Source organism: Pongo pygmaeus, chromosome 11 (genome assembly GCF_028885625.2).
Source record: "Pongo pygmaeus isolate AG05252 chromosome 11, NHGRI_mPonPyg2-v2.0_pri, whole genome shotgun sequence".
NCBI lineage: Eukaryota > Metazoa > Chordata > Mammalia > Primates > Hominidae > Pongo > Pongo pygmaeus.
The window spans coordinates 90618755-90762933 of NC_072384.2; the positions used below are offsets into that span (position 1 = coordinate 90618755).

General features: G+C 39.3%; 1 protein-coding gene across 8 annotated transcripts; it reads left to right on the plus strand.

Annotated features, from left to right (window-relative positions):
• The first annotated feature begins 14263 nt into the window (after window positions 1-14263).
• NAB1 (NGFI-A binding protein 1) lies at window positions 14264-58208 on the plus strand. 8 transcript variants are annotated; one of them, XM_063647743.1, is made up of 8 exons: window positions 14264-14462; window positions 24817-25535; window positions 35815-35948; window positions 38602-38653; window positions 49245-49334; window positions 50991-51153; window positions 52726-52839; window positions 55697-58208. In XM_063647743.1, the coding sequence occupies exons 1-8, from the start codon at window positions 14279-14281 to the stop codon at window positions 55783-55785; spliced, it is 1545 nt and encodes a 514-aa protein (XP_063503813.1). In that variant the 5' UTR covers window positions 14264-14278; the 3' UTR covers window positions 55786-58208. The 8 variants fall into 8 exon arrangements, with proteins under 8 accessions (XP_063503813.1, XP_063503814.1, XP_063503815.1 ...); XM_063647744.1 differs by having other exon boundaries at window positions 50994-51153; XM_063647745.1 differs by having other exon boundaries at window positions 14385-14462; window positions 24698-25535.
• The last annotated feature ends 85971 nt before the right edge of the window (window positions 58209-144179 follow it).

The window sequence follows — 144179 nt, forward strand, 5'->3', positions numbered from 1 at the left end:
GTAATGAAAATAATTAGAAAGAGATGGAAAGAACAAGAAACACCTAATAGTCATGATACATGTGAGGCCCTGAATCATCCAATTTTCATGACGCACTGAAGATACTTAAGGCATATCAGGCATTTCCTATTCAAAAGGTTTTAATTTGGCCAACCATTGGCTCCTCATATCCTCCGCAAAAGAAATATAAATAAAATCCATAGCTGTTCATGAAGTTAACTGATGAGCTACTGCTATCAGCCAGACCCACTTTGCTCCCAAGACTTTAGAACAAGTGTGTGTTTTGACCCCAAACACCCCTGTCTGTTAGGCTGCTTTGGTTAAATCTCAACTCTGATCTTTGCAAGCAAACCCTTGGTTAGGAAGGCTGATGTGGCAGGGAGAGACAGGACTGAGGATTCAGGTGTTGTCATCTTTCCACCCTGCCTCCTGTGACACATCTTAAATGTGTTAACCCCCTCCATGTCTTTCACCTAGCTTCTTATGGTATGTTTTAAATTCATTTAATAAGCCACGTGATTTGAGGATTTTGTTTTGTTCCATGAGCCTTTCTTGTTCTGTGATCCCTTGAATAGCTTGCCTGTTAGTGTACTTACAGGCTACCATTGCAGCAATAATGGTTGTTGTTTCCCACACAACAATAGCATTTGCAAGTTTTTAACCTAGATAAAAATATACTCTACACATTCATCTGCAATTTTTTTTAAGAGACAAGAGTCTTGCTCTGTCACCCAGAATGGAGTGCATTGGTGCAGTCATAGCTCACTGCAGCCTACAACTCTTGAGCTCAAGGAATCCTCCCACCTCAGCCTCCTGAGTAGCTAGGACCATGGGCACGTGCCACCAAGCCTGGCTAATTTTATTTTTTGTAGAGCAGGGCCTTGCTATGTTGCCCAGGCTGGTCTCAAACTCTTGGCCTCAAGAAGTCTTCCTGCCTTGGCCTCCCAAAGTGCTCCCAATTTACAGGCATGAGCCACTGTGTCTGGTCTTGCAACCTGATTTTTGGTCAACTTGATCAACATCTTGTTTGTGAGATTCTTCCATGGGAGATACGCATATCTATTTCATTCATTTTCATAGTTATATTCATTGAATATTTCACAATTTACCCATAAATTCTTCTGTTGATCTAATATACATCATTTCCAATTTTTTTCTATGCTGCTGTGAATATTCTTGTATGTATCTCCTTGGGCACAGGTAAGAGAGCTTCTCAGAGACTATACCTAGGAGTGCAATTTCTGGGTCACAGAGTATGCACACCTTTAACTTGACTAAATACTGCCAAATTGCTCTCCAAAGGATTTGTACCAATTTATACTCTTAACAGAAGTAAGTTCCTATGTTGTTTGTTTTTTGAGACAGGCTCTCACTCTGTGGCCCAGGCTGGAGTGCAGAGGCATGATTATAGCTCACGGCAGCCTTGGACTCCAGACTTAAGCAATCCTCCTACTTCAGCCTCCCCACTAGGTGGAACCACAGGCGTGTGATCACGCCTGGTTAAGTTTTTATTTTTTGTAGAGACGGGATCTCACTATATTGCTCAGGCTAGTTGCTAACTCCTGGACTCAGGTGATCCTCCTGCCTTGGCCTCCCAAAATATTGGAATGAAAGGCAGTTCCTATGTTCTTAATCCTAGCCAACACTTGGTGCTGTCAGACTTTAAAATTTTTACTGATCTGATGAATGGATGAGCTCTGCTCACAAAGAATCATCTTATGGCATTTCCTCAGTACTTTAATTATGAGGAAAAAAAAATCTGTGCAAATTTTGTGTCAGATTTTTGGATTTTCTCATTCTCTGCTTAAGGCCAAGTAAGGTTTCCTCTTTCTATTTCCATCACTGTCAGCACCAAAGGAAAAACTTTGCAACAAAACTTGTTATATTTTTTTCAGAAGGATTAAAGTTTGGAAGAATACCATATTGGAGGCTTTAAGTCTCAAAAATATCCCTCTGATTATACAGGGGCATAAGAACATGAATTTAACTGCATCCATGCAAATCAATCATCACTAAGCATATGTCGTAATGACGGTAGGTCAGTAGTGGAACAACTATGACTCACAGGCTGAGAATGCCCTCATTTAAGAAATTCTACAAAGTTGCTCCCTACCCCAGAATATCTACCCCAGGGGCTTGTTCCATGTCTCAAATTCAGCTACTAAAGTACTGAAGTCCAAAATTTTCATATTTAAGAAAACTCCAAAAGAAAACACATCTCAAAAATCATATTTAGTACTTATAAGTCATTAGCACCTTATTTGTCACATCTCTTAAAAACACAAAAGGAATGGGACACAGAACCTGCAAGTGCTAATAAGGCAGAAGGTGGAGGCCACCCTCAACTTCTTCCTCCCCCTTTATCCAGAACATTCAGACAGACAAATCTCTGTTCTTAGCATCTTGCTTAAATCTTTTGGATGGCTCCCCAAAAGGGCTAGCTAGCAGTATTCTCCAAGTGTGGTCTAGGGGTCCCTTCTGGCTTCAGATCCTTCACTAAGGTAATCATTTAAAAAGTACAGATTTCCCAAGTGCCAGCCCAGGCCTACTTAATCAGTATGTCTGACAGGGAGATCCTGGAATCTGTTTTCAATAAATAATCCAGCTTCATTTTCTTAAAAAGACTTTTTCACAATTGAGAAGTATAGTGTACAGTAAGTACGGAAAGCATAAATGTGCAGTTCAATGATTACAAAGTGAACATCCACATAACCATGGTCGAGAACAAGAAAGAGGGCCTTGCTTGCCAGCACTTCAGAAGCCCCTTTGTTCCCCTTTCAATCATTTCTCTCTTCTCTTAGTTGTATCTACTATTCTCATGTCTGACACTTCAGCTTGATTCCTGCACTCACTGGTGGTGAGAACTACAACTACAAGATAAAGTCCACACTGCTTAGTGCGTCAGAGGTGGCTCCTGCACCATTTGGTCTCTACAATTTCATCTTCTGCCTCTGCCCTCTTCACATGTAATTCTCAAGTTATTTGGAATCAGTTATGCTTCATTTTACAATAATTTCCCTAAGTTACTGCTCATGTTCATGCTGCCTCACTGCCTCTGTGCTTCTGTACTTGCTGGGGAGTGCCTGCACTTCCTGAGCCTATTAATTTCATCCTTCCAGACCTGTCCAATTGTTGCTTGCTTACAAGGCCTACTGACTTTCACCCCCCTGCCCTACCCAAACCAGAACCATCACTCTTTCTTTGTGTGACTAAGAACATCTTATAATGTGTGCAAGTGCTTGTTTACACGTGTATTCTGCTTTCTAGACCAGGAAATAGGGCAGAGATTTAATTTTCTTGTGCATATAGGCTTAGTGTGTATCCCTCAGTCAGTGCTTAATTGTTGAACAAGCAAATAGTCTCCAGGTATAAACATCTTTGGAAAAGTAGTACACTGCAACCTTAATACTTCTGGGTATATTTGGATCAGATCACGTTCTTCCTTGTCAGGAACAAATGCAGACATCAGAAACACTCTGGGTGCCCGAGAGGGAGGTGAAAGTAAGTGAAGAAAGAGGGATGAAGCACTGCAGGAGCGGGAGTGGGGGAGCTAGTGATGTTGTCTGAAGGGCTGCCAGAGCCTACAGAGCAAGGAGCAATCAGAGTGCTCCCGCCAGCACTGAGCCTTCCCTTCTTTCTCAGAGAGGACTCCCAGTTGTCAGACCACTGTGCTGCATGGGGAGCCTGGACTGTTCCAAATTCCTTACATCTTTTCCTGCCTCTGATTGTCCTCACATTGTCCATCTTCTTCTCTGAGTATCCATTCTGCTTGCAAAATGCCACTTTTTAAGTAAGTAACCTGCCTGTTTTTGACCTTAGCATTAAAACTCCTATCCATCCACAGTATGTGAGTGGGAGAGGAAGGCGACAATAAGCCACACAGAGGGGCCCTGTGTAACTGCTTGGTGCTCAGAGGATCTGGACAGAAGCATCTGGGCAGCCTGCCACAGGAAACTTCACAGCAATGTCAATAGTCCTGACGAAAACGAACCTTGACTGTTGGGCAAACTGAGAGGGTGGAAGGACAGGAATGAGCATCACTTGAAATCTACTGATGCTGGAAAAGATATTGTAAAGCAAAATTTAAAATCAAAAAGTAGTTAATAAATTTAGGCCCCTTCTACTGTATGGGTCTGAAAGACAGCCATCACTGGTGGTTTGATACCTGGGGAAGGGGTGAGGGCAGCTTTGAGTGGAGATGATCAAGGCAGGTCTGGAGCCCACACTTGGGAGATGCTTGCATCTGCAAAATGAAGAAAGAACTGCAGTCTCAGAGAAAGTGGGCTCTGTTATCCTCCCCTAAGGAACCACAGCAGCAGATGGGTCTCAAGCAGCACTGGACCAGTTCGGCACCCAGTGGGCCAGTTTTCTGCAGCTAAACAGGGACTGGAACAAACAAACAGGGCATCAGATGTGGCCCAGATGACAGTTCTGTCACTGGGTGTGAAAGCCCAGTGAATGTCACATTTTGAACTGCAAAAGCTCTGGGACTGCATAGGTCCCTGAAACAGGAGGATCCTTAAGAAGATATAAAGAGATACATGCTTGAACGATTAATAAGGAAAAGAGACTATTTGTGACATCAGATTAAAGCAGTTCAAGCCAGCTCTATATCTATAAATATATATAAAATCAATATTAACACATTCAATTTTTTTTGTAGCTAGTTGGGTGATAAGGCAACTCAGGATGGCGTCTGAATCAGCATGGTGAAAGAATTTGGTGTGGTGGGGTATCTATGCCTTGAGGGTCTACCATGTGTCAGATGGCAGACCCTCAAGACATGTAGTTATACAGGACAGATGACATTAAAGTGCTTGACACATACTTTTTAGCTCCCAGATTTTGTTGACCTCCTGGTTTTTGTTGCCCTCTGCAAACAAGTGGATAAAAACAATTTTGGGACAGAGGACATTAAGTGTTTGACACATACTTTTTAGCTCGCAGTTTTTGTTGACCTCCTGGTTTTTGTTGCCCTCTGCAAACAAGTGGATAAATACATACAATTTGGTTTTCATTTTTATTTGTAAACTGCTTTTGAAGCAGGATCTTTGTTAAGTAACATTTATTTTTTTCCTGATTTTCAAAGTAATGCATGTTTATTGCTGAGTTTTGTTTTTGTTTTTGTTTTTTGTTTTTTTTTTTTTGACAGAGTCTCACTCTGTCACCCAGGCTGGAGTGCAGTGGCACGATCTCAGCTCACTGCAACCTCTGCCTACCGGGTTTAAGTGATTCTCCTGCTTCAGCCTCCTGAGTAGCTGGGACTACAGGCGCATGCCACCATGCCCATCTAATTTTTTGTATTTTTAGTAGAGACATGGCTTCACCATGTTAGCCAGGATGGTCTCAATCTCCTGACCTCGTGATCCGCCCACCTCGGCCTCCCATAGTGCTGGGATTGATTACAGGCGTGAGCCACTGTGCCTGGCTAAAATTTTTGAAAATTGAAGAAAAGCATAAAGAAGAAAATAAAAACTATAATACTATCACCCAGAGATAATTACTGCTAACATTTAGTAAATTTCCTTCCATGTTTATTTAGGTAGATTACAGGTTGTTTTGCTCTGTTCTATTTTTACCCATAACATTATGAGCATTTCCCAATATTATTAAATATTAATTGAATATATTCCATCATATAGATATAACTTATTTAACTAATACATTATTTTTTCTTTTTTTTCCATTTCACAAATAATGTTGTAATAAAAATGCATAAACTTAAATGTGTATAAACTTAGCATAATATCTTAGAAGTGAATTTGTTGGCTGAAATCATATGGACATGTTGAAACTCTTGGTTTGACTTGCCAAACTGCTGTTCTAAAGGTTGTTTATTTTTTTTTACCAGCAATGATGAGCCCCTAACCTCTGCAACACTGTGATTATTTGGAACAGTTTATTTAAGGAATATAATTTATAGTTGGAAAAAACCCTTACTCTGCCACTATGAGAAATTGTTATAGTAAGGAATGAAAAACTACAATAATAGATAGAAAACTTTAAAGTTTTTAACTACCACATATTATTGCCAGTCCTGGGTAAGCTGAGTCATGATGTATAAGTCCAGGTACACACAATATAATTCAAACTGTAAAGATGTAACTTTGCAGTTATATGCAAACACAACTACGTTTATCTGTATTTCAGTAGTTTAAAAGTCTCTCATTGTAGGATATATGCATTGTCCTTTCAAAGTATCCGCTCCTAGAAGGCAGTGTTGAGTAATTTGTTGTGGTAATTTGTTGTGACAATTTGCCAACTCATCAATATTAACACATTCAATTTTTTTTCTTTTCTTTTTTTTTTAGCTAGATGGGTGATATGGCAACTCAGGATTCTATCTGAATCAGCATGGTGAAGTATTTGGTGTGCTGGGGTAGTTTTTTGAACCCACTCTGCTTTTCTTTCCTTTTCCTGACACTTACCTCTTGCAATCCAAGTGAAGAGAGAAGACTGGCTGCTGTTTCTCTGCCCCTTCTCCCTGCAGATCCGTCCTAACTACTCCATCCCAACACTCCCATCTGTCCCACGTCAAGAGGCTGGTTTAGAGGAGTTTATGTGAGGATGATCTCTTCTTTGCCCCCTCTGCCTTTTCTTTCCATTTTTTTTCAGGGGAGCCCTGTACTTGGTACTTTTTCTTTGGCTTTTCACTTCTCCCAAAATAGTTATGTCTACTTTAGTCACTTCTCATAAGTACAGACACATCTTCTGTAATCTCCATCCTCTTTCCCCACTTCCTTCCAATTCTTGCCCATTTCTTCAAGAAGGGCTCTCTTCCTTAACATGCTCTCTTCCTATTTCCTTGCTCCTTTCATGAAAAAGCCAACATCTTGGCTGACAAGTCACACACCTTTGTCAAGGAAACAAACAAAATCCTCCATCCACCCTCATGAGGAGTGCTTCACAGGGGTACTCCAGCTGCTGGGTCCTTTGGCTGCAGTGTAGACCTAGAGGAAGAGAGAAGCCCAGAGACTGAGCTGGAAGAGTGGGCACAGACTTGACATTCATCTCAGCAAACAGGGTGGAGAAGGGTAAAGCCAAAGCTGGGACTGTGAGGAACAAGGTGGCCAAGAATGCAGTGTGCAGTGGAAGACGGTTTGAATACATTCCAGACATGGGAAACAGAGCACTTTAACCTACTCTCCACCCTGGCTTGTGTTGTTAACAGACAATTATTAATGGCCAGGAATGAGCTGACAGTAGCCAGTGTGGCTGAGACCTAAAACAGCGTTACAGATCAGTTAACTATACAAGTCCTGCACGGTGGATGCTGGGAGAAAAGGGAAGGAGTGGGAAGAGAAGATAGAGTTGCGGAGTTTTAACCACTGTTGCCAAAGATAGGGGATAGAAGAGAAAGAAAAACAAGGCTCTAATCTTTAAAAAATTTCCTGAAATTCTCTTAAGAAAGTCTTTTCAAAAGTTTCCATTTACATTTCTTCTGTCTTAAACACAAATTTTAACCACAATTACTATTCAGTCAATTAAATGTTTGGTTGTACTTACTGCCTAATATTATACTTTTCTGCTCTTTCTATAAGCAATGTGTAGTATAAATTTGCTTATCTGTAGAAGTCAATTGGATTAGATAATTTCTAGGATCCCACCTAATCCCCCCAAAGTTTGTAATACTTGTATTTTCACTTGTATTTTATAAGCACTGGTAGCCCATCCTGGGAATCTAACCATCTCGGGTTTTTTTGTTGTTGTTGTTTGTTTTTTCTTACAACAGAGATTGCATTATAAGTTCAAAATAACCAACTTATAAAGAAGTAAGCAATTGGAAACTAAACTAGTTTTATGATGAATTTCTGCAAGGCATTTGAATATATTTTGAATATACAAAAGAGGATGAACTAGGTAAACTTTATAATCCTTTATACCTTAAAATTCTATAGTATCTTGTAATAAAATACAATGGATAAAGGTCTGCTTATTTTTCAGAAGAGCAGCTATTTTTAAAGTTGTGGCTCTTGAAATTATGAGTTATTATATATTCCTATTAACTTGTCTTTAAGAAACTTGTTTATAATCTCTATATATTTAAAAATATTCAAATTTCCATGCATTTAAAAGTTTCTTTAGTCTACAATACACTTCCAAAGCTTTGCATTTCATATCGCAAAATAAGGGAAATTTTAATTATATTCTGGTAATATGAATATTGTACATGACTCAGTTAATTGTAGGGCTACCACCACACAGAGTGGAAAATTTGTTAAGTATAGAATTGTTCTGAGGCAATAATAGGCGAGAATTATATTGTATCTTAGATCCTGTAGGTCATAAGCCATAATGTTATTCTTCCTCTCCTCTAAGAACATTTTAAATCTATTCTTTTGTTTGGAATTACTGAAGCATTTTAAAGTAAGAAATCTTTCCGAAAATAATTATTAATGCTCTTTCAGTGAAATTTTCATTCAAATGTCAAAATCACTACCAACTTCCTACATTTTTTTTTCACTGAAAACTTTTTTTTAGTTTCACAAAGTGGAAATGGTTTGGGGTTTTTTTGTTTTTTTTTTTTTTGTCAAAAGAATCCCCTATTTTTGCAAATGCTAAAATAATGCACTAATCATTGAAGCAGTTTTAACAACAATTTCTTAAAACCCCTTTTAAACATATATTTACTGAATTCAAGAGAAGTATAACACATAGTTGCTCCTTCCAAGGGGGCTTACTGTATACTTAGGATGAACATAATTAAGTAACTAAAGATGCATAAATAACTATAAGCCTTCCATGTGGTACCAAACAGAAGTGGAATGGGAGTTAGGGAAAGCAGAAGCTACAGAGGGAGATGGAGCTCACGGTGATCTTCAAGGAAGTTAAACTGGACCTTCAAAGATGGGAGAAACACTTGTGTCAGTATTTGTGAAACCTCCAGCACTGACTTGGCTGCTTAGAGCTATCTGCTTAATGGTCCAGACATGGGCTGTGGGACAGAGATCTTGGCCTCAAAGCCTGGCTCTCCCATGTTACCTAAACAGGTAATTTTAGTACCCCATATTTCAGTTTCCTCAGTTCTACCAGAGAATGAAGTGAATAATAGTGCATACTTTATAGCGCTGTTGCGAGGATCAGATGAATTAATACTGATAAAGTGCTACAGCACTTATTAGGTACTCGATACATGTTTGCTACAGCACTTATTAGGTACTCGATACATGTTAGTTATTATTTTCTTGCACCACTAAAATAGCATTTATCCTTGGGAGGTGAGCTTCAGCCCAGGAGTTCGAGACCAGTCTGGCCAACATGGTGAAATCCCGTTTCTACAAAAAATAGAAAAATTGGCCGGGCGTGGTGGCACACCTACAGTTTCAGCTACTTAGTAGACTGAGGTGGGAAGATCACTGGAGCCTGGGAGGTTGAGGCTGCAGTGAAAGCCATGATTGTGCCACTGTACTCCAGCCTGTGCCACTGTACTCCAGAGTTTAATAGTTCTCATTTTAAAATCAAGGGGTTTTGCTCAAGGAAATCTATTTAAAAGGTATTTTGAGATCATTATTCTAAATGCATCATGAATCTCATTTGCCTCAACAGAAGATAACCATAAAAACAAATACAAGGAAAACAGTGCTATTAAATTCTAGCTATATACTGAGGCCTGCCAAGGCTCTGAGCTGAAGCCTGTTTCCTCATTGTAAAAAAAAACAAAAAACAAAAAACAGAATTCAGCAAGTATTAGAAGGATTACAGACATACTGGCACCAATTTAAATTTCCTCCTTCGAAGGACTGAAAGAATTGAAAAGGGAATAGCTTGTTCAGTATGTGGTTTACTGCTATTTAATGCCAACGTGCATCTTCCATCTCGAATCATCTCAGCATGCTTCCGTACTTTGACACAGCCATCAGAAGACAATGTGAAGGAGCAGTGTTCGTTTACCATTGACTGGTCTTGTGTTCAAAGGTGTGTCATATATACTGACTGTATATTGTCAGTGGCATACATTATATTCTATTTTCCATGAATTACAACTTCCATTCAGAAGCAGAAAAAAATTATTCTCTTTCTCCAATTTTTAAATCTGAGAGCAGCCATAAAAAAGAACACGTTCATGTCTTTTGCGGGAACATGGATGGAGCTGGAGGCTGTTATCCTTAGCAAACTAACACAGGAACAGAAAATCAAATACCTCATGCTCTCACTTACAAGTGGGAGCTAAATTATAAGAACTCATGGACATGAAGAAGGAAACAACAGACACCGGGGTCTACTTGAGGGTGAGGGGTGGGAGGAGGGAGAAAGGCAGAAAAGACAACTATTGGGTAGTGGGCTTAATACCTGGGTTATGAATTAATCTGTACAATGAACCCCAGTGACACAAGTTTACCTATGTAACAAACCACATGTGCCCCAGAACCTAAAATAAAAGTTAAAAAAAAAACAAAACCACAACTTGAGAGAGGAAATCTGGTTTTCTGAGAGGGGAAATACACCTGGTGATTTGGCTGTATACTGTGACACACTCTACAACACGGATTAAAATTATGAACAGGCCTGTAAAGTAAGCTTCTCCCAAATCTACTCCTAACAGGTAAAAACAAAAACTAAGTCAACAACCTGAAAGAAGGCTTTCAAATTTTTTAAAAAGTGTTTTCAAAATTTAAAACCATACAAGTGATATTTATTTAAGACATCAGAAGTAGCTCTGTCTTGCCCTTACTTTTATAGATGAGGAATAAGCCTGGGATGATATTTGCAAGAGACAGAGTTAAGAATAAACACATGAATAATAGATAAAAAACAGAATTTGATATATTTCTCAGACCACTTTCCAAATGGTGTTAAAAATTCAGAATCTGGTGTATTTATTAACCCTTTGTAATTTATTTAAAAATAAATATTGTGCCTGAAAATCTAATATGAATTACTTTAGCAACATTCTAAAATTACTTCACAATTTACACACTGCTTCAAAACATATTCTAACTCTTAATATTTTATTGAAAATGTTATATATTTAATCAGAAGTAGGCATCACATATTTTAGACACTTCTATTAGGAAATACAATTCATACTAATAACATCTACAAAATACAAAATTCTGTTAGTCATATTTTCCATTTCATTTATTCAGCAAATATTTATTAAGTGACTAGTATGCATCAGCCAATGTTCTAGCCACTGAATATACAGCAGTGGATAAAAAATTCTGCCCTCCTGAAAATTACATTCGTGTCCTTTAGGCTCTTAATGAAATGTAACATGAAATGTGATTTTCCATTTATAAGAAAATTATTTTTATTTTACTATTTGCATTTGATGAAGTATTACAAAAATAATATAGTCTCATTCCTTAGTAGTTTTTATATTCATCTTTTAGAGTGCATGAAAAGACAATCAAAACTATAAACAGAAACAAAACATTTTCCTTTGTCTTTCAGACTTCCTTCTGTTCTCCTTATTTTCACTGTTTTATAGCAAAGCCCTGGGGGCAGGGAACCATCCATGACTTACTTGTCTTTGTGTTCCAAGCATCCAGCCCTAAACCTGGCACATTCTTGGTGCTCAACAAGCTGTACTGAATAAATGAATAATTTCAATATACAGGTATTTATAATAAAATCACACCAGGAGAAACCAAAACTATTGCATGGACGTTTAACAAAAGATATCCAAAGTGGTCTGAATGGGAACTATTTGTGTTACCACATTCTTACACCTGTCTGGGATGCCTCCAAGAACACTCTAAAGCCTTGAAACTGTTTGATCTCTTTCAGAGGGCCTTCAGAGGATAATCAGACACCATAATTGTTACCTTCCAGGATGGAATGTGAATCTCTTTGCTTTCCTCTAACAAATCCTCAGGGCGTGGGAGTGGGAGAAGACTGCGTGTGTGCTGGAGTCAGGAGGTATTAGGGATGGCATGAGTGACAAAACCTGGTAAGGTGGAAAAAAAGAATCCATCATCTGACTTGTCTCAGATACAGGCGAATGCTTCAGTTCTTTTTGAGCTACCATATTGACTACAGTGTTGTCATACAGACATACAGAATTGGATGCTTAAAAGCTTAAAATTTTATCTTTCCTTCATTTTCCTTCCTCCCACCACTTCCCCCAGCACCATAGGGCATTTAAGGCAAAGTAAAGTGGGCCAAAAATGCCATTCTTAATGTGGGAAGAATACACTATCTAAATGTGCCCAGAAAACAAACAAGGATAGATTCCACTGTTTAACTGTAGAAACCAGATACAACTCAGAAGAAAAAGTATCTGTCCTAACACATTTCCTTTTCAGCATCATGTTCAGCCAGACACAGACAAGCTTGGGAAGAGGATTTAATGTTGTTTCTTCCAACTCTAGAAACAATTCCACTTGAAGGCTCAATAGTTCAGGTAAGACCACTAATTTCGTGACTCATGAATCAGTGATTATATATCTTTACGGAAAAAAGTTCTTTTTTTCTAGCTGTTCAGAACCAAGAGTGTTTGCAAAACATCAAGTTTCCACAGAGGAATTAGAAGAGAATTTTGCAGATTTCGTTGCCTGAACATTACCTTCCCCACCAGCCAAGAAATTGCCTAAATCGTCTTTAACATAACCATCTAACTTTCTCTTTAGTAGAATAGGATCCACAGCTGCAAAAACCGTGACAATTAGGGAGACTAAGAAAAACTTCCAGCAGTGATTTCTGCAGTTGAAGAATTTCAGGAATTAAGCAGACTTACTCATTTGAAATATCAACTCAACTACTCCAGACAAAACCTGTCACTAATACTGAAGAAAAAGATTTAACTTTAATTATATGTATTCCATTGTGGCATTACTCATTTCTATAACATGATTTCGCAAAAAGAAAAAAAAAAGGTTCTGTACTTTATTAAAGTCTTTGTCTTTCAATATCATCATCATCATCCTATCCATTGCTGCAACATAAAGATGTGGTTTGAAGAATTTCCCATCTCAAAGAATGCCTTGTATCCCCATCAGCGAAGTAGGCACACTCTGGGAGGCCAGCCAGGGTGTGGGAATGGCCTCCTATAAAACTGGATTTTTATGTGTATGTTAAAATGGGATTCTACCTGTCTTTGCAGTAGTTTTATATTAATGAATGCTCTCTAATCTTCAAGAACACAATGCTAAAGTTCTTTAATTTTTCCATTTTTTGCAAAGAATTGAAATATAGATTTAAAAAACAGACTTTCAAAATTTTTTTGGCAATAGCTTAAGTACTTTTTTTTTTTTTTTTTTTTTTTTTTTTTTTTTTGAGACGGAGTTTCGCTCTTGTTGCCCAAGCTGGAGTGCAATGGCACGATCTTGGCTCACTGCAACCTCCGCCTCCCGGGTTCAAGCTATTCTCCCGCCTCAGCCTCCCAAGCAGCTGGGATGTCAGGCATGCGCCACCACGCCCGGCTAATTTTGTATTTTTTGTAGAGACGGGATTTCACCACGTTAGCCAGGCTGGTGTCCAACTCCTGACCTCAGGTGATCCGCCCGCCTCGGCCTCCCAAAGTGCTGGGATTACAGGCGTGAGCCCTGGCCAGCCTAAGTACATTTTTGAAGGTGCTTTAACACTTTGGTTAGCAAAGTTTATGCAAACCAAAAAATTCTATATTGTGCCTTGGGAACTCTAATTTAACACACACCAGCACTATACTAGCGCCGTAGTTTTTCTACACCATGGACACAGAAAACATTAAACAGTAAAATAAAAGGCAGATTTTCAGGAGGTTAAAAAGGTTGGAATTAAATTACCCGGCCAGCGCGACAGTTGTCAAAGCTGTACTTCGGACTCCCTGGTTCCATTCCTCCCTCCTCCTCCCGTCCCCACGCCAGAGCGGAGGTGGGGAGGGGGCAATATGTGCAAGGCAGAGATGCTCTCCCAGCCGCCGGTTCTTCCAGCTCCGCGCACCTGCCGCCCCTTCCTCCATGCGGTCGCTGCCGCCTTCCCGCCGGACGCCTCGCCCCCCGGGCAGGGGCGCACCTGGACCACCTGCTTCCCCGCCTCTGCCCCGAGCCTGCGGGGGCCAGGGGAGCCCGGCGCGCGTTTTTTGTTTGTTTGTTTTTGTTTTTTTTTTAAGTCAGCCTCCTAGAGGATGTTGGATTTGGCGGGTGTGCTCTTTGAAATACTATATCGGGAACCTCACACATAAATTTTTTTTTTTTAATTGCAAACCTTCCCAGTTCACTCCGCAGCTGGAGAGCAGGCCCGGGGCGGCGTCCTCCACCGGTCTCCCTCCTGGTCGTCCCCTCCCCGCGCCCGGAGCGGGACTCGCGGGAGCCGCCCACTCCCGGCGCCCACTTGGTTCCTCCCAGCTGCCGTGTGAATGGGCCGTCCTCCGGATTCCGCGGAGTGGGCGGCGCGAAGGGGCCGAGCCCCGGACCCAGCGGCCGCCCCCGCCCCCGCCCGGCGGCGGCCCACGCCGGGATCTGCGTCACTCGGCCGCGCGTGGGCGGGAGCCGGAGCGGCGAATGTAGCAAGAGCGGAATCTCCCGATGTGATAGCGCGGGGTGGGGGAGTGGAGGCGGCGGAGGCGGGCGGGGGAGGGGGAGGAGGGTGCAGCGCGCGCGGGGAAGGCAGGGGAGGGGAGGGCAGGGCGCGGCGGGGGAGGCGCTGCCGCTGCCGCCGCCGCCGCCGCCGCCCGCGCGCCGCAGCCCGGAGGAGCCGCCGCCGCCGCTGCCAAGCGAGCGCCGTCGGGGCGGGTGGGCGGGAAGAAGCGGCGGGCCAGAGCTGGGGGGGAGCAGAGAGAGCGCGCCCACCACCTTCCCTTCCCCCCTCGATGGGAGCGGGGGCGTCCCGGCTCCCGCAGCCGCCAGAGGAGGGAGAGCCGGGGGCCGTCGCTTCGGAGTTGGGGCTGAGCAGTCCTCGGGGAGAGCGCGCCAAGACCGCTGCAGCCGCTGGCTGAGTACGTACCGGAGCGGACGGTAGCCACTCCCGGTCCGCCAAGTGCGGGACACTTTCGCGGCGGAGCGGCTGCGGGCGAACTTGGGGCGGCTGAGTCGCGGGGCCGCGCGGGCACTTTGGGGGCGGTGTCCGGGGGAGCGGGGTCCGCGCGGCCGCCGCCGGAAGGAGAGGGCGGCCCCGGGCTCGTGTGGGTGATTCCCGGAGACATTCGGTGTGCCAGGGCCGCGGGGACCGGGGAGCGCGGACCTGACTCGTGCATTTTTCCTCCGAGAAAGGTTGGGGTGCCGAGTCCGTTCTGCTAACGGGGCTGGGGGCGTCACACGGCGCTCTGAGGAACCGCGGGGCGCTGTGTGGGTGTGCGATGTGGGTTGTGCGTGCCGGCCCCAGAGTTTTGCAGCCACCTTCGTCAGGGCAGTCTTTTTGTTTGTTTACTTTATGAAAGTGCTGCACTTACCGTCTCGATTTTCTTCTTGGGTATCTTCCCTTTCCGATTGTAGTTTTCTTTTTAAAAGCGGAAGGAGAGTTTTGCATGGAAGTGGCTTACAGAAACTTGGCACTGAGGTGCAGGGAAGCCAGAAACTCTTTGTGTCTCTAAGGCCGATGAGGAATTTGCAAACACATGTGGGACATATAAGCCTTGGATGCAGAGGTGTGTGTGTGACCTTATCATGGAGAAACACTGAAAATACTATCAATCTTTGTGGTCTGCAAGTTCAGAGTTTCCAAAGCTTGAGATAGGAAATGACACTTCTGATAAGCCTGAATGTTGCAGGATCTCGGGGAAAGGGATAGTTGAGATGGAATATGCATTTGTAGATTCTGCAGACCAAGTTTTGCAGCAAGTGATCGGGAGGAATCGTAGACTTGCCTGTACTTATGCCTCGCTCCCTGAGATTCGGGAGGCACGGAAAATTTTGGGATGGCTGTTAATTTAAAATTTCATCTGAAAGAGTCGATTTGGAGTAACTTGTCACTACCAGTTGGTTTGCCAGTGACGTGTCTGCCAACTCAAAGAGTGCAAAGATCAGAAGCTGAAAGAGGAATTCTCAGATCTTGTTTAAAAATATTTTGGCAGTTTTAATAGATAATATGAGATTGCATAGGAACAGAGGAACCGAATTTAAAATAGATTAGTCACGTAGGAAATGCTTAGCTGTTAAAGTGTTCACGCAATGACTTACCTTCTTAGGTTTTCACTTTTTTGAAAATTTTTCCCTGAACAACATACTGAATTATGATATTTCATAATTTGTGTGTGGGTTATAAGAAGTATGAGAAGAGAGGATGCATAGGATTTGCTTTTTCTGTTTTGGGTGGAGATTGAGCTTTTCCTGAAGACATGAAAGAGCTGCTTCTGATCTAATCTGAGTGCCAGTAAAAGTGGCTCTTAGATGAAAGGCTTTTTCTCCTCCATATTTGTGTCATTTAAGACATATAATATTATCTTTTCTTTAAGTTTAAAAGATTATATTTTGTCATCGGTATTAACATACAAATAAGGGTTTTCTTGAGACTTTGTAGATGACTGGCTAGGTCAGGCTTTTTTATCCCTGATTTGGGTATTAAATATTGGAACATTGGGTCTTGAAAGAAAATTTCAAGGAGCTTCTGGAAGAAGCTTTCTTGTTTCAATTTTATTATTTTTACCATTTTGCACTAAAGTTAATATGCCATTTCGATATTAAAAATGTTTTTTTTTTCCTGGCTCTGATGGTCTCTTGTTACTTGTGAAGGTATCAATAATAATGTAATAATGACAACATTGAGGCACTGTAGATTTTTATTTTATTCTGCCTGCTAATTATGGATGTAATTCAAATGACAGAAATTCTTAGGATTACTATGGTTGTTACAAGGACATTTAGTAAGCTTATGTGTCTAGTAAATAACTTGATCTATCTAAAAAATACTTTATCTCATCTTATTTGAAAATTATTAATTCAGTTGAGTAGTCTCTTTTTTGTAAGTGGCAAATAACATCCACTGTCGTATGAGAAAGTTAATAGATGTTTATTCTCCTTGTTAGAGAAACACTGAAAGCATTAGGTATTTTCATCACGGTATAGCTAAGAACCTATTGGTTTATTAAAGATTTTGGGGGTTTGCACTGTGGATGCTTCTTTGAAAGAAGAAATTATAAAGTGGGGGACATCTTTGATGAATTTGTTAATGAACTTTAAATATTTAAAGTTCAGGTTGGATGAAAACAGAAGTATGTCAGTTTCTAAAGAAAATATAGCCATGGGGTCTCGCTATGTTGCCCAGGTTGGCCTCAAACTCCCGGGGCCAAGGGATTATCCCGCCTTAGCCTCCGAAGTTCTGTCAGGTTTCATTGGCCTAAGACTTAGGGTTCATTTATTCTATTATAACAAGCCTGGAGCTGTTTTTTGTGAGTGCTATTTATGTACATTTTTGGAAATGAAATCTTTGTAAAATTTACCTTTAAATGCAAAGCTGTGTTTTGGATGGAAGTGACCATTTTATAATATGTTTTGAACAGTTTAAGATCATGCTAATGTATAATCAACCCGTCTATGCATATTTCATTGTGGAATTTTCTAAACATAGCATAAATAATACCCACTTGAGCATAATAGAAGGTTGCTAGCCCCTTTGCTTTGGATTCATTTTTATCTTACCTGCTTCTTTTATCCTTTTCAACAGTAGAATGAAGAATGGTACAGTTGTTATATTAAATGCGAATTCCCTTTCTGATCTGACATGTTCAATAACTCATACAACAGTAGAATATACTCCTTAAACTTAATAATGGAACAAGTGGGAAATTTGAGAAGTTGATGCTTGGAAAAAATAGTAATCCTCATCTTGTGAGAATTCACACAGCTAAAACATACCATTAAGCTTTCAAAGAGTTTGTCATTTCTCAATACATTGTATTTAGGGGGTGACCCATTAATTTGCATGGTATATTAATTTAATGATTTTTACAGAGAAACTTCTGAAAAGGTGAAAAAACTTATAAATATTGCCTGCATACTCTGTGCTCAGTAGGTACTTAATGTTTGTTGAATGACTTGACGGTTGGTTGGTTAAGAATTTCCAGCCATTGTATGAAATGCTAGTATTTCCCTATCATTACTATAGTTAAATGAATACATAGTTATCATTTAGTAAAATAAATCTGGTTTAGTTTTTTCTAATTTCGGCAAGTAAATTTAACCTCACACTGAATATTTTTATTAAAATTTTAAGGTATCTCTAAAATTTTTTTCCAGCTTCATTCATTCCATTCAGAATTTAGAAACGAATCAATAAGAGACAACATTTTAAGTTTCCCAAATTACCGTCAATTCATTAGAAGGTATATATTTAATTCATAGCTAAGATCCAAAAGTATCTTGACTTACATGGTACACCACTGAATGCTCACTAATATGTGTGCCTAGGTAAATCATTGGATGCTTGAAACACATACATGTGAGTTAGTACCTAGGCCAACCCTACAATCTTAAGTAACCCATAAAGTGTAGCTGAACTACATTTAATCATTTTAGCTTGAGTTCTGGGTTCTAGGACGAGAATAAAAGCGAAAATAATTAATTGCATAGAGCAAGCTTGTCCAACCCGAGGCCTGTGGTTGCGTGCAGCCCAGGAGGGCTTTGAATGCGGCCCAACACAAATGCGTAAACTTTCTTAAAACATTATGAGATTATTTTTGCGATTTTTTTTTAAAGCTCATCAGCTATCCTTAGTGTATTTTTTGTGTGGCCCAAGACAATTCTTCCAGTGTGGCTCAGGGAAGCCAAAAGATTGGACACCCTTGACATAGAGGCTCATCCTTCCCTAAGTCAAATTCTTGCTTGTTATAAACCTTTTCAGTTTCAGCCTCTCATGTACCCATTTCACCCTTCTCTCAGGCCCCTGTACCTTCAAGCTATACTCTCCTGAACTTGGAATACTTCAGAGGCTCTAAGTGTAGCCTTTCTGTCCTCAGATTTCCTATTTTCATTGTCCCCATTTCCCATCTCAGTCTTTCATTAACGTGCATCAGATCTTGTCTAGATGTTAAGAGGAAAACAATCTGGTGGAACTAATTTACCTTAATCTGTAAATGACTCATGAGCCCTTAACTCTTCCCAAGGTTTTTCACATTTTTTGTAAGTCTGTAAGAGGTTGCTATTAACTGAGATAATTTTAAAGTAAAAATTGCAGGCTGTGTTGGGGGAAGGAATTTCTAGTCTTATGCATAAATAAGTTAGGCCTTACTAGGATTTTGCCCTTGGTTTCTTCCCACTCCTGGAAGTGTGTGCATGTGTGTATTGCTACATATGTTTGTGTATGTGTATCTAATAATGATTCCCATAGCATGGAGGGGAGAAGATGCAAGAATAGTGATTATAAATTCCTTTGAGTATATGGATCATTAATGAGATAGATATTTGATGATAAACTTACACCATGTTTGATTTAGAGGAACAGAGAAGAAAAAGACCTAGGATCCCATGACTGAACTTGAATTCTTAAAAGGCAGGTGTTGGGGCCGGACTCGATGCACGATGTATAACACTAACCACTTGTAGTTCCTGTATTGGGAGAGCATCTTTTCTTTCTTGGGAGAATAGCCATGTTATAGGAGTGCACCGTATAGCTTTTTAAGAAAGAAGTATTAAGGATGAGAGAGTGAAAAGGATTGTAGGTAAAGTAACAGGATGTCCTGTTATTGGATTGGCAATTCATTGAGATACTGGTTTACACAGAAGGCCTCCCCTTTGGAATATGAAAGGTTGCTGATCAGATTCTGACTCAGACATTGGGTTTCATTGCACAGCAACCTTTCCAGAGATGTTATTCATCATAGAAACTTTGCTAGGAATAAAGGGGGATAAAAGAGTAATGAAACCTAATTCCTACCCTCGGGGTGCTTATAACTTAACAGTGACTTGTTCTGCAGAGCCAGGCAGGTTGCCTTCCTTGTGCCGTGACTCCTTCACAGCTGCACAGCATTTACCACATTGTTTAAGTCTCTGCTTCTTGTCTTTTTCCTTGCTCTTAACTGACTCTCCATAAAGGACTGTCTTTTCCTCTATTCCCCAGAACTGGCTTAGTTCTTGGTGTTATTTGAATAAGTTCAAAATATAAGAGAGAGAGACAAAGTGTTGCGGGGTTCAGAGAAGGGAGATGACAGCTGCAGCCAGGGGTAGTGGGAAAGACATTTTGGGAAAGGCTGTGGATGTTGGAGGGAGAGAGGATGCCTGGCACAGGGGCAGGGAAGTGGAAGGCATATTTGAGGAATGCCTAGTGTATCTGCTTGGCACAAGTATGTGGGCATGTTAAGGAACAGAGAGAAGGCTGGAAAGATAGGCTTGGGTCTGGGATGCCTATATGAGTAGTTTGGATTTCTTTCTCTATGCACTGGTGGAGAAGTTTGCAAATTTGTAAACTTGGCATTGCAGTGTGGGATCTATTGAAGGTAAAGGAGCTTTTCAAAATTGGGGCAAGAAGCAATGAACACTAGAATTTGGTGCTTTTGAGGCAGAGAAAGAAGTGGTGGTGTAGCCTAAGGACATGTAGATTTGAGGAAGAAAGAAGAAAAAGCAAAAATGGAATCCAAACTTACTTAAATCTGGGAAACTGAAAGACTAATGGTGCAACTGAAGAACTAAGAGAGTTGGAAAGAGTAGATTTGGGAATCTGGAAGAACGGAAGAAAATGGGAGAATGTGCTTGCTTTTGGACATATCAAATTTGAGGTTTTGACAATGCCCAGGTGGAATGCCAAATTACAGTTTAGAAGAACAATTTGGGCTGATGGTTCTGAACTTTTCAGGTGTGAGGATAGCTTTTTAAATAAAAACTTGCAAATATTCATGACTACTTTTGTTATTTGTTTTTTGAGAATACATATAAAGACAAAACAAAAATTCAGCTACACTGTTAAGTGAGTTTTACTAAATAACAGAAGTGTCTATTTACCTTCATTTGCAAAGTAGACGTGTGTGAGAGGCATCTTTTTCACTCAGCAGTCAGTGTTTTGTGTGTATTTGGATTTGAGAACACTTGGAGTGACTCCATGGCCCTGGTCCAAGCTACAAATACAGATTTGGAGGTCATCTGCCTATAGTGATAATTAAAGCCTGGGAATGGGTGAGATCATCAAAAGAAAATTATGGACACACAATAGAAAAGAGATGTAATATAAAAATTTGGAGAATTCTTAGAGTATAATAAGAGAAAGAAGGAAAAAGGAAAAACAAATAACAATAGCATTACCAAAGTAAGGTGAAGAGCATCTCAAGGAGTGATACCATGCAGCAGACAGATTAATGAGAGAGAGGCCCGGAGTTTTGATAGCATGGTGAGCCCAGAAAACAAGCTGGCCTGAGTCAGGTTCGAAGGAATGGTTCTTCTTTTCTCTAGTGACAATTAAAGCCCTCTGTCCTATCAAAAAATCCTCACATCCCAGTTTGGAGACTGTCAGGGAAATTTTGTTTTCCATAGCAAAACAGAAGTTGACTGGTAGTTTTGTGGGCCAGACTAGCTCCCTGCTTCACTTAGCACAGTTGGAATCTGGCAGGTGACTGATGCTACCCTGTAAGGAGCCAAAGTGAGTTTTTAAAAAAGTTTTGGAACAAATGATTACCGTTTTAAAGATCAGTGAAAAACAACAACAAATGGTCTTAAATTAATGCAGTTTAATGCCTTTTCCCCTAACATCATTGGGATTCTTTTTATTGGACTGAGCAGGGGGAGGAACATTTAAGCTGGTGGAAGTGGGAGTTGCTGGACATTGGCAGCAAGGCCTCTGAGTTAGCTTTTGAATGCAGTTAACTGGTTTCTCTTAACTGTGGAATTCATTGAAAAGTCAGACTCAGAGTGGTTGTTCCAGGATATCTTGAAAAGTCCAGGTAACAGTAGTTTTCAGCTGAGTGGATTTACAATACTATAAGCTACCTGTATATAATGTGTTAAGGACCCATTTTATATTTACTTCAGATTGGAGAGGGGCAGGTAGAAGCTTTCTTTTGACTTATTTGACCTTCATGTTGAATCATTAATGGTTATAGATTTTATGAAAACAGAAAATCTTGTAAAAGTTTTCTTTCAAATCACATCAAGTTCATGTATGAAGGGGTGGGTGTTTAAATTATCACAGCCAGCTTTGGAAGGAAACTGAAACATTCTCTTAAAGCAAAAGCTTAGGAGGAAAACCCCTTTTCCAGTAGTAAGTGTGGACTTCTAGAAAGCCTCCAGGGACCGAATTGGTGTTAGTTATCTTGCATCTGTTATCTTGCCTTTGGAAATGTACGCTTGGTCCTATCAGTCTTTATGGAGATATTATATTCATAACTACTTTCTTACCCATACAGAGGGCTTTCTCTTAAGAACTAGGGGGTTTCATTTTTTTAAATGGGTAAAGGTGAGAAAGGATAAAACTTGAAAATTATTTTCTAAAATCATTGCATTATCTCAGAAGAATAAAATACAAGCTTGGGTCTTTTCGTTCTTAAGTTTCTCTTTTGTATTTGTCTAACATATTTTTTCTTATTGCTCATAAAAAGATTAAAAAGTATTTTTCCAGATTTCCTCATGTAATCTCTCCTCTATTCCATAATGTGAAGAGTACATATGCTGAGTTAATCGATCACCCTGTAAACCTTGCAAAGTTACAGTGCTCTTATAAAAAAAAGATAGTGTGTGTACTACTGGGAAGCCCCATGTCTTGGAACTTCTGTGTCTTCCACGGTCTATTTTGATCATGTGTATGTATATACACATTATACATGTACTTTTTTTTTGTATTCTTGCATTGAAAGCCTATGGAGGAATTGCATGAGGTGTATGATAGGAAAGTAAATGTCCTTTCTTCCACGTCTGACACTTTATAGCAGCCCTTCTATTTGGTATAGTGTAGTTTAATATAGCCCTAAACTTGGGTCTGTAACTCCTGAGAGCTCTGTTTTTGTGAGTTAGTGCCCAGGTGGATGATAGACTCTCCCTGGGGTGGGAGGACACACAGAGCCTCATTTAGGTGATTTAGAAGATACAAGAACGTTTTTATCCAGAGGACTGAGGTGGCATGAATGTGAAGGTTGACCTAAAGAATTACCTGGGTCATCACAGTACCTGTAGGAGTTTGTGGTGCCCGGAGGATTTATTAAGTAGGAATCTTGTGCAGTTTGTCATATTTGCCTAATCATGGGAGTCTCCTGAGATGCATCTCAGGCACCTGGGAAACTGTATTTTTCAAAAGCACCCCAAGTGATTTCCTGGGTTTTAGTAGAAGCTACTGGGCCCTAATTCAGCCTTTGTTGTCTTTTGGGAAGTCATCAAGTAACCTGGTTGTGCCCATACTAGCCCTTGCAAAGAAAGAGACATAAAATTTGCGGAAGTCAAAACAGATGTGGATGACACAGAGGTTCCAGGAGATGGTGCTTCCGGTAGTCAGTGCTTAGAGTGGTAGGGACACCCATTCTCCTGGCTTGGAGTCACTGAGACTAGAATTTTGTGTAGCATTCTGATTGGTGGCATAAAACAAAAGTCCCAAGTTCAGTGACTTCTTGGCTTTCAGGGACGTCCCAGTTAACTATTGCTGCATACTGTCAGAGTTGAGAGTGGGTCTTCCATTTTTCTCTGATGCACATATTCTTTTAGCCTTCTGTTATTTTCTCCATAGAGGGCTACAGGGTACTTTTAATCCTAAGGGTGCATTTGATTACAACAAGTTTGTTTCTCTTAAATGGAAGTACTTGGCCAACTCCTCTTTGTATGTGGGAGGTCTCCAGGCAACTGTGAACAACTTTTAAAGGCTGCTAAGAGGTCAAGAAGTACTTTGCTGAGTCTTGTTCTGTCTCTTTAAAAACAGACTTCTTTGTCTTGCTTGGGCTCTAAAAGTATGTTTCTTCCTTGGCTCTGTCTTAGGCTTTCTGCTGCTGCTTTGGAGGGATCACCCACCCTCCTTATTTTATCCTACAGCCCTCTCCCTGATACATAGTTCGATTCTAGTCTATTATTTTGCATGCAGGCCCATTCTACATAAGCATTCTACCGTGTGCCATGTGTTTGAAAGGGAATCCCATCATCCTCATTTTTCTGTGTCCCCAGTGCCTGTTAGAATTCTGAACTCTCAGATGTAATCTCATAGTCACCTGTAACTCTTTCCTTAAACCAGAGTGTCAATAAACGGTAACTGTTTTCTTCATCAATAAATGTCAATAAAGAGTAACTTCCTTCCTCACTTAGATCTAAGTGATCACCAAGTCTTGTCAGTTACATGTTTGACTTTTCTCTACCTCTTCTTTCTTGATTCCTAAATTAACACCTTCTATTTCTCACCTCCAATTCATACTGAAATCTATCTTCCTCTGCCTGCCAGACTCATCTTGCTCATTTTTTCTGTATAAAATGGGAATAACTGTACCTGTGTCACAGGGCCATTGTGAGAATTAGACATACGTAATGTAACATGTTTATTGTATTGCCTGGCACAAAGTAAGTATTCAGCAAATGGTAGCATACTCTGCTTCTTACCTCCTGCTAAATTTGATTATCTTTCACTCCACCTGCGTCCATACCTTGGCAGTAGCAAAGTATATAGCCAAAAATACGGGACATGGAACCTTTGGTTTGATCCTTGGTTTGAACCTCCAGATTCCTGCTTACCATTTATTCTCTTTTGGGAAAATAGGTCAGTTTAGTTACTGACCTATAAGGTTTTTAGGAGTTCAGAATGAGATAAAGAATGTAGAGAGAATGCTGCCTTCACAAGCAGTCACGATGCAGATGCTTCTTGTTTTTGTTCTTAAAACCTGTAGTCTAACCTATTTGGTGTTAGGAGTTTGAAGCAAGTATGATGAGTTTTTACTTTTTTTTTTTTTTGGCAGGTTAAACCCATCCAGAGTAATGGCTGCGGCCTTACCCAGGACCTTGGGGGAGTTGCAGCTGTATAGAATATTACAAAAAGCCAATCTACTTTCTTATTTTGATGCCTTTATCCAACAAGGTGGTGATGATGTCCAGCAACTCTGTGAAGCAGGAGAAGAGGAGTTTTTGGAAATCATGGCACTCGTGGGCATGGCTAGCAAGCCCCTTCATGTTAGAAGGCTGCAGAAGGCTTTGAGAGACTGGGTCACAAACCCTGGGCTTTTCAATCAGCCACTGACTTCCCTTCCTGTCAGTAGCATACCCATCTATAAATTACCAGAGGGATCACCAACATGGCTGGGAATATCCTGCAGTAGTTACGAAAGGAGTAGCAATGCCCGGGAACCTCATTTAAAAATCCCCAAATGTGCTGCCACCACCTGTGTGCAGAGCCTGGGACAGGGGAAGTCAGATGTGGTCGGGAGCCTAGCACTGCAGAGTGTTGGTGAGTCCAGACTCTGGCAAGGCCACCATGCCACTGAGAGCGAGCACAGCCTCTCCCCAGCAGACCTGGGCTCCCCCGCGTCCCCAAAGGAGAGCAGCGAGGCGCTGGATGCTGCTGCTGCGCTCTCTGTGGCCGAGTGTGTGGAGCGGATGGCCCCCACACTGCCAAAAAGTGACTTGAACGAAGTGAAAGAGCTGCTGAAAACCAACAAGAAGTTGGCCAAAATGATTGGTCACATCTTTGAGATGAACGATGATGATCCACACAAAGAGGAGGAAATTCGGAAATACAGTGCAATATATGGCAGATTTGACTCAAAGAGGAAGGATGGGAAACATCTCACGCTTCATGAGGTACAAAGCCCGCGTTGTTCTTTCTGTGTATGTATGTGGCATGTTGCTAGTCGTTAGAGACAAATTTGGTAATAGTTTGCTGCAAATGTGTTATACTACCTGAAAGCAGTATTAAAAACTTTGAGGTGTTAGCAACATGTAGCTCTTTTGTGACGATAGACCATATTTATTGTGTTTGGGGTATATTTTTATTGAACTTGAACATTTTTGAGCTTTGGAACTACAGTATGAGGTGACTTTTAGAAAAATGTCAGAATTTAAGCAGTGAAAGCATAAAGTCTTTGCATTTGTAAGGCAGTTTGTTTTTTAATTAAGAAATAAAACTAGGTTTTAAATATAACTTTTAAAAAAATTTTTTGTAGACTTTTTTAAAAGAAAAAAATTTTGTAAAAATAGCAAGAACTTAAAGCAATTCTCAGCTAACATAGAAAACAATTAGATGAATTTTGGAAGAATTCTCGCTTTGAACATTGTTTTGGTTTGATGTTTGGCATTAAACATTTTTATTTTATCTTTATAATACTCTAGACATAGTCTACTTAAGTTCATGTGTGTATATATGTGTGTATAGATATAACATTTTGTCCACATAACATATACTTTATGTGTGTGTATAAACTTTGGCATTTATTCCTTTTCTTCTTGTCTATCTGATCAACACATATCTTTAAAACTCAGCCAAGAATAAGCTTGTGTTTTCTGTAATCTTTTCCTTCAAGTAGAATGACCTTTCCTTTCCATTTTTATCCCTACGTATACTTCTGTCACAATAACTTCTTATTGTACTTATTTGTATACTGGTGTGTGCTTCACAGTATACTCTGGGTTTCTTCAAGGCAGAGACAATGTCTCCTTCATCTTTATATCCCCAGAGTCAAATGTACGGGCAATAACTGCTTGGAAAATAAATGCGTTTTCAAAAGTTAAAAAGACTATTTCATAGCTAATTTTTTTTTTTTTTTGAGATGGGGATCTCACTCTGTCACACAGGCTGGAGTGCAGTGGGTGCAGCCTGGACCTCCAGGGCTCAAGCAGTCCTCCCTGCTCAGCCGTTTGAGTAGCTTGGACAACAGGTGTGTGCCACCACACCCAGTTAATTTTTTAAGTTTTTCATAGAGATGGGAGTCTCTCCATTGTTGCCCAGGCTGGTCTCAAACTCCTGGGCTCAAGTGATACAACTGCCTTGTCCTCCCAAAGTGCTGGAATTACAGGTATGAACCACTGTACCTAGCCTGATCTTTTTAAATAAATGATTTTAGACATAAATGTTGGAGCTTGAGATCAGATAATTGGTTAGCAGAATTACTTAAGTCATAGCCAGTCTGTGTGACTTGATCTATTTTGGGAGTATCCTTTGAACCAGTAGAGGAATCCACTAAAAGGGCTATCTGGCTGTCATTAGTAGAAAAACAAAAGGCAAAATGTGTTGGCAATTTTAGTTTCATGCTTTAATCTAGTTTTCTTATAATTTTTAAATCATAGCAGATGAAACATAAAGTTGAGTCGAAATACATGTATTTTTATCAAAGTAAAAGTATTTCTAAAAGATTAACAAACCTAGTTAACCTGACTTTAAAAAAAATCATACCCTACTTTTAAAAAATCTAAAAAGAATTATTTTACACTTAGCTTTTGCTAAGGGGCTCTTTGCCTCTTTAGATAAGTAGGTACATATGGTATTTAAGTAATGAAACCGTGGGTTTCCCAAAATAAGGAAATACTCAAAATGAATGCCAGTAGGCTGAAATATGGGGGTGGGGGCTTTGGAAGTTGTGGCTTGTGTTTTTGAAACTTAACTTAGGCCTACTTGTTACTTATACTCCAGTATGTGAATCTGGTCCAATAATATAGTTTAGGATAAATGTTTGTGAATCAGGAAGCTTTCTTAAAACTAGTAACTATCCAAGATCTTGGAAGAAATTACAGAATCCTGGGGGAATTGAAAGAAGGTACTATTAGGTATATCTTTTAGGTATTATGAGAATTTTGTACTTTTTCTCCTGATTATTTAAAATTAGCAGAAGTTTTTTTAGTTCTTCTAAGTTCCTGAGATTAAAGAATGTTGCTAGTTTGTATTCAATTTCTACGTAAGGAATACATGACTTACTCTTAATTCATTGTTGGCTTAATCTCACTGTTCTGAGGGTTTTCTTCCTATAAATTGTGTGGATACTGTTCTTTTAATCTTTCAAGACATAGAGCTGTATGTAGGTCACTAGTGGATGAAATTCAGGAAGCTATCTATACCTGTAAGTTTTTTTCAACCGTTCAAGTACATAAGATTCTTTTTCTTGTAAGAAGAAGAAAATGTTTGTTTATATATTTATAATAACATAATTTGTTTCCAAATATACACCGTAAAGAATTATGGAATGACTTATTGTTAAGCCCCTCTTTTTTTTTTTTTTTTAAGCTAAAGAATCAGCAATTGTCCTACAGCTGGCAAAGTACAGTCTGTTTTATAGGTGTCAGATTGTGAAGAGAGTGAGGGCTGAAGCTTAGAACCACACACCTTGCTGGTGTTCGGCAGGTGCCAAGGGACAAACCCAGAGGCGATATCAGAAAAAAGCCAGCAGGCAGTGTTGCATCTATCATAAGGGGCGTTAACAGATAGTAGGTGGTAAACTAGGCAAGCAGTGTGCCCCCAATCTTAAATCAGTGAATGGATGAGGAGAGAGCAACTAAAACTTGGGAACAGCAAGGCAATAGAGAATGTAGAAACTTGTAATACTCAGAAATGTAAGCAGGTAGATAATTTGGCATTACAGAATATTTGTCAGCAGATAGCAGCTTCCAGTCAAAGAGCTCTAGAAAGATATGAAGGAGAAGAGGAGAATGTAGTCAGCGGGTAACTGTAAGCTGAGCAGAAGAAATTCTGCAGGAATTGGGGTGCTGAGCAGGTTACCAAGATAAAGACCCAGGCCTATAGAATAAACAGTGTTGCCAAGCTTAGGTCAGTTTCCATTGTAGTGCTGAGAAGTCAAGGCTGAGTGTTTCAGAGGAGGCCAGCAATTTCACCTTTGAGAGAGGAGGAATGCTGAATCTGAGAACCACATAAACGTGGACACATTATTAAGTTAGCTTGTTTTATTCTGGACTCTCAATCTCAGAATTCATAGATTTCAGCATCTAACACTTGAAATGCTGGACTTTTCCTTCTGATGATTTTTAAAAATGAATTATGGTAGTCTATTTCTTGAGTCAATTTTGGTAAGTCACATTTTTCTAAGAATATCCATTTCATCTGAGTTTTCAAACTTAGTGGTGTAAAGTTATTTATAGTTTTTTAAGACCTAATATTGACCTAATATTGATTTCGCACTTATCTCTGCTTAGCCCCTAATCAACCTAGCGAAAGGTTTGCCAATTTTATTCTTTTTCAGAGATCTGCAAACTAGGGTCTGTGTGCCCAGTCTCACTCACCTCCTGTTTTTATAAATAAACTTTTATTGCCACACAGCTGGGCCTATTTATTTATGTACTGTTTGTGGCTGATTTTGAGCTACAATGGTGAGTTAAGTAGTTGTGACACAGGCTGTTTGGCCCGTAAAGCCTAAAATATTTACTCTCTGGCCTTTTACAGAAAAAGCTTGCCAACCTCTGATCTTTTTGAAGAAGCCACTCTGGGCTTAGTTGCTATTCTTGCTTGTGCTGTACACGTGTATGTATTTGTCTCCTTTCTTAGTTATTTTATTGTTCTTATCTAACTTAATTTGGGTGCTTAGTTCATTAATTTTTAGTCATTCTTTTTCTAATATGAGCAATTAAAGTATAAATTTTCACTATGTATTGATTCAGTGTTATTTCCAAAGTTTTGTTATGAGGTTATTTTATTATTTTTCAATTTTAATTATTTTTATGATTTCTGACCATGAGTTATTTAAAAGTGTTTATTTCCAAATATGAGTAATTTTTTTTTCCTTATTTTTCCTAATGATTTCTGACTTAATTACATTGAGGGCAAGAGAACATGGTTTGTGTGATGCCAAACCTTTAAAATTTGTTGAGAGTTTAGTTATGATTCAGTTTGTGGTGTGTGTTTTTTACGTTTGGAAACGATATCTTAAGTAGTTGTTAGAGTGTTCTATATGTGTCTGTTCTAACAAGCTTATTAACTCTGTTATTCAAATCTTATATTCTTAACTATTATTTTGTCTGCTTGCTCTATCAGTAAAAAAGAGTTGTGTACTAAAATTTTACTGTGATTATAGTGTTGTCTGTTTCTCTTTGTATTATGCAGTAATCTTATTAACCTTTAATAATGCATTTTGCTTTAGAAAGCTATTTTCTTTAATGTTGATATCAATACATGAGCTCTCTTTTTGTTAGTCATTGCCTATTACATCTTTACTTCTTTTTTTTTTTTTTTTTGGAGACAGGGTTCACTTTGTCACGCTAGCTGGAGTGCAGTGGTGAGATGGCAGCTCACTGTATCCTCGACCTCCCAGGCTTAGGTGATTCTCCTACTCAGCCTTCTGGGTAGCTGGGACCACAGGCATGTGCCACCACACCTAGCTAATTTCTTTCTTTTCTTTTCTTTTCTTTTTTCCTTCCTTCCTTTCTTCCTCTCTTTCTTTCTTCTTCTTCTTTTTTTTTTTTGTAGGGACGGGGTTTCCACGTTGCCCAGGCTGGTCTCAAACTCCTGGGCTCAAGCGATCTGTCTGCTTCAGCTTCCCCAAGTGTTGGGATTACAGGCCTGAGCCACCACACCTGGTCTATTCCTAATTATATCTTTATATCATCCTTTTATTTTCAGCCTTTCTGAATCCATGTTTTATATATATCTTTTATAAATACTGATCAGTTGGGTTTTAAAGAACTCAGTCAGACATTCTTTGTTTTTTAACTGGAATATTTGGTCCATGTACATTTATTATATGACTAATATTTTGGATTTTTTTCCATTATTTTATTTGTATCTCCGCTCTAGCCCTGATATACTTTCTATACAGATTTATCATCTGGGATTAGCTTCCTTCTATCTAAAGCTCATTTAGGATTTTCTTAATGAAGGCCTACTGGTGGCAAACTGTCCTTCCCTACCTACTAGAAAATATCTTTATTTTGCCCTCATTTTTAATTACTATTTATTTGGAGTATTAAATTCTATAATGTTAGTGGTTTTCCCTTAGTAATTAAAGATACCTTTGTGTAAATTAGCCAGGCGTGGTGGTTGGCACCTGTAGTCCCAGCTACTCGGGAGGCTGAGGCAGGAGAATGGCGTGAACCTGGGAGGCGGAGCTTGCAGTGAGCCAAGATCATGCCACTGCTCTCCAGCCTGGGAGACAGAGCAAGAATCCGTCTCAAAAAAAAAAAAAAAAGTTAGTGGTTATTCTGTTATTTATTGTGTGCTTTTTAAATCTTGTTTCTGTCCAATTCTCCTCTCCTGATTCTCAAGTTTCTTGGTTATTTTTACTGTATTGCTTTTTAGTCGTATTTTCAAATCCCTTTGTTTCTTCAAATGAAGTCTTTGAGGGTCTGATTTTGCTGTCTGTTGTTTCTACTAGTGTTCACTTTTGTTGCCTTGTTTCTTTTGATGTTTTATGATTTATGTGAATTCATATTTCTTGGAACTTTAACTGTGAGAACATTTAGAGTCCTGGGAAGAAAGTGAATTCCCTAGAGGTTATTTGCTTTTTCTTTTTACTGGGCATCTGGGGACATTACAAATCTAAGACCTTGTGAAAATAAATTCTCAGCCCACTTAGTGTGAATTATGGTTGATTGGGGGGTTATGAAATCTCAAGAGAGTATCTTCTGTTCTCTCCCAGTCATTACTAGGGTTCAAGACAGATAATTTTCTTTGCATTCTCCTGGGGGTACAGATGTATTTCTAATTCAGCCTTACATTGGGTGTGTGTGCTGAGGTTTCAGCTTTATGGAGGAGGCGTCTTAGACTCTTCAATTCTCATGGGCTGTGGGCTTTGCCTCTTTTTTCCTTCCCATTCTCCTCAACCCCATGAGGCCATGAAGATTGAAACTCAAGCTCATCAAGTTTAGCAACTGTCCTTAACTTAAACTTCTTTGAGGTACTGTACTCATTCATTTTGGCCTCAATGTCCTTATTCTCATCAGCTCATTGAGCATTTACAAGATGATCCCCTCCCTATTTTATTTAACATTTTTAGTTTTTTTTCTGAGAGGGGCCAGTAATGGTACCTAGCCCTCCCAGTGCTGGAAATGAAAGTCCTGATTGCCTTTTGAGCCTCCCTATCACACAGTTGTTCACAGTGTTTTTGTGCCAACAGTACTTAAAGTCACAATCATTTAATTGTTGGAGATTATAATTTTAACAACCCGTAAAGAAAGTTTTTTTAGGAATCAGTAAACCACTCTTCTTAAGGATAAAGATAACTGTAGTAAGTCCAGTTTTTAAGTCCAGTTATAAAAGATACAAAGCTAACTTTAAGAGGCTGGGCATGGTGGCTCACGCCTGTAATCCCAGCACTTTGGGAGGCCAAGGTGGGTGGATTGCTTGAGGTCAGGAGTTCGAGACCAGCCTGGACAACATGATGAAACCCCGTCTTTACTAAAAATATTAAAAAATTAGCCGGGCATGGTAGCATATGCCTGTAGTCCCAGCAACTTGGGAGGCTGAGACAGGAGAATCGCTTGAACCTGGGAGGCTGAGGTTGCGCCACTGCATTCCAGCCTGGGAGACAGAGTGAGACTCCATCTCAAAAAAAAAAAAAAAAAAGGAAGTGAACTTTAAGAAATCTTTCACATAAAGATATGGTGGAATTTTGGTATTTTGGGCCACAAAAAGAGGAAATAAGTAAACCAGTAAGGGAGAATATCTTGTTACTTTATCCTTTTAACAAAATTAGAGTATTGGCATTCAGAAAAAGCTAACGATGCTGCTGCAAGCGACGAACTGCTTGGGAATATTTTCATTTTTCTTTTGTAATTATATCGTAATAGTTATTGATTTGTTCATTATTAGCAACTAGGGAGCATGAAATCTAGGTAACACTGACAGAACACATGTTTTTAAGGGAGAGGCTTCATGAATCAGCTTTTTATTACAACTCGGGGGGTAAGCTAGAGTTATTTCTTCAGTCTCAGTTTTTTACCAGGTTCCCTGAGGGCTTGGAATTTAGTCTACCTTTTTGGTTTGTGGGAGCCTGAATTCAGTGACAGTGAATGCATTATGTTTATTTTTCTTGGTTTCTGGAAAGGTAATAAAAGGAATACTAGAATATTGTTTTCAGTTTATGTTGAAAAGTTATTTTCTGTGTTTGTGCATAAGCTAGTACCTCTGAAATGTTGTCAATTAAAACATCTTACTGAAAATCAGAGGTTTCCTTAGTAATTTAGATTTATCAATATGAAAAATAAATCGCTACATAAAAAGCTATTTGAGAATCCTCAAGGTCATTTAGCTACTGCCGTGCTGAAACTGAAGTTGATTTATTTTGAAAATCATTATTTAAAGTATACATTTCACTTTTAACTCCAATAACATTGTGCCTTTCAAAGGCACTTAGGGGAGGAATTTATCTATTGATGACTCTTTAGGAGTGGAGAAGGCTGAAAATAAATTCTCCCTTCAATTATGCTTTCATATTCAGCTATGGGTTTAAAATAGGAGACTTGGGTTTATTATTATAACTTGCTGTCAGTGGCCAAATTAATTGTCTCAGAACAAATCAATATAAATTACAGTTATAAATTTGGGGAGGAGGATGTTAAATATCTATGTCATACCATGTACCATAACACATTCTAGATGGTTTAAATACTTAGGTGGGAAAAGTAAAACGATTAGACTAAATTATGGAACATTTATATATTATTAGAGTAGGAAGAGTTTTTCTGTGCCTGTCACCCAAGGCATAGAAACTGTTTGGCTAATGACAAACTTAAAAAAAAAAAATCCCATTACATATGATGAAGAGTTAATGCTGTTAATAAAGAATTCCTGAAGTTCTAAGAACAAGAAACATTATAATGAGTCAAAGATGTAAGAAAAAGCTTTAGTTTCATAGTCAAAGTGATGCAAATTACAACCAAATGCTGTTTTAGAAATATAAAATTGGTAAAGTTTTAAAAAGATAATAACTAGTGTTGGTCAAGATTGTAGGAAATGGACTCATCATATAATTGACAGCATTATGATTTAGAGCAACTTTTCTGAGGGTAGTTAGGTGGAATGTGTAAATTTCTTAAAATTTAGTATACCCTGTGACCTAACAGGTCTATTTGTAGGAATTTATTGCAAAGGAATAATTGGATATGTGTGCAAAGGTGCATATTTAAGAATCTCTTATGCAGCCTTTTTTTAAATAGCCCATGGAAAACTGGAGGTAGTTTGATGTCCAGAGCGAAGGTAGTTTACATAATATATGGTTGTTTTCTACAATGGAATATTGTACGTGTGGGTAGTAAAAGTGATATTATAAAGGATTTTTCAATTCATTCATCAGTCAACAGATATATATTGAACTTCCAGCCCATGCCAGATGCTAATGTAAACAAGCCACGTCTCTGCCTTAATACATTGGTAGAAATAAAAAATATAGCATACGTAACTGAAAAAAGTAGATTACAAATTTGTATGTACATATATACTTAATGTTTATATGTACACTGAAATATTGGAATAATGTATATTAGAATATTGTCATTCTAGATGGAATGATTGCATGCTATTTATTTTTGTTTTCAAAAATTTTAAGTAAGAAAAATTATTCTAAATAAAGATGAGATGCCTGGGTAGGGAGAAAGGGTGACTCAGTAGTCCCCCTCTTATCTGTGAGGTACACATTCCAAGACCCCCAGTTGGATGCCTGAAACTGCAAATGGTACCAAACCTTATATATACTGTTCGTCCCTATACATGCGTACCTATGATAAAGTTTAACTTATAAATTAGGCACAGCAAGAGATTAACAATAACTATTAATAATAATAAAGTAGGACAATTAGAACAACATGCCAGCATTACTGCTCTTGCACTTTGGGGCCCTTGTTGAGTCAAATAAGGGTAACTGGAACATGAGCACTGAGATCTCAGAAGAGTCCATCTGATGACTGAGATGGCCGTCAAGTGACTGACAGCCAGGAGTATAGACAGTGTAGATACACTGGACAAAGGGATGATTCATCACTCGGATGAGACAGAGTGAGATGGCACACAGTTTAAAACTTATGAATTGTTTATTTGTATAATTTTTTATTTAATATTTTTGGGTCCCAGTTGACCACAGGTAACTGAAACCTCAGACAGCAAAACTGTGGGTAAGGGGGTACTGCCGTACCTGATTTCTTATGAAAAGAAAACAAGAACTAACACTAACCACAACCTTATGCCAGGTGTGTCTCCTCATCTACATCTTGTTAGAGCCTTTTGGGATAGTGCTATTATCCCATTTTGCCTCTCAGAATACCAAATACCAAGCCTCTCAAAAGTTTTGCGTGTCCAGAGTCACAGCTGGTAAATGATGGAGCAGGACTCTCCTCAGGTCTGTCTGCCATCACGTCCCATTTTCTTTTTGCTAATCATCATGCCTTGGTTAAGTACATCTTTTGCATATTAAAAAAGTCTGATATACCTCTTGACAGTTTCCTATATCTGTTGACAAAATTATGTGAAAAATTTTCTAGTTTGTTAAACAATTACAGATTTTGTGTTTAGGGTAACAAAATTTTAGTACAAAGTGTTTGGTCAACTAGCAACTCTGTATTGGCAATATTTAATAATTACTGAATTATGAAAGGGTGGTAGAATTAGATGGATCTTAGAGATTAGTCTAACACCTTGATTTTCCAATATAGCCCTAGTATGTGATAACTCTATTTTTTACTGAGTGATTTGATAAATGTTTAAAATCATATGGTCTTGATTCCTTTTTAAGAATTTTCATGTCAGTTCATAAAAAATCTGTCAGACCATCTACATTCATTTTTGGTTAGAGAAATGGTGTCAGCAAATCCTGTATTCTAATATTTTGGTTTTTTTTGTAAGCGAGTTGCAGAAAATTTTTTACTTTTTATTTTCCTTGTTGTCTATAAACTCTCCTATCTAACCAAAAAAAACATATAAATAGATAAAATCAAGCTGACTATTATGTTTAGTTTGGGCTCTGTGAGATGGCAGATGAATTTATTTTCTTCTGAAATTCGGCATTAGGAATAATTAGGAATAAATACCATTCTGATTTTTATGAATAATGATTTTATTATATAATGGTGTAACATTCTTATATTTTAAGTGAAACCTTTTGCATTTTGATGAAATTAAAATGTTCTTAATTTTGAAACTGTTTTGGATATCCAGCTCACTGTTAATGAAGCGGCTGCTCAACTCTGTGTGAAGGATAATGCCCTGCTGACAAGAAGAGATGAGCTTTTTGCCTTGGCTCGACAGATTTCTCGAGAAGTCACCTATAAATATACTTACAGAACCACCAAGTAAGTATTTAACTAATTGTTAGTATTTTTGCATTGCTTGAGAGAAGTAGAGTTCGAAACATCATCTATTGATAGAATATAAGCATTTCTGAAAAAGTAGAAGGATGATTATTGTTCTATGAAACTAAACAATTCAGTGACTTTTGAAAACATGCCAAGGTGATTTTTGTTGTTTAATTCTCCCTGTTCTCTTTTGAAAGGCATCATTCTCTAGTTACTATAGCATTGTTCTGGTAGTGGTTTTAGACATTCTTCTCTCACACACACACTTTGGTTTTGAGTGTGACGAGGGGATTTAGTCAGACAGCATTTATAGACGTATTTGTACACCCGCTAACTACATGAACTTGTTGAACTCTGCGGAAATAGAATGGTCCTTTTTGCAAGGTGTTTGCAATCTGATGAGATTAGCTGAATATGTAAAACGACTCTATTGACTAATATCTAAGGGAAAATTGGAAGATACTTCTATTACTAGCAAATGGGTTATGGAACACAAGTTTGAAATAAAACGTGATGTTAAAAAGCAATGGTGGTTTCAAAATTTAATGTAAACACAGCATATTTTTCTTCACCTTATCCTTACTTGAGCCATAAGCATTGTCTACAGGATAGGACCATTTGATTTTGTTCACTTGATTCCACACAGACCCCGATTTCCAGCCCACATTGTGTTGTACCTGCCACTGCTTCTCTGAATGCAGATGACCACTGCCTTAGAGTAACTCTAAGTTTTTGTTGAAAATTCACATTCTGAGCACCCTCTCCAGCCCTAATAAATCACATTCTTTGGGGATGGAACTCTGGAATCTGAACTTTCACAAGCATCCGAGAGCATTCTTGTGCATCCTAAGTTTGAAAACCAGCACTACAGGCATTTGCCATCATTACCATTATTTTTCCTAACTCACAGCATTTTCATTTTCTGCCCTACGTCAGTACCTATGTATTTATAACTGACAAGTAAAATCATGTAGACTAAATGAACAGGGTAAGAATATACAGCAGCATTCTATGGTATTATTTATAAGGTGTTTTTTTTTTTTTTGGAGTTGGATAATCAACAGCTGATTCGCTGATTTTTAATTTTCTTCATTGTATTATACACTATTTTCTTTGAATACTTTATTTAAATAATTTTCTTTAATCAAAGTGATACATGTCCACAGTTCAAGAAGTTGTATAACATGTAAGGCTAACAATGAAACTCAACGGTTCCTGTGCTCTGCCTTCCCGCTTCTCAGTTCCACGTTCCAGAGGCAACTGCCTTCACCAGTTTTTAGCCGTTTCCTCTAGTATTTACCTTCACATTTCGTTTTTATTTTATTTATTTATTTTTTGAGACAGAGTGTTGCTCTGTCACCAGGCTGGAGTGCAGTAGCTCGATCTTGGTTCACTGCAACCTCCGCCTCCTGGGTTCAAGCAATTCTCTTGCCTCAGCCTCCCAAGTAGCTGGGACTACAGGCGTGCGCCACCATGCCCAGCTAATTTTTGTATTTTTAGTAGAGACGAGGTTTCACCATGTTGGCCAGGATGGTCTCGATCTCTTGACCTTGTGATCTGCCCACCTTGGCCTCCCAAAGTGCTAGGATTACAGGCATGAGCCACCGTGCCTAGCCTCACCTTTCCTTTTAAAGTTAAATGTACTTTAAAATATATTAACACTTTTACATAATTTAGAAGCCACCTTGGACTCCTAAGGTGCCCTCATTATTTTTTTACGGCTGCATGGTATTGAATTGTGTGGATGTGCTGTGATTCATTAGTCCCTATTGATGGCTACTGGGGTTGTGGCTAGTCTTTTATTATAAAACCACAATAAAAAACATCATACATAATATGTTTTGTTGATTCTGAGGTGTACTTTTTCACATTTTAACAAATCTTTTATATTGAAGTATAACTTGTAGTTGATGGCTTGTCATAGTTTAATTAATTTCATAGTGGTACATGAAATAATTATGTGTCTTACCATAGATGGAGCATCATTTTATATATATATATAGATACCACTGGGATAGGTTTTCCCAGCAGAGAAATTGCTGGGTCAGGGTAAATACATCTGTAGTTTCTGTAGATAGACAAAATGCATTTTAATCTCATGTAGCCATAAACATACATCTTAAGTGGTCATTTTAGTCATTTTATCCTAAATTATTCTACTGAACCATAAAGGGATATCCTCCATGATTTTTTTTTCATTATGTGATGATCATTAAATATTTATTAAGTGCTAGGCTGGGCACAGTGGCCCGCGCCTGTAATCCCAGCAATTTGGGAGGCTGAGGTGGGAGGATCACTTGAGCCTAGGAGTTTGTGGCTAGTCTGGGTTGAACATAGTGAGACCCCATCTTTAAAAAAAAAATTATTGAGTGGCTTTCATACCAAAGCCAGAGGTGGGGAGTTCTTAGGTAGTGGCCTTTTAAAATGTATAATTGTATCTATACCTTCCCCTAGTGTTAATTTGGAAATGATGAAAGATCTTTTCTTCATTATTTTAATGTTCATTATGAATATGTCATTTCTGGTGTTGGAGTTTCAGGGTATATATTTTGGTGGAAGGTTATAGGCTGAGATGCCTTTGGAATAAAATCAGTTACTTTCTCAAGTGTGTTTTTCTTTGTTTTTTTTTTTCCTCTCCCCTTTCCCTTAGGTCAAAATGTGGAGAAAGAGATGAATTATCCCCAAAGAGAATTAAAGTGGAGGTATGGTCATATGTTACATTTTCTTATGCTGATAATGTTTGCTTTTGTTTTAAGATCAAGCAAAATCTTAACTAGTTCAGACAAAAAAAGATGGTCCCATAAACCAGTGAAAAATGGCTTTCAATAAATCTTTTAAAAATATAGAATTTTGTTACCTTGAAATACAATATTTACAGTAATTTGAATTAGCAGACCAAGGAAAATTTAAAAAAAAATTTTTTTCTTGTAGAGATGTGGTCTCGCTATGTTGCCCAGGCTGGTCTTGCACTCAAACTCCTGGGCTCAAGTGATCCTCCCTCCTTGGCCTCCCAAAGTTCTGGGATTACAGGTGTGAACCACCATGCCTAGTCCAAGGAAATTCTTAAAAGAAAACTGTGGTGACTAGTCCAGTCAATTTATCAAAGGTTGATTTGCAATTGGTGTTTCTTACAGATTTAAAACTTTACTGGTTAAACCATTCCTTTTATAGTCATATTTACATCATTAGTCATCAAATACAGAGGAGCTAACTTTTCGTTTCTTTATATTAACTATCTAAGGGAAATGATAATTTAGTAGCTATAAATTACAGAGACTTTACTGTAACTAAAGCCTCTTTTAGAGTGTCACGGTTGAGGCTGCTCTTTTGATTTTAGATTTGCAAGTGGTAAGGTGGGAGTTAAGAAAAACATACTTAGGACTCTTAGAACTATAGAATGGTTTCAGAACTATTGTTTCTTACAAATACTTTTTAAAAAGTCTAGTTTGCAGCAGAGTGGAAATCTGGTCAGGTGGCTCCTTCCTTTCTTTTTCTTTTAGGCAGGGGATGGAGGTCAGTGTTCTCTTAGCCATCCTATTATTTAATTTCAAGTTAAAGCAAATAACCTATGCTTGACCACCCTAAATTTCTATCATCAGTTATATCTACAGAGTATCTATTTATATGTCAGTAATCCTTTATTCATACCAAAGCCAGAATTATCTTATAAAAACATAAATCCCTTTCTTGCTTAAATCCTTTCAGTGGCTTTCTACTGTACCTGGAATAAAATCTAAACTTTTTTTTAAAGGATCTAAGACCCCACATGATCTGACTGCAGCTTGCATCTCCTACCTTGTCTGCTGCCACACTCCATTCTTACTGTGTTCTAGCCTCACTCTGACTGACTTTCTGTTCCTGAACATGCCAAACTCATTTATGCCTCAACACTCACTGTTTTCCCCCTACCTAGACTTCTGTTTCTTTAGATGGCTTCAAGTCACCGCTGAGTTTTCCCTGACTTCCCTGCCTCTCTTTCTAAAGGGGCACCCTCTCCCCAAAATCACACTCAGGCTTATTCTCCTGGTTTGTTTTCATAGCATTCGCCAGTATTTGAAACTGCTAGATACTTGTTTTAAATTTATTATCAGTCTGCCCCATTAGATGAGAATAGGTCTCTTATCTGTGAATCTGCTGCTGTATACTTAGAGTTTGTAACTGCCTTGCACCTAATAGGCACTTAAAATCTATAGAATGAAATAATGAATGGCTGCAGATAAGCATCTTTGACTTATAAACTACTTTATCCTAAAGCAGTGGTTCTCAAGGAAGAGAAGTATTTTGTGAAAAACAAAAAGCCACATTAAAAAAAGAAATGTGGGCTGGGTATGGTGGCTCACACCTATAATCCCAACACTTTGGGAGGCCAAGACAGAAGGATTGCTTGAGCTCAGGAGGTCGAGACCAGCCTGGGCAACATGGGGAGACCCTGTCTCTACCCCAAAAAAAGTACTTATATTTGTAACCTACCTCACTGTTAGCTCTGGAATAATGTGTAAGATGGTTAACTCAGAAAATGTTGAAATTATCTAAAAGGCTACATTGAAAGATGATATAACTAGTGAGATGTTTTATCTCTTGCTCCCCCAGATAACAGGTAACAGAGGGTCCTTGTGGATTTGGCTGTTAGTGACTCACTGCCACTGAAAGGGAAAGGCAGGTGAACATAGAAACTGCTAAGAACGCATGTGCCATTGGAGGGTTGAGAGGAAAGAAAGCACAGAAACTACCCAGGGGCCAAAAAATTAGTCAGTTGCTAGGCTAGAAATACATCTCTATCTGTTTTTCACCATTGGCCCTAAGTGTGATCATGATTCACGCTGCTCACATTTAAGCCACACTTGTCTAGCTTTAGAGGTCACTATTCAATATTGAAATTTGTGATCATGAATCTCATGGACTGTTTGAGCTGCAGTTGTTTCTTGATGAGCTTTATTGGTAAGTCTTTCTGACCCTCTCAGAGGCCTTGATTTCATTACAGTGCTTTCAGTTTCTTATTAGAAGCACAAAGTGTTGGGCTGTAACATTAGATGTGACCTTTCTGTTCCTTTAAATATACTCCACTAGAGATACTTGAATTATAGTTCTATATGGTTAGTTTATTGGTTTACTGGAGTTCACAAAGCCACTTGAGCAGCTCTGGATTCAAAATTAAGATAATCAGTGTTTCTTTTTCCTGCGAATAACTCTTCTAACCCTTCCTAAATAAGACAAGCGACAATTGGCCCCAGGCTTCTTTAAATGCTTTTATAGACACTAGACTCTTGATTTTGTTTCCCAGAAATAAATAGTAACTATACCTTTGAATTTAGGACAGTGGCTCACTTTTTTGTTGTTGGTTTGTTTTTAATTTTGTTCTGTTTCTCTTTCTTAAAAAGCACTTGTGTATTGCAGGTCATCAGTACCTCTTGAATGTGTGTGTGTCTTGTGTGTATGTGTATCTACACATGTAGATGGTGTAATCCTTTGCAAAATATGTAGTATTGGTATGAATCCTTGTCTGTGCAGTACTATAAGTCAAATTTGAGATACCAGAACTATTTCTGGAAGCTGTTGTGAGGTAGATAGTACTGGCTGTATAAAGTTACCACTCCCGTAAAACTTTTCACCAAGTGCTGGTGCCTTATGTGTACCTTCTATAGGCTTCTGGGGAGAGGGGGAATTTCTGGTATGAGAAGAGATGGGGGAGACTATTGGGAAGGTGTAATTTGAGCTGGGTTTTTTAAAGAAGGGTAGAATTTCAAAAGGTAGCGATGTGGGGAGGGGATTGGGGTGGCATTATAAAGATAGACCAGCATGGGCAAAGACAGAGGTAAGAAAATACGGAGCATGTTTAGAGAACAATAAGTTTGTCTAGGGAATGTGTTGACACAAAGGACCTCATAAATAAAACTAGAAAGAATTTAGAATTCTTTTAACATACTTTTTCTCTTATTTCATTTGAGTCTTTCTCTTGTGATTCTCAGCTTGTTATTTTCTATTTAAAGAAAATAATATACAAGGCTGGGCATGGTGGCTTATGACTGCAATCCCAGCACTTTGGGAGGCTGAGGCAGGTGGATTGCTTGAGTCCAGGAGTTTGAGACCAGCCTGGGCAACATGGCAAAACCCCATCCTTACAAAAATTAGCCAGGCATGATGGCATGTGCCTGTAGTCCCAGCTAATCAGGAGGCTGAGGTGGGAGAATCACTGCACCACTGCACTCCAGCCCGGGCAACAGAGCACAACCTTGTCTCAAACCAAGAAAAAAAAGTTTTTAAGTAACATACAAATAAACTTAAGCTTAGCCCATTTTAAAGTGTAACAGATTTCTAATTACAAGGCCCAAACTAATGAGACAAGTTTTTCTCTTTTTTCAAATCTTTAAGTGTTCTAAAATCCTTTATAACAATAAGCATACGTGCCAGATTGCTGGCTTTTTCCATCTTAAAAACATAATTTTTACAGTGAACAAAAAGAAATGTAATGTTGAACAGATAAAATGACATCAAAATAATTTGACATGTAAAGGAAAGAGAAACATTTTCTTGCTTGTCATTATTAATGCATTAGGGTACACTAATACAAGTAGTGCTTTGTTCAAGCTCAGTAAGATCTTTCGTTGCTAAATACTGTGTTTTCCTGATCTATACATGAAGGCTTGGGTGGAATGAAGTTTTAATTCATTCACTTGTCTGATTTTTCTACCTGGAAAGCTCTTATTTTTGTAGTAGGTTGTTCCCCCCTTAAAGGATAGTTAGTTACTTATTTGATTTAAAAAGAAAAAAATAGCAGTATACACATTGCATATAAGTAATCAAGATAATCTGTTGTCCTTAAATAGTGTTCCTCCTTACAGGGTATGTTAAACATTAAAAAACAGATTTTGAACTTTAATTCCTAGAATATAATGAGATGGACATGGAAAAAAAGATTGCCTGCTAGCTTAGGTGTGCCTTAGGGAACCTACCATTTGGAATGAAATCTCTAGGGAAACGTTTCTTCAGCTAGTTAGTAAGTGAGGTTGGGAATCCTTCTGCTTAGACGGAATGAATAACATGTCCACTGGAACACAGCCCTCTGTGAGTCCACTTTCAGCTGAAATGAAAATAGATTTTGTTTATTCTTACTTATCTTTTAAATTAGATCTTCTAATTAAATCTTCTCATTTTGGGGCAATTGTAAAATTCGCTACTTTGTATTGCTTTTATTTTGTGTCAGTCCCTACTAGACATTTGGAATTCATTATCACAAACATTCTTGTCTAACCTATGTGGAGGCTTTATGATTTCCATTTTACAGCCAAGGAGAGACCCAGACAGGCTCAGTATCTTCGCCTGTGTTGCCAAACTGCTATCCAGTAGCAGAGCCAGGGCTTCCTATGTATGTCTGATTCCTGAGTGTCAAAGCAGTACCACCTTCCTAGGTGCTAATGATTATTCACAAAGCATCTTACCTGTGAAAAAAACACTATTGGGATTATACCTTTCCTCGTAGTACCGTGTGAAGGGTGAAATGTGTGCAGCAATGGTAGTCTTTGAAAAGGGTGGCAGTTATTATTTTCTAATCCAAGAAATTTTATCTAGTAAACAGTTACAAGTTTTGAGTAGAAAATTGAACAATGTAAATTACAAAATATTTAAATATAAGAAATTTTCATTTGATATGCTGATTGTTTATAATGAGTAAAAACCTTGTGTTGGGAAGATAAACAGAGTAAATCAGAAAAATTAGTTTGATTTCCTTATGTTCTACCTATGAAAGAACATATTTAAGGTGGCTTGACAGCTCATTCAAGGAGATGAAAAATCAAGAGCCAAAGTCCCTGGCTCTCTTGTCTTCTCCTAAATTTTTTTAAATGTTAGTTAAAAGTGAATTCAATTGGTGACCTTTCTTTTTCATTAAGAACACATTCAGTTCCATGAACAAATTTGTTATTAACCCCAATGTTATAAGTAACATCTTAGAAGGGAGGAAGGATATATAAAGCTACAGTCTCAGACCTGGTGATGGCAGCTGACTAACTGGACTGAGTGCTATTTCTCATTTGAGTTTTCTTCATTCGCTGAAATTGCTGGAGACTGGGCAGAGATGGGAAATGACAGCATTCTTGACCCTGTGGGAGTCAGAGGTGCAAAGCATTCAGAGATAAGTGGATGAAAGAAATGAGGTTTGTTAATAGAGCCCAGGAAATCAGAGAATTGGGGCTTGAAGAAGAAAGACCTAAAGGAAACATCTGCTAGCAGTTCCAGCAAGGTGGGGGTGGGAGAGCAAGGAAGGGGGAGGAAAGAGGTTCAGAATATCCACCTACGCTGCTACTAAGCTTGTTGAAAAGAAAGCTGGTCTAATTTGACGTAGACTCTTCCCCTCTGGATCAGAAAAACAGAAGCATTACAATATGCTATTCATACAGAAAGTGTGATTAGAAAAAAGGAAAATGCACATGTGGGGTTGAGAACATCTGCTGTAACAAGTCATCTAGAGACAGCTAAGCAGTGGCTTTAAAGCAGCTTGCTAGTGTTCGGCAGAAAGGATGAGGAGGCATGGGGATGGAGACCAATGGGATGAGAGTAATTAGGTCATGCACCAGCCTCTGTCCTATAGCTTTTATTTTCTCAGTGATCAGACCCAGAGTCTCGTCAGCAAGGAAACACTGTGATTAATGGCATCAGCCAAAAATATGACGTGGAGATAGATCGCTCATAGCATGGTGCAGCTAGCTGGTGCCTGGGAAACAAGCTTACGAGACATACAACGAAATTGTGCACCACACATAATGTGAAAGAGACCAGTTTCTTGGGAATGTTCTTACTTTTATTTCTAAGTCATATATTTTGGGGACCTTAAATCTACTTTATGTGACATGCAGTGATAGCTACTCGATTTTGTAGTTTTTCCATCCACAGTGAACTGTCAAGACTGTAGGAGTAAATAATGACTAATGTACTCAGTTGCAGAGAGATCACTGATTACTTTGGATATTGTTATTTATTACTTATTTTAGGCTTTTATTTATCTTTATTAATGGTGAATAGTGTCCATTTTCTAGCAACTTTCACATGTAGAGTTTGAGATTCCCCCATCCAGCTTTTTCAGTATTCTCATGGTTGAATAATCCTGACTTTAGTACCACCATGTATTTGTATGGCAATGTGTACTTTTCCAAGGTTCACTTATTTGCATTACTTTATTTAATCCCTACAAACTTCCAATGGGCAGATACACGGGTGGTGTAATCCTAATTTAAAAATTTGGATCACTGGAAATAATGAGGTTTACTTTTTTGCCTGAGATCACACAGCTGGTTCCTAATGTGAAATGACTAGATCATACCTTTCTCCTGCAAGTTCTTCCAGAAACAGTATTGAGGCATTGGGGCTCATGGGGATTCTGACTGGTGTACTCCACTCGGATTCTGCTGATGAACTGATAACCCTCTATTCTGGATCTCCAGCCTTGATTTTACCCCAAGCTCCAAACTCACTGCCCCTGCTTACCTGGCTTATCTACACACGGAGGTCTCACTAGCAAATGAGCTCAACCCAATTCATCAGCTTTCTGGCCCCTCCCAGACCTCGTGATCTTGAGTTCCTTATTCTAGAGAATGTCAGTTGCCTTATTTCTGCGGCACCTGCCACTGTCCAGGGCTGGGCCTTCACCAGCAGCCCACTAACCAGTGTCCCTGTCACCACCCTGAACTGCCCTCCTCCACGTACATTCCCCCCATCACATTCACATGTGATGGGCTTTCTGAAATGCAAATCCGATCAGTCTCTTCCCTGAGACTTTCAATGGCTTCTCTTTGTCTTTAAGATAAAATCTAAAATTCTTAACATAGCTTTCAAGGGCTTACAGAATCTGGCCCTGTGTTTCCACCTTCCCTCACCACTCCCTCTTTTTCAGTGTATATTGAATATTTTCCGGCTTCCCAGAGTGTGCCCTGTTCTTTTTGCCTCCAGGCGTCTGTACTAGCTGCTTTCTTTTAGAACTCTCAGCCTAGGCACCCTGGCCTGTGGGATGTCTGCTCTGCCACAGCGCCCTCTGCTGTGCTCTGGGTCTCTGTCCATTTCCCTCCCTGGACTGTGTTGTCAGGAGCGCCTGAGGCATGGCCATCTTGTTTGACGTTGTATTCCCATATTGAGTACAGTGTATGAATCACCTGGGTGGATGCGACATTTTTGTTGAATGTGGAAACACATGTTTCTAGATTTCCAGTGTTCTTTTCACTGAGATAGTTCCCCAAGAATGTGCTCAATATTCTCTGGTTGATTTTAGTATTAAATGTTGAGTTCTTCCTTCTCTAAGATGTCTATACTTTGTAATTGTCCATAAAATTTCTCTTTTTTCCCCAGTATGATGCTTTACTCTGATTAAATCTGGTGGCTTTTTGGATGAACTTAACAGATATCAGTAACAAACATTTATCAAGTAATTCCTATGGGCCAGGCACTGTGTTAAGTATTTTTCATGAATTTTCTGCTTCCTTAAAATGATTCTACAAGTTAAGTACTATTGTTGTCCCCATTTTATAGATGAGAAAATAGACACAGAGAGATGAAATAATCTACCCAGTATCACAGCAAATAAGTAGTAGAGTTGGGTTTTGAACTCTGCAAGTCATACAGTTAAAGCCCATTCAGCTTATGAAAAACAGAGCTATAATTTCTGTTTATAGAAATGCCTGTGTTCTTGTGAGTTTCATAAAGGTAGTAACTCTGAATTTATGGACTGAGCATAGGCTTTGAAGCTAGTGTTGTAGCTGTAAAAAAGAAACCCAGTCTTGTCTGTGATTAAGATTAAATGAAATAATGAACATAAAATATAGAACATAGGGACCGGTATATTGTAGACTCCTGGAAAATGATAACCGCTCATATGGAAGTTGTTCTAACTCTTCTACTAGCTTACCTCACTGAACTTGAGAACTTAAGCAGTTCCAGTGGGGTGGGGGTTTGCTAAAGAGAAAGTTGGATTTTTCAGTCTAAATAAATAAGAAAACTTATTTATAAGAAAACTGGAATGGCTAAGAAAAAGTGAACTTTGGATTTAGCTTGGACTGTATACACGTATATGAAGTTCATTTTAGCTTATTTTATGATTATGTTCCATACACATCTGTGAGCCAACATAGAAACCTAGAAGAGTGGCTATTTTCAACACTTCAAAAGTGCTAATTACATACTGGCCCATGATAAAGCTACATAGGACCATCTTAAGACGTTAAGTTTATTAGCTCTTGGCTCTATATCATGTCTTTGAATTTTAAAAATAGCAAATTAGTTATTACTTAGGGAATGTATTTTGATAGATAAAATATTTGAAAGAAATCTGCAGTGGAGAAATAATTTATTGAAAAGACCCTGATGGGGGAAAATTTTTGAACCACTATCTTACATCCCAAATAAGGTAAAATATTTTGTTATTATTACATTATTACATCTTTTTCTGCTGTGTATTGTAAGAACTTTGGTTTTTAAGGATTTGTCCTCTGCTGCAAATATATAGCTTATCAAAGAAGGGGAGAAATAATGTTTTGGAGTTTAATTGTTAATGCTAATTTGTGGGAGGAGTCCTTTAGGAGGTTTCACTAAATTTACTAAAACCGTGCTGTCATGATATTTTGTAGTTATAATGATCATGAGCAATAAACAGTCAAAAAAAGAAAACCTTGAAAAAAGTAGGTGGAATACCAAGTGAAAAATGGAAGTAATTTAAGTTGAAGTATTGTCCAGTGCCCCCAGATAGGCCCTATTTATTATAGGAATTTAGTATGTATTGATATACCTACCTATTTAGTAATTATTACATGCTGAAGGCATTATCTCACTTGCTTTATCTCATTTGGTCCTCACAACAATCCTAATAGATAGGTTCTCCTATCCTCAATTTTCCTATGAGGAAACTGAAGTTCAGAAAGGTTAAGTTACTCATCCGGTGGTCACATAGCTAGTGAGTGGTGACAGGCCTTTCGAATTCCAAAGCTCCATTTCCTGTCATAGGATATGATAAAGGAGAAATCACAAGCCAACATGAAGGAATCCTTGAGCAATTCAGGTTGGGATTATTGGTTAGCACTTTAAAGAACATTTAGTTTGGATTGTTAGCCACATTTCATGTAACAAAATTAATTTCAGATAGGTCAGAGGGTTAAATTTAAAAAACAAACTTTTAGAAAAATTAGAGGGTAGATTTGAGTACTGAACCAAATTTCTGAAGCAGAATTTCTCTAAACTTTATAGCAGCAGTTGAAATCACAAAATAAAAGTATGTACAACTATAGCATATAAAACAGGCATATAAAAATTAAATGATTTTTGAGTATCAAAAGTATAGATAAATTGGCATAAATTAAGAAAACAAGAATTCTTAGTGCTGACAAGGAAATTGTCATGTATTGCTTGTGGTATGATAAACTAGTAAAGGCCTTCTATAGGTTTAGTGAAAGTACATAAGGCACAAAAATATCTCTGCAGTAATTCTGCTTCTGGGAATCTTTTGTAGTAGATAATCTAAGCTATCGAAAATGCTATCTCCATGAAAATATTTTTGCAGTGTTTTTCATAAAACCGAAAATTAGGAAAAGAATAAAAAATGTCCAATGTGAGGATAGTGGCTAGTCAAACCCCCCACTAGGTTAAATGTTTTTTATGTGTTTTTTTTTTGTTTTTTTGAGACAGAATCTCACTTTATCACCCTTTTCACCCAGGCTGGAGTGCAGTGGTGCAGTCTCAGCTCACTGCAACCTCCGCCTCCTGGGTTCAAGCGATTCTCATGCCTCAGCCTCCCAAGTAGCTGCCCAGCCTCCCTAGTAGGTGGGATTTCTGGCGTGTGCTACCACTCCCAGCTAATTTTTTTTTTTTTTTTTTTTTTTTTTTTTTTTTAGTAGAGATGGGGTTTTACCATATTGGACAGGCTGGTCTCGAACTCCTGACTTCAGGTGATCCGCCCACCTTGGCCTCCCAAAGTGCTGGGATTACAGGCATGAGCCACTGCACTCACCCTAGGTGAAATGTTATATAACCATTATTTATCAATGATCATAAAGCCTTCTTTCCAGTGTAAAACAATAGGAATTATGACATTTTTCATCTTATTTATGTTTCTACTGAGGTTACAGCTGTAGAAAATAATGTATGTTTCATAAAAGGCTGAAATGAAATATTTTATAACCAATGAAAGATTTTATAACCATTAAAATCTTAATCATGATTATTCAGGTAGTGAGATTAAGAGTTTGCTTTATTTTCAGGTTTTTGATAGTATTTTATTATTTACAAACTCTAAATATAAAGGACTTCTTATTTGACCCACAGGATGGGTTTCCAGATTTCCAGGAGTCTGTGCAAACGCTCTTCCAGCAGGCTAGAGCTAAGAGTGAAGAACTTGCAGCTCTTAGTTCACAGGTAACATAAACTCCCAGTTATTATTTCATAATAGTATCTGAAGGTTAAAAAATAAATGACTACTTCAACTAGCTTCAGTTTTAAGTATCTGAGGCCTGACTTTTTATTTCCGTTTGTTTTTTAAAACATCATCTGAGCCACAGCTGTATCAACATGAGAGCAATAACAACTTGGTTTGATTCAGTTTATGAACGGAATCTGATATGGTGCTACTTATTTATTCTTGTAGTTTTGTAGGAAGTGAGACAGATTCTCTACTCAAGAAAACTTAAACAGTTTGATAATCAGGAAAACCAGCCATGTTGACCATGGCTGTGTGTAATACAACTCTGAGATAAAATAATACTAGTTCTCAATAAAATATTAATAGTCAACATTGTAATTATTGTTAAATCTTTTAAATTCATATTTATTGAAAAACCATTAAATGAATATGTGGCTTCAGGTGCTTTTGCCATTAAGTTATTTAATTTTGTCTGTATACTGAAATTAAAATTTTAAAATGCTTTCTGCAAACATTATCTTTTAGAAAGCACTGTAAGCTTTTATTCCTGTTTATTCCTGTTGAACAGCTTCTTTGTAATAAGTTGCTTTTGATCAAATTTAGTACTGCTAAGTTTTGTTGTTTTCATGTTAGGATGAAAAATACATTTTTTACCTCAGATATGCTTATTTAAATTTTGTCAATTTAGTAACAAGTTCAAATGAAATGAAGTTGTAGTTACTTTTGATTTGGTTTATATGCACTTAGAAAAATAATGTGTTTATCATGTTTATTCTGCGAATTAATATATTTTACCTACTGATTTTTACATTGTGAATCAGGGCTTTTTGTAACCAATTTTATATAGCAGCTTTCTTGTCCTGCTCTCTTATATAGCATGGTAGTGATTCATATCTGTGCATTTTGACTATTATCTCCTTGGCAAAATGCCACAAATACACTGCTCTGAACATCACATATAAGTAATTTAGAGCAGTGCATTGAAAAGGAACATAAAACACATGCAGAGATAAATTTATATGTCAGTTGACTAATTGTATATTTAAAATATGCCTTTTTATGATTGGTTAGGAAATACTGCAGTTTCATTTCATGATGAAGGTGAAGATGCTTATTGGCACTGATGTTTTTCTGCATAATTTACATTGTTTAATTTTAGTGGGAAGTGTATTTGTCTTGTTCTTCTAGACAGCCATTTTACACCTTTTCTCCCCCAAACATATTGTCATCATATCAGAGTCTGTGTACTGCCAGATCCTAAAATAAAAATGCCAAGATTTCGCCCCAAGTGTTAGAAGTAGTTTATAGCAGATGTTGCTGTTGCTTTTAGATTTCTGTTTTAAAAAATTCTTTAAAGGACTTAGTACCTTGGAAAACAAAGCTAAGGTTATGTTGCTTTTGAGCTGACATGGAATTCTCTTGAAAGAATTGAGAAGAAAGCTTTTATCTTTTGTACAATATCCAGCCTTTTATGTTTTAACATTATGGTATAGACATCTATGCACATTTATGGAATTTGTATACCACATGAAGTGTGAACTAATTTTAATGAATACTAAATATATTTGCTGGAGTCTGAAATTGGCATCTTTAAACCATTAAAAAATCTAGAATGTTTCAGTTACTGATTTGATTTTTGCTTTACTTACTAGCAGCCTGAAAAGGTGATGGCAAAGCAGATGGAGTTCCTTTGCAACCAAGCTGGCTATGAGAGACTGCAGCATGCCGAGAGGAGGTTGTCTGCAGGGCTTTACAGGCAGAGCTCAGAAGAGCACAGTCCTAACGGCTTGACTTCCGATAACTCAGATGGACAAGGTACATCTTTAGAATATCCTACGCCTTTAGGGCCACTGTGTGCACTTCAAAGAGAAACAGAAGACAGTGGCTGATTTTTAAATTATGATATTTTGTAGAGATTATTTTGCAGGTTCTCTCATCAAAATTATTTTTTAAATTCTTCATTTTTCTAAAAAGATAATTTATCCTACAAATTTTAATTTGTAAATTTTTTAATCTTTAAGCAGTTAGCACCTGAGATTGACATGTATTATTTTGTAGGGGTTGGTGGGAATGTGAGATGTCAATAGTACAGATTATTTTCCCCAAAGAAGCAGATTCCGGGAGAGATGTTTATCCTTTTTAAATGACCAAAACTTCATATTTTTTTAGACTTCAAAAACAAGTTTGTGAAATTTACAGCATTTGGTTCTTAAGAGAATATGGTAACTGCATCTAAAGTGTTATGACAATACAGCTCAGGTTTAGAAAGCCATGTGATTGGTGAGTGTTTTTACCGTTCTAAAAAGTACTTCATTCTTTTCACATCCTCACATAAAGAAAATCCCAAGTCATTGTTATTCACCCAATCAACAGGCATTTTATTTTTTAGCATTTCCTATGTGCCAGGCACTCTCCTAGGCACTGAAGATGCAGCAGGGAACAAATCCCTGTTTACCTGGAGCTTACATGTAGTGGAGGGAGATGTACAGGTTATAAGTATATAAATATATCCTCTAGTTTCAAATAGTAATAAGTGAAGAAAAAAATAATTTTATAGTGCCTCCTTTTTATATATTATTATACTTTTCTAGAGAGTGGTTATTATTGTAAAAAATAAAAGGATTCCTAGGTAAGAATACCATCTTAACAAGGATTCTCCAGCCATGGACTGAAATATTACATGTGTCAACACATCAGAGTACTGGAAGAGAAGAAAGTTCTTCCTTTTAAAAATATTACATTAACCTTTGAATTGAGGTCTTGTTTAACTTCTCCAATTATCCTTAACAGTTAAGAAGCAAAGGCAATTATTAAAGATTTGGTGACTCTTAATTTGTGACACCAGGATAATTCAGTGTGGGGTGACAATTTGCTAATGTGATGGATTTCAGTACATGACAACATGATTGGGTGTATAATTTTTTCCCATATTTGTGCTAAATCTGTTTTTTCATGGATTTTGCTGTAGTTTTTTTTTTTTTAATCTTTAATTGGCTTGAAGCCTTCTCTGTCTTTCTAGTACTTGTTATTATATGATTAGTGACATGCCTTGGTAAAATGGTTGCACTAGTAAGAAAATGCCTTATAGAGGAGATGTATTATATGCCAAAACTGGAATGCTTACAGGAATTTTCAGTCTTTTGTTTAGCTCTTAAAAATATCCTGGCAGAATTGTAAACCTTGGGACTGGCATGAAATGACTTGCCATTTTCCTCTGAAATTATTATTTAAAATGTTTTTTCCAAGTCTTATTTAAATTCTTCAGTGCTCGTTGACTTTCCTCACTTTTTTCCTAAGGAGTGTTCAGGCAATTTTTGAAAATTTATTTTTAAGAAAAACCATGGTGTGTTTTTAATATTATGCATATTTCTTTTTTCTTTTCATTAGGAGAAAGACCTTTGAATCTCCGAATGCCTAATTTACAGAACAGACAACCCCATCATTTTGTGGACGGGGAGCTGAGCAGACTTTACCCCAGTGAGGCAAAGTCCCACTCATCAGGTGAGAACGTGCTATATGATGAGAGGGTAACACTTGAATAAAAGCATCTTTAAATTCTGTTCTATTCCCTCCCCCACCAAAAAAAAAAAAAAAAAAAAAAATGTCATTACTGACAGTGTTCCTACAGGTTGAGTATCCCTAACTGGAAAATTCGAAATGCTTCAGGATCCAAAATTTTTTGTGTCAGAATGACACTCAAAGGAAACCCGCATTAGAACATTTCAGATTTGGGATGCTGAACCTTTAGTATAATGCAAATAGTCCAAAATCTGAAAAAACTCAAAATCCATAGCACTTCCTGGTCCCAGGCATTTTGGATAAGGGATGCTCAATTGTCAGTTTTTCTCCCCTTGAAAGTGGTAGATTGCCCTAACACTGGCTGCTCTCACTAGTCTTTTTGCAAACTTCATATTCCGAACAATGACAGGGAAAACTCATGAAAGTTGAGATTACTTTGATTAGCCATTATATGAATGGTGATGTTTATATGAAAGTTTAATAATAAATAGCTGGTTTGAGTTGTGTTACTACTTTTTTTTGGCAATAACATAATATGAAATTGATGGACTACATGTTTGACACTGAGAAAACCTTATGTATCAAAATCTAGACTTTTCATGCAGATGTATTTTGGAGGTGATACTCACATTTCAGAAGTAAACTGAATTCCATAAAAGGATGAGCAGCTCCTTATCATAGTTAGATATTTACATATTTTTATCCAAGTAAAGTGAGTTAGACCTAGTTAAAGCATTAGAGACCAGCACAATTTGAAAGAATCTGTTATCATTCAAGTCTTTGAGTTAAAGTAACTTTAGGAGTCACTTAATCAAAGTCACTGATTTTATAGATGAGGTAGCTAAAGCCAAATAAATAGCTCCAAATTTGCATTGTAAGTCAGCGGGAAATGTAGTTTTACAAGCATTAGGATTAAACCTGACTTTACATCTGTTATCTAGATAGAATGAATTATGTATTTACTAGAAAAAAAGTGTTATCAAGAGCATTTATGTCTTTCAATTTTAGATCATACTCTTGGTAGCAGATGCTAAAAAAACGAGTTCTAAATAATGTTCTGGTACTGTGACTTTAAAGCATGCTATTGCATACTTGATTGTAGCCATTTTAATGATGTCAAAGGGAGGTTGAGAAATTGAAATTATCCTAAAAAGATGACATCCTGGTCTCATGTTTTCCATAACACAAAAGAAAGTGATCTTTAAAGTTTTTTTAAAAACGAACAAAAAACGACTTTTTACCCATTTATATTCCTTAGAAGACTCTATATAACAGGAATACTCCAATTACATTGATCATGTGTCTCATCATGGGGCATATTTACATATTTCATGGAGATATATTACATAGAGATATAATTGATCTAGGTTTTTATGTGGAACTGAATGAAGAAATACCTGAAAAAGCCTCTTTTTCTTTCCTTCCTTTCTTTCTTTTCTTTCTTCCTTTCCTTTCTTTCCTTCCTTTCTACCCTTTCTTTTTTTGAGGTGGAGTCTCGCTCTCTCGCCCAGGCTGGAGTGCAGTGGCGCAATCTCGGCTCACTGCAGGCTCCTCCTCCCGGGTTTACGCCATTCTCCTGCCTCAGCCTCCTGAGTAGCTGGGACTACAAGCGCCTGCCACTGTGCCTGGCTAATTTTTTGTATTTTTAGTAGAGACGGGATTTCACCGTGGTCTCAATCTCCTGACCTCGTGATCCGTCCGCCTCGGCCCCACAGAGTGCTGGGATTACAGGTGTGAGCCACCGTGCCCGGCCACCTTTTTCTTTATTTTTAACTGAATAGAAATAATACAGGTTTCATATAGTGCAAACCTGGGTCCAGATCTTAGCACTGATACTTGACTGAGTGACCCTGACTGAGTTACTTAAGTACCCGTCCTTCAGTTGCTTCATTGGTAAAAGAGAAGTACTTTCTATCTCATAGGGTAGTTATGAGGATTAAACAAGATAGTGTACCTGCATCGTACACTATCTATTCCAGCCAGCAGGAATTCAATAAATAGTAGCTACTTTTTTTATTACTTATGCGGAACTTAAAATCCCCTTCTGTTTAGATAGAGAGGATTCATAAATTGAGCTATTTAATTTCAGATAAGCTATTAGTATTAATTACTTTCTAGAATCCAAGGTGCGAGTGTATGTGATATGGACGTTTGCATGTATATGTGTGTGTACATATCTCCCAGTATTTGTACTTTACATAAAGGTTACATTTGGTTGTTATTCTGTAGTGTTTGTGTATGGTTGAAATAACTGTACACATAGAACTCCATGGAATGATTTCTTATGAAAATAGTGTTCATTATTTTATCCCTATTTCTCCCACCTTAATATGTCATTGTTGGAAGAACTTTAAAAAGTGGTTCCAAGGTTATGAAAATATTTTTCAGTCTGATTCCTTCATTGGTGGTAAATATTTTAACCAGTAACAGTTATATATGAATAATCAGCTTCCTTTTATATATTTATCATGTTGGATCAAGCATTAAATAAAAATTAATATATTCTGTATGCTAAATGTTTTATGTGCATTTCGTTATTTAACTTTCATGTCATTTTATGTAGATACTATTCCTATTTTATAAATGAAGACACTAAGGCTTAGAGAGGTGTATAACTTGCCCAGAGATGTATATAGCTAGTAATCGGCAGAGTTGAAATTTAAATCCAGAATCCAAGCTCTTAACAGCTCTATGAACAAAAATTTTACATGGAATTACAGAATCATGAATAGTTGATACTATTTGATATGGAGTTTGGGGGTTTGTTTTAAAACTTTGTTTGATTTTTGTAGTCCATTGATTTAAAATATCAACTCACTTTGTTTCCATTTTTATGTAGAGAGCCTTGGGATTTTAAAAGACTACCCTCATTCAGCTTTTACCTTAGAAAAGAAAGTCATCAAAACAGAGCCTGAAGATTCAAGATAGCTGTGATTTCTCTCACCGTTCTCTGGAAATGGCATCAGATTTAAGGATAATACTCCATCATAGAAATAAGCCTTAATAACCAGTGTTGCCTCATTCAGCTCAAACAGATTTCATAGCCAAAGCAAAAGGACTGGTACGGTAGTCTGCGGAAACCAGGAAGATAAAACAACAGCCACAAAAGAGAAAATCAAGAGTGTTGCAATCTATAACAGTAATATTGATTCAGTCACATTCCTGTGTTCAGTCATTTTATATGGAAAGGCTTACAAATCAATATTGTAAGCATTCATTATTTAAGAATGTACAATGTATTTGTGTAATTTATAGAAGTAAAATCTAGATGTTGAGACCTGTTTGGTCTAATAGATGTGGATACAGTTTATTTTACTTGAAATTTTGTTGTCTACTTTGTGTGTTTAACGTAAATGTATGTCAGAGTTTAGAGTCTTTGCCTGCAGTTGTGAAAAAGAAAGCTTAAGTGATGTAGTTATTGGCAAGATTGCAATGATTATGGAAAAATAGAAAGCAAATACTCAGTTTAAGCCAAGGAAAATATTGTGGATTTAATATTTGATAAAACTGATTTTGTTTAACAGGAAATTTTTAGCATTCACTCATATAACATCTGGTTATCAATGCACATTTACACAATAAATACTTGAGGAAAGTTAAAAAGATGAGCAATAGAGTAGAAAATATATCTTAAACTAGTTGACCTAGATTGTATTAATAGCTACTTAAGATGTTTCAAAGATAGGAAGCTATTGCTTGGACAGAGAACTTGAAATAAGTGGACCCATGTATAAAAGCTTTGACTTAAACATTGATATTTCAGAATGTGTTAAATAGATTAAGACATAGTAAGTTAACCCTACCTGTTATAAAGATGGCGACTGTTAACAAAGGCTGTAACAGATTAAGTACTATTTTATATCCAGAAAGTCTTCTCTATGTGGAGAAGTCAGAGAGACTAGATGCTTTCACTAGGGAATATCTTCCCACCCAGCCATCACAAGTGTGGACAATCACTGCATCCACATCTGTAGGCATATTTCTATGGAAGTTTAGTTGACAGCTATATTCATTATTTATTTTACGATTTCATTTTTCTACACCTTTGAGATTTATGAATGCAGTTATTTCTTAAAATTTATTTTAACTTGACAGTATGTTTTTAGTTCCCCCAATTTAATTAATGGACCATGTGCATATATATGGGAGTGTGCTTACATGTTAATAATGTACTTGCATACTTACGAGAATTTCACATTGGAATTCATAATGGTAAAAAAAATACATCTGCCAATACACGTTTTTTCTGTTGGTTTAAGAAAAGATAACTGACAGCTTTACCTACTTCCTACAGAGGCATCTAAACCCAGATATTACTGAGAAGAGTGTATTGACTCTGAGTGTAAGAGAGTATGTGTTTTTTTGGTTTTAGTTCTGCTCTAGATCGTTAACTGTAAAAAATATTAAGTCATAATCTGTTACACTAAAATTTGTCAGCCAAATGTTAGATGAAATGTCTGCACTGTAGTCTCAGATCACTGTCACGTATATAAATTGCTTCTTCATTTTAATTTGTAGAAGTACTTTACAGTAGGAAACACCAGTAAACAACTTTTATACTGTTAAAAGGCTTTTTTCCCCTTCCTAAGTGTTTTAATTGTACCATAGTGTTTTGCTCACTGAAGAAGCTTCTTATGGACCTTGCAACTTTGTTGCTAGCTTGAGATTGATTATTGTGGTTGTATTGTTCGCTGTGTGTAGAAATAGTATGAGTACGATTTCAATAGACTGTTCAGTTTTTAATATTAGCCATAGCACTGGTTAGTATCTCAGTAGTTTCATGAAACGTTTCCTGTATTCTAATCTATTTTGAAACATTTTTTTTTAATTGTGTCTTACAGTCAAGTTTGTAGATTTTCATAAGCCACAATTTTAAAAGATGCAGTAATCTTCCAATTTCCAATATTTATCCATTTGTTGTGGACCCACAAATTGCATCTTTAAATTCATAATAAGTTTCCTTAACTATCTTATGTTTCTAGTCTTTCAAGCTTAGTGATAAGGTGGAAGCACAAGAAAAATTTCAGTAGAATACAGTTTTTATTTTGTAAACACTAATGTATTAAACTTGCTATACATTAAAGCAAATAATATATATTTTTATTTGAATTGTATATGTGAATTGGAAGTTATAACTAGTTGATTTTTTCATTTTGTTAGAGGTATTTTCACTGAACAAGGTCAATTGGTTACCTCAGTATTACAGCCAATATAGTCCAAGGGACCATTTCTCCCCGAGTCTCTTACACTTTATTGTGCGATGTCCACGTTTTTGTGACTCTTCAAGCTGTTGGTGAGGTGGGACGAATGCACTTGCTTCCTGTGGCAATAAAGATTTTCTGTGCCTCACACATTTATGTTTATAGCATTTTCTACATAGCAGTTTTCCAGTGACTAATATTAACCCACTCTGCCTCGCTTATCTGCTTATTTAAGCTGGGTTTCAGTATTAGGGGACAAGAACTTATGTCTTAAGTTGGGACTAAATATTGTCAGCTACCGTCATTTCTAAAAAATCATTTGGTAAACAGGTTCTCAGTAGACTCTGGTCTGGCAGAGAGAGGTCAATTTATATTCTCATTTATGTAGAAGTTTATGAAGACATTTTTAAAACTCCACCATTTCTAACTATTAATAAAAGGAACATTAGGATTTAACATCTATAATACATATATGTATAATATTAATGTGATTTGCGTTCAGTGTTATGGGTTAATTATAAGAAATTGAACTAACCTGTAGTAAAGAACCAGGAAGAGCCTTTCAACAAGTACTGATGAGTTCTGTAGATTAATGAAGATCATCAGTGTGCCAAGCACTGTGCTAAGTGCCAGGGAAGAGGTAAAGGTCACAAACGAAATATATGATCCTTGCCCAAAACCTAGTTGGATAGGAACTAATACCACTCACATAAAAATTTCAGTGCCTTACATATTGGGATGAGGGGCTGACATTTAAGTGCGTTCTGTATTAGGCAGACATTATGGTAGCAGGCGCTTTACAGGTGAGAGAAAGCACATTTAGTGAGTGAGATTCAGAAGAGATCGGTCAGGAGTGAAATCAACATTCAGAGGTGGAGTTTGATAAAAAGCCATAGTGGCAGTACATTTCACTTTGAGGCTGCTTTTTTTTTTTTTGTTAAATTACTGCAATTTTATTTTGAAACTGCATGGCAGTTAGATCTGCTTGCCTGGGTAATCATTCCTTTGACGATCCACTAAATCTGTCAAAAGGCAGTGGGGAAAGGTGCTTTTCTTCTGTCCTTAATTAGTGAAACCACTTGGGTAAAAGCTTTAGGATTTGGTAATTATGAGACTACTAGCACCTAGTGTACCTTTACAACTATAGTTGACACTATTTAAGACTTAAAAGCTAAATAAGTATGCAGGGAATTTCCTAACTTATGGTCTGTCCACGTGGGTCTCAAATGGTTAAGTATTATTAACACAATGCCCATTTTGCTTGTGACTTAATATACTACATCAAGTCTTCAAAAGAAAACCAAAGTATTAACCAACCTGATGAAGCCAGAAGGTCTGCCTCTTTTAGGAAATGAATTCAATTAGTAAGTAGCTGAAGTTAGAATTGAACAAACCTTGTATGTTTGTAACAACTTGAATGACCAAATACGGTAGTTGCTCTTTTTCTAAAAGCCACCGTATGGTCCAGCTGTGCATGGGTGGTGGTTCAGGGAATGCAAGCTTCTTATCTGTGGGTGTCCTCATAAATGAAATTTGTAAGTAGGCCTCCAAAGTTAATAAAAGAATGATCCAATGCCTGACATTTTTATTGTAAATACAATTTAATATCAAAAATCTTACTGTTAACTATGTCCATAGTGATCCTGTAAGACAATTTTTTATTTCATGTAGAAGTGATCAAAAGCAAAATGCTGGTGCTAGGATTTTTCTTACTTTCTGAGTATGCAACAGTTAAACCTTTAAAACATCTTTGGGAGGCTGAGGCGGGCAGATCACGAGGTCAGGAGATCGAGACCATCCTGGCTAACATGGTGAAACCCCATCTCTACTAAAAAAAAAAATACAAAAAAATTAGCCGGGCATGGTGGCGGGCGCCTGTAGTCCCAACTACTCGGGAGGGTGAGGCAGGAGAATGGCGTGAAGTCGGGAGGCAGAGCTTGGAGTGAGCTGAGATCGTGCCACTGCACTCCAGCCTGGGCGACAGTGCAAGACTCCGTCTCAAAAAAAAAAAAAAAAAAAAATCTTTGGCATCTGTTTCTGCTGACCTATGACATTTTTTTTTCTGTGATCACCTCAAAGGTGTTTTTTATTTTTTGTGCAGAAAAGCCTAATCAGAAATTTATTTTTTAAGTTCATAATCAACTTACTAGAATGCAAAAATGTATTGTGCTTAAGGTTAAGTTCAGCTTACAAATCTTTACTTTCTAAGTTTAGCAAATCTTAATCACTTTTAAGGGAACTGTGAACTGGTTTTGTTTACAAAGTTGGTTAATTAAGCCTTACTCTTTTATAGTCTTCCCATCTGTTAGGTCACACAATTCTTAAGTGTTAAAACGATGTCCTGTTGAATTCTAGGTCTTTCAGCTGTGTTTGACTATTTGGTCACAATTTCCAAATTGTTATTCTGACTGCTAAGTGATTTACTTTGAAAGTATTGCTCCAATAATGTTAAAGGTCTGGCTTCTACCACTTCATCTTAAAGGAATTTTTAATGAGTTTTTTTTTTTTAGCAATTGGGGTAAAACCCTCAAGGAACATCAGACTCACATAAAACAGTAATCTTAGTTCTTATTTCAACATCCATATGAAATCCTTTTTCCATTTTATTCTTTTAATTTTAAAATATTTGACAAAAAGATATTGAAGTATACAGTGTGATGGTTTTTTATACCAGTACATTGTATACTGATTACCACAATCAAGACACTAGAGTGGGAAATTACCTCTCCTAATTTTTGTTGACTTTATATTTAGTGCACTTTAGTCAATTTAGTTATTAAATATCTTAAGAATAACTTTCAGTAAAATGTGTAAAAAATTTCCTCTGCACAGAGCATTATGCTACATTTATGTAAATCGAGAAACCTAGCTAAATACAGTTTTAAGTTTTAGAAGTTCTATTGAAATGTTTGCTTTATTATACAGTTCTATTTAAGTTTTCCATTCTAACTTATTAAAAGAATCAGCTTCTTCACAGTCTCTGAGAAGTAGTGATAGTTGAATGTTGCCATGAAAACATAATGTTGCAAAATGTAGATTAAGTACATCACATTGGTTCAAGATGGTAGTGCCACACATGTTAAAATCATGAACCCAATAATTTTTCTCACTAACAGTGACAAATTTTGTGAATTTCCTGTTAGTCCAAACAATTTGGTAATCAACCTAGCCTAGTTTTGCTGTGGGTGAGCACTAGTGACGGTATAAATTAGAATGTGCTTCATATGTACACATTCTGAAACCTTATGAGTCATCTTTGCATTAGAAGTTTGCACCTCATAAATTTGTTCAAAGTGCCATGTTCAACACCCACACATAATCCCAAGCAAGCATGGCCATTCTCTCGTAACTGTCACAGACACCCTATATTGGCAGGTCACTTAGGCTGCAGTATGTAGGAAGCTAGTTAAGTAGTGCAAACGTAGGTGGAATCTTACTGGTAACTGTTTCAGCAGGGACATTTTATAATTTTCTGAGACTACCTATCGTCTTCAACTGTGAACTGTTAAACCAAACGTCTGTGGTCTAGCACACACCATACCCTGCTATTATCCTTCCCAAAAGACAAAGTGATTTTTTTTGGTAGCATGTTCTTACACTGTAGGCTCTTCGGAGTCTCATCGTTTTCGTTATTTTTCCCCCAAAAAATATGTATTTTCCATCCCCAAATCCCTGACAACATAATGTAAGCATGTTTTTCATCAGCAGTTAAAATGAACTAGGTCATTCATTTTCTTTTTGAATTCAACCAATGTCTCCATCATCAGAAAATGCTCATACATTGACTTTTGTGAGTTTCTTTTGCATATATTGGCTAACTTTCAAATTGGACCACATCTTTCTGATTTTTATTGGTGAGAAGGCAACAGAAAAATTTGTATAGTGAGATAGGGACATCGCAGATACAGCCAGGTACTTGATTCCAATTCTTAGGATAATAAAAGGCAATTTCCACTTAAAAAATTAACATTAAAGGGGAAATTAATTAGAGGTTATGTAATTTATTCAAAGAGAACAATTTTAATATGTTTTAATATTTAAAACTGAGAAGAGAGGATTCCATTTCTCAAGACTTTTCCATTTCATGTCACAGGTATGTGACAGCTGGCTTATAAGGGAAGTCACTTTTTCTATGATTCCTTATTTAAAAGACAGGATCTAGTTCTGCCTTGCAAAGCAAAAGATTTAAAACTCAGGCTTGTATTCTTAATCTGGTAGGTAGTGCCATATAACAAATCCACCATTTCCTAGCACTGGGCCAACTGCTTTACATGTAATCCGCTGCAACTCCAGGTGGTACTTATCGCCCCCATTTTGCAGATGAGAAAACAGGCGTCTCAAGAGATAATAGTTATTCCACAACTAGTAGTAGGAACTTGGGCCAGTCACTTGTCCATGAGCACCCGATCCTGTCAAATATCCTTTGAACTGAGTGGCCTGTACTATGTGTAGACATTTTATATGGTAAACACTTTATAGATAAAGCTTGAATACACACATGTGGAAAGAACTAGGCCATATGTGAGTACAGATCAGCTGGTTGTTAGTGGTGTCTAGACTGCAGTAGAGGCTTCCCAAAGAAAGTAAACATCAAGCCATTCTGAAGGCAGCTACTGAAGCGGAGAAGTGAAAGGGCATTGCAGGGCTTTGGAATTAGCATGTCTGAAAGGCCCAGGTTGGGAAGCAGAAAAGCCACATTCCAATACCACTGGAAAATGTAATGGACTAAAGCAGAAAATTCAAATAAAAGTTTAGTTAGATATAAAACATCTAGAAAAGAGTGCCTACTAAATGAAATCCTTTGAAACTCATACAAAGTTCTCATTCAATCTGGGAAGCAGTTAGAAGTTGCTTTGTTTGTTTTTGTTTTTTGAGACAGGGTATTGTTCTCTTGTCCAGGCTCGAGTGCAGTGGTGCAATCTTGGCTCGCTGTAACCTCTGCCTCCTGGGCCCAAGCAATCCTCTCACCTCAGCCTCCTGAATAGCTGGGACTGCAGGCGTGCGCTACCATGCTCAGCTAATATTTTAAGGTTTATAAGCTGTTCCAAGACGCCCCCAAAGGGCTTGATTCTGGCTATGTTATGTGCAGGCAGTGACTAGGAAGCTGTTGTGGTTGGTCACCCTTCAGGTGGTCAAACTTGAGCAGTGACAATAAAGACCAAGGGGAACAAGAGTGAAGGATATGCAATTATTCAATTATTCATTCATTTAGCAAGCATTTGTTAAGCCACCTGCTTAAAAATGCCCAGGCATAGTGTTAGGAACTGCCCTTTAGGGGACACAAATTAGCTAGGTTTCAAACCATGGTTTAACTTAATTTGCATCTGCAAATTTCACTCACAAATTATTTATTAATTACAAAGGAGACAAGTCAATTTTACAATTGCGAACTCTGGACTATTCTCCTTTCTTGCGCTAAGTGGAAAATTCTAGAAATAACACCTTTAAAGGTTGCAAGGCTATCTTTATCATTAGTTGTGACCTAATTAAACCGTTTCACAAACGAACAAATTTGGCACTATTATCCTCATCTTATGAAAGGAGAAACTGCACCAAGAGATTTAGGAACTCATTGATACCTAGAGAAGAAATCAGTTTGCAGGTGATAAGTATTTTTGCTCTGGTTTCTGTCTGTAATGAGAAGGAAATATCAGATTGTGCATTTTAAAAATATAGGTTTCCTCCAGCTCCTTGATGTGGGCTAGTGTGAGGGCCCTAATAAGACAGATGTGCAGGGAAGGAAGCAGCAGCACAGCAGCATAGATACTGATGACTTGAGAGAAATTCAAAATTAAATATAAATATTATATTTTACCTGTTTCTTAAATTGAGGTTTTGTTTTTGTTTTTGTTTTTTGTTTTTTTTTTGAGACAAGGTCTCACTTGTCACCCAGGCTGAAGAGTGCAGTGGTGTAACCATGGATCATTGCGACCCCAACCTCAACAGCTGGGACTGCAGGTGCTCATGACACCATGTCTGGATAATTTTTTGAATTTTTTTTAGAGATGGAGTCTCACCATGTTGCCCAGACTGGCCTTGAACTCCTGGGCTCAAGCAGTCCTCCCACCTTGGCTTCCCAGAGTGCTGGGATTACAGTTGGGAGCCATTGTGCCTGGCCATTAGGCAGAGTGGCTCCCAACTGTCTTTTTTTAAGATGGAGAAAATGTTTTTTAAAACTCAAGAGTTTCCTAAACACAACAAAAAATTATCCTCATTAACATTTTTAGGCACATCTAAGGACAATGTGACCATAAGAACAAATTAAAATATGATTTTTGAGCCTGAAAGAGTTGTAATCTAAAACAGACAAGCATTATCCTGAACAAATACAAAGAATGTAATAAAGCATTATAAACTGCCCACTACCCAGACTCATTCTCCGTTTCCACTCCAGGACATGAATGCATACCGGGAAATCAGTACCACTGGGGGCCACCTGGGAGACTGCCTTCCACAGTGAGGGAGACAATGAATTCTATTTGGGACCCGTGGAGTTTGAGAGGCCTTTCGTTTATTTCAGTGGAGTTATTTAGGATTTACTTGGAGACAAAAGTCTGGAGATCAGGAAAGCCTGGAATTCAGGTCAAGACCGGGATCTTAGATTTGATAGTCAATGGAGTCTCCTAATTGGCAGCTGAAGCCATGGCAGTGAATGAGACAACGCGAAAATAAAAGAGGAGATGGGTAAGGCTAGATCTCTGGGAAATATTAACTATATGGGGTAGGTGGAACAACAACAAAAGCCACCAAGGATACCAAGAAAGAGCAGTCAGAGAAATGGGAGGACAACGGAGAGAGAGAAACATCCTAGAAGAACAGGCAGGAAGCCACAGAACAGAGGGTATTAGGAATGTCAAGCTAGGTAAGAGTCAAGCAGGGTGAGAACAGGCTGTGGAAGTGGATTATTAAAGAGGCTACAGTTAACTTTAAGAACGTTAAGAGAGTGCTACCAAACAGGGTAATTGGGAAGAATAATCGATGCAATAGTTTAATTTACTAAAGTAAAACACAGCATACTGACAGAAGTAAACAGGAAGAATATGAAAATGAGTAACGGACTCACTATATGGCATCTTTTATTCGAATGTAAGGGTTGCCTATTCCTCAATAAACACCACATTCCTCCTTTATTCAGAGAAGGTTGGAGAGATTTTCTTACAGCTGTTTGATACATCCAAGCTCACTAGGCACACCACCTTTGCACTGTCTGTACCTAAAAAGGTCAAAGAAGAATCCCATAGGACAACTGATCAGGCAACACCTAAACTTTACAGCACAGCAAATTAATGTAAAAGAAAACATTTTTTATTTTCTTTGTTTTTCCATAAATTTCAGTAAAATGACTTTTTAACTGCAATATATTGATGACTCTTGACCCATGATACCAGGGCACCCTCATTGACATCTGGCTGTATATACTAGCCTGTGTTTCTTTGGTTTAAAACACTTTGCTTATCTTATCACTGCTTATCTGTAGTTGTTATGGCTTCAAAAACATGTAGTGAAAATCAAGCATGAAGAGAAGTTTTAGAAGGCAACAGTAATGATTCACCAATGATTTTTTAAAAAAGGACTTGAAATATGTTTAAGCCTCTAAAATATATTTGTTTTTCTCCTGTTAAGAGCAGCTTTGACTTATGATCAGAACACTTTAATAGCAGTAGTTCAACCTAAACATATTCTTCCTGATCTCACAGAAATGATGAATTTTGACGACATTAATTCCTTGAAAGTAAACTACATCTGCTTCTAGCTTCTCCCATCAAAGAGAGTGAATTTATACACGACAAATCCTAGAAAACAATATGTGCTCAACCACATATTTGGGGAAGAAAATATCCACTAAAACTCAAATTGGAATTGGAAGTAAAGAGCTATCATATTTTAAAATTTTAGTAGCCTACGATACACTACTCTTGAACTAAGTTGCAAGGTAATTAACTCATAAAGACTCCTGAGTTGAAGAAATTAGACTAATTGTTCCCATCCTTCGTAGTTTGCTACTTTTAGCTTAATAAAAATGGCTTTCAAAATTCACTTCATTCTCTCAAAAACATCTCACAACATGTCCATTTTGTTTGTCTGACTGCAGATAGGGCACCAGAATGCGAATTCTGCCACATTATCACATGGGCTATGATACACACAGAGAAGAATCAAAAAAGCCTGTCCTATTGAAAGAGTGTAGCATGTTGAAGTCACCTGTCCCATTTCCCAAAGCAAATCCAGGCCCAACTGTTAAGTGACTTGTCAAAGGTCTCACACAGTGAACAAATGACACAGCCAGAGATCCCAGGTCCCTGTTTCCCTAGTTCAGGTCTCGTTTCCCTGCGGCACCCTTCTTCTCTGCCAGGTGAGATTTTTATTACTTAACAAACAACAACAATATAAACACAAACTTTTTACTATTAGTGGTTAGAGATAATTTAGGAAACAGGAGTTTGAGTCCTGGCTCATCCACTATTTATTTGACTGCCATCAAATCATTTTATATCCCCATATCTATAGCTGCATTTTTCTTATCCAGAGAAGAGCACTTTGGAAGTTCAAAGCCGTGTGCTACAGATCAAAGGATGGGGAGTCAAAAAACCTTCATTTTACAACTAGTTTTATCTTCAGATGATGAGACCTGTAAGCAAGTCATTCAAGCTTTTTGAGCTTCAGTTTTCTCATTTGTAAGATGCCCTCCAAATCCTGAGATTATGGTGAAATTGTGGCATACACAAGACATAAAGATGCTATAAAATTGTCACCGCCTTTTTAGGGGGTGCAGATTTTTAGGGGGTACTTTCTCACCTGATTCCACGCATATCCCCAAGAATCCATGAGATGAATCTTATAAACATTTAAGTTATTGCTAATATTTACTGAGGAAAACAAATTCTTGGAGTCAGCAACCTTTGTCTTGCCATTAAAGAGCATGCTTTGCCTGCTCATTACAATCCCACGTTAAAGAGGCTTTTATTTGAGCACTCAGAAGGCACTGTCATGCGGCAGAAGAACCCTGGATAATGTTCCGGATGTGTGGATTTCAGTCTTTGGCTTGGCCATCGTATTTATGTGTGACTTATCAAATCACATTTTTGCCGTGCCTCAGTTTTCTGTTAAAAAGGGATTGGGCTTTAACTGGTTGTTAACTCCTGTGTCATGTGCCCTGTTGGTTAGCTGATGAAGCACATTACGCCTTTCCTTATAACAGTGCATGCACTTAACCTCAACTTTTGCATAAATTTCAGTGGGTCCACAGCCTCACCCAAAACATAATAAAATCGAGGTTAAGAGGCCCTATTTGATCTCTTCTAGCTTTAGTCGGCTAGGAAAGCTACAGCCAAACTGTCTGTATCTACTTTGGACAAAGATGACATTCCATTTTCAGTTAGCTTTTTCTTCATTAAAGTTCAACCCAACTCCTCCAGTTGTCAGGAGCTTTCTGAAACACTACTAAGCGCAGGGTCACTCCACAAATAGCTGACATTTGTGAGGGAAAGGATCTGATGGCCTCAATATTATTTAAAATCAGGATTGCTGAATCTGTCATCCCATATATTAAGCGTTGATAATTTTTTGGTTCTCACATTTATGTCTACAACTTATATATAATGCTACTTTCTTTTTTCTCACTCTGTCGCCCAGGCTGGAGTGCAGCGGCGTGATCTCAGCTCATGGCAACCTCAGCCTCCTAAGCTCAAGCGATTCTCCTGCCTCAGCCTCCCTAGTAGCTGGAATTACAGGTGCACGCCACTACCACCTGGCTAATTTTTGTATTTTTAGTAGAGACGGGGTTTCACACTGTTGGCCAAGCTGGTCTTGAACTCCCAACCTCAAATGATCCACCCGCCTTGGCCTCCCAAAGTGCTGAGATTACAGGCATGAGCCACTGTGCCTGGCCATATAATACAATTTTGTAAAATGAATTCTAAAGTCTCTGTTCATATTAAAAAGGAAAGTCAATACATCCAGATGCCATTTTCTACTCTGAAGAGATACATGGAAAGGGAAGAAATTAACTTAAATTGTGTTCTTTTTCTCTCTTTAATGAAACCTGTTTTGAGAATCACGTGAATGAGTGACAGTCACATACTCTATCAATTATATAATGACTGACCCCTATAGTGAGCTGTGATTGACTGGCATAGAGCCCATTCAAATGAGCTTAAGCACAGGGAAGTTTTTGAGAAGAATATAAGGACATCTTAAGGAACCCCAGGGCAGGAAGTACAGCCCAGCCTCAGGAGGAACTGGAGTCCAAGAAGCTGGGGAATTCAGAAGAAAAGGTGGTCCTCTGCATGCTTCTCTGAGAGGCAGAGTGGTTCCTCATTCTCCCTTCCCTTTGCACACTTGCTTTGTCTCTCTCAGACCAGCAATGTCTGCTGCAAGATGCTCATGGCTGCCCAGCCCAGCCTGACAATAACTTTCTATCCAGACCCCAATCAAGACTGGCCAGAGTCTCTAAAGCCCAGTTCCAAATTCTCTGCAGGAAGAATTTGACTGCTCCAGTTTAAGGCAGGAATACGTTTCAGTGAGCTGGGAGAAACTCGGCTGCATCACTGCCTGCCAGCGATTAGTAGGACCCATGGGAGCAAAATGCCCAAGAAGGAGGCTTATATCGGTTCCCTAAAAACAAAGCATCGGGGCAGAGTGAAAATAATAGAGAAGGAAATTACTTTCCTCCCTAGCATGTGGCAGACCTCTAATCAAAGCGAGAGAGTCAATGGCATCAGGAGCGTCGCGGCGGCCGGCTAAACATGGACCTCTGATGCTTGCTCCCATGGTCCCAACACACAAAGAGAGAAAGTCTTTCCCTGGGGAAGACGCCCATAGCATAGCAACTACCATTTAACAAGAGGGGCAGACAGAGTCTATCTTGGTCATATCTCTTTCCAGATGGATACCAACATTTAAGACTAATTGCAACCACATTCTGAAATCTTCATCAGGGAAATGTTAACTAGAGGGGCAATAAATAATACCAACTTTTATAACAAAAGTTATAGGACCATTTAACTATTAGTGTTAATCTCTATAACGATTTTTAAAGTTAGTTGGGAAAACATAGCTTAGCTTTGCAACCATGATACTGTATTAATTAGCACTGTTCCGGTTGCTAAAAGTATAAACTCGAGTTAGCTTAAGAAAAATTATAAATTTATTCTAAGAATAGAATGATGTTTAAGGATATGGAGACAAATGACAGCTCTATTTAGACTAAAACTGGGAATTTAAGAAGTGTCAGGAACCCAGACAGTTCTCTTTCCACTGTTTCCTCTGGTTTTGCTTGTTTGTTTGTTTTTGTTTTGTTTTGTGACAGGGTCTCACTCTGTCGCCCAGGCTGCAGGGTCGTGGCATGATCTCAGCTCACTGCAGCCTCGACCTCCCCGGCTCAAAGTTCCTCCCACCTTAGCCTCCCAAGTAGCTGGGACTACAGGCACATGCCACCATGCCCAGAAGATTTTTGTATATTTTTGTAGAGACAGGAGACTCACCATGTTGCTGAGGCGGGTCTCGAACTCCTGAGCTCAAGCAATCCGCCCACCTCAGCCTTCCAAAGTGCTAGGATTATAGGCGTGAGCCACTATTCCTGGCTTCACCATCTCCTCTGTTTCTCTTTGTGAGTCAGCTTCATGATAATCTCTGAAAACTGGCTTATACCCTCTCCCTAATTTACAAGGTGGAATATGACTGCCAACAATAGTGAATTTACCCACATAGTGAAGTAATTTCTTAAAATATTAATGTGTATGTGTGTGTTTCTGTTTTGCATTTCCTTGTGCTCACCCAGAGCTGTCCACATTGACTTAAAGAGAGAATTAGAGTGGTTAGCTAGAGCTGGTATGCAAAAATAAAGAAATAGCCAAAATGCTTTTTTGTTGTTGGTGGTGGGGGGGCGGTTACAAAATAGGCTTTTTTTTTTTTTTTTCTTTTTCTGAAACGAAGTCGCACTCTGTCGCTGGAGTGCAGTGGCGCGATCTTAGCTCACTGTGACCTCTGCCTCCTGGGTTCAAGTGATTCTACTGCCTCAGCCTCCTGAGTAGCTGGGACTACCGGCACAGGCCAGCAGGCCCTGCTAATTTTTGTATTTTTAGTAGAGACGGGGTTTCACCAGGCTGGTCTCAAACTCCTGACCTCAAGTGATCCACCCACCTCGGCCTCCTAATGTGCTGGGTTTACAGGCGTGAGCCACTGCACACGGCCAAAACAGACTCTTTTCTAAGAACCTATCAGAAACAATAGTTCTGAAAGCCAAAGCTTTTGATTTAAAGAATGAGGTGGGTTTTGATGAAAGAAAGAAAGGATTGTGAATTGAGAGGAAAGACCTTGAAGGAAACAAGGTATACAATTTCTGTCCTAACAATATACATTAGAAAGAAGCTGCAAGAGGACCCTGACTGCGACCACCCTCTCCCCAGGGGGTATGAGAGGTCAGGTCAGTGGAGCCCTGGGGATAAAGGAACAGGATCTTAGGGAAGCCGTATGGATGGAGGCAGAGTTGGCAACCAGAGACTGTGAGTACCTCACTCCCCAGGGCTGGGAGCCACATGGGGGAGCTTAGCCAGACCTACAGATCCAGGAGCACTGTGGAGTGAGCCCACGCTGCCCCTGGTCCTTTTTGCCAAGGTGCCACAGTTATCTGGGTTTTATTGCTTTGTGACCTATAGAAGTTCCTCCACAGGCAGCAGCCAGCACATACCGTTGGCCCATCCAGCAAAAAAAGGGCTCCCTGGACTCAGGACTTAGCGATCTCCATCTGTTCAGGCCATAGTGGACAAGCAGCCTTTTGAACAGAGCAGGACATTCCTAAGCCCTCCCCAACAGAGGGCGGGCCTCATCCCAGAGCAGGGCTAGTGTTGTGGCGAAAGAGTACCACTGCCCCGTGCTTGGGTACCACTGGACAGTGGCAAATCTGACCTTGTCACTGGGTCTAGTTACATCAATTGCCACTGTCTATCTCCAAGCCTAATTCCAAATTCCCTGAGAAGGGACTCTGATTGACTTATCCTGGGTCAGGTGTCCAGTCCAGTTCAGCCAACTGTGGAAAGTGGAATGGAGATTCATCCACTTTGGGCATGGTAAGAGGGAACTTTAAGGAAGACACTATGAACTGGACAGATACTCCAATGCACAGTTTCTTTTCTTTTCTTGAGACAGGGTCTCACTCTGTCACCCAGGCTGGAGTACAATGGCACAATCATGGCTCACTGTAGCCTCAACCTCCCAGGCTCAAGTGATCCTCCCACCTCAGCTTCCTGAGTAGCTGGGACTACAGGCGTGCACCACCACGCCCAGCTAATTTTTTATATTTTTTGTAGAGAGTGGGTTTTGCCACGTTGCCCAGGCTGGTCTCAAACTACTGGCCTCAAGTGATCCACCCACCTCGGCCTCCCAAAGTGCTGGGATTACAGGCATGAGCCACTGTGCCTGGCCCCAGTGCAATTTCATATGGAACTCTCCACAGTTTTAATTTGTAGTATCAGACCATTGCACGTCTTAGCTTTTAGACTTAGAGTATTCAATCTTTTATAAACTATGATGTAAACTTGGACACAATATTTCTGTGTCCCAGTTTCTTTACTTAAACTATAAAGATACTGGTAAAAGTATCTCTAGGATTTCTTATAACTCTATTTCAGATTCTGTGATTCTCTTCATTTCACCATATCTGCAGATGATGAAGGAGTTAAAAATATGCCACTCTCACATGTTGACTATTTTGAATTAAAGGCACTTGAAAATCAGCAGGTGCAAGTAGATAATTCTGAATTTGTTTCTGTTTTTAAAAAGCAGGAGATGAAATTCCCACGTGAAAGACATCCTCCCTATACGAGAAGAAAAGGCAACATTCTTATTACCAAGGGTGAGAAGTTGAGACCAAGAGAATTCTGTACAGACCTTGTTAAAATAACTCTTATTTTTTTAAGTCTTCCCAGAACTCTAGTTGCTTCTTCAAAACTTGCTCGGTCCAATCTTTGGCCAATTCATTATACAAGTAATTGACTCTAATTTCTTCTTGGGTCTTCATTTCATTACAAGGCTCCCATGCCATGTAACACATCTGTTACATTCATTTGTATGCTTTTTTCCAGTTGATCTGTCTTGTGTGAATTTAATTCTCAGGCCCAGACAAAAAGGATCCTTAAGGGGGAGCCTCCCTCCCCTACATGGCTACAGGCTGATCGTTCAGAGTTCGTGTTGAAAAATCAAATTCTGTTCTAAAATTACCTTTTATACCTGCAAACATGCCACACACCTCCTCACCACACAGCATGCCCCCACCCACCCATACTGTCTCCCACCCCCACCCCGACATAGATTCACATACTGGAAATTGCTTGTCTCTACTGCTCAGGATTAAAGTCTCTGTCTCGAACTTGAGAGGAAAGAGGATGTTTTGTAGGATGGACAGGCTGTGGTAGAGGGAGGAGAGGTTAGAGAGGTTAGACAGGGCAGAATGGAGTCTTTTCTCCAAGTCTAGGCAGGTTTGGGGTCCTCTGTGCAGTGGGGGGTTGGAGCCTGGGGCTGGATGAGTTATTCAGAGAACTTTGTAAGGCTTGAGGACAGGCCAAGTTGATTCAGGAGCTCAGGTGACAGGTATGGTTGGGAGCACGGCTGTGACACCCCCAGGACCAGCAACCATGGGCATGGGCCCTGCACCCTGGGCAAGGACCCTGGAGGTCTTGGAGGCTGGTGGCTATAGCAAGCCTTCTTCTCCCAGCAGCCTTGTGAGGAGCTGATGGGACGAAGCGAAGCTGAAGTAAAAGTAGAAGAAAGGTTACAGTCCATGTTGGGCAGTGCTGTTGTGGTGTGGGGACACATTTAGGACTCATTTTGCCCTATAGGACAAGGTCCTGCAGTAACTCAAACAGGGACTAAAAGTGAGTAGATCTTTAAGATCCACAAAACTTTGTATCCAGATGTTATGGGCTCAATTGTGTCCCTCTCCAAATTCACATATTGAAGTCCTAACTCCAAGGATCTCAGAATGTGACTATATTTGGAGATAGGGTCTTTAAGGAGGTGATCAATTCAAAATGAGGTCATTAGGATGGGCCCAAATCCAATATGACTGATATCCTTAGAAGACGAGACAATTTGGACATAGATACATACAGAGAGAAGGTGATGTGAAGACACAAGGAGACCATCTACAAGCCAAGGAAAGAGACCTGGAACAGACCTTTCCCTCACAGCTCTCAGAAATAACCAACACTGCTGATGCCTTGATCTCAGACTTCTGGTCTCTAGAACTGTGAGAAAATAAGTTTCTGTTTAAGTCACCCAATCTGTGGTACTTGGTTTCAGCAGTGTTAGCAAACTAATTCGCCAGAACACTGTTTTCTGAAGGAACTTTCTAGATCTCTGCACTTTATGGATTTCCTAATATCAGGGACTAAAAGATTCACTGAGTTACAACTGTAGTTTCTTACGGACAGAGAGAAGACACTGGTTTTATCCATGTAAAGCTACAGAACAGAAGAAAAAGCTCCACCTTCAGCTCAGCTGGTGACCAGTGGCCTCACAGGTAGTGCGTTGGCCACATTTTCATGTGATTTCCTAACAAAGTTCTCTGAAACATACCAACTAACTGTTTAATTTTTGAGGATTTCCCACAAAAGAAATTATTTTAAACTCAGAGCTGGTTTAAAAGGTAAATAGCTTCTTTACTCTGTTGGGACCCCAGTCTTTAAGAATTCATATGGACACACCATAACAAATTGAGAATATTGTGCTAGTTAATGAATTCCTTGCATAATGGGAAAAATGTTAGCTGTCCTGCTCCTTTGTGTTCTTGAGAAGAAATACCAAACAAAAATCTCTGAGGAGTATCTTTCAACATACACATGCATGTTGCACACTGCAACTATCACTTGGGTCTCAATCATGACATATTAGTCCATTTTCACACTGCTAATAAAGACATTCCCAAGACTGAGCAATTTACAAAAGAAATAAGTTTTATGGGCTTACAGTTCCACATGGCTGGGGAGTCCTCACAATCATGGCAGAAGGCAAGGAGAAGCAAGTCACGTCTTACATGGTTGGCGGCAGGCAGAGAGAGCTTGTGCAGGGAAACTCCCATTTTTAAAGCCATCAATCTCATGAGACTTATTCACTATCAGAGAACAGCATGGGAAAGACCCAACCCCATGATTCAATTATCTCCCACTGAGTCCCTCCCACAACACCTGGGAATTATGGGAGCTACAACATGAGGTTTGGATGGGGGCACAGAGCCAAACCATATCATGTGAGATCAGCTGATAGTCTTCTGAGGTCTCAGTCAGCTGCAATTATGACACTGTGCCATATACACAAAACAAATAACTTGCTTCAGTCTAAAATTTAAACCTGTAATAGAACTCCCAAGAAGTTTCCTACTAAAAAATAAAAATAAAAATAAAAAATAAGACTTATGGGAGAGAGGGGAAAAATCTATAGAAAAATTAGATAATTTTTGCCTTTTTTTTTTTTTTTTAGTTTTGACAGGCTACAGAAGTAAAGCACTAAATGAATGGGTTTTTTCCTGTTTCTCCAAAAGTTTCCTTTACAGGCCAGGCATGGTGGCCCATACCTGCAATCCCAGTGCTTTGGGAGGCTGAGGTGGAAAAACTGATTGAGTTCAAGAGTTCAAGACCAGCCTTGGCAACATGACAAAATCCTGTCTCTACAAAATAAAAATAAAAATCAGCTGGGTGTGTTGGCAGGTGCCTATAGTCTCAGTTATTTGGGAGGATCACTTGAGCCCAGGAGTTAAATGCTGCAGTGAGCCGTGAATGGGCCACTGTACTCCAGCTTGGGTGACAGAGCAAGACTCTGTCTAAATAACAAGTTTCCTATACAAAATAGGTTTTATTTCCTGATTATGATATGGAAAAATCAAATAAAGCAGTGTTGGATATCTGTTGGGTCAAATAATTACTTTTACGACTGTGTAACTGAAAGCTGATTGAAATTGGAAATGTTCTTTTCTAAATGAAGTAAATGCCAATTGATTCAGCCAAACAAAATTTGATTGATATTATTGACATGAATGATGGAAAAACTGAAATGTGAAAATCTTATGCTACAGTTCAAATAATAAATCAACTCTTTTGAACATAAAAAAGTATACAACTTTTGTTAATAAAAATTCATTTTTCCCTCTAAACATATGAAACAATATTTAAGTAATATTGGCTTGAATGGATGATATGTCTTGGTTGGGCTCCACTTACATTATCTTCCCTATCTAGTTGGAGGAATTTTGTAATTAAGAAAAAGTTTCATTCTTTCCTTTTTCCGGCTTCAATGGTCTGATTCAAAAATTGTAAGCTTATCAACTTTCATAAAATGAGCTGTTCCCACCAACATATGTTTAGGGTAAACTTGAAGGAAGAGATGATAGAAACACCAACTACTCTTAGTCCTAAATGGTGCCAAGATTTTTGTCTTCACTCAGACTTGAACCCTGAGTCATCTTTGAAACTTATCTTTTTCTTCATGTTTAGTCAGATATGAAGGCCTGCTAATTCTTCATTTGTATTTTCCCACACACAAATACACACACACACACACACACACACACACACACACTCCTATTTCTTTCTAGTCCCATCGTTGTTTCTTAGTTCGGTCCTTTTCATCTCATGCATTTTCAACCTCTTTTTTTCTATTTTCCACTCCATTCTGTATATTGTTTCTAGAAAATTTTCTCTCAACACTACTTTTCTCTGCCAAAGAAAAACAAAACACAATACAACAAGCAATGTCAACAACTCTCTACTGCTAATAGAACACAATTCGAATTCCCTAGGCCAGTATTTTTTTCAGGCTAAGTCAGTTCCACTGAGTTTTCTCTCTATCCAGATTCCAGAGCCCCTGGCTCACCGGAAAAACAAAGTATATGCTTTGGCTCAGAGCATCCCCCATCCGGCACTTCAAACCTTCTATCCTGTGCTGCCTCATCCCTAGATTTCTTTTCTTTTCTTTTCCTTTTTTTTTTTTTGAGACGGAGTCTTGCTCTGTCGCCCAGGCTAGAGTGCAGTGGCGTGATCTCGGCTCACCGCAACCTCCGCCTCCTGGGTTCAAGAGATTCTCCTGCCTCAGCCTCCCAAGTAGCTGGGATTACAGGTGCCTGCCACCGTGCCCAGCTAAGTTTTGTATTTTTAGTAGAGACAGGGTTTCACCATCTTGGCCAGGCTGGTCTTGAACTCCTGACCTCAGGTGATTCACCTACCTGCAACTCCCAAAGTGCTGGGATTACAAGCGTGCGCCACCACGCCCAGCTGCCTCATCTCTACATTTCTTATTGCCTGGCCCCTTCAGATTGAGAGTGATTTTGGGCACCTGCTTGGCTTTAAATTGAGCTTCTAAAAAGGTGCCTTTGGAATCCAGCTTCGTACAGTGCAGACTGTGACATCCCCTGACAAACTTAACACAGCAGAGGAACAACACTCTGGCACTAGCAGGCTGGAAAGGGGGATCAGACAGTCTGCAGTGCTCTCTTCAGTATGGCCTCCACATAGATATTTTTTGCTTTCTCTCATTACACAAATGATTTATTTCAGCAAATAGTCTAACTGTGGTACCCTAAATCGGAATCCCTAGTCCTCCTCACCAGAGAATGACGAGGCCCTTCCAGTTAAATTGTTCAGGCTGTTCTCTGCTGACATATGGCACAATCAAGGACTCCAGGGTGGCCATCTCTGTGGCTCATCATGTTCCCTGCTTCTGTGGGCCATGAGTCTCCTCATTACTGCCATTACCAGGTAGGACCCTTCTGGTAACCCACTTGGGGGCAAAGTCCCCTCCAGTTCTGCCTCTGCCCAACCTTTTGGCCTGTCAGTCTCCACTTGGCCAAATGAAATGGAGCCTCGGTGACTGTGGGAACTCTTGTGTTTTTGTTGCTTTTTCCCAAGGGAGGGTCAGATCTCAGGATCTGTCCGCAAGGCAGTGTGAGAAGTGCTGGCTGTGGCTCTATCCACATTCCTTTGTTCCACCTGAGGAGAGGTCCTTCCTGACCTGGGCTTTAAACGGAAAATGCCTTCTGGAGATCCATCCTTCCATGCTTTCTTCCCTCCATCATTCTTCACTGCCATTAAAGGCCCCATCCTGTAACTGGGGAAATTCCTTCCACGTAAGGAAGAGGAAGCTCTGTCCAGAGAAACCTTTTTTGAGTCTTGAAAGCTTGAGGTCCTCAGGCTTTGACAAATTGTTCTCTGGGGCACTGCTATTTATTCAGTCAGCTCTGGAGGGGAGGGATGGGCTCCAGGCCCCTGAATGAGGGTGAAAGTGGCTGTTCAGTCTCCCCACCGTGACAGCTACAATTGATTTCCTCACTGGCTACCTAACAAGTTCTCACCTTTTTGCCTAAGAGAACACCATCTAAACTCACATCTAAAAAAGTTATTTCTTCTGTTAGCTTGGCTTTTCTCTTACCCTTTTGAGAAAAATGGAACTCACTGTTTGTTGTGTCAAAAAGCACTTGTTTCTTTATTTTTTATTTTTATTTCTTTTTAGAGATAGGGTCTCGCTCTGTTGCTGAGGCTGGAATGCAGTGGCATGATGATAGCTCACTGCAGCCTCAAACTCCTGGGCTCAAGCAATCCCCCTGGCTTTGCCTCCTAACTAGCTGGGACTACAGGTGTGAGCTACCAAAACCAGCTACTTAATTTCTTTTTTCTTTTTTTTTTTAAGAAACAGTCTCTCTCTATGGTTGCCCAGGCTGGTCTTGAACTCCTGGGTTCAAGCAATCCTCCCGCCTTGGCCTCCCAATGTGCTGGGATTATAGGCATGAGCCACTGCACCCAATTGAACTTGTTTCTTTAATAGGTTACCACACCAGCTATCCAAGAGGGGTGGCTCAGGCTTCCATCAGCTTTAAATTCCAAGTTTCCCTTTTATAGGGTTAGAACAATGAGATGGATATTCTAGTTCATCCCACCTCTTAGTATTGTGCTCAGACAGCAATTACTAACTTTTCCTCCACAACTTATATGCAGAAGATATCTGTGAACCTTATGGTACATGCACAAAGAAATGAGATAATCTGAATTTCAGAAGTATGCAAGCTAACGAGCAAGGTATGTATGTCAGCAACTAGTCATGATGTACAAAATGAAATAACTAAGAGGTTGCAAATGAGGATGGAGGAGAGATGATCTTGATTGGAGAGAGCTGACTTTGATCAGAAAAGGTTTCTTGAATGTGATGCCATTTAATATCCTTCAGTGTGATTAGGGTTTTGATTGGGGACAATGACATTAGGGTCAGATGAAATTACATAAGAAAGGCCTAGAGTGTTGGAGAATATGGCACTGTTGGGGAAAGAGTATGGGTAAAGAATCATGCTAGGAATTTAAGAATAAAAATGCATTCCAGTTTTTGAGCAGAATAATATTCTCACCTAAATTTTGGGTGAGAAATACACTCTAGTATCAGTGAGAAGACCAGATTGGAAAGGTGTACATATCAAATGCTTCTTGACAGGGCTGCTGAGCTTTGCTTGGACATACCAAATTTCCATAAGGCCACCTGCAGCAAGTAGAAATTCGACCCTACTTTTCTTATGCCTTGGAGAGTCTTCTTTGTTGCTTGAGGCCTTGTGTCTCCACATCAGTGCCATTAGCTGATCTCAACTACTCTCAGCAATCCACAGAGAGGGGCGAAATCTCTCTGTTTTGTATTACACTAGAAATACCCTTGGACGTACATAGTAGAAACATAGGTAGCTGTTTACAGACCAAAAGGAAAAATCAGTAAAGCAAATGTATAATGTGCTAATATCACTTTAATATTTAACTTTTCTATTTATGATGGTTATTATATATGTTTGAAGATCCATAAAATTGATTTTCTACCCACTAGGGAATAAATGGGCTATTTAAAACCATAGGCCCACAAACAAATCCCCTGAGGTGCATGAGAGCACATTTCCCTTCTGATAATCACCCACAATTAGAGCAGACTCTTTCAGATACATAAATTAAAGCAATAAAATGAGATAACTATAAATAGCCTTGCTGTTCACACTAAAGGAATTGAGCTGTAAACCACAAATCCTCACCCAAAATAACTTGGTTCTCTAGTTGCAAGCACTGATAAGAATAGGTTATGGAATCACCAGATGGGAAGAAATTCTAGTCTAGTGCAAATCTTTTCTTCTAAACTAGATTGGATCAAACCTCCTAGAGGGACAAGAATCTGTCTTGTTCTAATCATTCAGATCAATGAGTAATTCGCAGATTAGTCTGAAAAGAATTGAGAATGCTGGTGAGCGTTCTTTACAGGTCACACCTACACAGTATCCCTCCCCTAAAAGGTGAGAATCGGGCAAAGGCTGGCAGATTTCAGGGGCTGTGGCGAGTGCTCAGGGACAGATCTCTTCTCATCCCTGGTTAGGATGCTTGAGTCTAGGTGGAGTACCTGAGACTGTTTCCTGGAGATGCTTCTGAGGTGCTAAGTCTGAAATCAGGATGCCTAACCAGGGGCTTGAGGGGAGACTGAGGCTCAAGATAAGGAACCAAAATAGGATGAATAGTCAAAATCAGAGGCTCTGAAGGGCTTGGGAGGATGGGCTGCATCCTCTTAAAAGATTAGAATGAGGCGAACCACACTTCCATTTATTGGTATTAAGTACAGACAATTCTTCCTCAAAACAAGTTTTCTTAACATGAATTGCTTGAAAGACAATTGGCTAATTAGGGAGCATGTTTTGCATAACACAGATATCTTTGATCATAACAATTACAATCAAGAGCTACACCAAAATAAGAAAAATGAAAAAGCTGTGGCTAGCACAGTCTGGGAATACATCACTGCTTTGCTGTGTGGCTGGCTGCTCATTTAATTCTGATTGCTTTTGTTTATCTCTTCCTTATACCAATTTTGTGTTTTGTCTGTAATAACAATGAAGGTGACAGAATTGTGTTAAAAGACCCTCCAGATCCTAACCGCATCACCCATGGAAACAGTTATGTTTATAATAAATTTTTTGGTAATGTGAGCTGTCCAGAGAGTACAATGATTGCACTTATGGCAGAATAGGCATTTTCATGTACATTTCTTGGCTTTAAATTTAGTACTACTCATTTCAAAATTACAGAAAATGACAAAAAGTGTGCTTGGAAAGATACACTCTCAAGGAATTTATAATCCAGTTTAGATGAGACCTGCTCATTTCTCTAGCCATTCAATGAACCACACTTTTCTCAAGAAGCTAAAATTTTTAATCAAGTAAAATGTAGGGCAGTTATTGTGTGTTTAGTGAATGAACTGGGCGAGCCCAAAATAGAAGACAAGAAACAGTCACCAGTCACATCACATTCAAACATGAGTTATCACAGATCATGTTGTCCCTATATCTCTCTGTTTTGAGGGCCCCTTTATAAGAATGGTGTAAAAATAGGATCTGAGTTACCAAGGAGGACACTTTTCATATTCCCTTCTTGGATATTATTACAGCCATTTTCCCTGAGTGTTTAAAATTTCATTTTCAAGGCCTCTTCTAATTGGCTAATAGTGCCTCCCTGGAGCACTGGGTTGAGTAGGATGCCAAAGCCATGACTTGGCTCAGAACAATCCAGTGCCTGATTGATTAGTACTGTCTAGCATGATTGTGGGAAGGACAATCATGTAGCTGTGGACACTGAGAATTGGCCTTCTTGGGTTTTAGACTTTTTTATATATATACATACGGAATCTCACTCTGTTGCCTAGGCTGATGTGATCTTGGCTCACTACAACCTCCGCCTCCCAGCTTCAAGCAATTCTTGTGCCTCATCCTCCCAAGAAGCTGGGATTACAGGTACCCACTACCATGCCCAGCTAATTTTTGTATTTTTAGTGGAGACGGTTTTCACCATATTGGCCAGGCTAGTCTCGAAGTCCTGACCTCAGGTGATCCACCCACCTTGGCCTCCCAAAGTGCTGGGATTACAGGGATTACAGGCTGTGCTACCACACCCAGCCAACGTGTTTGTTTTATAACTAATGAGGACATTCAGGGAGACCCTTCCAGAAAGGCAGAGGCCAGGGGGAAGATTGCCTAAAAGGGTGGCCAAAGAGAGTCTGAGAGAGTGAACAAAGCTGGTGGCTGGAGTCAGGAAGAACTTGATTATTCCGTGGTCTCAGAGTAAGTCACTCACTACTGCCCTGAAAATTAGTGGAGAACTAGAATCTCTCTCCACCCAGAGACTAGGAGGCATTTCAAGAGGGCGCTGAAGTAGAATATGCTTGAGGTCCACTGTGGAAATTAGGTGAGACTACACAAGCTTTCAGAATAGACCCCCATCATGAGTGTGTGGTGGGATGAGACAAGCTGAATTTCATTTAAAGCTGTATCTCAGATACACTGGCTGCATCTTAGATTCACTTGGGGAGCTTCACAAACCTATATCTGCCTGGGGGGCAATTCTAGACAAATTAAATTATTACCTTTTGGGGGCAAGCCCAGACATCTTATTTAAAAAAAAGATTGTGGGCCACTGGCCTAGAGAAGAAAGAGCCAGTATGGTGGTATTTGCAGTTAATGAGTAGACTCAGCAAACTCATTCTGGAAAAGAAGGATCAGAAATGAATCATGGTGAAAACATTTGAGAAGCCCTCCATGCTCACCTCCAAATAGTAGTCCACTGACCTCCATCTTGGGCTCCATCTGAAAGCTTGGAGGCCTGAAAGGAGGATTTCATTCAAGGTCTTCCCCACCAAGTCTGAGCTGAATAGAAAGAGTAGGAAGAAAACAGGAGCTGAAGGTAGGACAGGGAGAAGGGAAAAGGAAACATGAGGAAATAGCAAGAGCTATGGAAAGGCAAGGAGTCTCTCTGTCTTTAAAGGTGTTTGTAAAATATTGCTTAGGGTCTGGAAGCATGAGAAAATCAGGTGAAGGAGACAGGCGTGCTTAACTGGGGAAAAGAAACCATAGGGATAGTAAGTGTCTTCCAATATTTGAATGGAAAGCCAGAATGACCTAATCTCCTAATAATGCCAGACACATGCCAGATTCTAGAGCAAATAATATCCAAAACTCTTGGCAGGTAGAACGCATTAGACTTCTTTAGTGTTAGTCTAGAGACAGAATTAGGACTGGGATGTTTAAAGTTCCAAGGGTGCAGAATTCAGCTCAACCACAAGAGGAAATTTCTATGAGAGACAGTTGAGAGGGGTGGAAGGTCTTTACAGTCCAATACAGTGGGTCTAAGTCCTGGGCCTACCACTATTAACTGTGTGATTGAGAAATGTACTTGAATTATCTGAGTTGCTATTTCCTAACCAACAAAATTTGGGGAAAAAATAAGGTTTTGAGGCTCACATAGAGATTCTGTATATAAAGGCCCTACTACAATGTCTAGGGTTTGATAGTGACAACATAACACTGGTAGGCATTTTTCTTGTTGCTCTGGAATTGACAACCGGAATCCAAAGCTGAGGCAAAGAAGTGTCAAGGAGCAAACAATTTAAAAAAGTAAATGAATGGGGATCAGGAATCCCTTTCAGGGCTTGTTAAGAAGTGGCTGAACTTTCTCTGCTTCCCAATCTTCATCTCTACCACCTGCTTCCAGTCCATATAAACAGATCGGGGCAAGAGGAGAGACTGTTGGTAAGTCATCTGCTGCCTTGGGGGGCTGCAGAGTGAGGAGGTGCTTTTCTTGCTCCCTCCTCACTCACCGATTTGATGTCTGCTTATACGTAGACGGCCTGGCCCACCTCTGTCCAATGTGACAAGTAGAAAAGAGAATTGGAAGGAGGCAGAGAGAAAGGGTAGAGTGCTGCAGCTCCCATGCCTACCATTTAGCATTTGGTGATGGAAATGTGATTTCACAGATCAAAGGGACGCATAGAAGGCAGCCAGCCTTGAGCCTGTCTCACCCATATCCCACCCAAGAGAACTGGCTGCCAGGAAAGTGGACCCTGGTAACAACAACAACAATAAAAACCAGTGGGGTGAATCACCAAGGGTAGGAGCAGATGGTAGAGATTGTGAAGTGGGAGGCATCTGTGGGGCTTCTGGAAAATTTACATAAGCATCAATAAGGAAGCCAGTATTTGGATGTCTGCCACCAGCTGCCAGCCCTGGCCAGGCAGGTGAGAAACACTTGACTGTCTCTCCTGTTCCTCCTCACTGGTCCACACAGACGGGAGGACTGCACAGAACTGAGGAGGATGCTGCGGGAGCAGGTGTGCTCCTCCACACCCTGAGTCCCTCTGGTGGGGGCTGGCCAGGGTTGGCGGAGTGGACATTGGTCATTGCATTGGACCCAGATGGAAGCTTTAAATTGGACTTGAGAAAGGAAAATATCTTGGGCTTCCAAAATCACTAAGGAAAACTCAAGCTGGAAACTGCTTAGGGCAAACGTGTCTCGCATTCTATTCGCAGTCTCCCCTCTGCTCACTGAGATAGATTCATATCTGACTTGCCTCCTTTGGAAAGGCTAATCAGAAATCCAAAAGAATGTAACCATTTGTGTATCAGCTATCTGTGACCTAGAAGCTCCCTCCCCGCTTCGAGTCTTCCTGCCTTTACTTCAAGTCATCCCGCCTTTCCAGATGGAACCAATGTACTTCTTACATATATTGATTGATGTCTCATGTCTCCCTAAAATGTATAAAACCAAGCTGTGCCCTGACCACATTGGGCACCTGTCTTCAGGACTTCCTGAGGCTGTGTCACAGGTGCATCCTCAACCTTGGCAAAATAAACTTTCTAAATTAACCAAGCCCTGTCTCAGACTTTCAGCGTTCACAGACTATACCAAGTCGGGCTTTTAATCTTTGAAAGTGACTGGAACCCTAGAGGTCTAACCAAGATATTGTCAGGGAACTCAGCAGAGAGATCGTGAACATGGCAGAACTGAAGGCAAGTGATTGTAGAAAAATAAATTATTTCATGCCTGTACTTCCTACGAACAAGGATTGTTTAGTAAACTAGATGTGGTAGCCACGATTTTCATGATCAACAGAGTGGCAACAGGCAAGACTGAATGATGGGGCTTTGGGGAAATGCACTGGCGATGAATCACCCTGAGATTATGCGGCTGGGGTTTCCCCTGAAGGCACTGGAACTGATCACTGCCGGCTGTCCTCAGAAGAGGTCAGTCATGGGGCAGGAAATCAGAATGCTGGGACTAGAGTCGGTCTGACTGGATTTCCCAGGAAAGGTGACTGTCGAGTCCCCAAGGCACTTCCTCCTGGAGGGGGCAGGACCTGTGCCTGGCACTGAATTATTCTCTGTTTCCTTTCCATTGTCCCTGAACCTTTATTGTGATCTGATCAGTGTCTCAAATATTTTGACTTCTGATGTCCTGAGAGGAATTAAGGGGAAAGGTACACAACCACCCCTGGGGCAAAACAGAGGAGGGTTATGACTTCCGTCCTCAGGCCACAGCAGTGGTGGCAGGCACAGGCATCAGCTGAGAATAGCTTTGCCCCAGAGGGACCAGTTTCTGAATACACATGACAGAGCACCCTGAGAGAGTCTCAAGATTCTTTAGCAGAACAGGGGACACTGGGAGTAGGGGCAGAGGGCACTCATTTTCATCAATAAAACTAGTGTGAGTCAAACTACGATGGCTTCAGTTACACTATAATTAGAATTATCCAACAAGGGGACAAGCTCCTTGTCACTACAAGTGCTTAAAAGATAAATATTTTTCTTTTAAGGAGTTTTCTAATGGTGTTCCTATGACATTAATTTATTAAACATTTAACATACTTTGCACTTACTGTATACCAAGCATTGTGCTAGGTTCTTTACATACAATTTCTATTAATAACCTGGTTTTGTAGTTGAGGAAACAGAAGCTTACAAAGTGAAGTAAGTTGCCTTAGGTCTTGCAAATAATCAGTAGTAGAGACCCCCAAAGGTGAGCACACTAGAATACACCAGCCTAGTCGGGGAGGATGACCATCACAGAAAACCACTCACTGATGGAGATGTGCACAAATTGTTTTGGGCGCATATGACTTAGTGTTACGGGAAAGGGAAGAATAGAGGGAGTGGTCAGAGAAGGTGTCTTTTTTTTTTTTTTTCTCTTGAGACAGTCTTGCTCTGTTGCCCAGGCTGGAGAGCAGTGGTGTTCAATCTTGGCTCACTGCAGCCTCCCCAGGTTCAAGCGATTCTCATGCCTCAGGCTCCTGGGTAGCTGGGATTACAGGTGTGTGCCATCATACCCGGCTAATTTTTGTGTTTTTAGTAGAGATGGGCTTTCACCATGTTGTCCAGGCTGGTCTTGAACTCCTGGCCTCAAGTGATCCTCCCACTTTGGCCTCTGAAGGTGCTGGGATTACAGGTGTGAGCCGCTTCCCAGGCCCATTCAAGGCTTTTTAAAAGATGTGTCTCCAAGGCTGAGTCTTAAAGATGTGCAAGGAGTTAAAAGAAGAAGGAGGAAGCCTCCTGGGGCAGGTGAGAGGAGGCTGACACTCCAGACAAAAGGGCCAGCCAAGTGATTCTCACAGAGATAGCTCAATAAATATTAAGTTGAGTGACAACATGGGCAAAGTCACCTAACCAAGACACCACATAGCTCTGGCGTGACAGCGGGAGACTCCATGCCTGTCAGGATGAAGTGCAGAGGGCGAGGCCAGGGACTGCTGGTGAGGCTGCAGATAGCACAGGTGGCCGTGCGCCAGAGGGAGAAGAAGCAACTGTGTGGATGGCAGAAATGTTTGGAGGTTGTTTTCTGAGAGTGGATATTGGAATCTAAGATTTCTGAAGTGGAGCACTTCCAGATGAGAGGATCCATGGAGTGATGGCTGGCCATGCTGGCTGAAATGAACAAGTGCTAAGGGTCATTGGAATTAGAGGAATGTCCCAACATTTTGAGGCTATATAGTTTCCCTTCAACCCTAAGAATCTATAATTCTATTAATTACCTGGCTTTTCTTGAAATGAATGGGTTTGTAAAATGCTTTGGTGTCATACAAAAACAGGTTGCCTAATTAAAATTTGCTATTGTACTCAGCTTTTCACAAATACACTGCCAGGGTGTTACAATCAAAGCCTGGGATTTTTATGATAGTGCCAATTAAGCTTTTCAGCTTTGTGATGTGTGGACAGAGTATTTATTTGTGATTCTAATACCCCGTGGACCAGTTCACTGGTTTGCATGCAACTGATCAAGCTCAGAGATGTATCACTTGTAAGAAACAAAGATCCACTTAGCTTCGAGGATATAGGTAAGCAGCTTAGTGAGAAGCCTCTGAGAGCCTGCCTTATCAGCCACCAAAGACATTTTCAGTGTTCGTAGAAATCTTGACACGCTTGCACTAGTCCCATACATCCTCTCTTTAGACATCTTCCTGGTGCTTGAGTGTGATATTATTATATATGTGTGTGTGTGTGTGTATATATTATTATCCATATATATTGGTTTTCGCCCATAGTTCCTGGCTTCTAACTCCCATAGCCCTCGTTACAATGCTGGGTACTTCTGGCCTCAGATTCAGGCTTCAGAAAATAGAAGCGCTGTCTCTGACATTGTATTTTTAGTAGAGACGGGGTTTCACCATGTTGGTCAGGCTGGTCTCGAACTCCTGACCTCGTGATCCACCTGCCTCAGCCTCCCAAAGTGCTGAGATTACAGGTGTGAGCCTCTGCGCCTGGCCTTTCCTGCACTCCTTTCACCTGCTTTTTTCTCTCTCCAAGGCAGGAGTCTTTTCCCTCCTTCCTGTCTTGGAGCTGGCCATAAACAAATTATGTGACCTACTTCGTCTGATTGTGGGTCACAAGATCCCCATTTCAGATGGGCTCTACCCAAACCCTGGAGAAAGAAATGCTGCACAGAGAGGCCAAGAAGAATCTGAACAGACAGGCGTTGCTGAGTTTCCCTTCTCAGCCTATTAGTATTGGATCATACCCCTGTTGTCCAATTACATTTCCACAAGGTTGTCAATCATGCCTCTCCAAATGAAGTCTCCATGAAAGGCCCATGGGGACAAAGTTCAGGGGGCTTCCTGAAAGCTGAACACATGGAGGTTCCCTGAGGGTGGCCGCCCAGGGAGAACATGGGAGCTCTGTGCCCCTTCCCCTATGCCTCACCCTATGCATCTCTTCATTTTTATTATTTGTAATATCCTTTATAATAATCAGTAAATGTCAGTGTTTCCCTGATTTCTGTGAGCAGCTCTAGCAAATTAATCAAATCCAAAGAGGGAGGTGTGGGAACCCCAACTTGAAGTTGGTCATCAGAAGTTTCGGAGGCCCAGACTTGAGACCTGTTTCTGAGTGGGAGACAGTCTTGGGTACTGAGCTCTCTACCTGTGAGATATGACGTTATTTCCAGATAGAGAGTGTCAGAATTGAATTGGAGGATGGTGTCTGCTGTGAGATTGATTGCTTACTTGGTGTATGGGGGAAAAAAACCCACTCATTTGGTCATAGAAGTCTTCTGTGTTGATGGTTACTATCGAGGGAAAGAATAGAAAAATCAGTTTGAGGTTTCTTCCCACTCAGAGTGAGACGCAGATGAGCAGCAATATAAAAAGGCACATCTGAACATAGTCATGTTAGAGCACATCTGAACACTTAGGTTCTACCTTTGAACAACTTCCACTGTAGAGGTCATGACCTTTTTGCCACATTAACCCTATGATTCAGCCCATTGTTCTTTTGTTCAAAAAGAAATAAGGATCCCACATTGTCTAAGACACTTGCTTAAAATGGGCTACCGCCAAATGTAATCAGTACAGCTGAACCTTTTGTCTTCTCCCCCAATAAGAAGCTAGCATAGAAATACCAAATAGATAATATGACTCAAACTGAAAAGGCAAATTTTGATCATCTGCAAAGGCAACGTGACAGACTGGAGATTGTCTTTGACAACTCACTTCAGGACTGTCTTTGTCAATTGTTACCTGCTTCTACGCAGCTCCAGAAGTTCTGGGAAAAAAAATTATTCTGGGTTCTACAGAATCTCCATAATTTTTTATATCTTCTGGGTAAAACTCAGAAAGACAGTTCTGAGAGACACAATGCCAACCTAGTTTCAGTCTTGGAGCTAGAATCCTGTGTTGTGTCCTACGTCTCACCGCCACACTCTTTCCCTCCTGCTGCCTGGGGATGGTCCGCTGCTGTCAACTCTATCATTTGAGAAAAATGTTCTCAGCCTTAAAAAAAAAAATCGGCCGCTAGTTTCAACTTGTGGTGAATTTTTATGGTTGAATTACAAAGGGCTAACAGACTGAGGGGGAACATGAGAGGTTTAGAATGGAAATACTGACTGCTCTCTGGCTTTACCGGTGCTGACAAGCATCTACTCTACTAATCTCACAGATACAAACACAAATCTTGAACTTTTGAGTTTCTTGTGGGCTTCTCGATGAGAAAGACAGCAGAAGTGCTGACTTCACTGGAAATTCCCTGATGAAAAGACCCTTACTACAGTTTTAAAAATTGGGTCTCTAGGCTCTGATATCGCTCATTGATCATCAAAGTAAGCATTCCCGACTAATGTAACCTACAAAAATGCACAAAGAGAAATAAGCCTTCTCCCTTAACTGCACAACCACTCAGGAGGCAGCACCTTCCAGGGCATAGATGCTTCTCCAATAGTTGCCCAGTGTTTAAGAGGAAGGGTCCAATCCTGACCCGGTCACAACAACGGCCTCTACACACATAGCCCGGTATTCCCAAGAGTCTTCTGACTTTAGACAACATTTCTTGGAAACTTGGAATAAAAAGCCTCCATTATTTTGCTCTTTCAGGAAATGATTCACGGTATTTCCAAAATCAACAGAATCTCTCTCATACAGCAGAATACTTGAATTCCCAAAGCAAGAATTACTCTTTGCAGACCTTCATAATCTCCTTGTTCATTAAGTTTATGTCTGTTAGTCTCTCATTTGCTAGTGATTCTGGCACTTCATTCACAAATAGAACAACATAGAATTTTTTTTAAAAAAATTAATTGCTTAAATTAAAAAAAAATAGAATTTCCAGTTTCCCTGAAGCACACCCAGGGCCCTGATTCTGTCTTCTAGGAGAGGGATTTGACAGTGACTCAGAGAGACGTTTATAGGGGTGGGAAGAAAGCTGGAGATTAGATGCCAGAACTCAGCCCTGGATCTGCTGCTTACTGGCAGAGGGTCCCTGTGTTCAGCCTGTAACCTCTAAATCTAAATTTTCTCAATTATAAGAATTCTAGGCCAGGTGCAGTGGCTCATACCTCTAATCCCAGCACTTGGGAGGCCAAGGCAGGAGGCTCACGTGAGGACAGGAATTTGAGACCAGCCTGGGCAACATAGCAAGACTCCATCTCTAGAAAAAATTTTAAAAACTTAGCTGAGTGTCATGGTGCATGTCTGTAGTCCCAGTTATGTGGGAGGCTGAGGCAGGAGGATGGCTTGAGCGCAGGAGCTTGAGGCTGTAGTGAGCTATGATTGTACCACTTCAGCCTGGGTGACAGTGAGATTATGTCTCTAAAACAATAAATCTAATATAAATTTTTAAAAAGAATTTTAACACAGACTGTTGGAGTTTCCATGAGATCATAAAACCTAATATTTTTTAAAAAGATGTGAAAACCAAGGTGTCAAACAAAATATCATTGTATGCACAATCATTTGCAAATAGGATAGGATGTTACCTTTACTTGGCAGTGGGGCAGATTCCTTTATGCTTGGCAAATTTCTCTTGGCCCTGTCCTATTTCCCTTTCTTCCATGTAGGTACTGTTCCTAGGAGCATGCCCATGCTAAGAGTTAGCACGTCTGCCCAGGACTGCCATTCTTTGAAACAGAAGCTTACAAGTTTGGCCCTTGGCTGGCATCTAGGAACTTGGATTTCAGTAGCGTTCATACCATTCCCAGAATGGATAAAAGCAGCTCACCGTGCCTAAACTGTTTGTTAAAACAATGTGGTTTATGGCAAACACCTGCTTTTCTTATATGAGTCTGGAATTTTGTTACATGCTAGGCCAAGGATACTTACGGGGCAGCCCTGAATAAAAACCCTGATAGAGTCTCGGCTGAGCTTCCCTGGTAGACAGCATTTCATACATGTTGCCACACGTGTCTTGGGTGACTCCATTGGGAAAGAACTCTTGGAAGCTTGTGCTTGATTTCCTCTGGACTTCATCTCATGCACCTTTTTCCTTTGCTGTTTCTCTCAAAACCCTTTTGCTATAATAAATTATAGCTGTGAGTACAACTATATGCTGAGCCTTCGGAGTCCTCCCACAGAATCATCTAACTCCCCAAAAAACTGCCTGCATGCAAATCTCCATCATCTCAGAAAACCTGACTTAAGTCACTCCCCTCCTCACCTCTTACCCAACACTTTGTCTTTCTTACAACTCAATTTTAATTAATAGTGCCACCATTCTTCCAGTCCCCCAACCTTAGAATCTTAGACTCAAAACCTTCCCATCCAGTTGAGAAATCCTTCCAAATGTGTCTCTATGATGTCTTCTGAATGCATGCTCTCCATTCTCGCCATCTCATTGCCATAATTTAGGCCATTGTGTTTTCCATCTAGGCAATTGCATCAGTGCCCCAATTGTTCTTCTCCCAGTTACACTGACACACAATGCTGCCAAATTAATTTTTCTAGTGTAAACCTTGGAAAAAGTGAGTTTCTAGCTTTAAAACCAAAGCAAACCCAAAAACTTCAGGTTTTTTCCCCATTGCTTTCTAAATAATGTTAAAGTTAGCAAGGCATTCAAGGGCTCCATAAACTGGCCTCAGCCACTCTGCCTGTCTTTTCCCTTCTACCCATTGTACTATACCTTTTAGCCATATGGAACCTCACACTATTCACCAAACAAGCCCTGTATTTTTGCCTCCTTTTTCCTTTATTTATGCTATTTCTTTCTTTTCAAAATGTCCCTTACCCATCTTCTCTTATCAAGAGTTTATCAGTGCTTTCCATGCCACACTTCTTTTGAGAAATCTTTTCTATAAAACCTTCCCACTCCATCTCTGGAAGAATTCGAGTCTTGGCCTCCACTCTTCCACAGTAAAAATAGGTTACTGTGTCTCCTATGCCCTTTGAATGTGTGTCTCTAAAAATGATAACAAGGTTTCCCCTCCTTTCTCCACTCAGCTGGAGCAATAGATTTGGCTAAACAAGAGCTAGAGGAAATTCTTGGGAAAGAGTTTTTCTTCCCATAGGATAGGGAACCAGCTGTAGTTTATAAGCTGTGTTACTCTGGATCAGTGGTCTTCAAACCTTCTGAGTTATGTTCCCCTAAAAAAATTGAACATGAGTCTCCGACTTTATGTGTGTTTATTTACATATTATATACATGTACATTATACTGGCATTTTAGGTACACTGTAGAACACATACACACATGGCAATTTTCAAAGGATGAGATAAAAAATAGATACAGAAAATTCTAATATTTTCATCCCACACCTCAGTGAATCCCCTTACACTGAGGTGTGTGCACTGTTTTGTGGAGAACTCTGCTTCTGACTTTGAAGACTCTGTATCCAGTTTTCCCCATTTGTAACCTTTCTGTCTCAAAGCAAAAGACTTTTCTCAGTTGTGCTATGAGCAAAACTAGGAAATATTAACGTCTTTGCAAAAAGAAGTCATCCTTTTCAAGGGAAAGGTGAATTTCACAAACCGAGCAAGGTCCTTGTGGTTTAACGGCTCCATTCATAGCCAGAGATTGTCCAAAAGGAATCTAAGTCTTATTTTTATTAAAGAAGTTGGACTATTCAGACAGTCCCTAAAGAACTTTGATTGTTGTTGTTGCTGTTGTTGGGTGGTTATGTGTTTAAATCACACCCTCTGATATGCTCCATGATTAGGAAGACTTTTCAAAGTCTGTTCTGGGCTGTAGGCATGTTGAGGCAAAATATTTCTCCCCTAGTAATGACAGATCCAGCTTGATAATGGAGAACTTTAAGTGGAAATGACCTTTAAAAATGTGAAGCTCTCAGCTCACTTCTGCTGTCACAACAGACTCTTGAACAAATCAAGCAGAAAAACAAGGGTACAAGAAATATATAAGGGAGGGTGGTATAAAAATAACTATAGAAATGTTTTTGGGAAATATGGTCAAATGCCTATTAATGTCAAGCATAAACTTGAAAATATGACATAGGATGAGCCACAGAAAGAAGGCGTATTGCAAAAGAACATGTGCACAACTTTGGATTTAATGAAATCTTTGAGTTGAAGTATTAAGGAAAGATAGCCCAGAAAGATGGAAAATTGCTGTTGTACAATAAATTGTTGGGTATTACTCTGGAACCCTTCCCCCACTGACTTTCACATGATTATATTTATGATTAATATCAATATCTACTTCTGCAGCACAGCTTATCAAACAAGCATTACTGGAAACCACTACATTGAAAGTCATTAAAAACAGATAGATACCATATGACCCTGAAAGGCAAGCTGGGCATCAATTGCCATTTCAACTCACACAAATGGAGGTTAAGATGGGCTACAGTTCACATTTTGGCTCTGAGTAGCATGTTTCAAACCCAACCAGTAGCCCGCTGTTAAGAATGGACAGTTTGAGGTTTAAGGTAAAATACACCCTTTTCAGGGGGAAATTTCACTTATTTCAATGAAGGTCAAAATAAGTGAGACAGAGAAAGGGCATAAAATTGCTATCTTCTCTCCAGTGGTGCTGGTATTGTCTATGCCTACCTGGATTCTCCAGGCATAAGTGTTTGCCTCGCACACTGTTCCATTTTCATACAGTTCCCGGGGAGGTAGAGGCAGAGAGGAAGTGGAGAAAAGCCTGTCAAACTCTTAACAATCACTCCAGTTGATTATGTAGCAGATGCAATGCATGGGGGTGCAAGGAAAGCTGCTGGTTTGTGGTGTTCTCATACAGAACAACTTGGTGCACATAAACAAATGTACATCAAGTTGTACAGGTAATTAATTTAGGTGTATTTGCCTTTTCTGCCACTATTTGAAGAATTTAATATAAATTGTAGGATATTTTGTCCAATAGTTGACTTTCCTGGAAATGGTACAGATATCTTGGAATGCAATTAGTCGGTTAATACAGAAGGAGTGTCTAAAAAAGAAGCTATTTTTATGTCTCTCTAGAGTAAATGTATAGTGAGCACTTTAATCTTTTTTTCTGTTTATCTTAGGTCAAATATGGGTTGCAGAAAGCACCTCTCTTATTCAATAGCCAGTGAGCTAAGAAAAGGAACACACAAGGATTTATGAGTTTTCTTCTAGTTCTAGGGAAATAGTAATATTTGATCTTTGTAATTTAGGCTAGGTGTCTGGATAAATGGATTGAGTATGCTGTTCAGATATAATAATTTTTCAATGGGATGCGAAGCTGCTAATAATACCAAGTAAGGAGATACCAAAGGGAAGTATAGATGGTAACTAAAAGATGAAAATGCAACTAAAAGAGATCGACAATAAAGGAATATTTTTTTCTGACACTAAGGTAAATTTTGAAGCAGGAGTTCTCATTCAGTCAATCAGGACTTGCCAGTGGCATTTAAAGGCCCGCTCAGTAGATCTGTAAGCCATTTGCTGCTACTGTGGTTTTTTCTTCATCCACTCTATCTTCAGTGCCCTCTCTTTATAATTTACTGGGCTTCTTCTCAGGAAAGAGAGGACCACCTGGAAGTGGCTCCTCTTCACATGCTACCTGATATGGTTTGGGTCTGTGTCCTTGCCCAAATCTTATGTCAAATTGTAATCCCCAGTGTTGGAAGGGGGGCCTGGTGCGAGGTGATTGGATCATGGGGCCAGATTTCCCTTTTTGTGCTGTTTTTCTGATAGTGAGTGAGTTATCACAAGATCTGGTTGTTTAAAAGTATGTAGCACATCTCCCCTCTCTCTCTTCCTCCTGCTCTGGCCATGTGAAGACATGTCTGCTTCCCATTTGCCTTCCCCATGACTGTAAGTTTCCTGAGGCCTCACCAGCCTTGCTTCCTGTACATCCTGAGGAACTGTGAGCCAATGAAACCTCTTTGCTTTATAAATTACCCAGTCTCAGGTATTTCTTTATAGCAGTGCAAGAATGGACTGATACACTCCCCATGGACCTAGACTAGTTGAACCCAATCTACACATCTCCTTTCCTAGGGGATGTTAGGGTCTTTGGGAATAGAAAAATAATTCCTCCTCACATAAAAGTCAATATATTATTCTATATTGAGTCAGGAAATCTGAAACCATGGTAGGTATTTCAAACACAAAGGATTTAATACAGGGAATTGTTTACAAAGGTGTTGGAAGAGCTGAAGGAGCAAAAGGAAGAAAGGGTGATACACATAGAAAGCTCCTGATGTTCCTAGGCTGGCATTCATGAGCCTACTCTTGGTACTGGGGAGTTATGGATGCTGCACTTCAGGGACTGGAAATGTCAAAATTGTCCTTCGGTGTCTCAGGCTGTAATCTAGAAAGAGACTGTGCTGCTGCCTGGGCTGCCAGAGTCTGCAGTTACACTAGCCCCTCTGCTGCTACAGTAGCTCTGGTTGAATTTAGAAATAGAAAGTTTTTCCCTTTTCCAACTTTCTGATCTTTCCCAATGCCTGCCTGCCATTGACAGATTTGATAGATATGAACAGGAAACCACTGTCAAGGAGTCTAAGAAAGGGAATCTGCAGACTTCCAGTCCTAAGCAATATAGAGAAAATTATAAATGGTTAAGTATAAAGCTGAGAAACAATAGATACATAATCAACACAGTCATACATTTGCTCTAAAGCAAAGCTTCCTAAACTTGTGTTTAGGTCATAGCATGTATTTTAATTGGGATAAGCTGGGAGGAATGTGGGGCTTGGCAAAACCATATGTCTTAGTCTATTTGTGCTGCTATAACAAAATACCGGAGACTGGGTAATTTATAAAGAACAGAAATTTATTTCTCACACTTCTGGAGATCAATGTGTCAGCAGGTTCAGTGTCTGGTGAGGGCCTTGTCTGTGCTTCCAAGAGGGCATCTTCTTGCTGCATCCCACAGAGCAGAGGAACACTACGTTCTCACATGGTAGAAGGGACCAAAGGGAAAGAGGGTGCTCCTTTCAACCTCAAGCCGTTTTCAAAAAGTGCTAATCCCATTCATGAGGATGGAGCCCTCCTGACTTAATCCCATACTGAAGGCCCCACTTCTTAATACTGTTACATCAAGGATCAAGTTTCAACATGAATTTTGGAGAGGACACCATCATTTAAACTACAGCACCGTCAACTGCATTTTATTTATAAATATGATGAATGAATACAATACAGAGAGGAAGACATTTGATATAAAATTTTTCTGAAATTTCTAAATAAAATATTTTGAAATTTTAATGATAAATTTCAGCTTGCTCCCATAAACCTAACTTTTTATGTTGTGATTTGTGCTTGAAATAGCTATGTGTCATTCTTATGTGTTCTTCAATGAAGAGCTCCTCAAATTCTTGATAGTCACTATGGGTGAGAGATGGTTTACAAGGTGGTAGAAAAAGTAAAATCTTTTAAAAATAACACTTTAAAATTTACTGCCATTTAAATTGTATTTAAAGATGAACAGCCCTTCTTTTCTTCTTTGACAAACATAATGTTTACATTTCTTGTGATGAATATGATTTTTAAATTCTGTGAAAATTTTCAAATCCAGTTAATGTGCTTGTATCAACTATACATTGTCAGCATAGTTACGCTGCAGCTAGCTTAGGTGTTCCTAAAAGGACCCATTGGCTGCAAATAGATGGACAGATTGAATAAATGTGAAAGTAGAGGTTAAGGGCTAATGCTGGGTCAGAAGCTACAACAGTCAGCAGTCCTCACTCAGGCTCCCCAGTCCCACTCTCTCTACCCTTTGGGCACCCAGAGCGCAAACTCCCCCAGCAGAACACAGACTCCCTCTTCATGTTGAATCCCTGTTGGTGTGCTCTAAGTGGGCTGCTGACAGAGGTGCAAGGTAGTAAAGCACCTTCTTGACCGCAATCCTTCCAGCATGGCAGAGTAGGGATAAAAGATCTTGCTCTGCTTGCCATCTGCAAGTATCTTGGGGCACACTATCACACCTCATTCCACTAAGCCATCTGTATCTCACAATACAATAACATCCATTTGTGGCACACAAATAGTGAGTGAGTTATCACAAGATCTGGTTGTTTAAAAGTATGTCGCACATCCCCCCTCTCTCTCTCTTCCTCCTGCTCTGGCCATGTGAAGACATGTCTGCTTCCCGTTTGCCTTTGGCCATGATTGTAAGTTTCCTGAGGCCTCACCAGCCACCCTTCCTGTACAGACTGACGAACTGTGAGCCAATGAAACCTCTTTTCTTTATAAATTACTTTATAAATTTAGGGAGCTCTACCCTCAAAACCAGCAAGAACTATATAATTTTGCCTACTGTGGGTTTCAAAAGTTTATTTGAGTCTAGTTCTGCTTAAAACTCCTTTCACAGGCCAGGCACACGGGCTATGCCTGTAATCCTAGCACTTTGGGAGGCTGGAGCAGGAGAATCACTTGAGGCCAGGGGTTCAAAACCAGCCTGAGCAACTAGCAAGAGCCTATTTCTTAAAAAAAAGAAAAAAAACTTGCCAGGTGTGGTGGTTTGTGCCTATAGTTCTAGCTACTCAGGAGGCTGAGACAGGAGGATCACTTGGGCCCAGAAGTTTGAGGCTGTAGTTTGAGGCAAAAAAGCTAACAAGAAACAAACAAAAAATTCCCTCTAAAACCTCCTTTCACTGATTTGTAAAAGCCTATATTCATTCTCATTATACAGAGATGTGCCTTGACAGAAATTCTGAAAAGATTTCTATATCTCTCTAGCAGAACTTTGTATTGCAACGTTGAGTAAGAATGCTGAAAAACTATCCTTTGATCAGTGTGGTCGGCAGCTCTAAGGTGACTCCCAATGATCCTCATCTCCTGGTATCCATGCTCCTGTGTGTGGGTTGATCCTAGTGGTTTGGTTCTAATGAATGGAATATGGCACACAGTGATGAGAGGTCACAGTCAATATTAGGCAACAAAAGGACTCTAGCTTCTAACTTGCTTGCCCTTTCTTGGTCTCTCACTGGTTCACTGACTGAAGCCAGTTGTCATGTTATGAATTACCCTATGGTGAGGCCTTCATGGTAAGACACTGAGAGAGGTTTCCAGCCAACAGCCAGAGAAGAATTGCAATCCTTAGGCCAAAAACTTGGGAGGAACTGAATCCTTCTCCAGTGGAAGCTGGAATGACTGCAGCCCAGTTGACACCTTGATTACAACCTTGTAGGAAATCCTAGTCAAAGAATCTTAGCAAAGCTATACCCAGGTTCCCGATAGAAGTTGTGAGATAAAGCTTGCTGTTTTAAGTTGCCAAGTTTTAGGCTAATTTGTTATTCAGCAATAGATAATGAATACGCTCAATTTTATTCAATGGGCAGAATTAAATTCATAAAGCATTTGATACCCGCTCACAGTATACCAGTAGCTCATTAATTGTACAAATTTTGAGACCACTTGAAGAACACCAAGTTTGAAAGTCAGGAGAGCAACCAGTAGTGAGTATCATAACGTGACTCTTTCTTCTATTTTATTTATAGACTTAGAACCCTGTTTGACAATTCATAAATAAAAATGCCTTGCAATAGATTGGTGACAAATAACCAAAAAAATGCAGTCTTAGGAAAAAATACTCAGGCACTTCATGTTGGTTTGCTACAAAAAAAGATAGCTAGGTTTTATCTTAGACTGCTCCCTTACTGAAACAGAACTAACAATTTTTAAATAAAATTCAAGGCATTTAGGCTGGGCACGGTGGCTCACACCTGTAATCCCAGCACTTTGGGAGGCCGAGGTGGGTGGATCACCTGAGCTTAAGAGTTTGAGACCACTCTGGCCAACAACATGGTGAAGCCCCGTCTATACTAAAAAAAAAAAATACAAAAATTAGTCAGGCGTGGTGGTGCATGCCTGTGGTCTTAGCTACTCAGGAAGCTGGGGCAGGAAGAATCACTTGAACCCAGGAGGCGGGGAAGTTGCAGTAAGCTGAGATCGGAGCACTGCATTCCAGACTGGATGACAGAGTGAGACTCCATGGGGAAAAAAAAAAAAATTCAAGGCATTTGCTTATTCAAAACAAAAGTAATATTTATCATTTGAACACTGGAAAATACAGAACAGCCCAGAAAGAAAATAAAATTTAAATTTCCTATTATCCTACCTCCTAAAGACAATCACTATCAACATTTTGGTGTATAACTGGCAGGTGCAATTTTCAGGTCCTCCTTTTCTTGAAATATGTGCAAACTGGATGGCTAGAGCTTTGGGAATCATCTCAAGGTGTAAAAATGAAGGTCTCATTGTAAGAATGGTGTGAAAGCTGGGTGAAAAGTAGAATGGCTGTGGGTCTCAGGCAACATCTTAAATCACCCAGCCTGAACTACCTTCCTCCAGACTCTTTAATGTGTCAGAAAAACTCCTAATTTGTTTAAGCCTTTGTTTCAGGTTTCTATTATTTGCAGTCAAACATAATTCCTCACTGACACAATATCTAAGATAACAATATGGTGATTCCTTATTCATGAGATAGCTGTTTTGATGAGATTGTGTCAGGTTCATATTGATAGCCATTGCCACCATTCTTATACTAAACAATGAACAAACACGTGTTGTGTAACTGATACCTTGTTGGGTTCTGTTTTGGGCACATAAAATGAATCAGGTCCGGATCAAACCTTCAAAGGACTTATATACTACCCGTTAAAGTGAGGTTTTGGACTAACTGGGAAGAATGACAATCTCAAGATATATTAATGGAGAAGAAAGAAATTATCCTCTGGGGAATGGATCAAACATGATTCAAGGAGCGGTGGAAAACAGACATGAAAAAAGTCTAACCTTAAAAACGAATTAAGCATATTTAGGAATGTCAAATGGCATTTTCCTGCCTAAATTAGACACCAAATTATATTTCATTTGGATCATTGTGTTGTAAATGTTATCTGTGTCATTTGCCCATATATATTGGGGATAATTTCTAATAGTAATAGATTAAGCAGAAACTTGCAGAATAGTCTGAATTATCTTTAAAATTCCCTAAAATAGCCATAATGTATAGTCTACAGTCTGTTTATCATCCAGGTTTGGAATGGATCATTGACCATTGCCAACTGGGGACCTCATGAAGTTGTTGTGTATTGGAGCCATATTAAACAAGAAAGATGTATGTTTAAGTACTAGGATCACACTTAGTTTAGCTTACACTTGAGCTTTGCCCACACTACAACAACTTGTGAAAACAGAGGCACTGTGAAGCATAGCTCAAATCATTTCTTACATCATGGTCACTCTGGTGCCTAAGCATATGGAGAAAAGTGGAGAGAGGAATTGTTCTCACTGTGCAAATTGTTCTTTCTCTCTCTCTTTTCCTCTCTCATGTGTAGCTAAATTTAGTGTGCATATGATATAACTCCTCTGTATTTATATAAGTCCTAATCCTCTATCTGAAACTACTTCAGAAAGCCAATACTTTTTTTAATCGGAGAAAAGGCATACAAATTTATTTAATGTGTATACATGGGGAGAATCACAAAGTGATTACCCCAGAAAGCCAGGTTTTTATTATATACCTATATGACCAAAGGCTTCTTTAAAGGTATTACAAATCACAGAAGGCCAATGTTAACTCAGTAATTTGCATGATGGACTGACAAGTTAAGGGTATTTTATTTTATTTTATTTTTTTGCGTTTTCCACAGTATATGTACTTAAGTATGCTGGGTAGTGAAAGGAAGAGGAGTGAGGGGGTCTCCTTATTGCCAGTGGACCTACTCATCCTTGAAATCAACTATTGGCTTAGGTCCATTGCTGGGTTAGTTCAGCTATGATAACATGACCCAGCCATTATGTGAGCCAGATTGCCCAGGCGCATTCTGACACCTTGAGTAAATTGAAGAGGTGCAGAAAGGTATTTAAGCATAAAGGGACTATTCAGGTGGGGCAAGAAATAGCTCCTGAAGCATGAGACCATAAGGAAAGATGACCCAGTCTCAAGTCAAAGTTGTGGATAGAGCCATACAATGTTATAATTCAAAGGCATCATTGAGAGAGAGTCCAGAGGTGAGAAAACCTTAAGTGCCAATTAAAGAAATATAAATGTGTTTATAGGTTTCAGTTTCACCCCTTCCAACTGGAAAATAATTATTTAGGTCTCATGGAGAACTGTAAAGTCTTAGGACTTACATTATCCAATTCACTGAATTGAAAAACATCAATAAAACAAATGACTTGGCTTTTTTGCCACTAAAATGTTAATACAGTCATGCATTGGTTAACAATGGGAATACATTCTCAGAAATGCATCTTTAGGCAATTTTGTTGCTGTGCAAACATCAGAGTGCACTTACACAAACCTAGATGAAATAGTCTATTACACACCTAGGCTATACGGTATGGGTTTGTGTTCCTACCCTACAAACCTGTACATCATACTACTGTAGTGAATACTGTAGGCAATTGTAATACAGTGATAAATATTTGCATATCTAAACATATCTAAATATAGAAAAGGTACAGCAAAAATACAGTATAAAAAATGATACACTGAATAGGGCAGCTTCATCATAATCTTATGGAACTACTGTCATATACGTGATCTGTCATTAACTGAAACGTCATTATGCAGGGCATGACTGTATATGGGTATGTTTATGAAGCAGATTACAAAAGGCAGCGTTATAATTTTTTATTCTGGAATTACACTTTAAATTATATTGCAAAGTCAGACAATGGATCCTGGGCTGGGGCTGATTATCACTGATCATCATTATTTTACAGGTGGAAAAACTGGGGGTGAGAGAAGGAGGGAAATACCCAGAGTTACAGTGCTGATCTTTCTGTAGGCCTGGAATCCAAGTTTCTTGACTCCCAGTTCAGACCCTCCCTGAACTCATTAAGGACATTCAGGATGGGAGTCAGGATAGAGTGGTTTGGGACTTCAGTGAATACTATTTGCATATAAAATGTTCTATATTGGACAAATGTTTTCATTTAATTGTTACAGCAACTACTGTTAATTCCCTTTTTTGTAAATTAAGCTAAAATAAATAAAGTGGGTTTGGTTTGTTAGATTTTGATTTTCATAGTAAGTTATTTTTTAAGTAACCATTAGTACTGGGTATTTTTGAAGACATATCACCTAATACTGTACTATCAAAATAATGTCATGTCTGTTATTGGGAAATTGAAGCAGAAAATATGTATAATTAAGTGCATGCATTAAATGAATACTAAATATCAATTTCAATGCCTGCAAACATGGAGATAAGAATCAATGCAAAAGCAGTTTTGTGAGCTGATCCCATACAGATAATGACACATGAAAAAAAACACAGAAGGAGGATGGCGAACACTGAGTTTTAGGTGACATATCCAGCAATGGAATTATTATAAAATGGACCAGTCCATTTAACATAGACAAATGGAGAAAAACTATTAATACAGATGTCAATTAAAAGAAGAGATCATAAAAATAGATTAAAAACAAAACAAAAACATGACCTAACTATATGCTATCTATGATATACTTAATTGAAATATAAGTCAGTTAAAGCCAAAATGATGGAAAAACTTTGCCACAAAAACACAAATCAAAATAGAGCTGGAGTGGCTGTATTAATACCAAAATCGACTTCAGTGCAAAGAAAATTAGTAGGCTAAAGAAGGACATGTCATAACGATAATTGGGTCAATTCACCAAGAAGTCATAACAATCCTAAATGTGTGTTTACCTAACAACTGAGGGTCAAAGTACAGTCATGCACTGCATAACAATGTCTCCGTCAACAACCAACCCCATATAAAGGAGTGGTCCCATAAGATTATAATACCTTTTTTTTTTTTGAGATGGAGTTTCACTCTCGTTGCCCAGGCTAGAGTGCAATGGTGCAATCTCGGCTCACCACAACCTCTGCATCCCGGGTTCAAGAGATTCTCCTGCCTCAGCCTCCCAAGTAGCTGGGATTACAGGCATGTGCCACCACGCCTGGCTCATTTTGTATTTTTACTAGGGACAGGGTTTCTCCATGTTGGTCAGGCTGGTCTCAAACTCCCGACCTCAGGTGATCCGCCCACCTCGGCCTCCCAAAGTGCTGGGATTACAGGCAGAAGCCAACGCGCCCAGCCTATAATACCATATTTATTGTACCTTTTCTATGTTTAGATTTGTTTAGATACAAAAAGACTTACCTTTTTGTTACAATTGCCTACAGTATTCAGTATAGTAACATACTGTACATGTTTGTAGCCTAGGAGCAATAGGCTATACCATACAGCCCAGGTGTGTAGTAGGCTATACCATCTAGGTTTGTGTAAACACACTGTAAGATGTTCACATGATGACAGAATTGCCTTAAGGACACAGTTCTCAGAACATATTCCTATTGTTAAGTGATGCATGACTGTACATGAAGCAAACACTAACAGAAGTGAAAGGAGAAATGGCCAAATTCACAATTATAGCTGCAGATGTTAACACCATCACTTTCAGTAATCTATAGGACTAATAGACAGAAAATCAGCAAGTATATACAGTAGGACTGGGAAGCATTTTTCTGTAAAGGGTCAAAGAGTGAACACATTAGGCTTCCCAGGCACATATATTCTGTCACAAATGCTCCATTTTTTTACAACTTTTTCTTAGCTCAAGGGCAGTGTAAAAACAGGCTATAAGCCAGATTTTACTGGTAAGCTTTAGTTTGCTGACTCTGAATATAGAAGAATTGAATCACATCATCAACCCACTGGATGAAATTAACATTTATAGAAAACAACCCATGCCAAAACAGAAGATCACACATTCTCTTCAAGGGCATATAAAACACCACCAAGATAGACTATAACCTAGGTCACAAAATAAACCTCAACAAATTTAAAAGAACTGAAATCATACAAAGTGTGTGATCTGAGTATTATAGCATGAAATCAATAATAGGAAAATATCCACACATTTAGAAATTAAACAACACCCTTTTTTTTTTTTTTTTTGATACAGAATCTTGCTCTGTCACCCAGACTGCAGTGCAGTGGCGTGATCTCGGCTCACTGCAACCTCCGCCTCCCGGGTTTAAGCTATTCTCCTGCCTCAACCTCCCAAGTAGCTGGGACTACAGGCATGCGCCACCACGCCTGGCTAATTTTTTGTATTTTTAGTAGAGATGGGTTTTCACCATGTTAGCCAGGATGGTCTCAATCTCCTGACCTCATGATCCACCTGCCTCAGCCTCCCAAAGTGCTGGGATTACAGGCATGAGCCATCGCACCTGGCCTTAAACAATAAACTTCTAAATAACCCAAGGATCAACAAGGCAGTTTCAAGAAAAATGAGAAAATATTTCAAACTGATCATAAATTAAAACATAACATACCAAAAATTTGTGGGATACAACTAAAGCAATGATTAGAGGGAAATTTATAGTATTCAATGTTTATTTTAAAATGAAGTAAAGTCTCAAATCAGTAACTGAAGGTTCTACTTTAAGAAACTAAAAAAAAAAAAGAGTAAAATAACATAAAGCAAGGATAAAGAAGGCAATATTAAAAATAACAGCAGAAATCAATGAAATATAGCAGAAAACAGAAAAACAAAAGAGAAATTCAATGAAATCAAAAGCTAGTTTTTTGGAACAGTCAATAAACTTAATAAACTTCAAGCTAGATTGACAAAAAGAAAAAGACGGAAGTTACAAAAATTACTAATATCAGGAATAAAGAAGGGGATATCACTATAGACCCCATAGACATTAAAAGGATAATAAGAAAATGCTATGAACAACTCTATACAAAAAAATTGACAACTGTGAGAAAAGGAATCAATTCCTCAAAATTCCCAAGCTACCAAAACTCACCCAAGATGAAATAGACAATATGAATAGTCCTATACGTATTAAAGCAATTAAATTTGTGGCTTAAAAGTTTTTTGAAAACAGAAATCTCCAGGTTGAAGTGGCTTCACTTCAACCAAATGTATGATTGACAGATTCAAGCACATATTTAAAGAAATTAAGAACAATTCTATACAATTTCTTCCAGAGCATAGACGAGGAGGGAAAGTGTTCTAATTCATTTTATTAGCCCATCCTTACCCTGAGAGCAAAACCATGAGATCAATATCCCTCATAAATATAGATGCAAAATCTCTGAACAAAATATTAGAAAATTTAATTAAACAATATATAAAAAGATTAATATATCACAACCAAGGGCAATGTATCCTAAATGCAAGTCTGGCTCAATATTTGAAAATCTATCAATGTAATCCACCATTATAACAGTCCAAAGAAGTCCACATGATCATATGATCATATCTGTTTAAGCAGATAAAACATTTGAATGAAATTAACATCCATTCCTGATAAAAAGTCTCAGAAAACTAGGAATAGAGGGAAACTTTTTCAGCCTAATAAAGGGTATCTACAAAACAAAACTAACTATCTAACATCATACTGAATGATGAAAGACTGAATGCTCCTGTTAAGATCAGAAATAGGTGAGAATGCTTCTCTCCCAACATTCTTCTACATTCCTTTATTGAGCATCTTAGGAAATATAGCAAGTACAATAAGGAAACAAACAAATAAATGGCATATAGAGTGGACAAGAAAAAATGAAACTGTTTCTGTTCACATATAACATGATTGTTTATGTAAAAAATTCCAATGAATCTACAGAAAAAGTTTCTAAAGCTAATTGGTCAAGGTTGCAGAATACAAGGTCAATACACAAAAACCAATCACCCTTCAATATGCTAGTACCAGAAAATTGACAACCATAGTTTAAGAAAACAAATCATCCAAAAGAGCTCCAAAAAAATGAAATCATTAGATACAAATCTAACAAAACCTGCACAGGATCTTTATGTTGAGACACACAAAAACTCAAGGATAAGAAAATATCAACCCAATTAAAATTATTTATCAAAGAGGATATATGGATGGCAACGAATTAGGTAAAAAGATCTTCAACATCATTAGCCATTAGAGAAATGCAAATTCAAACCATGATGAGATACCACTATACACCTATGAGAATGGCTAAAATATAAAAGACTGGCATTACCTACTGCTGGTGAAAATGTAGAGAAATTGGAATTCTCATAGATTGCTGGTGGGAATGCAAAATGGTAGTCATGTTAGACGACAGTTTGGCAGTTTCCTACAAAGCTAAACATAAACTTACCATACAATCCAGCAATTGTGCTCCTCATTATTTACCCAAATGAGTTGAAAATGTATTTGCAGTGAGCGCAGATCGTGCCACTGCACTCCAGCCTGGGCAACAGAGAGAGACTCCGTTTCAAAAAAAAAAGAAAGAAAAGAAAATGTATGACCTCACAAAAACTTGCACACAAATGTTTATAGCAGCTTTATTCATTATTGCTAAAAGCTAGAAGCAAACAAGATGTCTTTCAATGGGTGAATGGATAAACAAACTGGTTATTCATACAATGGAATATTTAAAACTATACATAATCAGAGCTGCTGTGCTTTTCCCCATTTTACTTCTAGTAGGAAGTGTTTTATAATTGAAATAAACTTTAAACCAGTGACTTAGTTAATTCAGGCTCTTCATGAAAAACCTCTTTCTCATCTGTGTTTTTGTTCTTTTATGTATCTCTCTATCAGTTGGTATCAGCTTCAAATGAAAGGGAACACAAAATAACAATGGTTTTAACAGGATAGAAATATGTTTCCCTTTCATGTAAGTAAAGTTCAAAACTAAGCAGTCTAGGCCTGGTGTGGTAACTCCATGGTCCCCACATTGTTTATGTCTTGTCACTCTGCCATCCTCAATTTGTTACTTAAACTAATGATCAAAGCGGGTTGCTCAAACCATGTATTAGTTATCTATTGAAGTGGAACAAAAACCGAACTACTTAAGACAGCATCCATTTATTATCTCACAATTTCTGTAGGTCAGGAGTCCTGAAATGACTTAGCTGGGTGTCTTTGCCTAAAAGTCTCACATAGGGCTACAATCAAAGAATCTTCCAGTGCTACATTCTCATTTGAAGCCTCAATTAGGAAAGGATCTACTTCCAAGAGCAACCATTCTCTAAAGACATCTCTCATTTATCATGAAAGGTAGAAGGTGTTTGCAACTGAGTGGTCTTTCAGCATGCTCCCTGCCAATAGAATACAGGGGTCCAATGGCCTCATCATTTTGTACTATTTTTGTCTCTTTCATTCCAAACTGGCAGTGTCTTAGCAGAAATAAATCTCTTAAAACTTCGTAGATCTTTTGTGAATCTCTGGAGTTCATGCCATTAGACAAAAGCCACACCTGCAAAATCTCTTCTCTACCTTGTGCTCCTGCAGAGACTACTGAGGGACACATTCTTAAATTTCTTTGAGGCCCTAGTGTTTGATCAAAAGGATCTGTGAGACCTACTCTTAATTATTTAAAAAGGCCAATTATGTGACTGAATAATATTCCAAAGAACCAATTTTTATCTTGGAAGATATTAACAAAAGAGTTTACAATTATACTCTTGGCTTCATCTTTAGATTTTCTCTCCTGGCAGTGCCCTGGATTTAAACTTTGTTCAAAATCATGTCTTAATTTTATCATCTTTTGCTGCCTGGAGAGGCTGAGAGTTTTCAAAACCATCGACTTAACATTTTTTCTCTCAACTTCTCTCTTTTCTTTCAAATCTTACTATATGCAGCAAGACAGAACTAGGTTGCACCTTCAACACGTTGCTTGGAAATCTCCTTAGATAGATTATCAAGTTCATTAAGCATATTCTCTGCTTTTCACATAACTGCAGAAAATAGTGTTGCTAAGATTTTTGCCACTGCATAACAAAGATCTCCATTCCTCCAGGGTTCCTCACTTCCTTTTGAGTCTTTACCAACAGCATCCTCAAAGTCCAGATTTCTACTAACAGTCTATTCAGGGAAATCTAGGTTTTTCTGTAACATTTCTTCTCAAAATCCTTCTAGCTTCCACCCACTGCTTGGTTCCAAAATCACTTCTACATTTTTAGGCATTTGTTATGGCAGCACTCCATTTCAGCACAGGGTTCAATCAGAGAAGAAGAAATACTACACACACACACACACACAAACACACACGCACACACGGGGTGGGGAGGGTTTCGATTGTCCTTAATTGCAGGAGCTAGTTAAACAGTATCTATGAGTCTCTTGTCTTCACATCTGACGCTGGAGCTTTAAGTCCACAAGGCAAGCAGAACAAGAAAGGGATGATGATCTAGAACAAGAACCTATAAGTATGAGATTGAAGCCTGCTATGATTTGAATGTTTGCTCTCTCTGCAACTCATGGTGAAATTTAATTGCCATTGTGACAGTATTGGGAAGTGGGGTTTTAAGAGATGTTTAGGTCATAAAAGCTCAACTGTCATGAATAGACTAATGCTGTTATTGCAGGAGTGGGTTCATTATCACAGGATTGGGTTCATTATCACAGGATTGGGTTCATTTTCACAGGATTGGGTTTGTCTCCCTGCTTTGCCCTTCTGCCATGGGAGGATGCAGCAACAGGGTATTCACAAGATGCCAGCCCCTTGATCTTAGACTTTCCAGCCTTCATATTTGTGAGCCAATAACTTTTTGTTCATCATAAATTACTTACTCTGTAGTATTATGTTACATGAGCACAAAAATGAACTAATAGCCCCATGAGGACAGACTGAAACCTGTGCCAGTTATTAATGCCTCTAACCATGGTAGCATGAGTATCTTGCAGAAGCCAAGGCTCACTGTCACAGCCAAACACAACACACATGACCCGGGAGTCAGAAGCTGAAGGAAAATCCAGGGGAACATGGAGCAGTTGCTGCTTCACAGCACTGAGGTGAGTCAGCAGATCAGTGACAAGGTGTGAGAGCTACAAAATGGCTGAAGCCCTCTACCTCTCCTACAAGAATCTCCCTGTGGCCTTCTCTCAATGGAAACATACAGGAAAGAGAATTCTGGAAAAGGTGGCTCAGCCTGGCTAAATGGACATGTTATCTAGTCACCACACACCATCATGTTTGTAGTTCAGCCAGTGGAAAGGAAGAAGGAAATGAAGATCTCACCCTCTTCTAATTAAGGACACTTCATCAAAGGGATACCTTCTACTTTAACCCCATTGACTGAAACCTAGTCAGTTAGTGACTACACTTAGCTATAAAGGAGGTAGAAAATATAGTCTTCATTCCTGGGCCAGGAATTGTGTTCCTAGGGAAGGAAGAAGGATGGCTATTGGGAGATGACTTGCAGTCTCTGCCACAGTATACTTTGCTCTGCTCGGAATGTCTTTTCCTCCTTCTCTGCTTGGCAAACTCTAGTTCACCCCTATAGATCCAGCTCATTTATTATCCCTCCTGCAAAGCCTTCACTCTTTGTTTTCCCATTGGGTTTTATAAATCCCTGTACCCCAGTACTTTCTTATTTATTCATTTACCAAGTTTTAAGTCTCCCCATATGTGCGGCATTGCTCTGGGAACTGGGGATTTAGCAGTGACAAAACAAAGTCCTTTCCTGTACAAAGCTTATTGCTTCATAATTATTTATGATACTTTGTATTCTAATGCTGTCCCAAATTCAGACAAAAGAAGGACAAGATTCATGGGTAATTTCAAGCAATTTTATTCTTGACTAAAAATGTAAATCTGTTATCTAGAATTATGATTAAATAACTGAGTAAGTCTTCAAAAGTACATCATATTCCTTCCTATTAATCACAACAGTAATATTTGTGATTTATAAATCATGTCTATTTTAGGGAATCACGGACCTTGAAAAGATCTTGGAGATTATCTGATAAAACCACCTCAGTTTACATTAGAAGTCTGAGTCTTGAATCACTGAGATTATATGCCCAGGATTTTGTGCCAGGTTAGTGCCAAGACGACAAGTAGAACCCAAGAATATTAATTCTTACACAGGTGCCCTCAATATTTTGTATTTTCATAAAACAAAAACAGAGTTTAAAAAAATTCAGTTGCATTTATAAAATTAGTCTTTCCAAAAATTATAGCTTCAAAATTCAGATGAAAAAAAAATTTATTATAAGAATAGGGGTATGTTGGGGCAAATGTGTATGTGATAGTTTTAAGGACAATTTCTAGTTCCAATGTGTGAAAAATATAAATCATTTGAACATAAACATATTAAAGAGTGGTAACATGGATGTAAAATGTTACAGGTTACATTTTAAGTGTGACAGATGAAACCTTACATCAAGGTCTATGTAGCCCTTTTCTAAAGTTTCATGGATTCTATTAGAGTTCTGCTTCATGTTAATTTGATATCTATTAGAGTACTCTCTCTCTCTCTCTCAAAAACTGAAAAATCAGAGCTTTAATTGAAACTTGACATTAAAAAAAGCCATTTGAGCAGCAGTTTTAAGCAGCCTCTGAATTCTAACACACATCTTTGCTCTTTGAACCTTTGCTCCCACACACCAACAGATGCTGTCTTAAACACACACCCCCACATTCACACCTCCACTCTCAGCCTCTCATCCCCCCTCACAGAGCTCTGACACATTTGTTCTACCTCCTTCATCTTGGGGAGACAGCGTGAAGGATAAATGAAAGTCAGGAGCACAGATGCATAATGTATAAATGGGTGTACTACACAAAACCTATGGAAAAAAACCTCCTGTGAAATAAACAGTATTAATTTATTTCATAAAAATCTAGTTTCAGTAGAATTAATGAAAACATAGCCACTTCTTTCCAGCCAAATTCATGAGATTAAAAGTGAAGATTATGATGCAGAGTTTAATTTGATCCATTTTTAATCACAATGTTTCTGAGCAAATACAATAATCAACGATTTCTTTAAAAAGGATATAAGACAGTGCTGTTGAATTAGCTCTAATAGTCCTACAAAGAAGAAATAACAGTTTAATTTTTTTTTTATGTTGCAGGAAGATTAAATTTAACTCACTAAAGTTTTGCCTTGGAGCTTAAAGTCTTTCTGATTCTGCACTATATTTAGACTTAGGAGGATACAATTAGATCAAAAGTTGTATTTTTAATGTACATGAATATGAAAAATCATCAATGCTACTACTGAAAATATACCAGCCAGGAACTGTGGGAAATCCAAAGTTACTGAGTAAGATAGGTGTTATAAAGTCTCTCTGAAGCAGCAGTAATTTACTATATATTACTGTTGCTGACAAAGCATCTTGTGTTTTATAAGGTAAAGTTTTGTTTATCAAGAATCTTGGAGGTTCTTAAAAGCAATAAACTTATGAAAAACAGAGAAGAACGATGTATACTTTCTCCACTAATGAGTAGAAGGAGCTCACCTCTGGCACAAGCTAAGACTCTAGGGGATGAATGGGATACTTTTGGTCACACGTAGCAGAAAACTCGACCAAAACTATCTGAAAAGAAAATTTCATGGCACAAGTAACTGAAAAGCCTAATTGTAGCGCCCAGGTTTCAAGCATAACTGGACTCAAGCTAAACAATTCAACAGTGATTGGGTTCTTCTCCATCTTATAATTCCACCTTCTGTATGTTTTCAGTATCATGGTCAATGTGGTCGTGCTCCTGTCCTTCCATCCTCTTAGGTTCAAGACCAACGAGCAAAAGCAAGTCAGCTTCCCCAGGATCTCAGAGTTACTGACTTAGCCTTGTACTTACCACTGAGTTAATTGCAGTGGCTAAGGGAATATGATGGACTGACTGGCTTAAGGAGTATATTTTGCCTTTGAGTGATGACAGAGGTGTAGTCTTAATCATATGGACTGAGAGTAGGAGAGAATGGGTGAAGAGTAAAACTCAGTATGAATATTGAGAGCTGTTGTGGAGACAGAGAATGGATGGGATTGTGGAATACAAACCACATATGCCTACTATAGGAGGAATCTCAGTTGTGGCCACAGAGAGATGGTTTTACTGGCTCTGTCAAAATCAGTAGCCCTAGATTAAAGGCACTTATAAAAATGCATAGTAAATCTACCATTTACAAGGCAGATGTGCCCCTGAATCATCAAGTGGCTGTATAATGACAATTATACCACTCACCATGCAATGTTTTTGGTGAGCATTAATAAACCAATGCATGGATTAATAAACCAATGCAATGTCTGAATGTTTGTCCCCTCAAAATTCATATGTTGAAATCCTAACACCAAAAGTGATGGTATTAGGAAGTGGGCACTTTGAGAGGGGATTAGGTTATGAGGGTGGAGCTCTCATGATTGGGATTAGTGCCCTTATAAAAGAAGTACGAGGGCTGGGTGCAGTGGCTCGTGCCTGTAATCCCAGCACTTTGGGGGGCCAAGGCAGGCAGATCGCCTGAAGTCAGGAGTTCAAGACCAGCCTGGCCAACCTGGTGAAACCTCATCTCTACTAAAAATACAAAAATTAGCCAGGTGTGGTGGCACACGCATGTGGTCCCAGCTACTTGGGAGGCTGAGGCACAAGAATCAAGGTGGCTCACACTGCAATCCCAGCACTGTGGGAGGCAAGGAGTTCAAGGCCAGCCTGGCCAACATGGTATAACCCCTTCTCTAATGAAAATACAAAAAATTAGCCGTGTGTGGTGGTGCACACCTGTGGTCCCAGGTATTTGGGAGGCTGAGGCATGAGAATTGCTTGAACCAAGGAGGTAGAGGTTGCAGTGAGCTGAGATTGCACCACTGCACTCCAGCCTGAACAATAGAACACTTCATCACAAAAAATAACAAATAAAAATAAAAAATAAAGAGACACGAGAGACTCCTTAGTTCCTTCTGCCATGTGAAGACACAGTAAAACGACAGCCATCTATGAACCAGAAAGTGGACCCTCATCAGAAACACCAAATTTGCCAGCACCTTGATCTTGGACTTCCAAGTCTCTAGAATTATGAGAAGCAAATTTCTGTTGTTTATAAGCCACCCAGTCTATGCTATTTTCTTATAGCAGTCCAAACAGACTAAGACAGTGTGTGAACACATAGATGTTTAATAAATGTCAATTATCTTCCCATTTCCCTTCCAGTCAAATTTTCCTTTCTTAGGTTGGGAGTTCTTCAGAATAGGAAGTATGCCTATGCCTAATTTATTATTTTTTTAATCTCTAGAATTTAGAACAGTATCTGAACAGTATCTAACACACAGTAGGAAGTTAATGCATGATGAACAAACAGGTGTTAGATATATTAGTTAGGTTATAAGTAAGCTGTTGCAACAAAGAGACTCCAAAATATAATAATGGCTTAAACAAGGTAAGTGTTTCTTTCTCTTTCATGAAGAGTCTGGAGCTTCTGGACAGCACTTGTTAGGAAGGCACTCTGCTTCTGTAGATCACACAGCTTCCTTCTTATTCCAGCTTCTCCTTGTTTTCCTCATGGGCATGATCGAAGCTTGCTGACCACCATCACAACTGCATTCCAGCCCAAAGGAAGCAGGAAGATATGCAGGGCAAGCAGCTTCCTCTTAAGAATGTGATGCAGATGTTACACACTCTCTTCTATTTATATCCCCTTGGGGAAAACTTGGTCAACCGGCTACAAAAAGCTGCAAGGAATGCCTCTAACAAGGCAGTCACATGCCAGATAAAATTCCACTAACAAAAAGAAAGATTAGGAGACTGGAAAGGTCCACTAAAAAAAGAAACATTAGGGGACTGGAGGTAGGGGATCAATTAGCGGTCTCTGTCACATGCAGCCATGTGAAGGTCAGAGACATTGGAACCTTGGAGAAAACTTTGCCTCATTTTCTCTGCATCATTGCCAGTAAAAAACCAACACGGAAGTGACCCTGAATTATATTTAAGTGTTGTATGTAAATGAGCCTCTCCATGTTAAGGCTAAAGACAAGAAGATTAATGAGACTGGATGACTAGTGGATTGACTAAGAAGGATCTTACATGCATTCTAGAAAACATCTATTTCCTTAATCTCAGCCCACCTAATTTTATGATGTCAGAACCATGAACTTAAATTTTATTTATTTGATTTCATTCTCAATGTTACTTCTCTAGGAATGATTCACCTTCATTCAAACATTTCTTCATGTAAAAGTGCTAAAGAATATAGGAAGCTTTATTTGAGCTAAGAATTATATTTCCAACCGAAGACATATAAAAGGATCTTAATTGATAAATATACTTACAATCTGTTCTATGTTGAAGGGAGTTGTCCCAATTCAGACATGACACGTTTAAGGCAGTTAGAGTCCCAGAAAATCTGGGGCAGTTCAATTTTAGATATCTGATATTGTCACTAATTCCTAAACATTTTTGAGCATGCATCACCAATATATGTATATTTATGTATTAATATATATGTATGCACTAACATATATATGAGGTATTATATATGTTATTATAAAATATATTCTATTATATATTTTATAATACGTATAAAACATACACTAAAACTAAAATTTTAAAATGTGTGCATTATAAAACATACACCAAAACTGAAATTTTAAAAGGATAAGCCAAAGTAATTACAAATAGAAGTTCTAATATTTAACACCACATATTTTTGGGGCTCATGAATACAAATATGAAAACCACTGTACTAGTTAATTATAGAATCAGAACCGGAACCTAGGTCTCCTGACTTCTAGTTCACTGGTCTTTCCTCTTAACCTTAATCTTCCCACTCATCTTTCTAATACCTCATTTTGAAGTATAAGGTAGGGTCCAGTTCCAAATAAGATGGAGTAAATGCATCCCATTTTAATTTTCTTGTTAAATCAACAACTGCCCATGACAAAATATATAACTCACTTACCAGAAGATCCTGAAAGGTGGATAAAAGAAGTTGTATTGAGTACGAACTGTTTTTCTCTATACTCCCAACACTTCTGGTTACCAAAATGCATAGTGCTTTTTTCTCACACCAACCAATTCTCTGACACCTCTGGGTATCTTATAATTCAATTTAATCTGACACTACTACCTGGAGTTAGTGCAGACCCCACAGGGTAAGGGCTCAGTTCCCACAAGACTGCCCCCACTTCAGACACCAGTTACAAGTCCAGGTTGTGACCTGTACTTCTGACCAACCAGCTATAAATCAGGCTCTTGCAACAGCCTGCTTGGGTTCATTCATTTGGTAAAATGGCTCACGGAACTCAGTGAAACATTTATGTTTACCAGTTTATTATAAAGGATATTACAAAGGACACAGATAAGCAGCCAGATGAAGAGGTACATAGGGTAAGGACAGAAGAGCAGAAGCTTCTGTCCCTGTGGAATTAGGCTGTGCCACCCTCCCCTCATGTGGATGTGCTCACCAACCCAGAATTTCTCTAAACCCCATAATTCAGGGATTGTTATGATGGCTTCATTATATAGGGCATGATGAATTAACTTAATCTCCAGTTCCTCCCCTCCTGGAGGATGAGAGTGAGGCTGGGAAGTTTCAAGCCATGGCGAGACTTCTCTGGCAACATTGAATTGCCTCATTACAACAAAAGATGTTCCTATCACCAGGAAATTCCAAGGGGTTTAGGAGCTCTGTATCAGGAACCAGGGTTAAAGACCAAACAATAAAACAAAAGATGCTTCTAGCACCCCTGTTGCTTAGGAAATTATAAGGGTTTTAAGAATTCAGTGTAAGACAACAAAAAAAGAAAATTTCAGGCCGATATCCCTGATGAACATCGATGCAAAAATCCTCAATAAAATACTGGCAAACTGAATCCAGCAGCATATCATAAAGCTTATCCACCACAATCAAGTCAGCTTCATCCCTGGGATGCAAGTTTGGTTCAATATACTCAAATCAATAAACGTAATTCATCACATAAACAGAACCAATGACAAAAACCAAATGATTATCTCAATAGATGCAGAAAAGTCCTTTGATAAAATTCAACACCACTTCATGCTAAAAACTCTCAATAAACTAGGCATTGATGGAACGTATCTCAAAATAATAAGAGCTATTTATGACAGACCCACAACCAATATCATACTGAACAGGCAAAAGCTGGAAGCATTCCCTTTGAAAACTAGCACAAGACAAGGATGCCCTCTCTCAACACTCCTATTCAACATAGTATTGGAAGTTCTGGCCAGGGCAATCAGGCAAGAGAAAGAAAGGGTATTCAAATAGGAAGAGATGAAGTCAAATTTTCTCTGTTTGAAGATGACATGATTGTATACTTAGAAAACCCCATCGTCTCAGCCCAAAATCTCCTTAAGCTGATAAGCAACTTCAGCAAAGTCTCAGGATACAAAATCAATGTGCAAAAATCACAAGCATTATTATACACCAATAATAGACAAACAGAGAGCCAAATCATGAGTGAACTCCTATTCACAATTGCTACAAAGAGAATAAAATACCTAGGAATACAGCTTAAAAGAAATGTGAAGGACCTCTTCAAGGAGAACTATAAACCACTGCTCACGAAATAAGAGAGGACACAAACAAATGGAAAAACATTCCATGGTCATGGATAGGAAGAATCAATATTGTGAAAATGGCCATACTGCCCAAAGTAATTTACAGATTCAATGCTACCCCCATCAAGCTACCATTGACTTTCTTCACAGAATTAGAAAAAAAGGCTTTAAATTTGATATGGAACCAAAAAAGAGTCTGTTAGCCAAGACACTCCTAAGCAAAAAGAACAAAGCTGGAGCCATCACACTACCTGATTTCAAACTATGCTATAAGGCTACAGTAACCAAAACAGCCTGGTACTGGTTACCAAAACAGATATATAGACCAATGGAACAGAACAGAGGCCTCAGAAATAATGCCACACATCTACAACCATCTGATCTTTGACAAATCTGACAAAAATAAGCAATGAGGAAAGGATTCCCTGCTTAATAAATGGTGTTGGGAAAACTGGCTAGCCATATGCAGAAAACTGAAACTGGCCCCCTTCCTTATATCCTATACAAAAATTAACTCAAGATGGATTAAAGACTTAAACGCAAGATGTAAAACCATAAAAACTCTAGGAGAAAACCTAGGTAATACCATTCAGGGCAGAGGCATGGGCAAAGACTTCATGACTAAAACACCAAAAGCAATGGCAACAAAAGCCAAAATTGACAAATGGGATCTAATTAAACTAAAGAGGTTCTGCAGAGCAAAAGAAACTATCATCAGAGTGAACAGGCAATCTACAGAATGGGAGAAAATCTTGGCAATCTATCCATCTGACTAAGGGCTAATATATAGAATCTACAAGGGACTTAAACAAATTTACAAGAAAAAAAATACAAACAGGCCAGGCGTGGTGGCTCACCCCTGTAATCCCAGCACTTTGGGAGGCCAAGGCAGGTGGATCACGAGGTCAAGAGATTGAGACCATCTTGGCCAACATGGTGAAACCCTGTCTCTACTGAAAACACAAAAATTAGCTGGGCGTGGTGGCATGCACCTGTAGTCCCAGCTACTCGGGAGGCTGAGGCAGGAGAATGGCTTGAAGCAAGGAGGTGGAGGTTGCAGTGAGCTGAGATCGTGCCACTGCACTCCAACCTGCCAATACAGCAAGACTCTGTCTCAAAAAAAAGAAAAAAAGAAAAAAATACAAACCCCATCAAAAAGTAGGCAAAGGATATGAAGAGACACTTCTCAAAAGAAGACATTTATGCAGCCAACAAACATATGAAAAAAAGCTCATCATTACTGATCATTAGAGAAATGCAAATCAAAATCACAATGAGATACCATCTCGTGCCAGTTAGAATGACGATCATTAAAAAGTCAGGAAACAGCAGGTGCTGAAGAGGATGTGGAGAAATAGGAATGCTTTTACACTTTTGGTGGGAGTGTAAATTAGTTCAACCATTGTGGAAGACAGTGTGGTGATTCCTCAAGGATCTAGAACCAGAAATACCATTTGACCCAGCAATCCTGTTACTGGGTATATACCCAAAGGACTATAAATCATTCTATAAAGACACATGCACACGTATGTTTATTGCAGCACTATTTACAATAGCAAAGACTTGGAACCAACCCAAATACCCATCAATGATAGACTGGATAAAGAAAATGTGGCACATATACACCATGGAATACTATGCAGACATAAAAAAAGAATGAGTTCATGTCCTTTGCAGGGACATGGATGAAGCTGGAAACCATCATTCTCAGCACGCTAACACAAGAACAGAAAACTAGGCCAGGCGCGGTGGCTCATGCCTGGAATCCCAGCACTTTGGGAGGCTGAGGTGGGCAGATCACGAGGTCAGGAGATCGAGACCATCCTGGCTAACATGATGAAACCCCATCTGTATTAAAAATACAAAAAAATTAGCCGGGCGTGGTGGTGGGCACCTGTAGTCCCAACTACTCGGGAGGCTGAGGCAGGAGAATGGCGTGAACCCGGGAGGTGGAGTTTGGAGTGAGCTGAGATCATGCTACTGCACTCCAGCCTGGGCAACAGAGTGAGACTCTGTCTCAAAAAAAAAAAAAAAAATTCAGTATCAGAAACCAGGGGCAGAGAGTATATATATATGTGTATGTGTGTGTGTATATATATGTGTGTGTGTATATATATATATACACAGTATATATATGTGTGTGTATATATATATTTATTTATATATATATATATTATTTATTTATATATTTATTTCTTATTATTTCACACCAGGGAACTAGGGACTTGAAGAGTCCCTTTATTGTATATATAATATATATGTACATATTGTGTATATATATATATCACACCAGAACTGGAGACCTGACAGTGAGTTTCTTGGTTTTTTTCTCACCTCCTAGATATCCAGGCCTGTGTGCAAGAGATGCCTACAACCTGGAAACAACAATGGGCACAGACAAAAAAAGCCCTTCCCCCGTCCCCCTTAAATCCCTCTCTTTCTAGCCAGGATACTGGGAAAGGTACAGCCCAACAAGACAGAAATCTTTTAACTATATTTGGCAGGCAAAAGTCTAAGATGTCTCCTAAGATTTCCCATCACTGATGTACATGCCTCGACCTGGAACCGTGTATCTGATGGAGTTTATTCCTGTGATTAGGTTACGCTATATGGTATAGTTGACCTTAAGATAGGAAGATTATCCAGATGGTCCTTGTCTAATCACATGAGCCCTTTAAAAGCTGTTTACTCTGGTGACTTGCAGAAGAGGAAGTCGGGAGATTCAAAATGAGAGAGATTAGACATGAAGAAGGTTTTCTTGAGCTAAGATAGAAGGGTCCATTTGGCAAGGGCCTGAAAGTGGCCTCTAAGAGCAGAGTGGTCCCCATCTGACAGCTAGTGAGATAATGGGGATTTCAGTCTGATAACTGAAAGGAAATGAATTCTGCCAACAATGTGAGGGAATTTGGAAGGTAATTTGCCTGTACTTGAGACAAACACTATGAAAAAAGCCATGCCCCTCCCTCATTCCACTAGTACTATTGTAGTAGAGTTGGTTCATGGGCCTCTGGCTTTCACTCCTCTGTTAATTTCCTGTTGCTATTGTAACAAATTACCAAAAAGTTAGTGGCTTAAAAGAACAAAAATTTACTATTTTACAGTTCTGGAGATCCAAAGTTCAAAAGGGGTCTTATGGGGCTAAAATCAAGGTGCACACAAAGGTGCATTTTTTTCGGAGTCTTGAAGGGATGATCCATTTTCTTGCCTGTTCCAGCTTCCAGAGTCTGCCTGTACTCCTTGGCCCACGGCCCCTTCCTCCATCTTCAAAGTACATCATTCCAACTGCTACTTCTGTAATCACATCTCACCTCTTCTATTGACTGTCTTACCTTTCTCTTATAATGACACTTGTGATCGCATTGGGCCCACCTGAATACCCTTCCCATATGAAGATCCTTATCTTAATCACATGTGCAAAGTCCCTTTTACCAGTAAGGTAACAGATTCTTAGGTTCTAGGGATTAAGATGTATACAACTCTAGGCTGAGGGGAATTATTTTGTCTACGATTAACCCCTACAGAATGGCACTATAGAAGAAGTTTTATATACTAAATTAACATTTGAATCACAGCCCACAAAAGTCAGCTAGGATGTGCATTCTGAACAGACAGAGTTAACTACTTTATAAAATACGAGATCCAAATAGGAGCTAGAGTCTTATAATACCCAGAAGTCCAGGATACAGTTAAAAATGACTCACCATATCAGGAAAACTTCAAGTCAAATGAAAAATGATCAATAGATACCAACACCAAGATGACACAGATGGACTTTATTATTTAGATAATTATCAATGATTTTATCTTCTAAACTTACAAGTATTTTTATTTATACATGGTAACAACTATGCATTTTTTGTGTCAGAGCTATTTTTTGTGTATATTTAAGGTGTACAATATGATGTTTTGACATACTTATATGTAGTGAAATGGTTACTACAGTCACCATTTACTATATACGTCATCTCACATAGCTACTCTCAGACAAGGATTGTAAACCAACTATCATAAAAATGCTCCATAAGCACTTATAAACACTTATAAACACTTTTACATCAAATGAAAAGTAGAAAAATTTAGCAAAGAAATAGAAGATGTATTCATTCTTAGCTTTCCTTCATATTCATTCTTGAAGGATATTTTTACTGGATGTAGAATTCTGGGTTGACAGTTCTTTCCTTTTAGGACTTTCAAAATGTTTTGCCTCTTCCTTCTGTCCTTCATGTTTGATTATAAATCTGCTGTCACTTGAGTCATTTTTCATCAATTTGATAATGTGTGGTTTCTCTCTTGCTGATTTTAAAAGTTTTTCTTTGTTGTTAGTTTTCAGAAGTTTGATTATGGTGTGTTTGAGTGTGGATTCTTTAAAGTTTATTCTGTTTGGGGAACACTCAGTTTCTTGAATCTGTAAGTTTATGTCTTTCACCAAATTTAAGAAGGTTGGGCCATTATTTCTTCAAGTATTTCTTCTACCCAGCATTCTTTTTACTCTCCTTCTGAAGACAATAACCTGTGAGACAATAACTGTGGTGACTGTAGTAACCATTTCACTACATATAAGTATGTTGAGACACCATGTTGTATACCTTAAATATATACAAAAAAAAACTCTGACACAAATAATGCATAGTGTTACCATATATAAATAAAAACACTTGTAAGTTTAGAAAACCTAACACAGTTATTGTCTCACAGGTCCTTGGGGATTTGTTCATTTTTTAAAAATCTCTTTTCTCTCCGTTGTTCATATTGGTAATTTCTATCGCTCTGTCATTGAAGTCACTGACTCCTCTGTCATCTTTATTTTGTTATTGAGCCCATTCTCACAGCCAGAGACTCTGTTCCCATCCTGTTTTGAGGCTAGAAGGAAAGGAAGGGCCAAGGCTGGTAAACCCAGTGCTCAGGCTACTGGGAGAAAGAACAGAGAGTTCATTTGGTGTGGATGACTTTGAGGATCCAGTTTGTATGGTGGGAAGCCTTGGTGTTGTAGCTAATATCAGCATTCAGAGTACAGCTTTCTGACTAGGATAGGATCCCTTGGAGCAGATTTTGGCACAAGAGTGGGGCAGCAGCTATTTTCTGTTAGAAAGAGGAGAGGTGGGTCAGGCAGGGCAGCCAAAACAAAAGTGATGTAGTACCAAGTCTCTATCTGAGGGGCCAGAATAGAAAGACTTGGGTGATAAGGGCTGGGAGAAATGCCTCCTCACCCACTTAGGCCACATCAGGGGAAGCCATGGAGAAATAACATTCAGAAATTTGTCCCCGATATCAAAGTTCATTCATGACTGGAAGGAGGATACATACTCCTTCCTGATCCCCATTTACCCTGATCTCTTCTTGTGTTGAGATTGTGTTGGGTTGAAGGATATGTGTGGACCCCAGAACAGTGTTCCAGACCAAATTTAGGGAAGGCAGAGGGAAAAGGGTTTCCCAACATATATGCTCTCCAGAGATGATCTTGCACAGAATGTGTTCTGAGACTTTAATAGGAATCTGTCTTATAGAGAACTCTTGGCAATCTCCATTAGAGATCCAAATGACACCTTGGTTTATTTGGATGTTAGGTTTTGTGTCAAAGTACACCCGAGAAGGAGGAAGGTAATATTCTTTTCGGTCCTTCATATATTCAACTTCCTTTCTTCTCTTCTTCCCTCCTCTTTTCCATTATTAACTTCACCATCATTCAATGATGGAAAAAAAAAACAAAATAAAAAGAAACCAAAGAAGAGGAGAACAGATAATGAAGTGAGAAAACCGAGGTCTGGTTCCAGTGTTGTTAACGGCGTATCTTGGGCTTTTGCATGCATGCTTTAATTTATGACTGCTCAGAAGTGTCTCATGAATAAGCCAGCTCTATTGCTCTATAATCATAGTTGTATGATAACCCTCATTTACTGGGTACTGAAGGAGCACTAAGGGGTTGTCTTGAAGGTCACTCACTGTAATTCCTCCGTGTCCAGCCAGAGATGGTGACATGACTCCCACTCTGTCACCTTTCAGCTGAGAACAGTAAACATTTATTATCTCACAGTATAGGACAGGAATTTAAGAGTAGCTTAGCTGGGTGATTCTGGCTCAAGGTCTCTCATGAGTTTGCAGTCAAGATGCTGCCCAGAGCTGCAGTCATCTGAAGGCTTTACTAGGGCTAGAGGGTTTACTTCCAAGAGGGCTGACTCAAATGGCTTTTGGCAGGAGGCCTTAGTTCTTTTCTACATGAATCTCTCCCTAGGATTGCTTGAATGTCCTCATCACACAGTACCTGATTTCCTTCAGAGCATGTGATTCAAGAGAGAGCAAAGAAAGGAAGTTGCGGTGTCTTAGAAAAACCACATCATCACTTCTGCAATATTTTATTAATTAGAAGCAAGTCACTATGCCCAACCCACCCTCAACTGAAGGGGAATTAAGCTCCACCTCTTGAAGAAAGAAGAATCAGAAATTTGTGTGCATATTTGAAAACCATCACACATGATATCATCAGTATAGTGGATTACAGTGTTGATGTGCAGGATATCCAGAGAGTCCAAGTCCCTTTAGGTTGTATTATGACAGAGGGCACGAGAATTAGCCCTGCTCAATGCTGTAAAAGTCTGTGTCATTCCCGTGCTTTTGTTTCTCTTTCTTTACAGGAATAGAAATGAATACATTTGCCAATCAATGCAAGGTACCTGAGGCCAGGTTAATCAGTTTGTTCTAGCAAAGATATACCTCGCATAACAAAAGCAATTGGGGCAACTATTTGGTTGAGTTTATTATCCCCCAGGATCAGCCCAATTTTTGCAAGGGCCTGAGAGGTGAATTAAATAAGGATGAGTGAGGGCCATCACTCTGCATCCTTTAGGTCTTAAAGAGAAGCACTAATCTCTGCCATGTTTCCCAGGATGCAATATCACTTTCTTATTTACTATCTTAGTGAGAAAGTGAATTTTGTTTCAGATATTCCTCTTGGTCTCCCCTACTAACATAACTTTTACCCCACAGTACAAGGAATCACTGCAGAGATTCTGCCAGCTACCAAGGATATCTATTCCAATTACACATCAGGAAACCAGAGAAATGACCCTTTCCTACTTTATTTTTCTCCATAGCACTTGTCACTATCTAACCTATGTTACACTATTCATTTTATTTATTATTTGTCTCCTCAATGAATATAATCTCTATAAGGGAAGGCAGTTTTGTCTTTACCTGATTTTTTCCCCATGATTACAAATTACCCAACACATCATTGCCATTTTATAGTTCTAGCACATAGCAGGTGTGCAATAAATATTTGCTGAATGAAAGAATGAATACAAATGTTGCTGTCATTGAATAATAATATGAATGTTGTTATTATCGTTCTAATTGTCCCTAAGATTTTTCCGCCTCTCTCAACAAATGTGAATCCAAGTGTGAAACATTCATTCTGGGGCAAATTAGGGAAAAGTTTCCACAAAGGATCACAGATTGCCATTGCACTTCAAGTCTTTCATGGTGCACAGCACGTGTGTTCAAGAGGTAGAAGGCAGATCAGGAGGGGCACCACTTCAAGGTTCTCAGCACCTTTTATATCTCTCTTTTCCCCCAATGTGGATTAAAGTACACATATTTAATCTCCCGAATTTTTCACTGGTAATTATTGGTGTTTTGGGATCACACACACACACACACACACCTGCCAAGGACATACATTAATTCTGAAAGACACTATGGTTTAAATCATAGATAGCAACTAGTTTGGCCTCCTAGAATCAAATTGCTTATTTTTAAAGCATTTGAATTAGTCATAAAATATTTAAATACTTTCAGGCTTCTTGTGAAAAAATAGAAAGATCTGGCTATTACCATTTTTACTAGTTCCTAGAAGTGAATGCTCATTTTTGGATGGGCATGTGCTTTCCATTTTATTACAGTCCTCACCACTCATTGTTGTCTCCTTCACACTGAGGCTGAATGACAGCTGCCATTCATCAATGTATGGCTGAGACCATTTTTCTTACAGTTAAGAAAGTGATACCATTTGTATGTATAAGTCCTTTTCAAAGTTGGAAAAATAAAATATAGACAAAGAGGAACATATATTTTAAGAGAAATGGAAAAAGTGTTTTGAGGATGTAAGGGGGAGCAAAGATCATGCCGAAGCATTTAATATATAATATGCAAACGAAGTATGACTGGGTCCACAGAGTGCAATTCAAGGTGTCAGGACCTTGAGTTTGCAATTCTTGCTCTAATCTAATAAAAATAAATAAGTCATATAGTCTACTTACCTCATAATTTGCATGGTACTTCTTTCCCTTTTTAGGGAAAGATTACAGATTTTTTAATCTGTAATTCTCATTATCATGTAAAGCATTTTAGTTTCTTTTCTTCATATTAACTTCTTCCCCCCAACACACATACAGACCCATTCACCTCCCAAATTTTGCCCTTTGGGAATAGAAATACAGAACTCTGTATTTCTCTGCTGAGGTTTGGATGTTTGTACCCCTAAACATCACATTGAAATTTAATCCCCAATGTTGGAAGGGGGGCAAGGTTTGGGTCACGGGAGTGTATCCCTCATGAATGGCTTGGTGCCTTCTCTTGGTAATGAGTGAGTTCTCACTCTATTCAAAGAGCCTGGCACCTCCTTAAACCCCCCTTCCTTCTCTGGCCATGTGAGCTCTGCACAAGCTAGACTCCCCTTCTTCCACCAGGAGTCAAAGCCACCTGAGGTTTTCGCCAGGAGCAGATGCTGGTGCCATGCTTCTTGCACATCCTGCAGAATCATGTGTCAAATAAATGTCTTTTCTTTATAAATTACCCAGCCTCAGGTACTCCTTTATAGCAATCCAAATGGACCAAGATAGACTCATACTAGTTCTATGCTTTATAACTGTTGAGTCCTTATTTATACAAAGAAAAGCTTTGCAATTCTGGCTCAGAAAAGATTTAATTAAAATCTTAGCTAAGGATCCTCATTCTCTTTACTTTCAATATGGAGAAAAGAAAGAGAAGTATTTATTTTTCCAGTAGCTTTCAGTTGATAATTTTAGGATTTAATAGCTAAATTATAACAGCACAAGTAAAATTTTATGTTGGTAATTTAATTTCTGGGATGCCCTTAGCTAATAAATACACTTGGTGATTAGAAAAATGGAACATCAGGGTGGGCGCAGTGGCTGATGCCTGTAATCCCAGCACTTTGGAAGGCCAAGGTGGGCGTATCACCTGAGGTCAGGAGTTCAAGACCAGCCTGGCCAACATGGTGAAATGCCATCTCTACTAAAAATACAAAAATTAGCTGAGCGTGGTGGCACACACCTGTAATCCCAGCTATTTGGGAAGACGAGGCAGCATTGCTCAGCTTCTGAGCAATTTGAGAGAGAATTGCTTGAATCTGGGAGGCAGAGGTTGCAGCGAGCTGAGGTCACGTCACTGCACTCCAGCCTGGGTGACAGAGGAAGACTCCATCTCAAAAAAAAAAAAAAAAAAAAAAAAAGAAAAGAAAAGAAAAATGTAACATCAGGTAGAATTATCCAAGTTTTTTTTTTTTTTTTTTTTTTTTTTAAGGCCAAACAAAAATCCATCACAATTCTGGCATTTACTTTAAATGATAGGGTATTAGGCCGTATTTGTCAATCTCTTGTAAAGAAATGAGGGTGTTTTATATTTACCTGACTATGTCTTTCTACCTCCACCACCCTTTCCATATTCATTCAAGTAAATTATAAAAGTAAGGCAGTTACTGAGCCCAATACTCACTGATAACAAAGCAGGAAGATTACGGGTATGAATCAGAGTGGAGATGACTCATCAAAAGCCAAATGTTTGTATGGAAATCTCCCCTAAAATGGCACAAAAGCAAATATTTATAAACATGTTAACAAAGCATTGTGGAACTCTTGGGAGAAGGGGTTAAAATATTGCCACACATTCCTAATTACACCATTACAATAAAACATTGCTTTGCTAACATGAAGTCTGACCCAGGCTCTAAACTCTTTAGCAATGGGGTTGCTATAATTGGCTATAATTAGGCCTGATCCTGACTCACAGTGTGTCCGGAATTGGTGGGTTCTTGGTCTCACTGACTTCAAGAATGAAGCCGCAGACCCTCGCGGTGAGTGTTACAGCTCTTAAGTTGGCGCGTCTGGAGTTTGTTCCTTCTGATGGTCAGATGTGTTCGGAGTTTCTTCCTTCTGGTGAGTTCGTGGTCTCGCTGGCTCAGGAGTGAAGCTGCAGACCTTCGCGGTGAGTGTTACAGCTCTTAAGGCGGCGCCTCTGGAGTTGTCCGTTCCTCCCGGTGGGCTCCTGGTCTCGCTGGCTTCAGGTGTGAAGCTGCAGACCTTCCCGGTGAGTGTTACAGCTCATAAAAGCAGTGTGAACCCAGAGAGTGAGCAGTAGCAAGATTTACTGCAAAGGGCAAAAGAACAAACCTCCCACAGCGTGAAAGTGGACCGAGCTGGTTGCCACCGCTGGCTCGGGCAGCCTGCTTTTACTCTCTTATCTGGCCCCACCCATATCCTGCTGATTGGTAGAGCCCAGTGGTCTGTTTTGACAGGGCACTGATTGGTGTGTTTACAATCCCGGAGCTAAACACAAAGGTTCTCCACCTCCCCACCAGATTAGCTAGATACAGAGTGTGGACACAAAGGTTCTCCAAGGCCCCACCAGAGTAGCTAGATACAGAGTGTCGATTGGTGCATTCACAAACCCTAAGCTAGACACAGGGTGCTGATTGGTGTATTTACAAACCTTGAGCTAGATACAGAGTGCCGATTGGTGTATTTACAATCCCTCAGCTAGACATAAAAGTTCTCCAAGGTCCCACCAGAGGAGCTAGATACAGAGTGTGGATTGGTGCATTCACAAACCCTGAGCTAAACACAGGGTGCTGACTTGTGTATTTACAATCCCTGAGCTAGGCATAAAGGTTCTCCACGTCCCCACCAGACTCAGGAGCCCAGCTGGCTTCACGGAGTGGATCCCGCACTGGGGCTGCAGATGGAGCTGCCTGCCAGTCCCGCGCTGTGTGCCCCCACTCCTCAGTCCTTGGGTGGTCGATGGGACTGGGCGCCATGGAGCAGGGGGTGGCGCTGGTCGAGGAGGCTCGGGCCGCACAGGAGCCCACGGAGGGGGTGGGAGGCTCAGGCATGGCGGGCTGCAGGTCCCGAGCCCTGCCCGGCGGGAAGGCACCTAAGGCCCAGTGAGAAATCGAGTGCAGCGCCGGTGGGCCGGCACTGCTGGGGGACCCAGTACACCCTCCGCAGCCGCTGGCCCGGGTGCTAAGCCCCTCATTGCCGGGGCCGGCAGGGCCGGCCAGCTGCTCTGAGTGCGGGGCCCGCCAAGCCCACGCCCACCCGGAACTCCAGCTAGCCCGCAAGCGCCGCGCGCAGCCCCGGTTCCCGCTCGCGCCTCTCCCTCCACACTTCCCTGCAAGCTGAGGGAGCCGGCTCCGGCCTTGGCCAGCCCAGAAAAGGGCTCCCACAGTGCAGCGGTGGGCTGAAGGGCTCCTCAAGTGCCACCAAAGTGGGAGCCCAGGCAGAGGAGGCGCCGAGAGCGAGCGAGGGCTGTGAGGACTGACAGCACGCTGTCACCTCTCAACAGTACTTCTTATTTTGAGATATCATTCTATTTTGATAACTTCAGCCTCTCTCTATTTTTCCTTTTTTTTTTTTTTTCTTGAGACGGAGTCTTGCTCTGTTGCCCAGGCTGGAGTGCAAGTGGCGCAATCTCGGCTCACTGCAACCTCTGCCTCCTGGGTTCAAGCGATTCTCCTGCCTCAGCCTCCCGAGTAGCTGGGATTACAGGCATGTGCCACCATAACCGGCTAACTTCTGTATTTTTAGTAGAGATGGGGTTTCGCCATGTTGGCCTGGCTGGTCTCAAACTCCTGACCTCAAGTGATCCCCTCGCCCAAAGTGCTAGGATTACAGGTGTGAGCCACCACGCCCGGCCTGTTTTTCTTTCCTTTTTTGAAGACAAGGTCTTGCACTGTTGCCCAGGCTGGGGTTCAGTGGTGTGATCATAGCTCACTGCAGCCTCCAATTCCTGGCCTCAAGCAATCCTCCTGAGTCAGCCTCCCAAAGTGCTGGGATTACAGGTGTAAGCCACTGCACCTGGACTATCTCTATTTTGAATGCATCAAAAATACATGTGCTACTTATGACAATTTTAAGTTTTCTGTAGATATTCCTCTTAATTGCAATCTGTACAGAGGACACAAGAAAAGGGCGACTAGAAATGGAAATTTGTTTCTTGATGAGGAAATCTTCAAGTAATGTAAGTATACATTTAAATTCTGCACCAGGATGTTGCCTATTTTTTTAAATGACTTTCTTTGTCCTCCAAGTAAATATAGAATGGCTGTTTGCTTTAATTCTAACAGATACTTTTGGCACATTCCAGGTTCTTGCTTAGACTTCTCAGGCTCTAATTTGAAACCCCAGGGTCCGTTACCCAGACTGATCTGGGGCCTATGGTAAGTCAGCTCCTGTTAGAAGCTGCTTTCAGATAGGAGGTGATGATGGAGGTGGTGGAAGGCTAGTGTTTCTCTATCTGGTCCACATTTGAAAAGGCATCAGAAATTCAGGAGGTAATTAGGCCAAGGGGCAAGCTCTCCTGCTAAACCAAGCTTTCTGTCCTTTTTCTGTGACTTCTACTGGGGATCTTGAGTTTGTTGGCATATTTTAAAAAGGACATTGAGCCATGTAGGTATCTATGATTGAACTCATCGTTGAAGTAGGAAGCAGTACTCTTTCAGAATTTTATCTTGTATACAAGAAACCGGTGGAAAGTACTTAGGATGGTGGCTGTAAGAGATGCAAGTATCAAGGAGATATAATGTCATTTTGGATCTGCATAGTTGGGGCTTGTGTTATCTATTTCTGTTGTAAAAACGTGATGAGTCTATGTGGACCATGGTTACAGATACAACCCTGCTTCCCTCAGTCAAGATCATGAGAAAATAGGTTCTCTGGATAACTGGATTTCCCAGATTTCTGAAGCTTTGCCTATTAGGCACAACAATGTAAATAAAATAAAATAATAAAATAAAATAAAATAACCATAGAAAGTGGAAGAATCTCTGTGGAGTATGGCAGAAGGGGGTGGGGCAAAAGAGTGGAAGCTTTAACTTCTATATGCTCTTCTGTATGAATACATTTTAAGTTAACTAATATGTATTACTTTTACTATTTTAAAAGTTTACTTGAAACCATTTTTATGTAAGTATATATATAACTTATATGTTGTAAGTATATAAGTATAACTTATATAAGTTATAAGTATATAAGTATAACTTATATACTTATATAAGTTGCCTTTCTAAACAGTGCCACAATGAGATTTATTCTGATGATTCACCATCATCATTATAAAAGTCAATTCCTCCCTATGCCATAAAGCAATGGCACCCTCAAACAGTCCTGGAGTATATGGAATGGTTTATTCCTACACTAACTCTCCTCAAATTTTTTATTTGTTTCACATAAATTTTCTGCTGTTTGCTTTGCTATGAGATGGTCAGCTGTCATTCCACATGGACAGAATTTGGCCTGTGTTTAGCAGCCTCCCTTAAGAAAAATTTTGTTTTAGAGACAGGGTCTGGCTCTGTCACCCAGGCTGTATATAGTTCAGTGATATGAGCACAGCTCACTGCAGCTTCAAACTCCTGGGTTTGAGTAATCCTCCTACCTCAGCTTCCCAAGTAGCTGGGACTGTATGCATGAGCCTCAGTGCCTGGCAAGAATTTTCTTGTTTTAATTTAATGCTCCTAATTAGCTAGGTGGTTGGTAAGTCACATAAACTAACTTGTTAGAAGTGAACATAAAATAAAATTAAATGGGCATATAATGAATACCAAAGGGTCACTCTTGTGAGCAGTGTACCAAGAATATAGCTTTCATGCATTTATTTGAAGGTCTCTATCTTATTCTTTGTATCTGGATCTCAGCTATGTTTTAGATATTATATGTCACTGGATAAAAGAGCTATAGATAAAGGAAGTGATGTTCTGCTGTCATTTAATAAAATACTTCCAACATTTCTTCCCCGCTTTTTGAAAGTATTCAATGGTGGTCCAGGTAGATGCCTGTGATGTTGAATTGGAGTTTTTCTCACTCTCCAGGCTAGTTGAGATGATAGACCTGGATGTGCTGCCAGTTCTAGAATAATATTTAAACCAGAAGTAATTGCCAGCATTTGGATAACCAATGACTCATTTATAGTAAATATTCCCTGGCTTTTATGCTCTCAGTACTCTTGAATATGTATCAGGTTTACCAAAACCATATGAAAAAAACATACATGTAGGCTCTAGTCTACTAGGTAGATCAGACAAGACCAGCTGATTCACAGATATATGGAAATAGATCAAATACATAGCATGTGTTTGAAAGGAACACTTTAGGTTAGACAGGGAGTGGGGATTTTTTGACAATCCTTCTGAACGTGAGTAAGAGTGTAGGTTTGCATGGGTGAGAGTGTGGGTGTATACGTCTGTGGGTGTCAGAAAGAGACAGCCAGAGATAGATGGCTGCAGTTCCTAGCTAGTAAAATGACAGTAATAGTAAAATAAATTTAAAGGCATAGAGCTTTATGGAGCCCTTTAAAATAGTTTTAGATAAACAATGTCTACAGACTTACCTGAAATACCAATTGCTTCCTGCAAAGAATTTAAATTACCCCTCCTTATACAATACCAGGCAATTTTCATTTACCACTAATTTGAAATTTGGTAATTATCACAAATGAAACCCTATCTTACATTCCTAGCAGTCAAAATTTTTTAAATGAGAAAATTGAGATAAATTGGTTGTATTTCTCATCTAGAAAATGACCTTCAGCTGTTCATAGGCCAAGAAATGACAGCAAATAACTTGCCAAAGAAAAAAGAGCTAAAATGGGTAATAGGAGAAGCAGAATTTTATCTACAGTGATAAAAGATGATTTCTGATACACTTACCAGCATCTAGTAATTGGGCAACACAAAAATGTAAAAAGCGGGAATTGCCTATATAATTACTTGCCTGGTTTTACCTGGGAGAATAATGTAGATGACATGGAGTCTATGCATAGAAACGCCATTTAACAAGAAATTCCCAGATTCTCATTGTTTTTCGATAATTCCATGATGGCAAGTTTGAATTTATGTGCAAGTTGAGAGTTTACAAAGCTACACAGAATATCACCTGAAACTAAAGCAAATAACGCCAGAAAGAAAGAGGTGATGGATCAATATGCATAGATGGGATCATTCACTATGCTGTTTTGAGCCCCTCTGGTGTGCCTCCTCCCCGTGTTTGTTTCTAGAATTCTGGCCGTGCACCTGTCCTCAGAAAACTCAACCCTTGAATTAACAGTTAAAGAAGCTGATAGACACTGTTTGTGCTAAGTGCTATTACACAGATGTCAATGGAAGATGCAATTATTAATTCTTCACCTACCAATGGTGATCTTTTTTCCAAAGCAGAACTATTTTTTCTAATTATAAAAATAATGCACGCTCATTATAAAAATTCAGATATGATAGAAAAGTATCATTTGCTCATGTAAGGAAAATTCACTTAAAGCCATTAGACACTAAAAGGAGAAAAGAATCAGGGCTTCCTTACATATTCCTCCTTTGTAAGCGAACCTCTCCACTCCTTGCCATACATCACTTTTCATTATTAACTGGAGGAGAAAAGGTCATGCAATGTACTTGCCTAGTGGGCCAGAGACCTGGCTCACTCTTTGTTGCTACTACCCTTTATGGCCATGCACTATTATTAGTTTTCACATAATGTAAGCGCAATATAAATTTGTTTCACGAGCTACTTTAGACTTGGAAAAATCCAAAACAATTGCATCTGCTTCTTGTGCGTTAGTAAGATCACTCCTGCACTCCTAAGGAGGAAGTTCTCGCCTCTATTCTAAAGTCCTGATTCTTTATCTCTTCTTCCCTGTCACAGTTAGGAAGTCAAATCCCACTTAACTAGTGTGTGGATGAGCAATGGCAGCCATGAACCTTCACTAGGTTTGGGGCTCTTAATGTGGAGGCTGAATAAGATACAGAGAATGTGAGAGCCTTGTGCTAGTCAGAGCAGGATAGACTTATGTTGCAGTTACCCAATTAATCTGAATCCACAGCGGCTTAACACAAGAAAGGTTTGTTTCTTGATCATGCTACATATTCATCATGGATGGGAGGGGCCCTCACTCTAGGACTCAGGATGATGGAGGTTCTGCCATCGTGCAGCTGCATCTGCTCCCTATTACCATGCCCTTTTTTTTTTTTTTTTAAACCATTAATTCCAATTTGAGTTGGCTGAAAATAGCAACATGCCTGGATTTGTCAGGCCAATTTCTGTAACAATTAGTTGTCTCTGGTTTTTAGAATTCTGGGTAATTTTTCTTTTGTTTATCTGAATGTTATAGTTTGTCTATAATCTCAGGGGTTTAAGACAATAGAATTTAAGCCAGGTGTGGAGACTTATGCCTGTAATACCAGCTCTTTGGGAGAGCTCAGGAATTCGAGACCAGCCTGGGCAACATAGTGAAACCCCGTCCCTACAAAAAATACAAAAATTAGCTGGCCTGCAGTCCCAGCTACTCGGGAGGCTAAGGTGAGAGGATCATTTGAGCCTGGGAGACAGAGGTTGCAGTAAACTGTGTTCATGCCCCTGCACTCCAGCCTGGGTGACAGAGTGAGACACTGTATCAAAAAACCAAAAAAAGACAGTAGAACTTATTAATTGCACGTGTAATAGTTCGGTGTGGCTATTCAATGAGCTGCCTTGCATGAGGTGATTCAGGGACATGGGCTCCTCCTTCCTCTACCATCCCCCAGGCCTTTAGAGTCCTCTGCTGGTTCCTCTATATCAGGCAGAGAGACAGAAGAAGAAAAGGATCAGGGGCCAGGTTTGGAAGCAGCATCTATCATTTCCACCCACAATTCTGTTGGCCAGAATTCATGATCACACTTAACCTCAAGGGAGCCTGGGAGCTGTAGTCGTCTGTGTGCACAGGAGGAAAAGGAAGAGGTTTGGTGACAGTCTCAGAAGAGGAACTAAAGAATCTGACTGCAGTTAGATATGTCTGAGGAAAAGAACATTATTTCTATTGCATTGTTCTTATTTCCTTCATTTATACTTATTGTTTCTCACATGTTTATTTCATTTTCTTTTAAAACCAGCTTTTAAAAATGTTAATATCCAGCTTTGTTGAGAGTATACAAAGATGAACATAATAACACTTAGCTGGTTGGCATATGAACTGACATAATCTTACTGAAGGGAAATTTGTGTATATGAATCAAAAACCTTTAAAGGACTATAAGCACCAATTCTGCTTCCAGAATTTTATCCTGGGGAAATAAGCAGGTAATAGAAACAGATGTATGGATTTATCATAGCATTGCTTATAGTGGTGAAACACTTCCATGACATAAATGTCCAACAATTGGAAGTAAAATAATAATGCTACTTTTAATAAATATCATGTGGCCATGAATGATTCCATAGATGTCTATTTAGTGAAATTGAATGATATTCCTTATACATTAAGAGAAAATACAAGTTCACAATCTCTATGTCTGGAATATTCCCATTCTGGTTTTTCAAAGGATGATTTTACACACACACACACATATATCAGGAATGTGTGTGTGTGTGTGTGGTGCGTGTGTGTGTGTGCATGATTTTTTTACCTAATTATTTTTTTCTGGGCATTCTGAATCTGGGTGAGTTTCTTTTTTTTTCCTTGTGTTTTCCATATAAACAGGTGATGTTGTCTAAAAAAGAAATCTTTCTTATTTTAAAGCAAAAAACCCAAACGGCTTAATATTTAAAACAAAAACACAGTTTTAACTCATAGGCATCTCAAAGGAAAAACAAAACAAAATAGCACCTGCTTACCCACACTGGCTCGGATAAAGGGCAACAAACATCTCTTCCAGATGGACCTTGCCTGAACACCTGGAGGAATCTAGATTGGGGTGTGGGGTGTGTGGGGGTGGGTTACATGCCATATTCTTGACTGGGCCCTTGTGTCTGCATCGGGCTTAAGCAGATTGTCGGGTCCATGCATAGTTGCTGTTCATTCCTCACCTCCCTCACTCTGACAATGGTCTGCTTTCTTTTCCCTGAGTAGGAAACCTGCAGAGGCAGCTGGCTTGTGATACTTTGTGTAGGCATGTGAGTTACATGCAAATCACATGCAGAGTCACTCAGAATCTTTTCTCAGATGGTCCAAGTCAAGAATATTTGTCTTGTCTGTAGTATTATACCTAAAAACGGGCATGTACTTATGATATTTCTCTTAATTTCTCCCAGAATAAGTCAAATTACTGTAAGAAGAGGTTTCAGCTTTTAAGTTCACTATTCTTTTTGGAGTTATCCATGCATGCATGCTTACAAAAATTAAATTATTTTCAAAGACAGAATAATTTTTCCACCACAGTTAAACTCAAAGTGAAGAGCTAGAACATAATTTCCTCTAAGAATAGACATTCTTTATAGTTCAAATTACTTGCAATATGGATTTATAATAGCTGAAAGATGGGACAAAATTTTAATCACTTTCAGTATTAAGAATAGTGATTTTATGAACTGTAGACTTCACTCAGCAAAATCACACATCTCTGTCACCTACACACACTTTCTTTCTTTCTTTTTTTTTTTTTTTTTGAGACAGAGTGTCGCTCTGTCACCCAGGCTGGAGTGTAATGGCGCGATCTTGGCTCACTGCAAGCTCCGCCTTCTGGGTTCATGCTATTCTCCTGCCTCAGCCTCCCAAGTAGCTGGGACTACAGGCGCCTGCCACCATGCCCGGCTAATTTTTTGTATTTTTAGTAGAGACGGGTTTCACCGTATTAGCCAGGATGGTCTCGATCTCCTGACCTCGTGATCCACCCGCCTCAGCCTCCCAAAGTGCTGGGAATACAGGAGTGTGCCACCACGCCCGGCTACAAAGTTCACATCTGCTAAAATTATATTCACTCACAAATTCAAAGAAGTGTACTATTTATTTAGAGACAAGATCTTGCTCTGCCACCCAGGCTGGAGGGCAGCAGGGCGATCAGTGCTCACTGCAGCCTTGACCTCTTGGGTTCAAGTGATCCTCCTACCTCAGCCTCCTGAGTAGCTGGGACTAAAGTGTGCATGCCACCATGCCTGGCAAAAGATGTGTACTTTTTGAAAGACATTATCTACAATAAAAAATCAAAGCCAATCTTGGTTCTCTATTAAAAAATCAACTTGTGTAAAATCAGTATACTCATCAGAAAATTATTATAAAACTAAGACAAAACACAACATACCAAAATGTCATTTTGTTTGCTATATTTCAACACCCTATACTTGCCTAGGTTGCCTTTTGGTTTTTCAAACAGGATGAAAAAGAGGAAGTGCTGATAATTATATGTAACTCTTGTTGATTTTATTGATTAGCAGTAAGTTGAGAATTTTCTTTTCCAACAGAGGAAAATAAGATGTTAACTCTCATAATCACTTAGGATTTATTTATTTATTTATTTATTTTAGAGATGAGCCCTCTATGTTATCCAGGATGGCCTCAAACCCCTGGGCTCAAGGAATCCTCCCAACTCGGTCTCCCAAGTAGCTGGGACTATAGGTGCTGGTGACTACACCTGACTCACTCAGAATTTTAACAGGGGGTAAGAGAGAATTAGTCCCTGAGGGGAGGGGAAATAAAGTGCTAGTGTTGGGGGCGAAAGGTCTAGGAAAGAGACTAGTGGTGGACCCGTTGCCTCCTTTATTTTCCTGGTTAGGCTCAGGCTGTATGTTTCCATAAGCTACTGTCTTGCTAAGATGGCTTTGCCACCATGAAGGATGCGGGGATCAACTAAAGGTGTCTTGGGGGATAGCCTTGAGCTCAGTCCTCAATGTTACTTCTCCTCTCTGAGACTTTGTCTCCTCATTCTTGGCTACTACCCTTGAGTGCCAGCTCTAAATGCTCATCCTCTGCTCCCGACTCACCATTTCCAGCATCTCACTTCCTCAGTTCCATCATCAACCACTGGTAAAAGACCTTGGTTAGTCTGGGACTTTCATCCTCAACCACTGCCTGGGGCTGGCTGCCCAGAGGACATGGTGCTTTTCCATGGCTGAAAATAGATGTGTGGGGCAGGTTTGCTGCAACCAGCAGAAAGCAGAGAGAGAAAGCAGCTTGCTAATCTCACCTGAAAACGACCCTACAACCGTGTAGGGACCAGTGGGAGGGGCTAACCCAAGTATAGAGGTACCTGAGTGTACAATTTGCTCTCTGATAATCAGAGATCAAACAGTAATGGGCAAGAGAAAAGAGTAAAACTTAGCGACTCAAACTTATTTTGTTTTGAATCTATTTGACAAAGAAGCTGTCTGATGTTTTCTTATACACCCACTCATGTTCTCGCTAGCCCTCAGCCATCTTCCAATCCCGCCCTTTCATACAATTCTGCCTCCAGCACATATATTTTGGCTCACTACCCTGATTCTCCCACCTGCCAATCAGTGAACCCATTTCCATGCTTTTGAACTCTTCACTGTTACCGCACAGATAAGCATGATGCATGATGTGCGTGATGCTTATCTATGGGATGTCCCTTGAGCATGCAGGCATTGCTGCATCTGGAACAGGCTTTTCTATAGGTGAGCAGGTTCTTCGGTTAACCTGTGTGGCTATACTATTACATTATGGAACATGTAGGTGTGTGCATCTCTACTGTGTGGACAGTTGAATCCTGACGGTGCTTTAACTCAATCACTGTATATACACACTGCAGATTGCAAGATGTAGGCATGAACATGCCAAGAGGTGTGTTGATCTGGGTATCTCTGCTTTAGGGACCTGGGTGGTGTTTGTGTGTGAGTCTGCATATGAGTACACCTGGATGTGTGTCTCAAGGCCCTGCTGATCGCTTCCTACAAAGTTTGACTGTATGCTTCCAAATCGCTCCACTTATTAATATTACTTTTTTTCTTTCTGAATAATTTTACTGTGGCAAAATATGTATAACATTAAGTTTGTTCTTTTAACCAATTTTTTCTTTTCTTTAATTTTTTTTTTTTTTTTTAGAGACAAAGTATTACTATGTTGCCCAGGCTGGTCTTGAACTCCTGGGCTAAAATGATCCTCCTGCCTCAGCTTCCCAAGTGCTGGGAGTACAGGCATGAACCACCATGCGTGGCTATTTTAACAAATTTTAAGTGTACAACTTAATAGCATTAATTACATTCACAGTGTTGGGCAAACAATCACCGTTCCCCACATTTTTCAACATCCAAACAGAAATTCTGAAACCATTAAGAAATAACTCCCTCTCCTCCTGTCCCCCAAGTCCCTGATAACCTCTAATCTACTCTCCATCTCTATGAATTCACCCATTCTAGATATATCATGTAAGTGGAATCATGCAACATTTATCCTTTTGTTTCTGGTTTATTTCATTTAGCATAATATTTTCAAGGTTCATTCATGTTGTAACATGTTCATAATTTCATTTCTTTGGCTGAATAACATTCCACTGTGTATATATATCACATTCGATTTTTTCATTCATCTGGTCACTGACAGTTGAGTTGTTTTCAACTTTTGGCTGTTGTAAATAAAGCTGCTATGAACATTGCCATTCAAGTATCTATTCAATCCCTGTTTTTCATTCTTTCGGGTATATACCTAAGAATGGAATTGCTGGGAAAGGGAGTAATTCTAGGCTTAGCTTTTTAAGGAACCACAATAGTGTTTCAACAGTGGTTGCACCATTTTACATTGCCATTAGTAATGTATGAGGGTTCCAATTTCGCCACATTCTCACAATACTTCTTTTATTTTCTTTTTATTTTATTATAGCCACTCTAGTAAATGCAAATAGGTATCTCATTGTGATTTGGATTCACATTTCTCTAAGGATTATTGTTGTAGAACATTTTTATGTGCTTATTGGCTATTTTTATATTTTCTTTGGAGAAATGTCTATTCAAATCCTTTGCCCATTTTAAAATTGGGTGGCTTATCTTTTTTTTTATTAAGTTCTTTATATATGCTGGATATTTACCCATTGTCAGATATTTTTTGTTTGTTTGTTTGTTTGTTTTATGATTATACTTCAAGTTCTAGGGTACATGTGCACAACGTACAGGTTTGTTACATATGTATACATGTGCCATGTTGGTGTGCTGCACCCATTAACTCATCATTTACATTAGGTATATCTCCTAATGCTTTCCCTCCCACCTCCCCCCACCCCACAACAGGCCCTGGTGTGTGATGTTCCCCTTCCTGTGTCCATGTGTTCTCATTGTACAATTCCCACCTATGAGTGAGAACACGTGGTGTTTGGTTTTTTGTCCTTGCGATAGTTTGCTGAGAATGATGGTTTCCAGTTTCATCCATGTCCCTACAAAGGACATGAACTCATCATTTTTTATGGCTGCATAGTATTCCATGGTGTATATGTGCCACATTTTCTTAATCCAGTCTATCATTGTTGGACATTTGGGTTGGTTCCAAGTCTTTGCTATTGTGAATAGTGCTGCAATAAACATATGTGTGCATGTGTCTTTATAGCAGCATGATTTATAATCCTTTGAGTGTATACCCAGTAATGGGATGGCTGGGTCAAATGGTATTTCTAGTTCTAGATCCCTGAGGAATCGCCACACTGACTTCCACAACAGTTGAACTAGTTTACAGTCCCACCAACAATGTAAAAGTGTTCCTATTTCTCCACATCCTCTCCAGCACCTGTTGTTCCCTGACTTTTTAATGATCGCCATTCTAACTGGTGTGAGATGGTATCTCATTGTGGTTTTGATTTGCATTTCTCTGATGGCCAGTGTTGATGAGCATTTTTTCATGTGTCTGTCGGCTGCATAAATGTCTTTTTTTGAGAAGTGTCTGTTCATATCCTTCGCCCACTTGTTGATGGGGTTGTTTGTTTTTTTGTTGTAAATTTGAGTTCTTTGTAGATTCTGGATATTAGCCCTTTGTCAGATGAGTAGATTGCAAAAATTTTCTCCCATTCTGTAGGTTGCCTGTTCACTCTGATGGTAGTTTCTTTTGCTGTGCAGAAGCTCTTGAGTTTAATTAGATCCCATTTGTCAATTTTGGCTTTTGTTGCCATTGCTTTTGGTGTTTTAGACATGAAGTCCTTGCCCATGCCTATGTCCTGAATGGTATTGCCTAGGTTTTCTTCTAGGGTTTTTATGGTTTTAGGTCTGACATTTAAGTCTTTAATCCATCTTGAATTAATTTTTGTTTAAGGTGTAAGGAAGGGATCCAGTTTCAGCTTTCTACATATGGCTAGCCAGTTTTCCCAGCACCATTTATTAAATAGGGAATCCTTTCCCCATTTCTTGTTTTTGTCAGGTTTGTCAAAGATCAGATAGTTGTAGATATGTAGCATTATTTCTGAGGGCTCTGTTCTGTTCCATTGGTCTATATCTCTGTTTTGGTACCAGTACCATGCTGTTTTGGTTACTGTAGCCTTGTCGTATAGTTTGAAGTCAGGTAGCGTGATGCCTCCAGCTTTGTTCTTTTGGCTTAGGACTGACTTGGCAATGTGGGCTCTTTTTTGGTTCCATATGAACTTTAAAGTAGTTTTTTCCAATTCTGTGAAGAAAGTCATTGGTAGCTTGATGGGGATGGCATTGAATCTATAAATTACTGTGGGCAGTATGGCCATTTTCACAATATTGATTCTTCCTATCTATGAGTATGGAATGTTCTTTCATTTGTTTGTATCCTCTTTTATTTCATTGAGCAGTGGTTTGTAGTTCTCCTTGAAGAGGTCCTTCACATCCCTTGTAAGTTGGATTCGTAGGTATTTTATTCTCTTTGTAGCAATTGTGAATGGGAGTTCACTCATGATTTGGCTCTCTGTTTGTCTGTTATTGGTGTATAAGAATGCTTGTGATTTTTGCACATTGATTTTGTATCCTAAGACTTTGCTGAAGTTGCTTATCAGCTTAAGGAGATTTTGGGCTGAGACAATGGGGTTTTCTAGATATACAATCATGTCATCCACAAACAGGGACAATTTGATTTCCTCTTTTCCTAATTGAATACCCTTTATTTCATTCTCCTGAGCATTTAGTGCTATAAATTTCCCTCCACACACTGCTTTGAATGTGTCCCAGAGATTCTGGTATGTTATGTCTTTGTTCTCATTGGTTTCAAAGAACATCTTTATTTCTGCCTTCATTTCGTTATGTACCCAGTAGTCATTCAGGAGCAGGTTGTTCAGTTTCCATGTAGTTGAGCAGTTTTGAGTGAGTTTCTTAGTCCTGAGTTCTAGTTTGATTGCACTGTGGTCTGAGAGACAGTTTGTTATAATTTCTGTTCTTTTACATTTACTGAGGAGTGCTTTACTTCCAACTATGTGGTCAATTTTGGAATAGGTGTGGTGCTGAAAAGAATGTATATTCTGTTGATTTGGGGTGGAGAGTTCTGTAGATGTCTATTAGGCTTGTAGAGTTTCTGCCGAGAGAGCAGCTGTTAGTCTGATGGGCTTCCCTTTGTGGGTAATCCAACCTTTCTCTCTGGCTGCTCTTAACATTTTTTCCTTCATTTCAACTTTGGTGAATCTGACAATTATGTGTCTTGGATTTGGTCTTCTCGAGGAGTATCTTTGTGGCGTTCTCTGTACTTCCTGAATTTGAATGTTGGCCTGCCTTGCTAGATTGGGGAAGTTCTCCTGGATAATATCCTGCAGAGTGTTTTCCAACTTGGTTCCATTCTCCCCATCACTTTCAGGTACACCAATCAGACGTAGATTTGGTCTTTTCACATAGTCCCATATTTCTTGGAGGCTTTGTTCGTTTCTTTTTATTCTTTTTTCTCTAAACTTCTCTTCTCACTTCATTTCATTCATTTGATCTTCCATCACTGATAACCTTTCTTCCAGTTGATTGAATTGGCTACTGACGCTTGTGCATTCGTCACGTAGTTCTCGTGCCGTGGTTTTCAGCTCTGTCAGGTCCTTTAAGGACTTCTCTGCATTGGTTATTCTAGTTAGCCATTCATCTAATATTTTTTCACGGTTTTTAACTTCTTTGCCATGGGTTTGAACTTCCTCCCTTAGCTCGGAGAAGTTTGATCATCTGAAGCCTTCTTCCCTCAACTCGTCAAAGTCATTCTCCGTCCAGCTTTGGTCCGTTGCTGGTGAGGAGCTGCGTTCCTTCGGAGGAGGAGAGGCGCTCTGATTTTTAGAATTTTCAGTTTTTCTGCTCTGTTTTTTCCCCCATCTTTGTGATTTTATCTACCTTTGGTCTTTGATGGTGGTGACGGACAGATGGGGTTTTGGTGTGGATGTCCTTTCTGTTTGTTAGTTTTCCTTCTAACTGTCAGGACCCTCAGCTGCAGGTCTGTTGGAGTTTGCCAGAGTTCCACTCCAGCCCTGTTTGCCTGGGTATCGGCAGCCGAGGCTGCAGAACAGCGAATATTGGTGAACAGCAAATGTTGCTGCCTGATCGTTCCTCTGGAAGTTTTGTCTCAGAGGGGTACCCGGCTGTGTGAGGTGTCAGTCTGCCCCTACTGGGGGGTGCCTCCCAGTTAGGCTACTCAGGGGTCAGGGACCCACTTGAGGAGGCAGTCTGTCCGTTCTCAGAACTCAAGCTGGGTGCTGGGAGAACCACTACTGTCTTCAAAGCTGTCAGACAGGGACATTTAAATCTGCAGAGGTTTCTGCTGCCTTTCGTTTGCCTATGCCCTGCCTCCAGAGGTGGAATCTACAGAGGCAGGCAGGCCTCCTTGAGCTGTGGTGGGTTCCACCCAGTTCGAGTTTCCCAGCTGCTTTGTTTACCTACTCAAGCCTCAGCAATGGCGGGCGCCCCTCCCCCAGCCTTGCTGCCACCTTGCAGTTTGATCTCAGACTGCTGTGCTAGCAACGAGTGAGGCTCTGTGGGTGTAAGATCCTCCGAACCAGCCACGGGGTATAATATCCTAGTGTGACGTTTGCTAAGACCGTCGGAAAACGCAGTATTAGGGTGGGAGTGACCCGATTTTCCAGGTGCCGTCTCTCACCCCTTTCCTTGGCTAGGAAAGGGAATTCCCTGACCCCTTGTGCTTCCTGGGTGAGGCCATGCCTTGCCCTGCTTCAGCTCACACTCGGTGTGCTGCATCCACTGTCCTGCACCCACTGTCAGACAGTCCTCAGTGAGATGAACCTGGTACCTTAGTTGGAAATGCAGAAATCATTCGTCTTCTGCATCACTCACACTGGGAGCTGTAGACTGGAGCTGTTCCTATTCGGCCATCTTGGAACTGCCCCACTCAGATATTTTTATTTATAAATATTTTCTCTAATTCTATAAGTTGTCTTTTTACTTTCTTGATATCATCCTTTAATGCAAGAAACATTTTAGTTTTGAGAATGTCCAATTTATCTATTTTTTCTTTTGTTGCTCATACTTTCAGGGTTATATCCAAATCCAAAGTAATGAAGATTTACCGCATGTTGTCTTCTAAGACTTTAGTGGTTTCAGCTCTTATATTTAGATCATTGATCCATTTTGAGTTAATGTTTTTATACGATGTGGGGTTGGGGTCAAACTTCATTCTTTTGCATGTGAAAATCCAGCTGTCCCAACATCATTTGCTGAAAAGACTGCTCTTTTTCCATTGACGGGACTTGGCACCCTAGTCAAAAATCATTTGGCCATAGAAATACAGGTTTACACTTGGACCATAAATTCTACTCCATTGGTCTATGTGTGTCTATCTTTATACCAGTACCACACTGTTTTGATTACTGTAGCTTTATAGTAACTTTTGAAATCAGGAAGTGTGAGCCCCTGACTTTGTTATTTATTTTCAAGATTGTTTTGCCTATCTAGGGTTCCTCATAATTCCATGTGTATCAGCTTTTCCAGATTGCTTTGGTAGTATTGGCATCTTAACAGTGTTAAGTTGGCCTACCCAGGAACGTGGGATGCCTTTCCATTCATTTAGGTCTTCTTTAATTTCTTTCAGCAATGTTTTTTAGTTTTCAGTGTACAAGTCTTTTACCTCCTTGATTAAATTTTTGTTTTGTTTTGCTTTATAGCACTTTTTTGTCTTGTTTTTAATTGACAAATAAAAATTGTATATATTTACAGTGTACAACATGATATTTTGAAATATGTGTGCCTTGTGGAATGACTAAACCTAGCTAATTAACATATGTATTACCTCACCTATATATAATTATTTTTGTAATGAGAAATCTTAAAATCTACTCTTGTGTGAATTTCAAGTAAACAATACATTGTTATTAACTATAGTTTTCATGTTGCACATCTCCTTGGTTAAATTTCTTCCTAGATATTTTATTCACCTTCTCCTTTGAGTTGGCTTGAAATCTTCCCCATTGTGCTTTACTACACCATAAGACGTCCATAGTACATAGAATAGTGCCTAGCACATAGCAGACACTGAACAAAGGCTAATTGAATATAAGAATCTCCAAAGTGATAGGATCTTATAACTTGACAAAAACAGTCATACAAATTCCATTCTTCTATAGACAAGGAAATGATGTTCAGAGAGATTAAGTTGCTTCCCCAAATAGCACTGCTAGCTAGGGGTAGAGCCAGACGTTCACATCTCCTGAGAGTCTCTGTGGATCAAAACATAATCATTATATGCCACGATTCTGTCTGCTGGAGTAAATAAATTGGTGTGTTTATAAACTTGAGTGCTTGTCTTTGAGGATGGAGATTTTTAAGTGTCTGTTTCTTTATTTTCTGAAATGAATCTTAAAGGATTGGTGTACCTACAAAACTACAAAACTAGTTTCACATAGCTGAGTTTCACATAGCTGAGTTAACAATTATCAACAATTGTAACAGATATATATCAGTGAGGGTATCATATATAGAAGTCTCTATAAGTGTGTGTATGTGTGTGTGTGTGTCTGTGTGTAGCAGGTAAGATGGCTGAGTGTTTTGGGAATGAATTAACCCACTAGAGTTTTCCATGGTGAGAACAGATGATCTTCCACTAGGCTTTAACTCCTAAATAATTTGTTTCATTATAGAATTATTTCCATTTAGAGAAAGAAGGGAAAAGAGAAGAACTGTGTCCCTGTTTACAAACTGGGGAATTCCTAATACGCTGCTTAAAAACAAACAAACAAACAAAAAAACCAAACATATTTATTAGCTTTTTGGCTGACTCCCAAGGTAAGGGTAAATCAACCTGGGGCAGTGTTTAGCTTTGTTTTATTTCGGTCCTTTTCCACGCAGCTGGTCAGTCTCCAGTAAGTCTCTTACCTGTCATGACACAGGCTTCTCTCAGAACCTCCCAAAGGTGTTTGGTAATCATTGATCTGGATATTGTCTCTGAGCCAATGATGTGAGACCAGAAACTCTCTGTTCCTGGACTTGGAGAGTTGCAGAGGAGAATTTCTAGTGCCTGCCCAATATTCTTTTTTCTCCTATCCTTACTAATATCTCCCCCATTTTGTGTGTGTGTGGTTGAGGGGGAGCTATAATGTGCTCAGGAAAAACAAATCAACTACTACAAATCAAACAAAAACTACATTTCTAATTCTCCTTTGCAGCTAGAGGTTGTCACTGAACCCAGGTATAAGCAAAAGTTTTTGGATGGGGCTTTCAGGAAATACCTTTAAAATGGAGCTGACAGTTAACAAGTGCCTTTTACCCTTTGTACTCTGCCCTTCTTCCTGACTGGATTATAGCCATGACACACTGGAGGTAGAGCAACCCTCCTGTAACCACAGGCACCTGTGAGGGAGAGGTTAAGACGTCACAGAGATATCAACATGGTCTCTCTTTACTGCTGAGCCAGTGCCCACTACCACCTACCTCTGAAATTTTTGTTACACAAGAAGAGTCCCAAATTTGTTTAGGGGAATCTCCTTCACCAGTAGCTCAATTCAATTCTTCATTAATGTAAGAGCTTAAAGAGCTCCCCGAGATAATTTGAGTCAATGAACTCCTATATATCTTA

Bases quoted from the DNA above. Each gene is read 5' to 3' on its own strand.
- NAB1 (XM_063647743.1), top strand. From the start codon at position 14,279: ATGGGCCGTCCTCCGGATTCCGCGGAGTGGGCGGCGCGAAGGGGCCGA. The intron at 51,154-52,725 runs GTACATCTTTAG...TCTTTTCATTAG, and splicing joins CGATAACTCAGATGGACAAG to GAGAAAGACCTTTGAATCTC. The intron at 52,840-55,696 runs GTGAGAACGTGC...ATTTTTATGTAG, and splicing joins GGCAAAGTCCCACTCATCAG to AGAGCCTTGGGATTTTAAAA.